This window comes from Ahaetulla prasina, chromosome 2 (assembly GCF_028640845.1).
Source record: "Ahaetulla prasina isolate Xishuangbanna chromosome 2, ASM2864084v1, whole genome shotgun sequence".
NCBI classification, from domain to species: Eukaryota; Metazoa; Chordata; class Lepidosauria; order Squamata; family Colubridae; genus Ahaetulla; species Ahaetulla prasina.
The window spans coordinates 231,027,129-231,163,975 of record NC_080540.1 but is presented as its reverse complement, the minus strand read 5'-3'; the positions used below and the strand labels follow the sequence as shown (position 1 = coordinate 231,163,975).

At 41.6% G+C, this 136,847-nt stretch overlaps 1 protein-coding gene across 1 annotated transcript; it reads right to left on the bottom strand.

Moving 5' to 3' along the window:
• Window positions 1-15,275: 15,275 nt before the first annotated feature.
• TMC1 (transmembrane channel like 1) lies at window positions 15,276-76,732 on the bottom strand. Its single transcript, XM_058169648.1, has 18 exons — window positions 76,689-76,732; window positions 66,720-66,770; window positions 65,527-65,839; window positions 62,982-63,119; window positions 61,031-61,121; window positions 59,230-59,311; window positions 58,113-58,219; window positions 53,747-53,845; window positions 46,030-46,172; window positions 44,080-44,224; window positions 41,028-41,222; window positions 33,310-33,489; window positions 30,157-30,309; window positions 28,749-28,877; window positions 25,743-25,810; window positions 19,566-19,805; window positions 16,184-16,309; window positions 15,276-15,541 (listed from the first exon to the last, which is right to left on the bottom strand). The coding sequence occupies exons 1-18, from the start codon at window positions 76,726-76,728 to the stop codon at window positions 15,400-15,402; spliced, it is 2,442 nt and encodes an 813-aa protein (XP_058025631.1). The 5' UTR covers window positions 76,729-76,732; the 3' UTR covers window positions 15,276-15,399.
• Between the last annotated feature and the right edge of the window lie 60,115 nt (window positions 76,733-136,847).

Below are 136,847 nucleotides of genomic sequence, written 5' to 3'. Positions count from 1 at the left end.
ATTCTTACAAACCTTCAGGATGTAGAGGAAAGAGAGAAGGGCTTTGATGGACGGGAGGAAGAGGTGCAACTCAGACAACAGTGAGATTAAAAAAGACTTGAGTCTAGGGCAGGAATGTATGTAGTCAACATCTCAGACAAGCCCTTCCCTAATTCTCATGAAAATAAAGGGAGGGAGGAAAGCACATTCAGACTTGCAAGATTCTGTTACTCAAGCTTTACAATAAAAGTAGTACTGGCCTGCATGATTTTGTATTCCTGGTCTAAAGTAACCTTGGAAGGCCCAAATAGGTGCTTAAAAGCAACAATATAATTCAGTAAATGTAATCTAATTGCAAATGGAGGGGCCAGGGGCAGAGTGTCATATAAATTAGAGGAATGCCAGTCAGTTCTGGGAGCTTGCAATACAATGCACAAAAGAGAATGAAAAGAACTCAATTTTTAATTCTTTTTTTTAAAAAGTCTTTTTGGACTACAGTCTTGGTGACACGATGACACAATCAAAATACATAGAGGTTTTGTTTGATGGAAATCATTATGTCTTTTAAAAAACACTACTTTTGAAAGGAGCCTGACATTTTGTTTTTATCAGCACAGTATTTTTTTTATCATTACTTATAAAAACATTCATTACATCATGAAAATCATGTAGTACCTCTGGATCTTCTCCGCTTCAGTTTCTCCATTCACTTCCATACAAAAATTGTCTGTAAATCAGCCCTAACGTCACATACATTTCCAAAATCTCCCACCCCTCATTCTAGAACAGGGGTCCCCAACCTTGGCAACTTTAAGCCTGGAGGACTTCAACACCCAGAAATTCTGGGAGTTGAGTCCACCAGGCTTAAAGTTGCCAAGGTTGGGGGACCCCTGTTCTAGAAAACCTATTTTTGGGGGGATGGGGGAAACATTAGTTTCTGAGCCATTGTTCTCCAAATGGAAGATTGCTTGGTACCCCTGCCCACTTTACTTCTACAGCTCCACAAGAGGAACAGCCCTCAGATTCATCAGGCTGACACTATAGATTAGTTAGTTACTTACTTGTTTAATCAATTTAATTATCATATCAAGGAACCTCAACCTGTAGAAATAGCTCAGGCTTATGTGGAACAAATCCTGCGCCTATTTTAAGCACGACTCTTGCATCGTTAACAGCTATAACATCTCCTGGAAAGGTTATTATGCCTGCTGAGATACTGTAGAACAGGGGTGTCAAACTCGATTTCATTAAGGGCTGCATTAGGTTTGTGTTTGATCTGGGGGGGCAGGGGCGGGGGAGGACGTGTGTCCGGTATGGGTGTGGCCAAAGTAGGCATGGCCAGGGGGAATGGCCAGCTCAATGCCACTCATTGAGAACCCATTTTCAGCCACGACGGCCTCCTGAAGCCCTCTGCCAGTGAAAAGCTCCATTTTTGCTAGCAAGGGGCTGCAGGAGGCTGTCACGGCCAAAAACAGAACCTAGGAGGTCTATGTGCGGCCCTCCCGAGCTCCGTTTTCACTGACAGAAGCACCACAGGCTGGTCTTTTGCTGTTTCCAGGGTGGCCCGGCGAGCCAGATTTAAACACCCTGTGGGTCAGATCTGGCCCATTGGCCTTGAGTTTGACAGCCCTGTTGTAGAATAATACTTCAGTTTCTACATAGACAAGGCAAGGAGCAAAGTAAGGATTCAACAATATATGATAAAGCTGAAAATACTGTATTTTATTTATATCCTGTCTTCATTCCGGATGTTAAGGTGTCCTCTACTATTTTCCCCTACAGCAAGAATTCAGGGAGACTGGGCTAAGAAAGTATGTGGACCAAGTCACTCTGGGACTGAGCTTCCTTGACTGAAGGTAGAACAATGTTTCTCATTCTTGGCAACTTTAAGATTTGTGGACTTCAACTCCCACAATTCCCTAGCCAATCCACATATCTTAAAGTTGCCAAGGTTGAGAAATTAACTCTAAAAGACTGAAATCCACACCTTTCCAGTGCCAGGACATTATATCCACTTATCCACTATAAACACACACTGACTTAAAATTGAAGTTATGAAAAGGTAGAGAGCATTGAAGAGTTCAAAACTGTTAAAAGGCAGGTATCTACCATAGCTTATTATGCAATATTATAGATTGGTCCAAGTCCAAGCAACTCAAATGCCATGAAATATTTCAAGCATTAAAAGAGGTAATTTAACATTGGCCATTAATACCTACAAACAAATACACACTAATAATACAGCCACCTAAATGCCATCTAAGCATACATTTGTTTCCATTGAAGCCAAGCCCAGTTCTGTGTTAATTCAAAGTGCTGAATTTGCCTACAAATCTTGCCAAAACAAAGAGATACACCTTTTGTAAACTCTGATTCCAGAGCAGCATAAGATTAATCTTGTTTACCATTGCTCAAGACCATTTGCAATACGCCTGAATGCAGAAAATCGGCAATCTGGCAAGTACTACAAGATTACTGAAATATTAGCATGAGATGCACATAAAATTTTGCTAACACAAAAATATTCTGAAAGCCAACATGACTAGCAATCTATACAGTGCCTAACCATCTGAGGGGGAAAAAATTGCAAAGCTGAAAAGAAAACAGATATTATTTCCAAAGAATTTTGGATGATACAGTAAATACGTTGTAACCATATGATATCTTTTGATAATTTTCAATTTGTGCATATCTTTTAAGTATTTTGAAAGAGAACATCTTCCAGGCATACTCTTATCCCTGCTGGTTAATTTTCACTTAGGAGGAGGTTATAAGTACTAAATGATAAATTAAATATACTTTGTTTTGTTTTGTTTGACTGTGACATATGAACCTACCCATCACTCTTAGTAATATCAACAGATCACTATTGCTTGTTTTTCAAGTCTTAATTGTAAAACTCTTAGCTTATTATGTGGTGTGACATTATCAAAGCCTTTGTGATTGCGAAAATGTGATTGTGGCACTTCTCAGCAACAGTATCTCCAAACAATGTCGACTGGCGGCCCCCAGGGGGAGGGCCTTCTCTGTGGGGGCTCCTACCCTGTGGAACGAGCTTCCCCCCGGGCTTCAACAACTACCTGACCTTAGGAGCTTTTGCCGCGAATTTAAAACCTATTTATTCCATATGGCTGGACTGGCCTGATTTTAAATTTTAATTGTGGGTTTTAAATTGTTGTAATTTGTATGGGGTGTAATATTATTTTAAATCTCTGGCATACTTGAATCAGTTTTTTAAGGGTTGTTTTAATTATGGTGTATGTTTCTGTTTGTATTTTATTTGCCTGTTCACCGCCCTGAATCCTTTGGGAGAAGGGCGGTATACAAATTAAAACATCATCATTATTATTATTATTATTATTATTATTATTATTATTATTATTATTATTATTATTATTATTATTATTATTATTATTATTATTATCAAGCCGAAAGTATATCAAAATGCTGCAATGTTGATAATATGAGGCAAATACTTCCTTAACATACTTGTATTCTAATGTCTGACACCATTATGTAATTTAGGGTTAAGGTCAAAAAGTGGATGTTTCTTGGAAAGTCCTTCCCTTTAGTTCCTTTCTTGAATTTGGAAGCAAAGTTTCAGGGATCAATAGGGTGGATGAAATTCAAAATGGACAATGCTGAGGACTGCTGAGAATTGTAGTTCAGCATTTTAGGAAGGCTACAGATCCTCCACCCTATTGGGTGTCACTGAACTGAACTGAAGTTTAAGGAACCATTTCTATTGACTTCAATCTTTCCTGGGAATTGGTCCTTTACCTTTTAAAGTGGACATGTTTTGGCTCTTCCTCAAGAAGCCATTGCTATATCCTATTATAAAGAACAATTTTTGTCCAGTATTTTATCTCCCTTTATTTGGGAATTTGGTGGTAGGGAACGTGGTTAGGGAACAGCTTTGGAGCAGTGGTGGAATGCTGCCGGTTTAACAACCACTTCGGTGAGTGCACGCTTTGCATGCGCAAGCGGACACCTAAGGCGCTTGCACGCAGCGCTGCAAATGGAGCATTTAGAAGCTCAGCTGCTTACCTTCCAAGTCAGCAATGGTAAGTAGAACAGCGAGGGGGGAGGAAATCAACTGTGCTGCATGATTGAGATGAGCTACAAAGCAGGAAATAAAGGACAGGATAGAGCAGGGGCGGGGGTGCAAACTGATAGTCGAAGGTACCGGTTCACCCAAACCGGTCCAAACCGGCTGAATACCACCTCTGCTTTGGAGGTGGGTTATATGGATCTTTTTCGGCCACGATTCAGACCTGGTATGGGATAGAAATGGCATTGGTTGTAGTTATGAATGACCTCTGGCATGGAAGGGATGGGCTAGTGCTGTGATGGCAAACCTATGGCACACGTGCCACAGGTGGCACATAAAGCCATATCTGTGGGCATGTGAGCATTGCCCTAGCACAGCTCCAGTGCTCATGCGCATGCCGGCCAGCTGATTTTTGGGCCCACCAGAAGTCAGGAAAAAGGCTGTTTCTGGCCTCCAGAGGGCCTCCGGGAGGTGCGGAAGGCCATTTTTTGCCCTCCCCAGGCTCCAAGAAAGCCTCTGGAGCCTGTGTAGGGCAAAAAAATGGGCCTACCAGGCCCACTGGTAACCTTTTTACCATCACATGCCAAAAGTGGAGGGAGCACAGGGGGTGGGTCACACACGCATGCACGGGGGCATTGAATTATGGGTGAGGGCACACACACGTACAACTCCCGTGCGTTCCCCCCGCTTTTAGCATGCGACGGCAAAAAGTTTAGCCATCACTGGGCTAGTGCATATATCCTGGCCCTATTTGACCTCTCTGTGGTTTTGATACCATCAATCATGGTATCCTTCTAGATCAGCTCAGAAAGTTGGGAGTAGGGGGCATGATATTGTTCTGCTCCATCCTTCAGGGTCAATTCCAGTTGGTGATGAACACAGAGGAGGGGGCTCACCCTCATCCTTTATTAGGAAGGATGCCATAGGGTATGGTGTTTTCTCCTGTCCTTTTCAACATCTACATGAAGCCACTGAGTGGTCTTATCTGTCACCTTGGGTGAGGTATCCTTAGTATTCTGATGATACCGAATTATATATCATAAATCTGGCAAACTAAGTGATGCCATTCTTACCTGGAATATTTGGCTTCTTTATTAGCATTTAAAAGTGATATTAGGACTTTTAATGTTTTGTTTAAAAAGAAAACTTCAGGAAAACATGTTTTTTCTCTTCTTATCCAAGGCCCTTTTTTTTTTTTTTTTTTTGTATTTGAGAACTTGTCTTTTCAGCATCAAACAATAGAGATCGTCTTCTGAAAAGTCCTTGAATACACTTGTAAGTTTTAACAAAGATACAAATCCAACTGGGAACGAGTATTGCAATCCATCCATTTGGCACTTGTGGAATGTTGTGTCGAATCAATGTTTTCTATTGTTCAAGTCTCACATGTAATCACTGTCTGTTATTGTTTAATCGCTTGCTTTCTGAAGTATCACATATACCGAGTGTTTGTATCCTTTGTTTCTGTATCCTATAAAAAAGATTTGACCTCCATCCCTAAAGAAATGCTTTTTACTTTTCCTGAATTGGTGATTCATATTTTCAGGTGAGCAAAGGACCCCATTGCAAAGATAAAAGTATCTGGCTTAAATTCACAGATAAAGTTTATGTCAGCTCCATGCCAAACTCAATCCTGAGTTTTGAAGAAACACCACAAATATCTTATTTTGGTGTCTAGAGGCTGTGAGGATCTGGATGGGGTACATCAGAATTCAGCTAAACCCTGGTAAGACTGAGTGTCTTTGGTTTTGGGGGCTCAATCAGGGGTGAAATGCTCCCGGTTCAGACCGGATCGCTTGATCCGGTAGCGGTGGCTATGGGTGGTTCAGAGAACCAGTAGAACAGGTCATTTTCTGCTGATTATGAGTAGAAACACTTTAATTCAGCAGTGGGGAGAGACCCTTTGACTAGGTGGTCAGCCTAGATTTCTGAGCTTCTCTTGAATGCAGGTTTTTGGAGATTTTAATATATATATAAAAAGTAAAGGTTTCCCTTTCAGTTGTGTCTGACTCTAGGGCACAGTGCTCATTGCCATTTCTTGGCTGAGGAAGCCAGCATTGTCCGAAGACCCTTCTGTGGTCATGTGGTCAGCATGGCTATATGCCAAAGGCACACAAAACGCTGCTACCTACCCAGCGAAGTGGTATCTATTGATGTACTTGCATTTGCATGCTTTCAAACTGCTAGGTGGGCAGAAACTGAAGCAAGTAACGGGAGCTCACCCTGTTGCATGGAGCCTGGGTCTTAAACCCAGGCTGTCAGCTCTCAAGCTCAGCGTCTTTAACTACTTTAACAAGCTCAGCGTCTTTAACTACTGAAATCTAAAGAACCCATTCTGCAGATGCTACTCTCTGGCTGATAAACACAGACTTTAACTTTGTCTTTATAGGAATTCCCTAACATTATTTGGCATTGCACAGGTTAAAGAAAAATGGTCTGAGAAAAATCAATAGCAGGCAAGAAAAATCCATCGTGATTCTCTTGCTTTAAACTCATCAGCCCCACACTTCTTACAACAGTAAACTTTGGATGGACCTAAAATTATTTATTTTGAAGGTGAGACATTTAATCACAACACTGAACCAGACACCTGGCAAATGTATAACAACTAGGAGGCCAAACTGTGAGATAAGAACCTGTGAACTGAAAAAAAAATCCAGAAACAAGTTAAATATTTAAAACTCAAAATCTCCATTGTTTAACCTTAGTTAAACATTGTGCCCATAAACAGAAAACATCTGTTTAATTTTAAGTCATTACATAGTGATAGGGATTCACTTGCTATTATGAATTATGAATTTAAGAATATCCCCCCACCCTCAAGACATAACTTGTTTTAAAACACAGACAAAAATTCTATGCAATGACCATTTCCCAACTTTTCAGTCTAAAATTGCAATCCTAGCTAAACCCAGCCAAATTCACATGGAACCAGCCTTGGAAATTTCTTTCTCCTAATAAAAATATACCTGTGTATCTATTGGTATTAAAACAACAGCTTTAACTGTCTGTAAAATATTGTACCCATTTTAAAGAAATTAATTAAATTCCCATGCCTCACTCTATACTACCTGAGCCACTCTTGCAACAATTGAGAAGTATTTTTATGTAGGCATTTCTTCTAGCAGATGTCAAAGTGAAGTCAAAGTCCTCACTTCAAAAAGTTGTTATGTTGACAAACACTGGTTTAAGAGACATTAGTGGCAGGGTGGAGAGGAATGGCTCAATGCCATTTTTTGAAAAAACTGAACCTATCCCATATCCTCTTGTGTTGACCTGCAGGCACATCAGCAAGAGTTGCACATTTAGTCAAAACAATATAGTTGTGTTAGTGACAATTGTATTAGTCTAGGTTGGCATAAAATCGGAAGGACTCTGTAGCAGCTTTTTTTAACCAGCCCATTTTATTAAAAGACTGACGTTTTTCTTGAGCCACAGCAAGAGAAGTTAAGCTCTGCCCTCTGCTGGTATGATGCTTCTATTACATACAGAACAAAATGTATATTTAAATAATATTATTAGTAGTAGTAGTGTTTAAAATATATTGGCCCAGACAATACACTGTTCACCGAGCATTTATGGATGCTAAAGAAAAAACCATAAATAAAACTATTAAAAATCTCAATAAAACATGAATCCTGATGATTTCTTCTTAATTTGTAAGGATATGCGTTATTTTTTTATTTCTGAACTACATCAAAAGTACAAGGAAGAAAAATATTTTTTCAGACCAAAACAAAAGAAACTTTATTTTTATGTGTTCATTTGCTATTATTTTTTTAAAAAAACATGTATGCCATCCACTCCTATTTCTGGCTGTTAGTTGCTTGCTAATTTTCATGCAATGAATATTTTAAACCTGTTTAAAATTAATTTATACCCAACCCACTGAAGCATCTTGAACTGAACCAAGAAAATAACTGGTAACCAGTACAGCTGATTCAGAACCAGGGTATGTAATGTGACGCTTCCTTTAAGACCGTTACTCCGTTAGGACCATCTTCAAGGCCCGCCCCTCCAAGAGCACATTGCAGTAATCCACTTTGGTGGTATCCCCCTATATTGAAAAGCCCATTTCCTGAGCAGGCATGTACAGATTATTTTAAAAGAGAAAAGCTTTAACAAAATAGTGGATCCATGGATACCATCTGGGAGTATCACATATTGCTATCCCGGCTGATATTGTAGAAGATGACAATGCAAGAAAGAAAGAGTCGCATTGACAAGAGTTCTTAGCTGTATAGAATGCCCCTGATTACATGAGAAGTTCTCCTACATAACCCATTCATTTTTAATTTATTAGATAATTTATGCCCTAGATCAGGGGACTGCAAACTCGGCTCTTTTAAGACTTGTGGGCTTCAACTCCCAGAGTTCCTCAGCCAGCTTTGCTGGCTGAGAACTTCTGGGAGTTGAAGTCCACAAGTCTTAAAAGAGCCAAGTTTGCAGACCCTTGCCCTAGATAATAGCAGTTTTCTTCCGCTCACTAATTGTATTTCCTGGGCAGTTTATCAAGTTACCGTTGTCTCTACAGGCAGAAGACTCTGAGAGAGAAGATAGAGTTAGCTCCTATTGCCTGCACACAGAGATATTATGAAAAGGAACTGAAAAGCTGGTGTGAGGGAAAGAAAGAATGTCCTTGAGGAACAGATGGAAAAACCACCACGGGGACAACGTGAGATAAATTGGCCTGCGCTCAGGCCAAAAAAGTAATGTGAATAAACTGACACGCTCTTACTTACTTCACATGAAGATAAAGGGATGAAGAGGAAACATTCAATCTTGCAAAGTTATGTTATAACAGCTCTACAGTAAAACTACTACTGTCCTACGTGGTTTCCTAGCCTGGTCTATCTTGAAAGGCTAACTATGTTTTGCAGTGTTTTGGTCAAATTGATAGGGGTACTAATTTTTCTTTTTCTTTTTTTATTGAGACTTCCCATTTTTTTTTCTTTCAAAAGGATTTTCTGGATTGAGTATAATGCAAGAAGTGATACTTTGAAGAAAGGAACATCTGGAGTTTAAAATCCTCGCTATTCATCAACAGAGTTTTGGAGCCACTTCTCTGAAAAGCAAAATAAAAAGCCTTTTTCTTTCTTTTCTTTTCTTTTTTTTTGGGTGGGGAGGCAGACTTGATTGCATGTGTTTCAGACTCAAGTAGGCATGTACCATCCAGATTGTTTCTAAAAGTGTAGACTACTGTTGTTGGGGTTTTGTTTTTTTGTTTTTTTGCTTCATGAACAATATTTAACAATAAGGTAAAAGGTAAAGGTTCCCCTCGCACATACATGCTAGTTGTTCCCGACTCTAGGGGGCGGTGCTCATCTCCATTCAAAGCTGAAGAGCCAGTGCTGTCTGAAGACGTCTCCGTGGTCATGTGGCTGGCATGACTAAATGCCAAAGGCACACGGAACACTATTACCTTCCCACCAAAGGTGGTCCCTATTTTTCTACTTGCATTGTTTTTACATGCTTTCAAACTGCTAGGTTGGCAGAAGCTGGGACAAGTAATGGGAGCTCACCCCGTTATGCGGCACTAGGGATTCGAACCGCTGAACTGCTGACCTTTTGATCAACAAGCTCAGCGTCTTAGCCACTGAGCTACCATGTCCCTTATTTAATAATACAAGAAAACAAAGAAAGAATGACTTTGTGTCCCTTCTGCAAGTCAGGGAACCCCAAAGAGATGATGGCAGGTGGACACTTTGAAAGCCAGCAAGAACTCAGTATCCTTCTAGCTAAGTCATCATTGAAGTTTTATTGCATGGCAATTTCAGACTAGTTTATACAGACAATGCTCTACTTATGAATAAGTTATGTTCTGAGAGGTTGTTCATAAGTCTGTTTTGTTTGACAGTCCAGCAAACATAAAAAAATATGTGCCTTATATATACCTTAGAGACATGGCAAGATCTCAGTAAAACCTGATGGTGCCCATAACTCCAACCTTGAAGGTTTCAGAAGTCAGGAGAAGGTGGGAAAGGGTTAGTTGCTGATGCATCGCGCACCAGAAACTAACTCTTTTCCACCTTCTTCCAACTTCCAGGTTCAGACAGGTTTGTTTGTATGGATGAAAGCTTACAACTCAACAGTTCACCAGCCAAGTAATGTCTGCATAGGTTCTAAACCATAATTAAGCGTACCAGCTTCACAATGGTCTCATCTCACTGAAGTTTACAATGGACGAGAGGACAATCTATCTTATCTTGGAATGCTTTGCCCACCTGCTAGAATGAGATGATCAAGGTCCAAGATTGAAGATTCCTGCCAAGATTAAGACCATGAAGGCTAAGGAGTCTTTGTTTGTACCAAGTGGTGATGAGACAGATAAGGAGAATCTCAAGGTGGCTGGGGAATTCTGGGAGTTGAAGTCCGCCAGGCTTAAAGTTGCCAAGGTTGGAGACCTTGGCCTTCAAAATGGCAAATGCAGATCAGTGGTTTATAAACCTATCCACGGTAACCCAAACTTTACCTATGCAGGTAATCCTCAACGTACAACCACCATTGGGACTCGAATGCCAGATGCTAAGCAAGGTGACTGTAGCGTGAGTCCCACCTGATTTCATGACCTTTTTTCATGTTTGGTAAGTGAATCTTGCCCTTGTTAAACAAATCCAGCTTTCCCCATTGACTTTGCTTGTCAGAAGCCAGCTAGGAAGGTCACAAATGGCCATCACAGGACCCTGGGTTGCTGCAACCATCATATATACATGTCAGTTGCCAAGTCACCAGATTTTGGTTTTGGGATATGCTGCAACAGTCATACGTACAAGAACCGGTCATAAGTCACTTTTTTCAGTGCCGTCATAACTTTGGACAGTCATTAAACAAGTAGTCATAAGTTGAGGACTACCTATACATTGTGGAATCCAAACTGCAGTGACTGAGCGGGAAAAGGGGCCGGTTTAGCTCACGCTGGTAAAAGCCTGTTATTAAGAACACAGTAGCCTGCAATTACTGCAGGTTCGAGCCCGGCCCAAGGTTGACTCAGCCTTCCATCCTTTATAAGGTAGGTAAAATGAGGACCCAGATTGTTGGGGGGGCAATAAGTTGACTTTGTAAAAATATACAAATAGAATGAGACTATTGCCTTATACACTGTAAGCCGCCCTGAGTCTTCGGAGAAGGGCGGGGTATAAATGTAAAACAAAAAAAACAAAAAAAAAAAGGATCTTGCAGATATGATGATTTATAGAAATAGGGAACTATTATAAAGGTAAAGGTTCCCCTCGCACATACGTGCTAGTCATTCCTGACTCTAGGGGGCGGTGCTCATCTCAGTTTCAAAGCCAAAGAGCCGGCATTATCCCAAGATGTCTCCATGTCATGTGGCCGGCATGACTCAACGCCAAAGGCGCACGGAACACTGTTACCTTCCCACCAAAGGTGGTCCCTATTTTTTCTATTTGCATTTTTTATGTGCTTCCGAACTGCTAGGTTGGCAGAAGCTGGGACAAGTAACGGGAGCTCACCCAGTTACGCCGCACTAGGGATTCGAACCGCTGAACTGCCGACCTTTCGACTGACAAGCTCAGCGTCTTAGCCACTGAGCCACCGCGTCCCTGGCAAGGAACTACTATACCAATGATAAATTCCATCCTTGAGATCTTTGGAAGAGAACTGCAAAGAGAACTATTCACAGACTATTGTCCTTATGCAAATCTGTGGGGAGGCAACATTAGGGAATGTCTCCTTTTGTTCACTGCACACAAAGACACAAATCAACAATCTGGAAAATGTTCAAAAAGGGAACAACAAAATGAATATAGGTTTTTTTCTATGAATACATTTACAATGAAGGAGGGAAAGGGACACACAATAGAGCAGGATAAAACTAGACACGGCATAGATATAGTGACCTACATAATGGTTTTTTATTTCCCGCGTTGAAGCTCAAATCTCTGGAAGTCAAATGTAAGGAAACTCCAGTCCAACTGAAGTATCGTTGGAGCTGCGGTGGCCCAGTGGTTAGATTGCAGTACTGCAGGCTACTTCTCCTGACTGCCAGCTGCCTGCAATTTGGTAGATCGAATCTCACAAGGCTCGAGGTTGACTCAGCCTTCCATCCTTCCAAGGTGGGTCAAATGAGGATCCAGATTGTTGGGAGCAATCTAAAAGCTGACTCTGTAAACCGCTTAGAGAAGGCTGTAAAAGCACTGTGAAGGGGTATATAAGTCTAAGTGCTATTGCTATCAGGTTCCTAATATGCATTTGGTCCCCATTCTGGCTGGGGACTTCTAGGAGTGGAAGTCCATCTTACAGTTGCCACATCTGAAAAACAATTGCTTAAATACCAGCTGCTGAGAAGCAGCAATAGGTGGACATCATTGCTCTCCAAAACAGGCTTGGGAGCTTCCCAAAGGCATTCAGATTGTTTTCTCAAAAAGCTGGACTAGATCTCTGGCTTGATCCAGCGAGGGTTTCTCCTCATACATTCTACGACACTTCATTTAGCAATCTTAGCTGTGTCACCTCAGATATTCCTTCCGGATCTTCCTGTTGGTTATTATTGGATAATTACTCTTACTCATTTTTGAATTGCAGCATTGCCTACATTGAAACATATTGCTGGAAAATTTTCTTATTAGTAATTCTGAGGTGGCCCTGGCATCCTTGGCTGAAAAGTTCCACCTGGTGGAGTTCCAGAGTGTCCATTCATGCCTTTGCTTCGAGATTCTGGTGCTCGTGTCACTGCTATGTGGGGAGGAGGTGTGGGGCCACCCCCTCGTCCTTTGCAGGGAGGGGGAAGGTTTCCATTGGCTACACCAGATCTTTTTTCCTGCTCTTGAGGTGACTTCTTCTTAGACTCCTTCTGTCCTTTGTTTTTATCTGAAATGGGTTTGGGAAGAGAATTGCTGGTTTTTTAAAACCCAGTATATGAATGTGAATTCCTAACCAAAGCCCTTCCTAAATTCTCTTGGGGTTCCTTGTGGCATAAGTTCAATGAGAAACCACCATCAGCCTAAACCACAAGTGCAGAATCTGTTTTGCCCTTTTAGTGTCATGTCTGTGATAAATAATAGACACTGTAAGGTCAGAACAAAAAGTAAACATAATTAAAATGAAATTACTTAAATATATTAAACACAATTGCCCACCTCATGTGTTCTGTATAATAAATTTGTGCACTGCATAAAAATGTATATGCTACCTGTAGTCAGTGAGATGGGAGGCATTTAAGTAAAGAATGGACTGGACTGGACTAGACTTGAATGCAATGCAATGCAATGGATCAATTGGTTGTGAGTTTTAGCAGAGCTCCAGAAGCCAAGATTTGGGGAGAGGTAGAGTTTGGGTATCCATGCCCTAAATGAATCAGGAAAAAAATGCAATCACGAAAATAATTAACTCTCCTATTTACTTTTGTATTTTGTATCTTATTTTATCTTATAACTCAATAAAAATATTAAAACAAGAAGAAAATAATTAGCTCTTCCCCCAAATCTGAGGCAGATTAAAAGAAATTGGACCTCAATATTCAAATGTCAAGGGCAGCGTAGGAACCCATGATGCATGGATCACTTGCAGCCACCAATAACATTCATTTACAAACAAGATAATGAAGGATTACTGTGTTTGAACAGCTCAAAAGCTCTACCGTGCTTCCAAATTCCACAGATGCAGAGAAGGCAGGCATTCAACAGGATCTTTCCTCATCAGGTGTTGAATTGTAGATGCAGAAATGTTGGGGCTGGCCCTGCTACTAGATAAAGTGATCCCATCACCTCAGGCAGCAGATGAGAAGAGAATAGGCAGCAGTAAAATGTAAGAGTGGATAGGAAGTTACATGCTACACAGGTTGCCCTGGATCTCCTAAGCCTGTCTGAGGTATAGTAGGGGATGCGGTCATACTTTCAGTTTCCAAAGTTTCAGCTGGCAATTCACTCAGCTTTTCTTTAAGGAATTGAAAAGTGGCACCATCTTGACAAACTAGAACAGGGTTGTCAAACTCAAGGCCTGTGGGCCGGAACCAGCCCATGGGTTGCTTAGATCTGGCCCACAGGGTGTTCTGTCCTCCCTCGCCTCCGTCCGAATGAGGGCTTAATTAGCCGTCACTATCAGCTCTGGCAGCAGAATAGCCAGCATATGCCAAGAGCCTCTGTTATCTTCCACGACACTGGTGAGTCACCTAGAAACAAACTTCAGCTCTTAATCAGTGGATTTGCCTGTTATAAAGAGACACAGCAGCTCTGGCTGCCTTTTATATCCTGTGGGGTGTGGCTCCATGACTCAGCACTTCCTAGGCCTGCCACACCCTTGCTTCTGTTGTTCCCTCCTCTCCTGCCTATGAAACCAAGCCTGATTGCCATCAGCTGGGTCTGCAGGCATGGCCTGGGGGGTGGGAAGAGTCAGGGGATGGAGGCCTCGTTATCTCTTCCACCTGGCCTGTTTCTAGCTCCTGGAGCTGAGCCAGGTAAGCCGGTGCTCCCGAGGTAAGTCCTGACGGCCCTTCCCCCTCACTGTCCAAGTTACCTTCTGGCAGCAGGCCCGGCTCGGGGGGGGGGCGGAGGCACAACACAGGGCCGCCCTGCAAACAACAAAGGACCGGCCTACAGTGCCTCTGCCAGTGGCCCTCTCAAGCTCTATTTTCACTGGCAGAGGGCTAGCAAAACAAACTAAAAGCAAAACAAAAGAAAAGGAGAAATGTTTCCCCTTTTGCATTTGAACATCCAAGAAGGGATAGGAAAGGAGAAATGGAAAGAGGGAAGAAAAAGAAGGGAAGATGGGAAGAGAGAAGGAAAGAAAAATAAGGAAAGAGGGGAAGGAAGAAAAAAGGAGAATGAAGAAGAAAGGAAAAAGAAGGGAAGGAAGGAAGGAAGGAAGGAAGGAAGGAAGGAAGGAAGGAAGGAAGGAAGGAAGGAAGGAAGGAAGGAAGGAAGGAAGGAAGGAGATTATAATGAGAGGGAGGGAGGGTCTGAGGGAAATCCTGCCTTAGCACTTGGCCACCACAGAACACAAGTGATGTTGAGCTGGCCATGCCCACCCCAGCTCCCCGAGGTCAAACACAACCCTGATGCAGCCCTCAATGAAATCAAGTTTGACACTTCTGGTCTAGAATGATGATGCTACCCTTACATGCTTCTGGATGAGGCTTCTGGAGTTTCTGCTTTAGGACGAGATGGACCAATGGGAAATAATGATAAGGCAGGAATCATTCTGCAGAAAGGTACTCAGAATAAGGGCAGGGACTCTGGAATAAAACAGACTTCAAAGCGTTCCTCACCTTGGGCTCCCTTGGGGTTGTTCTGAGTCTCAACAGAGACTGCTTCGTTGTCTTGTGGTTGCTGAGCTTTTTGCTTGTTCCTCCTTTTGTTTTCTTCAGCTAGCTGGGAAAGAAGGAATAAAAAGAAAAATCTCATAGTTAAATCTTAGACAGAATTGCCATCTAGCGAGCGAAAAGAAAACCAGCCCTGTGTCTTCAGCCTTCTTACATTTTGCAATTTCTTCTTCAGCTCCAAATTCATAGCCTGATATCCTTTCGATGTAGCATTGAGATAGTAGATGCTCAGCCTACAGTGGGGAAAGCGTATATTTTATGGCAGTCAACGACGATGACACTGATGCAACAACCGTCTTCAAAGTTGAAAAGATAAAGTTTAATGACATATAAAAGGAAGGGAGAGAAAAGCAGGCTGGGTGGAATGTGAAATGGATATAAAAACTACAGATTGTTCCTACCGAGATTACAATCCTTTCTGTTTATTTCCATCTCTAAAATGACCCACTTTACAGGGCTGTTGTGTAGATAAATAGGAAAGGAAAGCTGACTGAGCTTCTTGTGGGGAAAGGGGGGGGACAGTAATAGAATAAATAGTGTTGAGTTGTGGGAATCAATGAAGAGGCAGGACAACAGGAAATAACTTCAGCTCTTTATTTCAAGTCAGTAACTTCTGCAAAGGCTTAGCCGGCAGCGCTCCCTTTTAAAGGGAGCTGTCCACCGATTCAGCCACTGACAATGCTTTACTTTTCCCACCGTTTGAATCCACCAATCAGCGGCAGGCACCGTTTGAATCCACCAATCAGCGGCAGGCATGCAAATGTCCGGCTAAACCCGGACCTGACTGAAACCTACATCCCTGGCTTCACTCGCTATTTACATATGTAACAAATAGAATAAACGTTCTGACAGGAGAAAAAAAAAGTTGTACATACACCATCAGAAGAATGAAAGGTAGAATCACACCAGGGTTGGAGACCAGATTGAAAACCTTCTGAAACCAGGAAGGGAAATCATGCTCCAGAGTTTCTCCGATGACTTCAAACATCCTAGTTTTACCGCTATTAACAGAAACGATACAGAGAGATGTAAATAAAAAAACAGAGGAAGACTGTTTGACTTCAAATTAATACCAAATAAAAAGAAATGGCATTTATAAAAATATCAAGAATATTATTACATCAGTCTCAGAGGTGGGCTGCTGCCAGTTTGAACCGGTTCGGATGAACCAGTAGTTGCGAGTCGTGGGCGGCCCACCCTCCCCAACGCTATTCTGTCCTATATCGCTGTGTTTTGGAAGCCCCACACACTCACATTTTCGGTTGTTACAACCTGCAGCAGCCGACCACTGATCAGTCTGAACGGTTGTTGGACACCAGGGTGTGTTAAGGAAGAATCCTAGCATGGAGACTTCCTTCTTTCAGAGGAATTTGTTGAAAAGGGTAATTGTTTTATTACAAATTTGGCATAAAACAGCATTTTAGTTGTTACTGTATGAATCTTAGATTCCAAATTTCAAAGAAATTTGGGGAAACTGTAGTCTTTTTTTTTTTTGAAAGACTACACACCATAAAATTATGGACACCCCATAATTTTAGGAAGCAAACTATTCCATTATTTAGTAGTTCTCATGGTCAAAGTAACTGCTCCTTATAGTAGGTGAAAAGTGGGAGAGCACAGTGGTTAGAATGCAGTATTGCAGGCAAACTCTGCCCACAGCTTAGAGTTTGATCCTGACAGGGCTCAAAGTTGACTCAGCCTCCCAGCCTTCCAAAGTCGGTAAAATGAGGACCCACACTATTGGGGGAAATATGCTGACACAGTAAACCACTCAGAGAGTGCTGTAAAGCACTACGAAGCAGTATAGAAGTCTAAGTACTACGGCTCTTATTTTCAGTTTGGATTTCTCTCTGTAAAGCTCCCGTCTATTGATCACACTCTACTAGAGCTAGGAAACAGGCAGTGGCAAATCACTTCTAAAATCTTACTGAAGAAAGCCCTTTAGGGGTTTATCCAGACAGTTGCCAGGAATCAACACTGACTCAAAGATGTATGCCCATAAACACACTTTCACACACAAGTATGAAAAGTGTATGGAACATTTCTGCAGATCACCAGTGATACCAGAGCTCAGAAGAATATTACAAATTCTTACAGCTAGGGCCACCTAGCCTTCAAACATTGTCAAAATCCTTAAATAGAGCTAATCTGCCCTTTCGAAGATGTTCCTATTTCTAAAGGCAGGGACCTCTAACTCTCTGACACTGAGCAACAATATCAGCAAGATTTCTTTTCTCCTATCAATTATAAGATAGATACTATAATCTGTTTTCTCAAGCTAAATCTTTTCTATGTCTTCTAAAACTGAGGAAAAAGCTTATTTATTTATTTATTTATTTATTTATTTATTTTATATATATTTAATTTATATATAAATTAAAATATAAAATATTATTTTATAATATAAAATAATTTATATAATTTATTATGAGTCTGTATTGTGTAATCACACTGAAAATTGTGCATAAGAAAAAGCCACAATAACCTCTGGGATCAGCTTGACCAATCTTTCCCCTCCTGTAATAATTTTTTTATAGCTTGTTAAAACCAATTGTACAAAGTATTATTAATATTTTATAATAATAATAATAATAATTATTATTATTATTATTATTATTATTATTATTATTATTATTATTATTATTATTATTATTATTATTATTATTATTATTATTATTTAATTTGTATACCGCCCTTCTCCCAAAGGACTCAGGGCGGTTTACAGCCAAGTAAAAATAACAATCAATAACACAATACAAATAAAACAATAACTAAAAAACTTTTTCAAATTTGGCCCCAATTTAAAATACATTTAAAAATTATAAAACCCAATTAAAAATTAAAACCAATAATTAAATCTAAAAATTCTATGTCAGTCCTGCAGGGAAAAATAGGTACGTCTTCCGCTCGCAGCGGAAGGTCTGAAGGTCAGGGAGTTGTCAGAGTCCAGGGGGAAGTTCGTTCCATAGGGTAGGAGCCCCCACAGAGAAGGCCCTTCCCCTGGGGGCCGCCAACCGACATTGCTTGGCTGACGGCACCCTAAGGAGTCCCTCTCTGTGAGAGCGCACGGGTCGGTGGGAGGCAAACAGTGGCAGTAGGCGATCCCCTAAATACCCCAGTCCTAAGCCATGGAGTGCTTTAAAGGTGGTAACCAACACCTTGAAGTGCACCCGGAAGACCACAGGCAGCCAGTGCAGCTTGCGCAGGATTGGTGTTATATGGGAGCCATGAGCAGCTCCCTCTATCACCCACGCAGCTGCATTCTGGACCAACTGGAGCCTCCGGGTGCTCTTCAAAGGGAGCCCCATGTAGAGAGCATTGCAGTAGTCCAGGCAAGAGGTAACAAGAGCATGAGTGACTGCATAAGGAATCCCGGTCAAGAAAGGGGCGCAACTGGCGAATCAGGCGTACCTGATAAAAAGCTCTCCTGGAGACGGTCGTCAAATGTTCTTCAAAAGACAACCGCCCATCCAGGAGAATGCCTAAGTTGCGCACTCTCTCCATAGGGGCCAATGACTCGCCCCCAACAGTCAGCCGTGGTTGCAGCTGACTGTACCAGGATGCCGGCATCCACAGCCACTCTGTCTTGGAGGGGTTGAGTTTGAGCCTGTTTCTCCCCATCCAGACCCGTACAGCTTCCAGACACTGGGACAGTACTTCGCCAGCTGTAAAAGGTTACACTAGCAAGTTAACAAATACTGCAGCCTGAATATAACTGGTGTGTAACTGAGACTCTTTTAAATGTGTTTGGAAATCCTTCAATTGTCCTTGTGATCAACAGCCAGAAACCCTCCTCTTTTTTTAGACTAGTTGTAATTTTAAGAAAATTATATGCACTCATAAAAACTATGAAATATGGACATAGATACTTACAAGCACCCTGAAGGCAAATCTAGAAAAATCTCCTAACTATAGTATGTTCTTTACTACCTCTGATTTTTGTTTTGTTGGCTTGTAGGTGTCCTTTCCAACAAATAAATGGATTTTATATTGTAAGCATGTTGATAGCCTTTTGAGGCTGGTAAGCTTCAAGAGAAGTTTTGCTGAGCATGTAGGCCCCCATAAGTTTCATGTTGAAAATCAAAGGTAACATGGTAACTCAGACATGTATGTTACAAAATTCAATGCACTTTCCTCCTGGATTCTAATAATGTCACAAGAACTATTCATATTGAAGGAATCTACCCAATATTATTAGTTATCTATTCATTGGTGGCATATCAGTTAATGAAGAAAAGGATACTCAAAGCAATGGACCTGAATGGACCACAGTCAAATGATGGTGGGATGGATACGATGGTATAGACAACGGGCAGGGTCGAGAGGAATAGAATGAACAAGAGCATTGCCATGTAGAAGTTGTTGGATCTTGAGGCTTTGAAGACTCTTTCATGGGGAACATTGCAGCACATCACAGCCCAGCACTGAAGGTACATCGATGTATGGAGGCGGAGAACATTGATAGCAGGAAGACATGGTGCATAAAAAGAACCCATCCTAGAAACAACAATAAGGGCAACCAAAAGATTACATGCTGGTTACAAGTGAGCTTTTATGACCCGTGACCCCTTTCTCTGCTTACAGAGTTGGTTACAAAACCTACAAGTGTGATTCTTTTTTTCTGGATCACATGTACTTGACCCACCAAAGCGGGGAGGCAGAGAATGCTACACGTCCCCTCTCCTAAGAAGGTACATCTAAGAGGACCAAGAAGAAGGACCTTCTCTCTGGTGGTTATCTCCCTCTGGAACATCATCTCTGCAGAGAAAAGATTGAACCCCCCCACCACCACCACCAATTCGGACACTCTATTACAAGGCCCTGAAGATCTGGTTTTGCCAACAGACCTGGAGAACCCAGAGTGGGATGGATCAAGTGGCTTATTTGATTGACTGATTGTAGCTGCTGGGGGAGGGAATAATTGCTTTTTATTGTTTTTTAATATTGTTTTTTTTTTAAAAAAATCTTTGTAGGCTGCCCAGAATCACTGAAAATGTGTTGGGGAGCCATATAAATTTTCTTAATATTTTTTTTTTAATTTCAATATAGTCTACTAATCTACATTATTTTATTTGCCCTGAGATGCTTTGCGCAGATGCTGTTTCCAGTGTTGTGATATAAGATGGTTGATTAATACACTCTATATACTTATTATCTCACATGTAAGATCATTTTTTTTATTCAGTTCAGTTGACTAATATGGAACAAGATGAAATCCTTTTATTATTTTCTAAAATATTTTAGATTTTGTGATTGAAATAAATGAATGGAAGGTTCAAGCAAATAAATAAAAACTGTGTTGATGAAACTGGCTAGGCCAGCTTTTTGTTAAATAAAGACATTTTTAAACTGCTTTTACGGAACACTATCCATTCCTGCACATAGACATTTCCAAGTATCATACCAATCAATAGGGTGGACAAATTAATATGAGTTATTCATTTTTAGAAGGGGTTAAGGACGTGGAGCTTCATTTCAGAATATCTTGGAACTGTTTCTCTTGGCAACCCACTAAGTCAGGAGAAAGAGAATAGGGGAGGAAAATAAAGGAAAGGAAGGTGAAGAAGAGGGGAGAGAGGTAATTTAAAAAAAAACTGGGCAAAGAAAATAAGAAAAAGAATTAATGTGCCACAGTCATTTTCAGCTCTGACTGGTCTACTTGTAGCTTCTGCATAGGAGAAGAAAATAAAAATAAAAAACCTAGGGTTTCAATGTATGACTGTGACTGCCATCTGGACCACCAGTCCAGATTGAGAATAGCCCCTCCTCTCTCATTAAGTACCATTATCCAACACTTGGCTGAAATTAGGAATGAATATGGTCTCTGATAAAAATAAAAGGGTGTAACAAGAGTAAAACATTTCACTTTTATTTATGGCATCTGACACACAGAACTGGCAATGTTCCTTGAGAAGGCATATATTTCAGTCAATCACTATAGGTAACACATTGATATTTGTAACATGGTTAGATTAAACTGAACTTCAGCTGAAGTAGCCTGCAGTACTGCACTCTAACCACCTAAACTAAGTGGTATTTTCTCCTTTTCTCTCTGTGTGGTAATAAAATGGTGCAAAGCAGACTTAGATCTGACCGAGCTGAAATACCATTCCTCCACAAAAGAGGTGAGGGTGAAGAAGGATACTAGACACTAGATTTTGACATAATTTTTGAAGGGGTCCTTGGTGCTTTTTCAACTTGGTTCTATCTGACCTTGGCCCTGATGATGTTAGTTTAGTAATGAAACATCTGCAAGAAAACAACCAAGCTCAGAGATCACCAAGCACCCCTCATTTCAACCCTGAGCTACAAATATTCTCCTGTATAACTAATTTTTTGCTAGACATTTAGAGAAATTCAAGAAAATAATAACCTTGTTTCAATAGTTAATGCCTGATTTTGGAAAACATATAAATTTTCTTGTGACGAATATGTAGTCTCACAAGCCACAATAAGCTTGATGTGGTCCCTTATATCAGTAATGATGATGATGTTCGGCCATCATGTTCAAAGAGGACCTTGACACTTAACAGGTTGTGGCCTGTCCACGATGTGTCCGCAGGTAGCTGGTAAGGCCTATACGGGCACGAAACATTCTGCCACATGTTAGGCAGACATGTTGGGAACTATTGTTGCAGCAGTTTGCAGCTCTGGCTTTGTGGACTGCTCACTTTTCTTGTGTTATGGTTGTTCTTCTGTCCTCAGATGTCTCGCATCCTTGGTGGATCAGCGTGTGCTACAGCTACTAGGAGCCACAGCTGAGGGCTGAGTGACAGGTGGGGACCAAAGGTGGATAAGCTGCCCTAAAAGGACACAATATGCCCCTACACCAGAGGTGCTACCCCTCCCTGAACACCCATACACCCCTATATCAATATGTTGAGCGCTAAAAGGGGAGACAATAATATACCTCACTATTTCTTTCTAAACGCATCACCTGAACAGCATAGGTGAAGCGTCTCAGTGGATTCAAAACAGCATCGATGTTCATTACAATATAAGAAGGTCTGTGCTGAATTGGTCTAGAAGTGATTGATGGGATTGCTAATTTTGGGTGACCTATTACAATATTAGCATATAATTGTTCAGTTGCTCAGGGAATTTAGTAGTTCACCATCCAGTTTCTATGGGGGATATGAACATTCTGAGTTTAAGTGAGGTTAAAGCAAGCGAAAGCAGTCTTAATCCTAAGGCACGTACCGCCCTTAGTTTAACTTCATAGTGGATGGTTTTGGAGGATTTTTGGATGTGAGCAATTCAGGCCTCTAACAAGAGTGGCTGCATGAGGAGAAAGAAAAGAGGATGTCAGAATGTTGTGTCTTGCCCGCCCTCAGAGCAGCCGGGGCCTTCTTACCTGCTCCTGAACACTGAGGAATGTATGCCTCCCGGCCCAAGTCCTGGCTCCATGCCCACACAAACTGCAGAAGAAGGAGCATCTCCCAGCCCCAGCCCTGACTCCATGCCCAGGCAAACGGAGCAGCTAGACCCCTCCCCCTCCTCCACAGCAGGTGAGCCTGAGGAGGGTTTATTCCCAACAGCTGCTGATTGGTGTGACCCTCGCATCAGAAGGCTGGATAGGCGGAGGCAACAGAAGGAAGGGAGGGGCAGGCCTTAATGAGTGCTGAGTCATGGAGCCACACCCCATGGCCTATATAAAGGATCTGCTTTCTGGCAGTCTCTGAGTCAGGCAAAGTCGAACTTATCTTGCTGAAGTCACTTACTGGTCTCCTGCCTGCTCTGAGGACTTTGCTAGGACTTTGGGCAGAGCTGCAGAGGCAAGCCTGATTCGGATCTCCCTGACCCGGCCGTCAGCGGAGGAGTGGGACACGACACAGAATGTGAGAAAAAGGGATGGCCAGAAAAATGAAAGGATCAGGGAAAAAGGTGATTGTAGTTATAGATAGTCCTCAACTTACAACCATTCATTTAGTGTAACTGTTCAAAGTTACAACCGGGTTGTAAAAAGTGACTTATGTCCATTTTTCAAACATATGACCGTTACAGCATCTCCGTGGTCATGTGATCCAAATTCAGACACTTGAATTTGACAGTTGCGGTGTCCCGGGGTCATGTGATCACCTTTTGTAACCTTTTGACAAGCAAAGTCAATGCAGAAGCCAGTTCACTTAACAACCACGTTATTAACAATTGTGGTGATTCGTTTAACAACTGAAGCAAAAAAAAAAAAAGTTGTAAAATGGAGCAAGATTCACTTAACAACTACCTTGCTTAGCAATGGAAATATTAGGCTCAATTGTGACCGTACTTTGAGGACTAAGTGTAATCTGTTTGCTGCTTGTTTTAGATCTGCTTACCATTAGCATGTAGCATACCCACAATAAATCAGCCTTATAGAAAAAATATTACCCAGAAGGCATGTGGACTAATTGCTGTCATCCAATCAATAGGCCAAAATATCATTAGACCTATTCCAGGGGTGTCCAAACTTGGCAACTTTAAGACTTGTGGACTTCAACTCCCAGAATTCCTCAGCCGCTGGCTGAGGAATTCTGGGAGTTGACGTTCACAAGTCTTAAAGTTGCCAAGTTTGGACACCCCTGCCCTACTCAGTCCTGTGAAAGCTCTCCCGGGCCGTCTACTCGCCAGGTAGGAGAGCGGGGGTGAAAATCCAACTTCAGTTTACTTTCTTACATCTTTAGCCAATTTTTACACAACTTGGTAACTGACATTCTTCAGAGGAGATGGTCCACTTTCCTTTGAGGTTCTCCCTGAAATAACAGAATCTTTCCCAAACTACTTACATTCTAGTAAAGCCTGTCTTGAGAAAAGAGACTTTGTGCTATAGCCAATCCTTTTTCCTGTGTAAAGGAACAGAGGGAGAGTAGATCCGCCAATAGAAGAGAATATTTGTAGCTCAGAATTGAACTGCAGGGTCTTTGGTGTTCTCTGAGTTTGGTGGTTTACTTGCAGTTGTTTCATGACCCAACTAGGGCACATCATCAGTGCTAGAAGGGACTGGTGTTTGCTCTCTTTTTATATACTAATGGCTTGCCCTGTAAGTGGTGGGGGGGAGGGTTCTGATATATAAAGGTAAAGGTTCCCCTCACACATATGTCCTAGTTGTTCCCGACTCTAGGGGGCGGTGCTCATCTCCGTTTCAAAGCCAAAGAGCCAGCGCTGTCCAAAAATGTCTCCGTGGTCATGTGGCTAGCATGACTAAATGCCAAAGGCACATGGAACACTGTTACCTTCCCACCAAAGGTGGTCCCTATTTCTCTACTTGCATTTTTACATGCTTTCAAACTGCTAGGTTGGCAGAAGCTGGGACAAGTAACGAGAGCTCACTCCGTTACGCAGCACTAGGGATTCGAACCGCTGAACTGCCGACCTTTCAATCAACAAGCTCAGCATCTTAGCCACTGAGCCACCACATCCCTCTTGATATATACTCCTTGATAAACAACAGCCTAATCAAGGAACCACCAAGAACATTCCTATCCATAGTGACAGGACAAGCCACTAGTAAATAATAAGAGAGCAAATCCACTTTCTTCTAGCACTGATGATGTTTGGTTTGGTAATGAAATGTCTTGGGGGGAAAACCCAGCCAAGCTCAGAGACAACTACTGAAACAAAAGGAAAAGAATCGAGGGATGAAATGACCCTGTAAAATCTAAAGCAAAGAATGGATAGAGTAATCACAACAAGACCCTAACAGTCTAGAAGAGTTTGGGAAACATCAGAGTTCTTGTCATCTAGCAGGCCTCAAAATTGTTGTCATTGGGCTCCTTCCTTGCTATGGTGGACTTTGAAGTCTAGGAGCCATCTTGAAAAATGAAAACAACACATGCAATTATATCACATCATTGTATCTATGCGGTTCCTAAGGTTTCACCCTCAAGGCCAAGCAAATGTCAGCAACAGCACTGGTGATAAACGATTAATAATTGCCATCAACATGTTGCTTCTATTTTTCAAATAGTAGCTTTGCCAGTCACATTCATAAGGCAATGGAAGCACAGAAAAATAAATCAAAGAAGGAAGTAAGTGCATTTCTAGAGAAATGCTGTGACCTCTGTGTGAGATCTTTGGAACAGAAGTAATGGTCCATTTTCTAACTTCAAGTGGTTAATGAATGAAAACAGTGATATTAAATTACTTGGAAAGGGGAATGGCTTTTGTTGAAAGATGCCAATCAATATCTTTCTAACTTCAGAGGCAGAACCAGATCTTGTGCCCAGTTTATACTAGGTTATTTCATCACCCCAGCAAGGAATTTCAGGTCTCACAAAAGTCAAATTGGCATCATGAAATGGAGACTCCAATGCCAGATTACAACTGTGATTGCGTGCCGAGATCTAGAGATTGAACAAACAATTCGCTCTCATGTTACAATTCTGTTCCCACGTTATCCTCTACAAAATCTTTTTTTTGGGGGGGGGGAGTCTTTTGCATTTCCCAAGTTGCACTGACCAGATCATGCCTTGATTGAAGATCAGACCAAGCACATTTCCACTAATGTCAAATTCTGAATACGAAGGCTAAGGAGAAAGAACAGAAGATTTTTCTTAGATTTATACATTAACACCATTTAGGATGGTGTGAAAAGCAAAATTATTCCACTGAAATTGTTTCACATTAGGGTTTCCTGGTACCAACACATATTGTTGAAAAATAGTTTGTCATCCTGAAAGTAGATTTTTTAAAGCCGAATTGTGTTGATAGAGATGTTTAAATATACAGACTTCTTTAAGGTTCTAGTTTTAAAAAACTACGGACACGCTATAAATATATTATTTATAGTTTATACAAAGATGTCCAACAAGTCAATCAATTATTACAGTTCCCAAACAGTCTTGACCAGGATTGCTTGAAGGATTTGAAGAGGGGGGGAAACAAAAGGCAAATGGCAGCCACAATAGTACAATGGAGGTTGGTTTTGTGGGTATGGTAGTGTTTCAATAACACTGTTGTGGCCATTATCTTTATGATACTTTATGGGCACCTCTATTATTAAATGATGTGGATAGGAAGGTGGGGACATTCTCCCCACATCTACCATGTAACAATGTACAAAATTGAAGGCCGATGCATCTCTCCTCAGTGCATTTCTCGAAAATGCATTGCATTGCATTTTCGAGTTTTTAGTGAAATGCATTTCACTAAAAACTAGTAATGGCTTCTCTTTTAACCTGTTTTAAGATCAATCCCTATTATGTTTTATCCAAAAATGAGGGTAGAACCCATCTAGCATTTCAGGTTTTATTAAAAATGGGTTTGGGCAGATAAGAAAAATGTGTAAATAATCCTGATTAGTTATCACAATTTTCTAGAAGACGCTTCTTTATCTTTCACAGATGCATGATGAAGAAAAAATAAATAGAAAGAAATAATGGCTAAGGCACCATGTTAGAAACCAGGAGATGGTGACATCTAATCCCACCTTAGACATGAAAGTTGCTGGGTAACTTTGTAACAGTCACCTGTCTTACCTCAACTCATCTCACAGCTTTGTTGTTGTGGGGAAAGTAGGAGGAGGAAGGAATATTAGACATGTTTGCCACCCCAAGTTATTTATAAAAAATAATCAAGGCAGGATAAAAAAATATTTTTAAAAATCCACAAACAGAGATTTTTGTCAGCCTACAGTTGAAGTGTTGGAGATAAAAAAAAATCCTTCCATCTGCTATATCTGCTTGTCACCCAGCTTTTAAAAACACAGAATCCAAACAAAAATATATCATTGTTTCTCAACCTTGGAAATTTAAAATATATGGACTTTAACTTCCAGAATTCTGCATTCTGGTTGGGGAATTTTGGGAGCTGACATCCTTGCATCAGTGGTGGGTTGCTACCGGTTCACCCTGGATTGGGCAGACTAGTAGTGGCAGTGATGGGAGGCTTTGCCCACCTGCCCAGACGTCTCTGCACATGTGCAGAAGCATCATGCACGTGTGCATGTGCGCGCCCATGAGCAAACCGGTAGCGAACAAAACTGAAACCCACTAGTGCCTTGCATCTTAAACTTACAAAGGTAAACAAATACCTGCCTATATTAAACATAAAATCTTTGCCTAAACTCAAATGTTTTAAGTTGGTAGATCAGAAAAGTGCATGCTAATCCCTTAAATGCCCTGCCAAAAACTGAGCAAAATGTACTGATATTACATCGCAAGTAAGGAATTAAGCTGATTATCCTTGATTCATTTGGCATCATTAAAGAGGAAAAGCGGCAATAGTTTTATGCAATATGTATTTCAAAGAAAAGTGAAATAAAGAGTGCCTAACATCTGAAATACAGATTTCAATTTCCAGAAATGGAAGATCTCTACCGTTTGCTAGTAACTCGGTGATTTAGAAGCCCTTAGGAATATCCTAGGCAGAACCTAAAATTATGATAAAACCCTGCATTTTCCCCTCATATTAGTTGGCAAGCTTGTGATTACATATATATTCCACCACGTGAATGTCAACCATTTTCCCCTCTCTTCTTCCTCTTTCTTTTATTCACATTTTAACTATCTTGCAGGACAAAGCGTTTTACATTGGGGTGTTTGAAAATGAACACATAAAGAGAAGAGTTATCTCACTATGCCATTCTGAAAGTTTCCAAAGAGATCCTCTATGTCCAGTTACTACTCCTACAGGTATATCATCTATTTTCTCTTTATTTACTTATTTGCTCACATGGAAGGTCATCTTTTTCCAGAAATACTGTCCAGTGTCAGTTTGGTCTAGCGGTTAAGGCACCAGGCTAGAAACCAGAAGACTGTGAGTTCTAGTCCTTCCTTAGGCATGAAAGCCAATTGGGTTACTTTGGGCCGGTCACTCTCTCTCAGCACAATCCAACCTCACAGGGTTGTTGTTGTAGGGAAAATAGGAGTAGGTGATATGTTCGTCACCTTGAGTTATTTGTAAAATAATAAAGGTGGGATATAAATAAATAAATAAATAAAAATATTGAGATCAGTTTTATATTTCCATACGCAATCCGAGCTTAAATCCTTTTCTAGTAAAAATGTAAGATGGGGGGAGGGGAGCTTCAACTGACATTAATACAAATGTTTTGCTTTCCCACATCCTTTCCACCAAAGGAAGGCAATTTAGTTGGATTTTTTGAGTTTAGGAATGAATCTGGCACTTTTAAGTTAATAGTACAATATAAAACTCTTATCTCAGCCTGTGCAGGGCTGGGCAACTATGGCCCCTTTATGACCTATGGACTTCAACTCCCAGAATTCCTGAGCCAGCATGCTGGCTCAGGAATTCTGGGAGTTGAAGTCCATAGGTCATAAAGGGGCCATAGTTGCCCAGCCCTGCGTGTAAGGTATAATAATATTTTTCCTAATGCTCTCATAAAAACTCTTTCAGAACCCTTCACAGCCCCAGCAAAATTTGTTTTCGGCCACCCAGTGACTTGCAAGATGAACAGCTATGTAAATTAAATAAATAAAATAAAGCCAAGGTGTCAGTACTTACAAAGCCATATTCCAAGTCCCAACACCAGCAGTGATTGAATACCCTGACAAAAACGGCTTTTAAGAAATCCCCAATTAAAATTGTGATGTAGGTTGTCACCGTGTCAGAGACTGTTAATCGCACAAATTCCTGCAAGGAAAAAAATGTTTATTTAGGAAATGTTTATTTAGGAAAAGAAGTGTGTGCGTTACTTTTTTACTAGACTGATTCGCTTCTGTCCCCACCCCCTATTTTCTATTTAAGCCAGGGATATCCAACCTTGGCAACTTTAAGATCTGTGGATTTCAACTCCCAAAATTTACCAACCAAACATGTTGCCAAGGTTGGACATCCTTGATTTAAGTAAAGTAGTTAGGTTGAATCTTACACATGTGGGTTTGGTTGTTGGTGCCTACAATTTATTTCTTATTTATCAAATTTATTGTCAACTCGCAAAGCATCCTTGGCCTGCTCTCAAGTTGCCATAGGCAGGGGGGGTGGGAAAACAAACTTTGCAGCCACAGCAAGGCAGCACGTCAGTCAAAACGTCAGTCAAGGGGCCGGATAGCTCAGGCTGGTACAGCCTGTTATTAAGAACACAAAGCCTGCAATTACTGCAGGTTCAAGCCCGGCCCAAGGTTGACTCAGCCTTCCATCCTTTATAAGGTAGGTAAAATGAGGACCCAGATTGTTGGGGGGGCAATAAGTTGACTTTGTAAAAATATACAAATAGAATGAGACTATTGCCTTATACACTGTAAGCCGCCCTGAGTCTTCGGAGAAGGGCGGGGTATAAATGTAAACAAAAACAAAAAAAACAAAAGCACATTCTAGCCATATCTCTGTCAAGGATGTCTCCGAGGTTACCCACAGTGGCTGGAGGGGAGTGATCTCTATAACCCACAAAATTGCTTCGTTGGAGAATGTGACTGATGACACACCTTGGGGGGAGGGGAGAAACAGGGTCAGAGCCAGAATGTAAATTAAATGGGGTCAGAGTTGGCTTCACTTGGAATATGCTGACATGAAGCTCCTAATAAATTTCTTTTGAAGCTTGGCTCTAGGTTCATGATTTAATTAGGGCATCGGTTGGAACCCTGACATTTGTTTTCCGAGTTTCCACTAAAATTTACATTGTAGCATTGCAAGATCAAATTGAATTAATTAAATAATAAATAAATAAATAAATAATGCTAAAATTATTATATGGCTTGGAGTAAGCAGACTCATTTGGAAAAATTCATTTAGATTAATTTTCCTAGGTACATTAATATGTTGATATGCTCCCCAATTGTATTTTCCTTCTCTTGCTCACCCCCTAAAGTGATTCCACCAGGGACATTATGAAGAGTTGTGATAAGAACTTACAGCAGCAAAAGCAACTAATGGTAAACAAACAAACATGGTTTCAGCATGAGACCTGCTTTACCTGACCAACCATGGTTTCCCAACAAGGACCTCTGGGAACATCTGCAGGGTTGACCTGAACAGGGGGAGTTGTGATGTTTTCTGGCAGGGTTCCATTGTACAAACTAGCTAGCCAGATTGTCATGTTCTGTTTTACAATCTTCTCTTCTTCCAGCTAAAAAAAGAAGACTCATTTTTCCCCTGGATCACAAATCATATTAATTAATATAATTCAGAGGTAACGTGAAAAAAATGACTATAACATAGAAAGGAGAGGCAGTTTGGTGTGATGGTTAAGGCATCAGGCTAGAAACCAGAAGACTGTGGGTTTTAATCTCGCTTTGGACATGAAGCCAACTGGGTGACCTTGGAATGGTCACTTTCTCACAGCCTTAGGAAGGAAGCAATGACAAACCATTCCTGAAAAACCTCGCCAAGGAAACTGCGGGGACTTTACCAGGTAGTCTCCCAGAATCAGACACGACTGAACAAAAGAAAAATGTAAAAGATTCATTTTCAGATTATTTCAGTAAAAAACTCTATAGATGCCCACCTCTCAGTTTGTTATTTATCACTTAGTAATAATAATAGCAAACTGAGTCAGGTTGCTTATATTGGTGAAAGAACCAAATTCTCCAAGGACCTGCACCAACCAGGAATCGACCTGAGTGATTTTATCCACTAGGTGAGCTGAAAATTCTTCAGTGAAGGCCTGAAGGTAAACCTCTGAACCCCTCTTACCCAGGAGGGTCCAGGTAACTCTAAACAGGGCCACTGGAAGATTCTCTGCAGATGCAATAAGAGCAGAGAAACGTTGATGTTTCACTGCTGTAAATGCCACAAGATAGGCATTAATAGTGGCTCTAATTCTTGATTCATCCCTTGTCTTCCTCCAGTTGCATTCTAGACCTCTCTTGACCATTTTCAGCTCCCTCAACTGTTCCATAAACTACAAGGAATGCAGAGAGCAATGGGCCAAGAGAAGTTACTTACGGGACCGCCTGCTGCTACCGAATACCTCTCACCGACCCGTGCGCTCTCACAGAGAGGGACTCCTCAGGGTGCCGTCGGCGCGACAGTGTCGTCTGGCGACGCCCAGGGGAAGGGCCTTCTCTGTGGGGGCTCCCGCCCTCTGGAACGAACTCCCCCCAGGACTCCATCAACTTCCGGACCTCCGAACCTTTCGCCGCGAGCTTAAAACTCACATATCCATCTGCGCTGGACTGGGTTAGTTTTTTTAAGTTTATGGGTTTTTAATGGGTTTTATTTCTAAATTTTAATTCTGGCCAATTTAATAAGTTTTTTAATAGTATTTTAATTGTATTTATAGTGTATTATGTATTTTTACTTGGCTGTGAACCGCCCTGAGTCCTTCGGGAGAAGGGCGGTATACAAATTTAAATAATAAATAAATAATAAAAATAAATAAATAAGTTATATGGGCATGATTCTATCCAAGGCCTCGGCAGGACTGTGCAGCAGAACTCCAGATAAAATTTCCAGTGTCCTTTGGAATTGTATGAGTCCTTCAGTCACCAGTCAAATTGGTCCTACCTCCCTGCAGAAGAGGATAACATGAGAGAATCTCAAGTCACCAGGATGTGATTTGAACATGACAGGGAACAAAGATAGTTCCCTCCCGCCTCCTCCGAGATCTCATTGTGACTGCTCTGACAAGAAAACTAAGTCTGGTGTCTTACCAAGGGTGGTATTCAGCTGGTTTTATCCAGTTCAGGCAAACCGGTAACGGCGGCCGTGGGAGGCTCCACCCACCCGCCCAGACGTCATCACGTCCCATTTTTGACTCTCTGCGCATGCACAGAAGGTCCAGTGCATGCGCAGAGGTGTCACATGCAAGCGAAGTGAGCGAGCTTACATTTGCGAACTGGTAGCAAAGGTAAGTCAATAACATCCCTGTATCTGACCACTGTTTTGAGTTAAGCCAGATATAGATATATTGTTTGGTGGAAACACGGGAATTATAAGCAGTGAAATCTAGGGAAAATGAAATGCAAAATTACATTTCACCTACATCAGGAAATCATGCATATATTACACTGTAGCTGAGAATAACATTTCACAAACACAGTTCGGTTCCAGAAAGCACATGATAAGGCATCAGAAGGCTGCTATTTTTGCTATGATTAGGATTAGCTGTCTAGAAATATAATGTATGTTTAAACTACTTCTACAAATATTTGAATTTAAAAGCAAATATATGCCCCCTCCCCAACAATAAGAATTATTTCCTCTTTAGCAACTCAAAATCCAAGATACGATATTTGTATTCCAGCTCAATTTGGTCTGAATCAGTGGTGGGTTTCAAAAAATTTTACTACCAGTTCTGTGGGTGTGGCATGGTTTGATGTGGCTTGGTGGTGTGGCTTGGTGGGCATGGCAGGGGAAGGTTACTACAAAATCCCCATTTCCTCCCAATCAGCTGGGACTTGGGAGACAGAGAACAGATGGGGCTGGGGCCAGACAGAATTTTTACTACCGGTTCTCCGAACTACTTAAAATTTCTGCTACCGGCTCTCCAGAACTGGTCAGAACCTGATGAAACCCACCTCTGGTCTGAATGAGTTGCAATAAAACCAAATGTGCCTTAACTAACATTCCATTGGTCTCGATGTGACATTAATAAATACAGTATCTTTCTAAATCCTGAAATTCAAAACATTTATTTATTTAATCACATTTTTATACCGCCCTATCTCCTGAGGGACTCAGGGCGGTTTACAGCCTATTAAAAACACAAATACACAAATATAAATACAAGATAAAACACTAATTAAAAAACTTAGTGAATAAGGCCGAATTTAAAATTATAATTAAAATAATAAAACCCCATTAAAAACTAAATTAAAATTAAAATCCTAGCCCAGTCCTGTGCAAATAAATAGATGTGTCTTAAGCTCGCGGCGAAAGGTTCGAAGGTCGGGAAGTTGACGGAGTCCCGGGGGAAGTTCATTCCAGAGGGTGGGAGCCCCCACAGAGAAGGCCCTTCCCCTGGGTGTCGCCAGTCGGCACTGCCTGGCGGACGGCACCCCAAGGAGTCCCTCCCTGTGAGAGCGCACGGGTCGGTGGGAGGCAGTCGGTGGCAGCAGACGGTCCCGTAACATCAGACTGGAACCTCTTTCTAGAAAGCTGAAAATATAGAAAGCAAAATACTTGCCTTGAGATTGATTTCATCCATGAGAGCAATAATGAAGGTGTACAAGTTGCCCAGAAAAAGAGCAAAGATGCGTCCCAGCTGCCACCGTAAAGCGATTCGGGGATGATAATTTTCAAGGCTGCTGATGACATCAAATAAAGTTGGACAGAACATTCCTAGAAGTGACATGACCATATTCACCTGGGGAAGGGGGGAAAAAGTTAAAACATTTAATATAATATTCACATCCTACTTTTGCAGCAATAAATATTAACTTTTAAAGGTGTAACAAAAATAGTGACAGCATTTATCAGTATTGTTATTTACCCTATTGTCTTCTACTCCTTCTCTTTTCTTCACCATTGAAAGGTGAAACTCCCAAATAGTTTGACAGAGAATAACAAGGTTCTATTGTAGTTTGTAATCAAAATAAAGCATCAAGAGGTCTACCAGTGCAGTTACTTAACAAAGGTTTTTCTTTTCACTATAGAAAGGCTGGTAAGACAATGATAGACAAATCATCAGATGAAATAACTTTGGAAAAAAGTACATATTCTGATCTCATTAGATAATCAACTGAATCACTCAGTCAAATATCTTATAGTGATCAGAGAATGTCAGGCAGGTAATGGACTATCTACCCATGAACTATAATTGTGGGGCTGTTACCTTCCAAAAAATAGTATTAAGAAACAGGAGAAGAAGTCACCAAATTCTCCTACCCTTGAGTCTATTTGTTTGGATAGTCATATTATGAAAAACATACATATATGAGAAATTCACAAAGTTCCCATCTGGTTTCTTTTAATTTACAGGTTTTATACATTGGGGAAGTGATTTCCACACCTGTAACTTATGACACCTTCATAGTATTACCCACCTGTCTTTAAAGCCTGTCTGTAGCATTGCATAATTGTTTAGGAAAGCTTGTCTTAAAGAATGGATTGCATTTTGTCATGTTTTGATCGAGCATTATTTTGTTTATTTAATTGGATTATTTATTTGGGGGGGAGGGAATATATATATTTTATTTATCAACTCTTTTTCTTAGAAAAAGAAAAGCCCAGTGCAATAAACTATCATTTTAAAAATAGGCAAAGGTAACATTAAAAATTTTAGCTATGAAGTTTAAGACAAAACATAATATTGAATAGTTTTCTTTTGGAGATTATTCCTAAATAAAGATCTACATTTTTATTTTTAGAAATACATTAATAAACACATCCCACTAATCAATGGATTTAATTATTACTGGCAGTAAGATAACAATTGTAAGTAGATTTTCTGTTCTTTACAGCTGACAGTATTTTCTCCCGCTAAAGAAGTCAAACAAACTGGAATAGGTTCAGAAAAGGTTGAGGATCAGGCATCTAGAAATTAAGCTTGATGAAGAGAGATCAAAGGACTATTAGAAGAGATCAAAGCACTGTTTAATTACTTAAAAAGATGGCAACTCAAGACTGGTTGTTTATCATTCTAAATTAATTGTCATGAGTAACATGAAGATCCTAATAGAAAAAAGCTTCCTAACAAAAAGATCAGAAACGATTTCCAGAAAGAGGGTGGACTTCCTTCCCTTGAGGCTTGACAATTCCAGTTGGAGATTTTTAATTTGGATTCCCATAGTTAGAAGAGGATTAATTTAATGACCTACATGGCCCATTCCAATGCTTTGATTTTATGAATTTAATCCTTCTTCAAACCTAAAGCTTGAACAATACAGGTAATCCTCAATTTACAACTACAACTAGGACCAGATTTCCTCTTGCTAAGCAAGGCAGTTGTAAGTGAGTCATGCCCAATTTTATGACCTTTCATGTCGTGGTTATTAAGAGAATCACTGCAGTTGTTAAGTGAATCACAGGGCCGTTAAGCAAATTCCATTTTCCCTATTGACTTTGGCTTATTGGAAGCCAGCTGGGAAGGTTGATAATAACAATAGCAATAGCACTTACATACTGCTTTACAGTACAGTATAGTCATATGATGCTTCAACCGATGTAAATAGATGCCAATTGCCAAATACTCAAATTTTGATCATGTGACTGTGAGGATGCTACGACCATTGTAAGTGTGAAGATCATTTGTAAGTTTTCAGTGCTGTAGTAACTTCAGTGGCTAAATAAATAGTTGCAAGTTGAGTGATCCTGAGATTTTGCACTTCTAAGTATCATTATGAATTTATATGCAAGGCTAGATTACAGCTGCATTCTAGCATTCTCCAATATTCCAGTTCCATAAAACATCTAATTTTGTCTGATTGCCATAATAACGTACCTTAATTAAGAATTAACAGCTGTATATTATAAATCATGCACTCAAACTCATACTGTGTACAGTAATAAAACCCTTCTCAGATATCCCAGCTGCAACAGAGACTAATAAAAAAAAACACCTACCTTTTTGAGTAAACATTTTGTTTCTGCATAATTAGTGTAATAATTTAGAGTTTATTGTAGTTATACACTTGCAGGAAAATTTAATATAAGGAATGGCAGGATAATTTAAGTTTTCCACTCACACATTTGCTAGTCTATTACTCCTTTCTATGACACTAATTCAGTTTGGTTTCTATGTTTTTCCCTTTAAAAAATCCAGCCTAAATATGACAGCTTATGTCTGATGGATATAAAAAGTAAAAAAAAAAAAACTAACAATGACAAACAGGGAATGAAATTGAAAATAAAAAAGAAAACAAGATGATACCTGAAACTTGTCTATTTAAAAATTTGCCTCAGACAGCCTAAGTAGTTCGGTACGAATTGGAATATCCAATCAACAACAATCAAAAACAATTCTTTGTTTTAGCGGAGAATACAACATTTAACTGGCATACTTATTTCTCAGTTGTCATGAATCAAAGCAATCTGATCAGCATTTAATCCTGGTCAAGATGAAAAGATTTACCTTAGGTGAACCTAAAAGCATTATTTTGTTATTTTTCTTTTTGACACACTGTTTTTCTGTTACATTCTGTTTAAAACCCTTTCTTGCTTTCAGGTATAGGGAGTGCTAAAGAAGCAAGACCATTTTAAAATATCCTACAATAACTTAAGAGATTTTTAACTTCTAACCATTCTCTCAAATACCTGATGTGCCACATTCTCTTCAGTATAATAGAAGGGTCACTTTACATATAACATTTTAGAGGCATACACAAAACACATATACCTTACAAAAGATATATTTCTGTCTGCTTGTAACTTTCAAGTAATGTGCCTCAGTTACAGCCTTAAGAGGGATGTGTGGATTAGTGATCTGTGTAATGCGCATTAGTATTAGTTCATTCTTACGTTAACTAATGTTATATAAATATTTTCTTAGCACATTCTTTTAGCAAACGTCTCCCTAATATTCTTTTTTCCAGAGCAACTTTGCCAAATTTTTGTACTCAAATTTCTCCATATTTTAATTTTGGAGTCACTTTTTTGTCTACATTATTTTTATAGTCTTGTATAATTCTAATCATTGAATCCCCAAATCAACATTTCTTTTTTTTTTCCTGTCTATAGAAACATCTTATGGAACTTTGCTTTTATGAATGATAGCAGCAGTGGGACTTCAATACTTCGGATTCAATTTTTGAGCTAATAAATATCTTGAGAAACAGATGCTAGCAGAATTCATCATTTATGTGTTTCTACATGGGATGACAAATGATATTCTGCTGGTTAAACCACTTCACTTGAAAGTAATCTCTTCAGTCCCTAATGCTGTGCAAATGTTCAGTGTTTGTATTAAAACTCATTTTGCCAAGATTTTGAAATCAAGTGACTGTACACTGAACAAGTCTTAATGAAGCAGGATTATAAACCATGTTTGCGGATTTGGAAGGGCCATTAAATCAAGTAGTTTTACAATATGAAATATATTTAATTCAAATAGGAAGCACGGACTCAAGTCTCACATGTAAAAGGAAAGAAACATGTGAATTGTCTTTATTTGTGATCCTTCAAACCATGTTTAGAGAATCATTTGAATGAAACCAGAGTGTAAAGTTATGATGAGTGATACAGGTCTTTATAGTCTTATCCATGAGTTTGCATATCATAGAACATAGAATCATAGAACTGGAAGGGGCCTCAGAGATCATCTAGTCCAGCAGTTCCCAACCTTTGCAGCTTGGCAACCTGGCTGCGGGGAGAGGGGAACTGGGCTGCACAAGCAGCAGGCTGGTGTACATTTCATTGTCCAAACTAGGTAACATCAGGGGTGAAATCTAAAAATTTTCCCTACCGGTTCTGTGGGCGTGGCTTAATTGGTGGGCGTGGCTTGGTGGTCAGATGGCTTGGTGGGCATGGCCAATAACAATAAATAATAAAAATAATAAAGAAAGTATAAAAAAACAATAAGAGGTACCAAAAACCAACTTTCACACTTTACACACACACAACTAACACACACACACACACACACACACACACACAATACAGCTTTCTGAGATGTTGTGTGTTTGTGTAGTTAGAGTGAAACACTACAGAAACACACCAAATCTCAGAAAGCTGCACAAATATTTTATTTTATTTTATTTTATTTTATTTTATTTTATTTTATTTTATTTTATTTTATTTTATTTTATTTTATTTTATTTTATTTTATTTTATTTTATTTGATTGTGGACTTCAAATCCCAGAGTTCCTCAGTGAGCAAAGCCAGACAGTTGATGACCGACGTAATAGATTAAATTGATTTTTTTATTTTAAAGGCCTGTTTCGGCTGAAGAAAAACTGTTTTTAAAAGTAAAAAAAAAACCACCTCTGCAGATGGTGCGGCTCAGCAGAGGCAGGGGGGCGGGGCCAGGGATTTTTGCTACCAGTCCTCCGAACCAGCAGCCGCCATCGCTACCGGATCACGCGATCCTGTCCGATCCGGGAGCATTTCACCCCTGGGTAACATCATCAGCGCTAGTCCAAACTAGCACTGATGATGTTAGCTAGTTTGGGTAATGAAACATCTGCAAGAAAACAACCAAGATCAGAGAGCACCAAGGAGCTCGCAGACAATTTATTATTGTAACATTGAGTTACTCTGAATATTAGAGTTTGATTGGGCAACTCTTCCTAGATTCCGAAAGGCATTTCACAGTCCTAATAATATCAAGCATAGTATATATAGATGGTGAAAATCTGGTGCTGTAATCACCAAATGTTGCATTCCAAATCTGAAAAGAACATGTGTTCATCACTTGTAGCAGCAGATCTGTAATACGGCTGGATTTCACATTTGACTGAAATGTTGTCTGAAAGCCCAACAAATTTTGCAATTGCATTACTTCAGCACAACTGATTTGACAGCGTTACATAGAAACAGTGAGTATTTAAGTGCAGTTTTCACCAAGCTATTCACCAAGATGATAGAGTCCATCCATCCTAATTTTAGTCATACATAATTCTCACTGAAATCTATGGGACCTTCACAATCCTGAATTATTTTTTTCATTTCTGTGAAAATTGAATGTGAGAGTACCGTAGATGCAATCCAAAACCTCTTATGAGAAAAATCATTTCAATAACATTACAATTCCTTTATGTCCATTCTGAAAATGAAAAGCTTCAGTGACAAGCTATGTGAACACATACATCCTGAAAGAGCTAAGTATAAGTAAGGACCAAGTTATGATATAACAGGCATCTTCTCTTCTCCAAACATAACCTGATATAATTTATTAATCAGTACACTCTACTCCTCTGATTTAATTGTGTTAGACTAATAATAGTAAATGTTCTCCTCTTCGAAGTACAGATAGTCCTTGACTTATGACCATGGTTGAGCCAAAAATTTCTGTTGCTAAGTGAGATGGTTGTTAAGTGAATTTTGCCCCATTTTACCACCTTTCTTGCCATAGTTGTTGAGTGACTCACTGCAGTTGTTAAGTTAGTAACCCAATTACTAATGCTTCACGGCGAAGGTTGTAGAGAGTGTGGTGGCATGTCAGCTACCCCAGTACCTGGAGGAAACCGTCTATCTAGACCCGTTCCAGTCCGGTTTTCGGCCCGGATACAGCACTGAGACGGCTTTGGTCGCATTGGTGGATGATCTCTGGAGGGCCAGGGATAGGGGTTATTCCTCTGCCTTGGTCCTATTAGATTTCTCAGCGGCTTTTGATACCATCGACCATGGTATCCTGCTGCACCGGTTGGAGGGATTGGGAGTGGGAGGCACCGTTCATCGGTGGTTCTCCTCCTATCTCTCTGATCGGTCGCAGACGGTGTTGACGGGGGGGCAGAGGTTGGCCCCGAGACGCCTCACTTGTGGGGTGCCTCAGGGGTCGATTCTCTCGCCCCTCTTGTTCAACATCTACATGAAGCCGCTGGGTGAGATCATCAGTGGTTTCGGTGTGAGGTACCAGCTGTACGCTGATGACACTCAGCTGTACTTTTCCACACCGGACCACCCCAACGAAGCTATCGAAGTGTTGTCCCAGTGTCTGGAAGCCGTACGGGTCTGGATGGGGAGAAACAGGCTCAAGCTCAATCCCTCCAAGACGGAGTGGCTGTGGATGCCGGCATCCTGGTACAGTCAGCTGCAGCCGCGGCTGACTGTTGGGGGCGAGTCATTGGCCCCAATGGAGAGGGTGCGCAACTTGGGCGTCCTCCTGGATGGACGGCTGTCTTTTGAAGACCATTTGACGGCCGTCTCCAGGAGAGCTTTTTACCAGGTTCGCCTGGTTCGCCAGTTGCGCCCCTTTCTAGATCAGGATGCCTATGCACGGTCACTCATGCTCTCGTGACATCTCGTCTGGATTACTGCAATGCTCTCTACATGGGGCTCCCCTTGAGGAGCACCCGGAGACTCCAGGTAGTTCAGAATGCAGCTGCACGGGAGATCGAGGGAGCCCCTCGTGGCTCCCATGTAACACCTCTCCTGCGCAGACTGCACTGGCTGCCTGTGGCCTTCTGGGTGCGCTTCAAGGTTTTGGTAATGATCTTCAAAGTGCTCCATGGCATAGGGCTGGGCTACTTACGGGACCGTCTGCTGCCACCGAATGCCTCTCACCGACCCGTGCGCTCTCACAGAGAGGGACTCCTCAGGGTGCCGTCGGCCAGGCAGTGCTGACTGGCGACACCCAGGGGAAGGGCCTTTTCTGTGGGGGCTCCCACCCTCTGGAACGAGCTTCCTCCAGGACTTCGCCAACTTCCTGACCTTCGAACCTTCCGCCGCGAGCTTAAGACCCATCTATTTATCTGCGCAGAACTGGACTAGAATTTTTAAATTTTTAAATGTTTAAATTTTAAATCTGGTTTTAATGGGGTTTTATTATTTATATCTCTATTTTAAATATTCGGCCTATGTAATAGTTTTTTAAATTAATGTTTTACTCTGTATATATACATGTTTTTATATGGCTGTAAACCGCCCTGAGTCCCTAGGGAGATAGGGCGGTATAAAAGTGTGAGCAATAAATAAATAAATAAATAAATAAAATTGTTAAATGAATCTGGCTTCCCCATTGACTTAAGGTCACAGAAGGTGACCTCCTGACCCCGGCATACCGCAACCATCATAAATGTGAGTCAGTTGCCAAGCATCTGAATTTTGATCATCTGATCACAGGGATGCTACCATGGTCATAAATGAGAAAAATTGTCATAAGTTACTTCCTTCAGTGCCGTTATAACTTTGAACAGTCACTAAATGAACTGTTCTAAGTCAAGAACTCCCTGCATTTATTTTTTCCTCCATAATTCTAGCTCTTCTAATCACATTTGTTTTAGAAAACAAAGCCTGCTGGAACACACTTCGTTCCTTTCCCACCATCCATAGTTTTCAATGCCTTCTAGAGCAAACTTCTGGGATCGTCTCACGACGAAGTAAATAAGGTAGCCGCTCCCAGCCAGGGTGCACAAAGCAAAGAAATTAGCAAGAACTCTCAGGAATCGAGTCAGGTGGATGTTCTCTTCTTTCCGGCTCTCTTGTTCCTCCACAATGGCTTCCTGTGCTTATTTGACATATTAAAACAAAAATAGTACAAGTAAGCAAACTGAGAAGAATCAGGATACCAGCCAAAAAAAAATCTACAACTAGAATATGCTTTTTGCTCTTCATTAGAACCAGTAGCAGAAATTTTGAGTAGTTCAGAGAACTGGCAAATACCACTTCATCCCAGAGTGGGGTGGGAATGGAGATTTTGCAATATCCTTCCCCCAGGAGTGGGGAGGGAATAGGGATCTTGCAGTATCCTTCCCCTGCCACACCCACCAAGCAACACCCATAGAACCGGTAGCAAAAAAAATTGTTTTCCACCACTGCCCTGCATATTGCACAATTATTAAAAGATGCTACCAAGGTCAAATTAAAAAGCAAGGATATTTTCAAACATCCATGAAAGTAAATATTCACTATAATGCCATGAATAAAGATAATAATATACAAGGGAATCCAAATATTAACATTAATTGACAGGACTATATAACTACCTTGTGAATGAATAACTAGAAGGCTTATGCACTAATTACTAACCTGCTGAGCACGTATATATGTAGATGTAAACTACAACTACAACTCTACACCTTATCATTTTATCTGAGAGGTTTGGCTGTCTGAAATTTAGGTCAGAGACCCTTCAAGTAGGGCCAAGAGTGTAAAACTCATTTTCACAGTAACATTAAGCATGTAATATTACAAACAAGGAATGCTAGATACTAGAAATAGTCAAAATTACCACTTCCTTTGTCTATGAAATCCAGAAAAATCCAAACCAGCTCCCTTGTTGCCATTGCTTGCTGTTATGGATTGAATTTGGGTCAGTTTGGATTTGAGACAATATTGAATGGCAATAAGTGAGTTGTTTTGGTTTTTTTCTGAAATTCATAGACAAGAAAGTGGGGAATCTGAATGTTTCTGGTAGACTCAATTAGCATTCTCTGTTTGTAAAATTACATACTTAATGTTACTGTGGAAATGACTTACATTTCAGATAAAATAATAAAATGATAAGGTGCAAAGGTTTACATTTGCATACATGTGTTTCCATACTTGCTCAGCAGGTTAGTAATTAATGCATAAGCCTTTTAGTTATTCATTCACAAAGTAGTTATATGGTCCTGAGGAGTGGAAGTAACAATAAACAGGATGATCTCTATATTGTGCCTACTGAATTCTACGTATTGTGAGTAACACAATTACCTGCATTAGAAGATGGCCTATTCAGGCAGGTATGTATATATGTATATGTGTGTGTGTGTGTGTGTGTGTGTTTGTGTGTGTGTGTGTGTGTGTGTATATATATATATATATATATATATATATATATATATATATATATATATATATATATAGATGTGTGTATGTATATGTATATATATATATATATATATATATGTTTTCTGAGGTTTTCACGGGTGTTTGTATATAGGTCTTTGGTTGTTCGGGTTTTCTCCCATGTAAAATTGGAAGTGTCTTGGCGACGTTTCGACGAAATCTCATTCGTCATCTTCAGGCTTCAGCTTCTTGCTTCTGGGAGCAATGTGTGATCGCAGCTGCTTCTTCCTTTTAACTGCTAGTGGGGGTTTGAACTGATTGGGTGGGAGCTTGGCTGTGCTCTGATTGGATGGGGGGGTTTTGTGCTCTGATTGGATGGGGGTGTGTCCTGTTTGGGTGGGGGCTTGGTTGTGCTCAGATTAGTCTGAGTTGCAGGGGGAAGCACAACCAAGGACCAGAAGCCAGACCGCAGCTGCAACATTAGCCAAACCCCTCCAATCCATACATGCAGCAGACTGACACCCACTATGAAGATGTAGCACGAACACGAACACGAAGCCAAACAACAGCAATGCAGCTCACCAGCTCAAATCCCCCTGCAACTCAGACTAATCTGAGCACGAACAAGCCCCCACCCAAACAGGACACAACCCCATCCAATCAGAGCACAAAAAAAACCCCATCCAATCAGAGCACAGCCAAGCTCCCACCCAATCAGTTCAAACCCCTACTAGCAGCTGCGATCACACATTGCTCCCAGAAGCACGAAGCTGAAGCCTGAAGATGACGAATGAGAGTTTTCATGGGTATAGATATGTAGGTCTTGGCATATTAGGTCTTTTCCCGTGTAAGGTTGAACGTATCTAGGCAACGTTTCAACGAGGTCTCACTCGTCATCTTCAGGCTGGTGCTTTCGGCTTCGCACCCGTGCAGCCTCGCGCCCAGCTCGCACGGGCGCGAGGTCGAAGACAGCCTGAAGATGGTGGGACTCATCGAAATGCTTAGATACTTTCAACCTTACACAGGAAAAGACCCAAATATGCCAAGACATATATATATCTATATGTTTTCGAAGGTTTTCATGGGTATAGGTATGTAGGTTTTGGCATATTCGGGTCTTTTTCTGTGTAAGGTTGAAAGTATCTAGGCGACGTTTCGACGAGGTCTCACTCGTCATCTTCAGGCTGGAGTTTTTGGCTTCCTGCTTATGTGAGCAAAGCGTGGTTATAACTGCAGTTTCTCTATAAATACTGGTGGGGTGTGTGTGGAATGCTGGCTTAGTTGCTGTAAGCTGATTGGTTGGCTGTGTTGTTACATCTTGATTGATTGATGGAGTTGATGTTTGCAGATTGGTCAACTGTTTCGTAGCATCCTGTGTGGGATGCACCCCCCTCCGATCCCCACACAAAGCAAACTGACACATGCCATGAACACATGACAGAACCTCGAACTCGGAACCAGACCAGGGCCCGAGATGCTGCATATACACACACACACACACACACACAATAATAGGGTAATATTACTCTTGTGAGTAAAATTCCATTATTCTCACTTGATTACTCTGAACAAACTATGAGCGAAGATTACCTTAAAGCTAGTAGTTATTGAAGCAAATTTATTATCTGCTGTTTCAGGATTGCCAATCAAATAATCCCAGCTGGTGAACATTTTCCAGCTAAAGTTAAAACTTGTATCATCTCCCCCACCATCATTATGTGCGTTCTTTGCCATTCTGAAAAGATCAAAAACAGAAATGTTGCTTAAATGATTTTTTTTCCAAGGGGAAAAAAAATGGTCTAAACGTCTCTTTCCAACACTGTGATTCCATGATAAATGATTTCCACTGTAGAGAGATTTAGGTAGGTGTCATCTCAGCTCCTTTCGTGACCATCCTTTGTTTTCTGATCTGCTCGTGCAAAAATAGAAAAAAAAGCAAACACGAAACATACAAATCTTTTCATTGTTTTACTGTCTTTGATGAATTTATCAACAAGCTGAAGAATTTAAGGTGATTTACTCTCAAGTTTCTGTAAATATAGATCAAGATTACCTTGTAGCCAAGATGGAAAGTTAGCATGTACAGACTACATGTTACATGGTAATTCAGGGTTATTTCTTCTTGTTAGGCCCTAGAGATTGTGCTGTAAGGTTTTCTTTCTTAATAAAAATTACTAAGCAATCCTTTCCTGTGAAGAATTTATAGTGGGGGGGAACCTTTTCAGGCATACAAAGAAATATGGTTAATGTTTATAACTTTTTTTTAAAAAAAAGTATGATTTGCATGTGAAACTGCTTTTTATATTTTAATCAAGTAAGGAATGGATATGGAACAGAACAAGGTACAAAACCCTAAAACTTGGCACTGGGAGATTCAATTTTTCTCTGAGTTCTATGGCTTTAGGCTGAAATATTCTCTCATCCTATACAAAAAAGATTCAGCAGGCAGGGCGCTGGTGGTGGGTTCCTACAGGTTCACCCCAGTTTGGGCAAACCGGTAATAGCGGTGGTGGGATGCTCCATCCACCCACCCGGATGTCATCAAATACGCTCTGCGCATGCGGGTATGAGAAAACCAGTAGCAAAGGTAAGTGAAACCCACCACTGGTTTGAATTCGAGATTTAGAGTGCACTGCAGTGGTGGGTTTCACTTACCTTTGCTACTGGTTCGCTCATGCACACACCACTTCTGTGCATGTGCAGAAGCTTCTACGCATGCGCAGAGTGTATTTGATTATGTCTGGGTGGATGGGCGGAGCCTCTCACCACTGCTGTCAAGCCTGGAAACCATACTAGACTTTAGGGTTCCAGACGCTGCCACATTTTTCCCCTGAGGGGAAGAAGGGGGGTTGAGGGGTATGGTAACATTCTTCAAGCGGTCAAGGTCGGATGGTGTTCACATCTGCAGGAGGAGTGGCGAGAAGATATTCAAATGAACTGGGAGAACGTGGGACCATGTGACCAGCAAAGGGGTTAGGGGGATGGGACTCTTGGGGTTTGTATAACTGGGAAAAGAATCCGGAAGTTCAGTTTTGGAATTTCACTCATCGTGTGCCAGTTTCCTCATGCTAGTAAAGAACTCTGAAAGACAATGGCTTCTGAGTTTTTTTTATGCAGAAGAGGGTTTTCTGGAACCTTGACATTATTCCAGCGGTCACCCACCACTGATTCAAACATTCAGTCTTAAATCAATATTCAGCAAACTAGTGATAACTACAAAGATTTTCACAGATTACCTTAACAGGGACTAGAGGTTACGAGGAAAGAAATTTAGATAACATTGAGTCAGAAGAAAACCATAGAAAGACACTGCAAGTTAGATAAGGAAGGCTTAGGATGATTTATCTGACTTTATGACTTTGGAAATAGCCATGTCTACATCTACTTAGCTTCCTAGAATTGTTATGAAGCCACAACAGAATGAGATAAAAAAGTGTTTGCTGCCTGAGAGCCAAAAACAGGATATAAATGTAACATAATAATAATCCGATTAATCATTAATTACCTCTTTTTAATGCTTTTGAAAAACTAGAAACTTACGTGCGGATGACCACCATGAAACTATAAGCAATGGTCCCAACACCAACCAAAAAATATGAAAGAGGCATTCGGAATTTCAGCCACCCAATTGTTCTCTGGTTATTGTAATAGCCATAGAAAAGCACAGAATATTGTGCAAAGCCCTGAAAAATTAATGGCAAGAGTTCAGAAAAGTATATTTCATCAGACATGGGACAGACTTCAGCCTAGCATGATTTAATTTGTTTTAAATCACCACATTGCAATTGGACTTCAACTCCCAGAATTGGTAGTGTGGTAGATGGTATTGGTAGATGGTAGTGTTCAATATCTTATGACACAATTAATCAACTGTTCTTTTTAACAGTTATATTTTTTAACCTGAGGCCAGTCAAGTGAAGCCATCAAGGTTCTGTCCCAATGCCAGGAGATGGGGTGAGATGGGGAAGAATCAATTCTACCAAGACCAAGTGGCTCTAGGCTTTTGATTGTATTGATGCTTAGAGATTTGAGGATACTTTGTCTTTGACTTTGGATCGGGGTGAAATGCTACCAGTTCGGACTGGTTCAGCCGAACTGGTAGCGATGGCGGCGGGTGATTCGGAGAACCGGAGCGATGGCAATGCGAGGCTCCGCCAACTCGCCTGGTCATTGTTACTTCCTGGTTTTAACCAGAAAGTAACCTGTTTTTTACCCTCTGTGCATGCGCAGAAGGGTTTGTGCATGCACAGAGGGTCTGCACGTGCATGTGATGCGTGCATGCACGCAAGTGGAGTGTGCGCGCATGCAGCACGTGCACTTCCAAACCGGTAAAGAAGGTAAGTAGATTTCACCCCTGTCTTGGATGGGGTTGTACTTCCACTTTCAAGGTTGTCTGTGCCTGTTCCTAGATCAGGGGGTTCTTTAGACAATCACTCACGCCCTGGTTATCTTGCAGCTTGATTAGTACAGCCCACTCTACATGGGATTGCTTTTGAAGACCACCTGGAAGCTTCAACTGGTCCAGGACACAGTGGTGTAGGGAGTGATAGGCATACCTCAGTGTGTCCATGAAACACTTCTGATTGTCAGTTTCTTTCCAGGTGCAGTTCAGTTCAATTTATAGGCCATTAAAACTACATGACATGGAGTCCTTGAGGGTCTGCCTGTTTTCCACAGTATCTGTCCAGCCAATTTAGTCTTGGAGGTTTAACTTGTTCCAGGTTCCTTTAGTTAAGGATGAGCCCTGGTGGCACAGTGGTCAGAATGCAGTATTCTGCCCACTGCCAACAGTTTAATTCTGCCTGGATCAAGGTTGACTCAGCCTTCCATCCTTCTGAGGTCGATGAAATGAGGACACAGATTGCTGGGGGCAATATGTAAACCACTTAGAGAGGACTGTAAAGCACTGAAGGGGTATATAAGTTAAATGCTATTGTTATTCCCAATTAAACAATGTCATCTTATCAGGACCCTGAAAGTGTGCCTTCTCTATAGCATGTCTATCCTCTGGAATGAGGTTCCCCTGAAGATCAGGATGGGCCCGATCATTATTTAGAAGAGCTGTTCCACCAGGCATCAATAAGGTCAAGTGAGATTCCTTCTTTTTTGTTTCCATACAAGTTTGATAAATGAATGAATGAATGAAATGTGTCATCGGATCTTTGTGTCTCCTGCTTTTTGAAGGTGTCTAAAGAACATTGAACTGTGTTTCCGGCAACAGCATCTTCTGTTTCTTATTCTTATTGAAACGCATTTAAAGGACTTCCACGCACTGTTTTCATCCCTACATAGATTCCTACTTCCATATATAGTGTGAAACAATCCTGATCGCACCATGTGACAGAGTGTTTTTAATTCCTACTGATATTGAGAAGCAATACATGGCAACAACTATACATGTCAGCAATTGTTGATGCAACAATATAGATAAAAGAACACATGCAAAGAGCTGCTCATTCTGCTTCTGCGGATGAGAGCTTCTATTTTAAGCCATGATTCCATGCCAATAGCCCTGCTGGTGTTTGCCTCCAATTAATCTCTGCTCATTACGAAATTAGGAGCTAATTTTGATGCAAATCTTTTCCTCCTCAGGGAACAGATGTGACAGAGTTGCAATGGACTGTGGGTTTTACACGAAAAAAACATGTAAACAAATTACAATATTGCTGACAGCGCCTGTCTGCAATATTCCAGCGCTCTTTTTGGGCTGCATGGATAAAACCGAGCTCGCTGGAGAAGGATGGGAATGATGGGGAAAAAAGAGGTCAACCAACTGGAAGGTGGAAGAACTCAGCTGCCTTGGTGATGGATGCACCATTGCAAGAAAGGTCAGGCTAAGGACAGATAATCATGGGGGGGGGGGAAATCACCCATGTTGTTGTTAAGAGTCAACACTAACATGAAGATATCATCAATCAATCAATGACAGACTTGCCTGAAGAACATGGTATCTTGAGGATTACATGGGCTCTGCATTTTTATCCATTAATAAAAGTTTCTGTTATTCTACTTTTCTCTGCTCTGGTGCCCTCTTCTTCTAGTTCCCAGATAAAAATGTTCCATTGTCATTCCAGAGTTTCCCTATTTTGCTTCTCCTTTTCATTCATCTCTATCAGGGGTGAAATTCAGCAGGTTCTGACAGGTTCTGGAAAACCAGTAGCAGAAATTTTGAGTATAAGCATATATATATATATAAGAAGAAAAAGAAAAACAATAGGACAGGAACGGTAGGCATGTTTGTGCTCTTATGCACGCCCCTTATGGTCCTCTTAGGAATGGGGTGAGGTCAATATTAGAAAGTTTTTGGTTAAAGCTTTTGGGATTATGGGAAGAGACCACAGAGTCAGGTAAAGTGTTCCAAGCACTGATGATTCTGTTGCAGAAGTCATATTTTCTGCAATCTAGATTAAAGCGGTTAACATTAAGTTTAAATCTATTGGTTGCTCTTGTATTATTGCAATTAAAGCTGAAGTAGTCTTTAACAGGAAGGACATTACAATAGATGATTCTATGAGTTAAACTTAGGTCTTGTCGAAGGCGACGGAGTTCCAAGTTTTCTAAGCCTAGGATTTCAAGTCTGGTGGGATAAGGTATTTTGTTGTTTTTTGAGGAATGAAGAACTCTTCTTGTAAAGTATTTCTGGACACGTTCAATTGTATTGATGTCAGAGATGTGGTGAGGGTTCCAAACAGGCGAGCTGTATTCTAGGATTGGTCTAGCAAATGTTTTATATGCTCTGGTTAGTAGCGTGGTGTTTTTGGAAAAGAAGCTATGCAAGATTAGGTTTACAACTCTTAGAGCCTTTTTTGCTATGTAGTTGCAGTGGGCTTTGCCACTTAGATCATTTGACATGAAAACTCCAAGGTCTTTAACAGGGTGGGGGTCATCTGTAAGGTAATGTCCATCAAGTATGTACTTAGTGTTTGAATTCTTTTTTCCAATGTGTAAGACTGAGCATTTGCTGGTTGAGATTTGGAGCTGCCAAGTTTTACCCACCAAGCCATGCCCACAAAACCGGTAGTAAAAAAAATTGAATTTCACCACTGATCTCTATGTTATTGAAGCACATCTGGTGCACACCAATAAAATGCTTCTGAGATTATAAACAATACAATCGCATCAGTCTTCCTTTCCTGGAGAAAGGGAGACAGATGCTATTGCAAAAACTGCTTTTTCCCCAGTTTGAACAAATTTAAGTTAGTAAATTTGAAGATGGGAAGTCCTGACAAATAAGACTGATCAAAAAGCAATGTTATTCTATGTATGCACTGTGTTTTAAAATATTAAACATAAACAAAAATCATTAGTTCCACTAGGTTGCAGTAAAATATAAATGCAATGCGACTATAAATCTTTCTTGTGTGGTTATTTTACTGTATGTTACTCAGAGTTGTTGCAGAGTTGGGCAGCTTAATGAGCTAACTAATTAACTATGGCTGGATTGTTCTAAAATTATCAGGTAGACGTATGGTCTGGCTTAGAATAATGTGTGACCCCAACCACCATTGTTTATAGCCAACGATTCTGACTCAACAACGGAGATGAATACAATTTCCTTGTGAGTTTTTCAACAAGCAGCACAATTTGGTTTTGCTTTCTCTCTGACTCCTTATGTGATTTTTTTTTTCAAACTGTTTGAGGGACAGGAGAAAAGCAAAACTATATAACACTGGGTGGCAGCAACCACCAACATTTCCACTCTTCTGTCTGTAACTGGCTGACGAGCTTCACATTTTAGCAGGTAGATTACGATTTTGTTGCAAAACGTCTATCAGCCAGAGATGTTTTTGTAGCCCAGATATGGCACCCCTAAGCTATGCCCTTAAAAAGTCAAATCATTGCGAGCTCATCTAAGTCCTTGTTCTGTCTTGGCCAGGAACATAAAATAGAGCATGCAAGGGTACACAAATTACCTACAGCCATGGTTCACTCAGTCGTGATGTTTACATAGCATGCTGTACGTGAGTTATAAATCAGATTATCAGAATGTGATGGACTACTCACACAGCATGATAAAACGGTGGCAGATTTCTCATAATACCCTGAACCACTAAATAATCTGATTGCAGTCTGGTGTAGCATAGTGTAAAAATGAAACAATATTTTACAAGTAGGATCAAATCTCTGCACCTTCCCCACCATATTTGGCCTACAAAACCCCAAATGACTCTTAGATGGCAGCAAAGAGAGTGAAAACTCAGCTCTTTACTATACTTATTGTTCATCTGGATTGTTTCAGCCCAGACCGAGTAGCTTTACCGCTTTTTTTCTGATGTATACTTTATTATTTCTATCAGTTTGTTTATCCCAAAATGTTTACATATTTTTGTCAACTCAATGTGTCAAATATCCCTCCCTCCTCCTATTTTTCCTCACAACAACCTGTGTGGTGGATCAGGCTGAGAGAGAGAAAGTAATTGCCTCAAAGTCAGCTGGCTTTCATGCCTAAGGCAGGATTAGAACTCACCATCTCCTGGTTTCTACGCCAGCACTTTCACCACTACACTAACTGGCTCTCACCAGTTAGCGAGTTCCCTGGGATACTACATACATTTAATGTAAACTTCCAATGACTATTTCATTCTTGTGGGAAGCTCCTTCTGATTACACTTTCTTTCCATCAGTTTTCTTTTTTGATATATAAAAACTTTTTTAAATTCCAACATCAAACATTAAAATATAAACTAATATAAAAAGAAAAGGGAATTTTTAAAAAAATAAGTGACAAAAACTATACATCAAACAAATTTATAATATCTTTCCAGCGCCTTTCTACTCGATTCATGAATCAGCATTTTTAAAAAGATGCTCTTTTTTTTTTAGTGACAACTTGTATGGTTGTTGGATAAATATTTCCCTCTGAAGCTTAACACCAGGATTTCTGAATTTTGCCTCGAGGAATCCCTCAAGCTCTACATTGTAATATGTGACTTTCAAACTTTTTGAAACCGGTATCTCAGTTTTACAGAAAACAACAACATAATGGTGTAAGTAGCATGCAAGAGTGATTCTCCTGGGATTGTGCTGTTATTTAGTGTATTTAGCGGCCACTAAAGCATTTGGAGAAGACCTGCCACGAGAAAGACCAGTCCTGATTCTTTTTGGTCACAGAAAAAACATAAATACCATCTCTCTCTCTGTATATATATATCACATACAGGGAGATAATAATTGCTCAGGGTGAGGAGTTTAATACTTCCTGGCTTGCAGATATGACTTGTGGATTCTCCTATTCAGGTGTCCCTGAGTCTATAAGCTCCTTCTTCGGTCTCTGAGGTGACAGAAAAGCTTGCTGATCTATTTTGCATATGGTTATGGAAAGAAAGAAAGAAAGAAAGAAAGAAAGAAAGAAAGAAAGAAAGAAAGAAAGAAAGAAAGAAAGAAAGAAAGAGGGAGGGAGGAAGGAAGGAAGGAAGGAAGGAAGGAAGGAAGGAAGGAAGGAAGGAAGGAAGGAAGGAAGGAAGGAAGGAAGGAAGGAAGGAAGGAAGGAAGGAAGAAGGAAAGAGGGAGGGAAGGAAGGAAGGAAGGAAGGAAGGAAGGAAGGAAGGAAGGAAGGAAGGAAGGAAGGAATTTTTGTAAATTATAATCCAGACTTTCCTACCAGCTGGACCTATTATTTTCTTCTGTAGCCTGGATGCTTTTTTGGGAGCATGAAGGAAGGTCCTGTTCTTGATAGCAATAGCAATAGCACTTATATACTGCTTTACAGTGCTTTCCAGCCCTCTCTAAGCAGGTTACAGAATCAGCATATTAACCCCCAACAATCTGGGTCCTCATTTTACCAACCTCAGAAGGATGGAAGGCTGAGTCAACTTTGAGCATGCTGGGATTTGAACTGCCAAATTCCAGGCAGCCAGCAGTCAGCAAAAATAGTCTGTAGTACTGCACTCTAACCACTGCACCACTGAGGCTCAGTTGGTACCATGTGGCTGAAAAAATAAGGTTGGAATCAAATGTGGAAAGCTGCTGTTTCCTTAACTGAGGTATGGGGGGAGAGGGAGGGCAGGCAACTTAATTCTCTGAGCCTGACTACATCCGTTTCACCCCTACTACTGATAGGGAAGCAGTGGCATGCATGGACCGATCACCCTTGTTGCATCCAATTGCTTACCCTCGTGCCCTTGACCGTGCATCCAATGTCAGAAAGAATCATAAATAATTGAGGAAGATGAAGCCCAGAAACACAAGTAACATAAGCAAAACAGAGCTCGGAGGACCCCAATGCCAAATCATCCAAACAATCCCTCAGAAAGACACATGTGGAGCATCCCATCTGAGTTGGTGGGGTCACTTCCAAGCCTTGCAAATGCTTCATTGCTTGGAAGGAGTTGCCATTTTTAATTCTGATAGCAAAACACAGGAGGAAGCTGCCTACGGAGTCAGAGGCTACCGACCACATGCCGGTTTTTCAAAAAGGACAGACTGTAGCAAATATTTACTACAGAATGTACAAGAATTGTACATCTCCCACACGCAGTTGCTTCCTCCAGCCCTGTTGCATCACAGTAATTTGGACACTCTAATAAGTAGCTTACTGTTAATCCCAAGGAGTTATTTGCTAAAAGTGAAAAGACAGGAGTGCAATACATTATTAGAAGCTGAGACTTTTTTTTCCCCTCTCTCTCTCTCCTTGCTTTCTTTCCTTGTGACTGTCACTTTGCAGACTTACAGGCAGAAAGGGCCAAATGAATCCAACAGAGTCATTCTGCTCCTGAAGCAAATGTCCCTAAAGAGTTTTTGAACATCATGGATTTGTCCTGGAGCAATTCACGGAGAAACCCCCAGAATCTGTTTTACAGCACATCAACTTAATAAATATAAAATGAAGTGAGAGATCTTCCATCTTCATTATTCATATAAGAAAACTGTGACAAATCAGTCCTGGGTTGCTGTTGTTTTTTTTCGTTTTGGGTTATGGAAAAGTTCCACTGAATTCCATTGGTGACCATTTTTATTCTTGATCCCAAAATGATTTTGAATGTTTTTGCTAAATTCAATTAAACATCATATATGGAATTAACAACCCTTAGAAATTTGCCAGTGTTTCAGTTTTACATTTTCCATAAGGCAATAAAACCAATACTGCCTAGTCTTTCCCAGTTAAATAGTCTCCAGACATTGAGACACAATTCCCAAATTATTAGTCAGTTTGCTAACAGGCCGGAAGAGCATACTGAGTGTCATCCCATATAATAAGAACCCTAATTTGGACATGATTGCCGTAATGTAGCACATGATTGTAAAATTGCCTACTTACACTGAAATCCCACAAAGTGGCAAAGTTCATAGCACTTGCTTCCTCTGCTCTTGGCACAGTTTTTCTAGGCAAAGACCCATATGCCTTGCCCATCAATGCCTGCACACAAAAACAGGGAGAAAGGTTTCCATTGTTTCCATTGTATTCACATCAATAATCCAATAGCAATTTAGGTTAATTTTCAGTTGTTCCAATATGCTGGAAATTAGCAATAGCAATAACACATAGATTTATATACCGCTTCACAGTGCTTTTACAGCCCTCTCTAAGCAGTTTACAGAGTCAGCATATTGCCCCCAACAATCTGGGTCCACATTTTACCCACCTCGGAAGGCTGGAAGGCTGAGTCTAACTTGAGCCGGTGAGATTTGAACTGCTGAACTTCAGCTAGCAGTCAGCTGAAGTAACCTGCAGTGCGGTACTCTAACCACTGCGCCACCTCGGTTCTTATTGTAAGGAAATTGAACATTACATGTTGGAAATGTAATATGAAATTCAACATGCAAAATCATTCACCTATAACAGTGATGGTAAACCTTTTTGGCACCAAATGCCCAAACCAGAATATGCCCATACGCTCCCAGAGCACCAAAAAACCCAAAGACCACCTGGTCTTCAGGTTTCCAGCACACGTATGCGCACCGGCCAGCTGGTCTTTGGGTTTCCAGTGCTCTGGCGTGCGCCGGAAACCAGAAGAGCAGATGGCGATGGCGTGTGTGCCCACAGAGAAGGCTCTGCGCGCCACCTCTGGAACACTTGCCATAGGTTCACCATCACAGACCTATAACATCAATATGATCTCAAATATTCATGAACCTTAGAACTGTTGGTTTTGTATTGGGGAAGAAAAAGATTGCTATGATCATCTTTTTTTTTTTTTTTTGCCAAGGAGTTTTAGGAGACAGGAGATCTGAGCCTTAAAGGATCACAGGTCTACCAAGAACTCAAGTCTTGATCGTCTCACTGTTGGACTATTGGAATGCACTCTACATGGGGCTACCCTTTACAAGTATTAGGAAGATGCAGTTGGTGCAGAACGCAGGATAGTTCTTGGGGCCACTAGGGTGGCCCATAATAAAACCACTTTTAAGCAAACTACACTAGTTGCCAGTTTGCTTCCAGGTCCAATTTAAGGTGTTGATTGTTATCTTGAAAGCCCTTCATGGTTAACCCTCCAGGTTATCTGAGAAACCATCTCACCCCAATTTGATTGGCCCATTCCCCCCATATGCTGCAGACCCTGTCAATCAAGGAATTCTGATTGGTGGGATCCAGGAGAAGAGCCTTTTCTATCATGGCTCCCGCTCTCTGGAACATCATGTCCCCCCCCCAAGCTAAATCTGTACCTACCCTTCCTAAAGGGCTTGAAGTTTCTGCCAACTGGCCTGGGGGCCCAAGAGGGGTGTGTGTCATTCTGGGGGTAGTTAATGGACTAAGATAAGACCTCACCTCTTCCTTGTGTGCAACTTGCTCCCTTCCTCCATATCTTTGTCAATTTTAAATCAAACTCAGTGTTACTATTTATTGTTTTAATGTTTCGCATTGATGTTTTATTAATAGTAAACTGCCTAGAGGTGGGTGGCATATAGGTTCAATAAATGCATAAATAATAAACAAATAAATTGAGGTTGTTAAATCATGGCCTACAAAACAAACACATGGAGAAATCTATAAAGTTTATTCATAGGAGATGTATATCAGAAAACCTTACCCTGTTTTCCCAAAAATAAGACCTCCCCGGATAATAAGCCCAATCAGGCTTTTGAGCACACCTGCTAAAATAAGCCTTCCCCAAAAATAAGACCTCCCCAAAAATGTTTAAACACATGCGCAGCCGGTCCCCACCATTTCCTCTGGTTAGGGAGACAGAGTTGGAAATCAGGTAAGATGGCAAGAGGAGCCCAATCTTGCTCCACGTGCCCCAAACTAATAAGACCTCCCCGAAAATAAGACCAAGCACTTATTTCGGGGTTCAAAAAAATATAAGACAGGGTCTTATTTTCAGGAAAACATGGGTAGTTAACTAGTAATTGTTTTAGCACTGTTATATGTGCCAAAAAAAAGGGGGAGGGAACTTCTCATTTTATACCTGGTGTGCTCTCTAAATGTGATATCAGTCTCAGTCAACTTAGCCAAAGACCTGAGATTTATAGAAATTGTTGGTCAAAGTTTTCTAGATGGCTATAAGGTCCACATGTTGCTTTTTCTTGGCATTTTGTCTGGCTTAATTACAAGATCCACTTGCACTGTATTTGCCCAGTTCGCACAGTGAGGCGTTATCAAGACATGATGTGATAAGGGGCTTTGTTTTCCAGCCAATTTATTGTATGACAGATGCTGATTTGGGCTAAGAGGGAATGACTGGGCCCAAGGTCACCAAGAAATGTCCATGCCTAAGAGAGAATAAGAGTCTGGGTTTTCCCCTCCTGGTCCAGCTGTTTATCTACTGCACCTCACTGGTTCATAGGCGCTTCACTGTTAAAACTGTTATAAAAAATCCTTACTGTGCTAAAATTAAACAAAAACAGCAGAGATTCTTTAACATAACTAAATTCAATACTGGGGAGGTTGAATGCCACCACATGTTTATTGGACCCGTGTCCCTCCTGGTTGGTACTGGCCACCCAGGAGGTTACACGAAGCTGGCTCCAGAGAATTACCAGCGCTTCTCTGAGGGAGGGAGTCTTCCCAGCCACCTTGAAAGAGGCGGTGGTGAGGCCCCTCCTTAAGAAGCCTTCCCTGGACCCAGCTATTTTGGCTAATTATCGTCCGCTCTCCAATCTTTGCTTTTTGGCGAAGGTTGTGGAGAGTGTGGTGGCCTGGCAACTCCCCCAGAACCTGGAGGAAACTGTTTAGACCCGTGCCAGTCCGGCTTCAGGCCTGGGTACAGCACAGAGATGGCTTTGGTCGCATTGGTTGATGATCTCTGGAGGGCACGGGACAGAGGTTGTTCCTCTGTTCTTGTCCTGTTAGATCTGTCAGCGTCGTTCGATACCATCAACCATGGTATCCTGCTGCGGCGGTTGGAGGGCCTGGGAGTGGGAGGCACCGTTTTACGGTGGTTCTCCTCCTACCTCTCCGACCGCTCGCAGACGGTGTTGACAGGGGGGCAGAGATGGACCCCTAGGCAACTCACTTGTGGGGTGCCGCAGGGGTCGATTCTCTCACCCCTCCTGTTCAACATTTATATGAAGCTGCTGGGAGAGATCATCCGTGGTTTCGGGGTGAGCTGTCAGCTGTATGCTGACGATACTCAACTGTACATATCCACCCTGAACCACCCCAACAAAGCCGTCAATGTGATGACTCGGTGTCTAAAGGCCATTTGGGTCTGCATGGGGATGAACAGGCTCCGACTCAACCCATCCAAGACGGAGTGGCTGTGGATGCCAGCGTCCCGGCACAGTCAGCTTACCCCATGGCTGACTGTGGGGGGCGAATCGTTAGCCCCCAGGGAATCGGTGCGCAATTTAGGCGTTCTCCTGGATGCACGGCTGTCTTTAGAAGACCATTTGACGGCCGTCGCCAGGGGAGCTTTTTATCAGGTCCGCCTGATTCGCCAATTGCGCCCTTTCCTGGACTGGGACTCGTTATGCACAGTCACTCATGCCCTCGTCACTTCCCGTCGGGATTACTGCAATGCTCTCTACATGGGGCTCCCCTTGAGGAGCACCCGGAGGCTCCAACTGGTACAGAATGGGGCTGCGCGGGGGATTGAGGGAGCTCCCCATAGCTCCCATGTAACACCTCTCCTGCGCAGGCTTCACTGGTTGCCGGTGGTCTTCCGGGTACCCTTCAAGGTGTTGGTTATCACCTTCAAAGCGCTCCATGGCATTGGACCAGGATATTTACGGGACCGCCTGCTGCCGCCAGTTACCTCCCATTTCCGGTACGTCCAGTGTGCGCCCACAGGAAGGGTCTTCTTAGGGTGCCGTCAGCTAGCCAATGTCGGCTGGTGGCCCCCAGGGGAAGAGCATTCTCTGTGGGGGGCTTGGCTCTATGGAACAAGCTGCCGGTGGGACTCCGTCTCCTCCCTGATCTCCGAACCTTTAAACGGGAGCTCAAGACTTTCTTTTTTCACCAAGCGGGGCTGGCCTGATTGATTTTAATATGGGGGGTTTTAGTGGGTTTTTAACAGGGTTTTAGCTTTTGAAAAAAATTAGCTAATATTTTAAGTATACAGCGGTCGAATTAGATTTTTAAACTTGTTATAGTATTTTAATTTGTTTTGGATTTTTGTTGTTTTATTTGCTGTACACCGCCCTGAGTCTTCGGAGAAGGGCGGTATAAAAATATGAATAAATAAATAAATAAATAACTTAAATCAGAGAACCAGGTGCACGTGGAAATGAAATTGTGCTCTCACCTCAGGCACCATGACAAGACCAAAGGTCAGCCCGAACAGAACTATATTTATTCCATACATCCATCGCAAAAATATAAAGTAAGATGCAACTGAAGAGCCAAAATGACCTGTGAAATATTCAGATAAAAGCAGATAAAATGATAAACTTCCATTGTTGTTTAAAAGAGAAAAATCTGATAAAATGTTTAAGTGGATTTAACAAATTGGTATATCAGCAAATAACATTTTTTCATGAATGTAACTATTTGATATGTCAAAACCCAGAGAAGGGTAAAAAGAGGCTTATATGATAAAAATTGGGCAGAATTTGAAAAAAAAAATACTTTTCAGCATCCTGTATAGGAAGGCATATTTTTTAAATCAAACTATGAAATTTTAAACAACAGAATGTAAACTTTAGAACTAAAACTAACAGGTTAGGCAACTAAGATTAACAAGGTAAGAATAAAATTATGAATATACAAGTTTATTCATGTGCACAAAATTATTCAGCTGTAGCTATAGTAATGAAAGGACAGATTTACTGTCCCTGTATTTATGTTTAATGGAGTTTTCACATACACCTCATCCTTTTCTTTAAACTTTTAAGCCTCATTCCTTGCCTTAATTCTATAAAATCCCAGAGTCTAGCTCTTTGAGAAGGAACCTGCACAAAATTATTTCAAAAGGATAATTTCTGTAGAAGAATAAGGCCCACATGTCATAGCTTGCATTAGCTTTGGTGCAATTTGTTCTTCTGGAGAGGCTGTATTGATATTTAGTATATGGTTAAGGCACCAGTCTAGAAACCAGGAGACTGTGAGTTCTAGTCCCGTTTTAGAAACAAAGCCAGCTGGGTGGCCTTGGACCAGCCACTCTCTCTCAGTCCTAGAAAGCAGGCAGTAGCAAACCACTTTTGAAATCCTGTCAAGAAAACTGCCAGGACTTATCCATATTTTTATGAGTACAGACAATTAGCACAGGCAATAGTTGATTTTTACTGGACATCTCCTTAAATATTGATGGAGGAGGATATACTTTCAGGAAAACTTTTTTTTTTTCATCATGCATGATGCCTAGCAACATGCCACTTATTTGTACCAAATGGGGGAGGAGAGGAAGGGCATCAGTCACTTACTTTCAATTTCTTTTATTTTCATTTCCCACGGTATGCAGGCTGTTTTAAAATTCTCAAAATCACGCTGAAATTTCATCCATTTCTGAAAGACAGATCACACAGCACTGTAGCCCATTTGGATAACAATGGAAAGCAAAGGAAATGAGGGGAGTAATGATAGGTATAGACTTCTCTTCCTATCTCCATAATGCATACACAATCCATTTGTCGGAATAGCTTTGGCAGCGATGTCTCTAATATCTCTGCACATTTCTGTTTCTTTCAGAATGAAACCTGGACACCTCACCAAAGCAAGCTGCCATATTAATTAGAAACACTATATAAATAGTTTTGGCCTCTCTGTGTACAGGTAGTCCTCGACTTACGACCACAATGGAGCCCAAAATTTCTATTGTTAAGCGAGACATTTGTTAACAGAGTTTTGCCCCATTTTATGACCTTTCTTGCCACAGTTGTGAAGTGAATCACTGCAGTTGACAAGTTAGTAACCCGGTTGTTAAGTGAATCTGGCTTCCCCATTGACTTTGTGTGTGAGAAGGTCGCAAAAGGTGATCACATGACCTAGGGACACAGCAATGTCACAAACATAGGTCATGCCTGTGAAAAACAGTTATAAGTCATATTTTTCAATACCGTTGTAACTTTGAACGGTCACTAAATGAACAATTGTAAGTTGAGGACTACCTACTATCTAAAAGTTCTATTTCTCAGCTATTATGAAAGACATCTAAAGCAGAAAGTTTCTGGGCCTTTTCAGTACCAATACCAATACAGCTTGGTTCCCTAGGCTAGGGGTCTCCAACCTTGGCAACTTTAAGCCTGGAGGACTTCAACTCCCAGAATTCCCCAACTCCCAGAATTCTGGGAGTTGAAGTCCTCCAGGTTTAAAGTTGCCAAGGTTGGAGACCCCTGCCTGCCCTATGTGATCCGTCTAGTAAACTTGCAAGATTTGTTTCTCTTGCCATGCACATGCATACATCCGAACTAGACTGTGTTGTTTCTCTGTGTCATGTAATATATGTGGGTACATGCATAATTTTGTATTTATTTTTTTATTTACCTTGTCATGTTTATGTTTATAGTAGAGGTGGAGATCTTTTGAAAGCTGTATGCAACGTAATTTCATTTTAATGTATGCCGATTAGTGTACATTCAAAGTGACAATAAAAGTATCCTAATAATAATAGTTTTCATCACCTGAAGCCAGGCAGAGCAGTGCCTCTATCAAAACATTTGAACTGACCTGTGCAGCTCAATCCACTTTATTCATTTCTTTTCTTATTCCTAGCTAATTTACTTTGGATGAATGTACTTAAAACTGCAGTTCTAAACACACATTGAAGAACCTAATGTTAGTGATCTTCATAAATACTTTGCCCACTTCTTCGTTGGACTGTTTGCAGTGTGATTTTACTCAAACATAATCGGAATTTAACACGCTGATATTTAAGCCCTACCATCTGCAAGAAGCACTTGCTGATCTAGTTTATTTTATTTTGCTTTCTTTTATTTACTTTATTAAAAATATCCTATTATTTTTATCTTGCTTTATTCCTTTTTTTTCATCAATATTATAGATTGAGAACACCTATGGCTTCCAAGTTGAATGGTGGATGGGTGTTTTGCAGTATTTGTCTGATCCTGCTCTTTTAAAACAAAAAACACAAAAAAGGAAGGCTAAATGCAATCTACGTGAAAATGGAGCTATTTAGTCTAGAAGAGGCATCTAGGGAGATGGGAGTAATAAGCTATTTCCATTGAGCTACTTCACAGAATTTGAATAAGGAGAAATTAGGCTTACTTTCATCATCATCACTTTATATGCATAAAACTTCTTTCCTTTGCCTTTCCCAAGAGCCCCTTCAAATTTTTCCACAAAACGCTGGGCATCTCTAAACAAGTTTTTAAAAGAAAGAGTTACATTGATATATCAGAAATAAAAACATGGTTCTATTTGTTAACACACCGAAAACTGTAGAAATCAGGGCAAGCTGCTGTATATAAAGTGTCGTGTCCCACTCCTCCGCTGACGACTGGGTCAGGGAAATCCGAATCAGGCGGGCCTCTGCAGCTCTGCCAAAGTCCTAGCAAAGTTCTCAAGGCAGGCAGGAGACCAGAAAGTGATTTCAGCAAGATAAGGTAGACTTTGCCTGACTCAGAGAATGCCAGAAAGCAGATCCTTTATATAGGCCATGGGGTGTGGCTCCATGACTCAGCACTTATCCCGGCCTGCCCCTCCCTTCCTTCTGTTGACGCCGCTTATCAATTCTCCTGAAGCGAGGGTCACTCCAGTCTGCAGCTGTTGGTAATTGACCTTCCTCAGGCTCACATGCTGTGGGGGAGGGGGAGGGGTCTAGTTGCTCCATTTGCCTGGGCATGGAGCCAGGGCTGGGGCTGAGGCGCTTCTTCCTCAGCCTGTCTGGGCATGGAGCCAGGGCTGGGGCCGGGAGGCATGCTAGGACATTCCTCAGCATTCGGAAGCAGATAAGAAGGCCCCGGCTGCGGGGAAAGCAGACAAGGCACAACATAAAGAAGGAGCAAACCCCACACTCACTCACATTGATGAAGTTACCTGGTTGGGTAATGAAATGTCTGCAAGCAAATAACCAAGCTCAGAGAGCACCAAGGATTCCACAGTTAAACGTACTTGACACAGAGTTCCTGACAGGCATGTTATGACATGGATGTACTTAGAGCTGTAAGCATATAAAACTCCCTGAATATACCTTGTAACATTTGAAATTGAAGTTCTGTAAACAACCCATTGAACCAAAATGTTAAATAACGCCAAGTGTCACTTCAGCCACTTGCAAAAGCATTTAAGCAAAAAAAAAAAAATAGAACCCAGGCAACCTTAGACAGAAATGACGTAGTGTCAAAACACAGGAAATACAGAAGAGGATTTTCCGTAAACAAGCGTTCAGGGTAAATTCTATATAACCCATGATGGAGTAAAATGTACGCTCTGAGTTAGCCTATGAAAGCTTTATTAAATTAAAGGAACTTTAATCTAATTACCAACACACACTACATCAAAGTTTCATTAGCCCATGCATAATTGTCCTTAAATGGCTTGGCTTAATAATTAATTGCAAGTGTAGGGTTACAACTCCCCAAGCAGGTGGTGTCCGGTACTGAGGCTGTTTCAATGTTGCCACAGTGAGAATGAATTACTGAACTTAAGAGGTCATTGCTGAAAATTTGAATAGGTGGGACAACTTTTCATGAACAGGTCAAGAGGGATTCAGGCATCAGCTGAAATCCCACAAGTGAGAAGTGTCCTATTGATATTGATCAATTTTAACTTTTCAGGTCATCTTTTTACAGATATTGGATTTTCACAATGCGTCCTCAGTTGTACCACCCTGAAGAATATGATTGGAACATAATTTATAAGATATAAGGTCACGTTTTCAGCAGCCTGGTTGGGTCTTAGCAAGTGGTAGCAATTCCCCCTATGTGTTTAGATTTGGATTTTAAGCAGAATCAGGCCTGGTTAATGTTTGGTTGGGAGGCCTCCAAGGAATAGCAGAGCTGTCTAGACTGTTGTCCAGAAAAACCACATGCCCATGGAATCACAAGGAGCCTTGGTTCAAAAGAGTGTCTATATCTTATATTTTACCATTTCTATCACCCCAGTGTGTAGTGAATTTTTAAAAAACGAACACGGATCTATGGGAGGAAGAATTCAAAAGCAGTTGGAATTCACAGCTCAGACTCTAGGTTAATTATTACATAAATCAAGACCTTACTTCAAGATTTTCAGTTTCTTTTTCATACTCCAAGGCTTGTTTCGCAAAGTGGAAATCAGCTTCTTCTTTTCTTCCACAGCTTCTTTCAACTTGGCCAGTTCCTCCTCTGTCATTTCCTCTTCAGAAGTAGAATCTGAGCTTTGGGGGATAAGGAAAGAGAGTCACCAACCATAAGGGTATAAAAAGGATGAGATCTTTCCTGAACATTTATGAGAAGGTCTAGAAGTAGCTATATATTGCTGAACGTTACTAGCTTTCAATGATACGTGGTAAAAGAACTTCCATTGGCCAAATGGGTAAGTTCTGAATCAGCAGATGTGCAAGTCTTGAATATTGATAACGAGCAATGATAATGAAACCAACTTCAAGGTTGGGGAGAAGAAAATGTATTAATTTATCACATATTGCTTTTCTTAAAAATACATTGCACTTGCAATATTTGCAACTTCCCTTGCAACGAAACAGAAACCAAGCAATCTTGAAGAAATTGAAGCAACATCCTGAAAAATTAATGAGAGAGCCAATTTTCCAATACCTGCTAAAATTCAATTTGGCTGAATTTTAATAGACGTGCCTCAGTCAGTTCTTATCTACGAGCAATGTTGCTTATCTGAGGAATACCAGGAAAAAGGCGACTTCATGACAGCAAATGCATCATTTTCTTCATCCTATTTAAAACTAAACTTGGACAGCCTTCATGGCTGGAAATTTGAGAAACTGAAGTCTGAGACATATAGTGGGATTTCAATTGGGAAAAACAACCTTAACATTTCAGGGTCACACTAAGGGGAAAAGATGTTCTACCAAAATGTATTTCCAACATGCACAAATGTAAAAACAGAGATGAGCTACTAAAATTAAGAACAAATAGAGACACTACTAATAAGAGCCTGCATCCAATATCAATACTGTCATGAAAAGTCTAGGTCTTTCCTCATATAGTTGAACTATAGGTCCCCTTACCACTAAAATGCTAGTTGCAAATTCTGGAAGTTGCAGTTCATCCACATCTGGATGGCACATATTCCCTACCTTCCATGTATGCATCAATCATCCATGAGTCTACCTGACTGCAACTAGGGCCTAAAAAACTGAAGCTGGAAGGCAGAAATCCAAAACATACAGAGTAAAATGGCATCCTTCTTCCCACAAAGAGAAACAGAGTAAAAACTTGATAATGAACAACTTTATGCAATTACCATTCTTCCTTACCACATTATGCCTATTAAGCAACACCAAACAAGCAGGAACCGGTAACCACAAGGCAATAAACAAATAAAGGTTGGTACAATAAGCTACCGTATACTGTATAAACTGCCAGCAAATTTAAGTTCACCATCTACTCATGAGATTCTTAGCTTGATAATGAAACATCTGTAGAACATCAACAATTCAGTATTGATCTACACATATTCTCCATGGATATTAGAACCCATGTGATCCTAACTGGCAATAGGAGAGAACAAAACTTTATACAGTTTTGCAACCAAAACAATCTGGAATTGAACACACTCAAAACTGTAGAAATGGTGGTAGACTGTAGGAGAAACCCTTCCATACTTCCACCTCTCACAATACTAGACAACACAGTATCAACAGTAGAAACCTTTAAATTTCTGGGTTCTATCATATCGCAAGATCTAAAATGGACAGCTAACATCAAAAACATCATCAAAAAAGGACAACAAGGAATGTTCTTTCTGCGCCAACTCAGTAAGCTCAAACTGCCCAAGGAGCTGCTGATTCAGTTCTACAGAGGAATTATTGAGTCTGTCATTTGTACCTCAATAACTGTCTGGTTCGGTTCTGCAACCCAACAAGAAAGACACAGACTTCAGAGGATAATTAGAACTGCAGAAAAAATAATTGCTACCAACCTGCCTTCCATTGAGGACCTGTATACTGCACGAATCAAGAAGAGAGCCGTGAAAATATTTACAGATCCCTCACATCCAGGACATAAACTGTTTCAACTCCTACCCTCAAAACGACGCTATAGAGCACTGCACAACAGAACAACTAGACACAAGAACAGTATAGAGCACTGCACAACAGAACAATTAGACGCAAGAACAGTTTTTTCCCGAAGGCCATAACTCTGCTAAACAAATAATTCCCTCAACACTGTCAAACTATTTACTAAATCTGCACTACTATTAATCTTCTCATAGTTCCCATCACCAATCTCTTTCCACTTATGACTTTATGACTGTAACTTTGTTGCTGACAATCCTTATGATTTATATTGATATATTAACCATCAATTGTGTTGTAAATGTTGTACCTTGATGAACGTATCTTTTCTTTTGTGTACACTGAGAGCATATGCACCAAGACAAATTCCTTGTGTGTCCAATCACACTTGGCCAATAAAATTCAATTCAATTCAAGTCTAGTCTAGTCTAGTCTAGTCTAGTCTAGTCTAGTCTAGTCTAGTCTAGTCTAGTCTAGTCTAGTCTAGTCTAGTCTATACGAGAAAGAAGAACCCAGAAAAAAACAGAAGCAGAAACAACACCACCAAGTACAATTAAAAAGAAAAGAGTACCTTGATCCTTTTTTCTTATTGTCTTGGTTTTTCTTTTTCTTCTTGTCCTTCTTCTTGTCCTTGCTTTTTTTGTCCTCATCCTCTTCATCGTCACTATCTTCCCTGGACTCATCCCTAATCTTCTGATTTTCTCTGTTCTTCCTGGTCTTGTGGGCTTCCCCCTCGGATTCACTGCCTTCATTCCCATCTTTCCTCCGACGTCTCCTGTATCTTCTCCTGCGTTCTGCAGCCGTCTCTTCTTCATCCTCATCCTCTTCCTCGGTTTCATTTTTCTTTCTTTTTGATGCTTTTTTCTTTTGTTCAGACTGTTCTTCTTCATAGAAAGAGAGAAACACTCAGCTTAGTCAGCACAAAAGGAACCTGGTCTCCCTTCTGTCCTTCATCCCAGATGTAATTATTATTTTCACAGTACAATCTCGTTCCATGAATGCATTGTTTGGTAGACATTCGTAATACAATGGTTGAAATATAGCTCTCACAATTTCAAGAGTAATTATTTTCTGAGAACTCAGTTTTATTGCCACATATTTTAAACTACAGCATTTCAGTCTGAAATTAGATACTATTGCCAAAATAGCAAATTCTTCATAATTGTGTTAGACCGACTAAGCTAATATTTTTCTCTAGAAGGATTTACATGAATTCAGTGCTCAACTGCATCAAACGGTGCAAAGCACTGGATATTTAGGGATATCTAAAGTATGACTCTGATGACTTTGTTCCCAAACTAAGCAATACATTCTGAATTTACTCAAAACATGATCACTACTATAAACGCTGAAAGCGCCTATAATGTTTAGAAATGATTCTCTTCATTCTCTGCCTTCTTCCCACAATACAGTGACTCACAAGCTACCCAACTGCATTTTAGTTAGGGAGCAGTGAGAACCCAACCCATGTTTATGCTCAATACGTCTTGCAAATCCAAAAAATTAAAATAAAATTAAGTAGCAGATACAGCAGCAGAAATCACAGTGTAAGCTATCTTCCAACATGCTGATAAACTCAAATACTATTTCAGCCTTGTCCAACCAAGAAGCTATCCAAATATGTTGCACTACAAATCCTAATATTCCCCAGCCAGGATTACTGGAGTTGATGACACCTTTAGCATCAACTCATATGTGAGGTTCAAAGAAGGCTGTGTCTAGAGCTGAAGAAGTTCTCCACAATGTAGGTTTTAGAGTAGTTACCTTCTTCACTTTCAATAGAATTGTCTTCCTCATTGTGCCCTTCAATATCCACTGTGGAGAAAAAGCAGATATTGTACACTGTGAAAACTGGGTGATCGGTGACATCTTTTTGAAAGAAGAGGATCAATTTCACACATATTAATTGTTATGTACACCTATGAGTTTAGAAGTGGTTTAATTGTGAGCAGAAGATGGGATCAGTAAAATAGGACATGTCAAGATCATTCACAAGAAAGATATATATTGGAATGGGGAAAGTGGATTGATTATGTTCAAAATAAATATCAGACTAAAAAGTATTAAATAGCTTATGAATGAATAGAAAGTAATAATTGTATCTGTATATATTTTTATTTTGTGCATGGGAAAAGGGAGTTATGGTTCTATGGGAGGGATCGAAGTTTATGAATAGTTAGCGTAATTTAGCTTATGATTGTTAGATGTTATACCCTGTATTTTGCTCTGGGAAGTCCGGGGGGTGAAAGGGGTGGAGGGGAGAGGGTGGGGGTGGAGGGAGGAGGAGGGCATGTATTTGTTAAAAATTTTGTAAAACTTTTTAATAAAAAAAAAAGTAAAATAGGACATGTTCACTTTTACTGGAAAAGTAAAGGGGCCGGTTTAGCTCACGCTGGTAAAAGCCTGTTATTAAGAACACAGTAGCCTGCAATTACTGCAGGTTCGAGCCCGGCCCAAGGTTGACTCAGCCTTCCATCCTTTATAAGGTAGGTAAAATGAGGACCCAGATTGTTGGGGGGGCAATAAGTTGACTTTGTAAAAATATACAAATAGAATGAGACTATTGCCTTATACACTGTAAGCCGCCCTGAGTCTTCGGAGAAGGGCGGGGTATAAATGTAAAAAAAAAAAAAAATGCCCCATCCATTCCATGGATCAGAGATCAATAAAAGTGGTGAAGAACTGAAACAAGACACTTCAACTGAAGTCCCACTGAGGACGTCACATAGCCTGGTGATGAAACATTCGGAAGCTAAACAGCAAGTTCAGAGAACAAACCACCACCGACAGATACAAGTTTCCCAGTCAATCATAGAAGGCTCGCCTTTCTTTTTTGACCAAAAAGCCATAGTCAACCCATAGATCAGGGACTACAGCTATTCCATAGGGCTGGGTCAGGGCTAGAGTAAAGTAGGAAAGATACCCTGTTTCACTGGGTGACCTGAATTCTTCCCCATAATGACGTGGTTTAGCCTAGAGCAACTTTAAGACTCGTGGACTTCAACTCCCAGAATTCCCCAGCCTACATAGCAACAGCAGCAGCAAATTCTGGCTGCTGAAGTCCACAGGTCTTAAAGTTGCCAAGGTTGATCATGCGGTCTAGAAGGAAGGGATGCCCAGTGAAGTGGCCTCCTCTCTTACTATCCTCATCACTCTGCTAGTGATGACAGAAGTGGGGAGAAAAGGCTCTTTGTCCATTAGGTCTCTGATTCGTGAATCAGCTGGGGATTGGAGAGTAATTGATGCAGTGAAAATTCCAGTGTAAAGAATTGAACCTTCCAGAGTCAAGAGCAAAATAATACTGGGAACCAGTGCCCGGGAACCAGCAGGGAGGCCCCCTACCTCCAGCAATCTAAAGCAGCCAATAGGAGCTGGGTCCCTGATTATGTCATGAGGACATTACTGTCAAAGTGTTGTAGATCAAGCGTTGTAGATCAGGAGCTTTTGCCAGAAGAAGAGAGAAAGCACTGTTTCTGACTATAGCTTTGCAGTCCACCTGATTGAGTTAAAGTTGTGTTTTCCCTCTCTTTTAAGGTCCTTGGAAGTTCAACACTGGAGGAGTGAGGTCAAAAGTGTTAAGAATTGAACTTATTCCAACCATAGGTTGGTTTCTATGCATTTTTAGGAATTTTGTTTCTGAGCTGATTTTTTTAATTATCCTTCCTGTCATAAAAAAAGAAGTGGGAATAGTTCAACACCAAGGATGTTACATGCTGTATTTTGTCTGATCTGGAGAACTAATCTGTGTTCAGTGGTGAGACTGAGCAAATAACAAACTATTATGAAAAAGCTTAACAAAGAGAATATAGTCCAAAAGCCCTACTGAGATCCAAAGAGATTTACAAGCCCTGAACCAAGCATAAAGCCACAAAGCAGAATCAGATCAGATCTTTTCCACAACCAATGAGGGAAGAGTGAACTCCAAGACAGATAGAATGTTTCCTGCTAATAGATAACAAAGGAATATTTGGTTGAGGAGAGGGAATGATCCTCATGCCAACTCCAAGACTAACAAAAAACTTTCCCACAGAAGATGCAGAAAGAAGCAGCTCAAGAAGGTCTCATCCCCAAACCCTCAAAACTTTAACCTAAGACTGTCTACAGTTGGTCTTACCCCATTCCTAAGAGGTCTGTAAAGGGCATGCATAAGAGCACCAGCGTGCCTCCTGTCCCTGTCCTAATGTTCCTTTTAACTGTATTCATTTTATGTATTCAATTCATGCTTATACTTATATATATTATCTAATTTGTACTCGACAAAATAAATAAATAAATTTTTAAAAAGGTCTCCGATAGGTTCAGAATGTCCAAGAAATGCTGAAGTCACACCAAGAAGGCTCCGACTCAACCCATCCAAGACGGAGTGGCTGTGGATGCCGGCGTCCCGGCACAGTCAGCTTACTCCATGGCTGATTGTGGGGTGTGAATCATTAGCCCCCAGGGAATCGGTGCGCAATTTAGCCGTTCTCCTGGATGCACGGCTGTCTTTAGAAGACCATTTGACAGCCGCCACCAGGGGAGCTTTTCATCAGGTTCGCCTGATTCGCCAATTGCGCTCTTTTCTGGACCGGGACTGGTTATGCACGGTCACTCATGCCCTCGTCACTTCCCGTCTGGATTACTGCAATGCTCTTTACATGGGGCTCCCCTTGAGGAGCACCCGGAGGTTCCAACTGGTACAGAATGCGGCCGTGCGGGGGATTGAGGGAGCCTCTCGTAGCTCCCATGTAACACCTCTCCTGCGCAGGCTGCATTGGTTGCTGGTGGTCTTCCGGGTGCGCTTCAAGGTGTTGGTTATCACCTTTAAAGCGCTCCATGGCATTGGACCGGGATACTTACGGGACCGCCTGCTGCCAACAGTTATCTCCCATTGTCCGATACATCCAGTGCGCGCTCACAGGGAGGGCCTTCTTAGGGTGCCGTCGGCTAGGCAATGTCGGCGTTCTCTGTCGGGGCCCCGGCTTTATGGAATGAGCTGCCGGTAGGACTCTGTCTTCTCCCTGATCTCCAGACCTTTAAACGCGAGCTCAATCAGGCCAGCAAAATCAATCAGGCCAGCCCCGCTTTTTCACCAAGCGGGGCTGGCCTGATTGATTTTAGTATGGGGGGTTTTAATGGGTTTTAATAGGGTTTTAATAGGGTTTTAGTTTTTGATAAAATTTTAGCTAATATTTTAAGTATACAGCAGTCAAATTAGATTTTTAAATTGGTTATAGTATTTTAATTTGTTTAGGATTTCTGTCGTTTTATTGGCTGTAGTCTTCGGAGAAGGGCGGTATAAAAATATGAATAAATAAATAAATAAGAAGAAACAGAATTTCCTGCACCAATGACTCAGGAAGAGAGAAGATTCAATGCAGAAAGCCCATGGGTCCAAGGTCAGTGGAGAAAGAGATGATGGATTGCAGGAAGATATTTGAGGAATCAGTGAGAACTGTGATGCTCAGAGAATGAATGGGGAAGAAGCAGAAGGATTCCCAGTTCTGTCCTTAAGGAAACTCCTGATCACATTAAGATTCCTCAGTTGCAAAGGAGAAAGAGATTGAATCATTCTTTGTGATTTTGAGTGGGTGGCAATGTACCCAGCTACTGAGTGGCTCATCGGACTCTCAGTCGGACTGGAAAAGCCATAAGAAATTAAATTTAAATTGGATCAAAAAAAAAACAACTACAGAGGGAAAGGGGTACACCTTCTCTTCCTCAAAGCTGCAATCCACACCCAATTCCAGCACCAACCCATGGCTGCAGTTAACAATAACAGCGGAGCCCAACCATTCCATTGGCATTGACTTTGGCACTCAGATTATTTTAGTTGCGCACGTGCAGATTCATATTTTTCTAATAAAATTTAAGGTGTCTACATTCTTTCAATCATACTATGTTCCATTGCTTTCCCTTTGCTCATCAACTGAAAGAAACCTAGCCCCCCTGAAAAATGCAACGGTGCGCATTTTCGTTAGTTAAAACAAAGGTTTGATTTAACAGCATCCTTGCTATTTTGTTAAACCAAGAGTGGAAGGAATGATACAAATCATGCTGCTGTAAAAAAACAGAGCCACATTTTCTAAATTTGACAGCTGAATAAGAGAGAGGGGGGAGGAGGGAGGGAGGGAGGGAGGGAGAGATGCATACATATATTGTGTGCATATAAAGCAGAACTTCTTTCTAGAAAGTCAGTAATATATCGGCCCTTTGGGAGGGAGGATGGGTGAAACTTGGCTATACACTTGTTGGAAGCAGTCATTGGTCTCCCTTATAGACAATTAAAGTCTTCACAGTGTTTCGCAACCTTGGCAACTTTATGATGTGTGGACTTCAACTCCCAGGATTCCCCAGGCAGCATGCTGCTATAGAGGGATGAGGACAAACACTTTTCAAAAAAAAAAATTCTCTGCTGGAATTATTATAATTATCTGTTATTAGCAAGAATGCATTCGCTGGTTGTTCCAGAAGGACAATTCTCTTGGAAGTACTATATTGTAAAACTAATGGAATGGCTGCACAATGGGTTTGAATGAATTCAAGCTTGAGGTTTATGATATGTTGTCTTCCACGTGCAATTCAAGGTGTTGGTGATCACCTTTAAAGCGCTCCATGGCATAGGACCAGATTACTTACGGGACCGCCTACTGCTGCCAATAGCCTCCCATCGACCTGTGCGCTCCCACAGGAAGGGTCTCCTCGGGGTGCTGTCAGCTAAACAATGTCGGCTGGCGGCCCCCAGGGGAAGAGCCTTCTCTGTTGGGGCACCTACCCTATGGAACGAACTGCCTCTGGGGCTACGCCTTCTTCCTGAACTCCGGGCCTTTAAGCGCGAGCTCAAGACTTTTTTGTTTCAATGAGCAGGGTTGGCCTAAGAGTAATTTTTAATTGAGTGGTTTTATTTCTTGTTATTTTAATATTCGGCCTTATGGTTTCAGATTTTTAAATTTCAAATATTGTTTTTTAATTTTTGTATATGTCTTTTTAACTTGGCTGTAAACCGCCCTGAGTCTTCGGAGAAGGGCGGTATAGAAATGTAAATAATAAATAAATAAATAAATAAATATGTATTGCAACATACACTCAGGCAGTGGGTTCACCTACATATCTCTCTCCATGTTGAGTCCTTGATGCTCTGAGCTTGGTTGTTTGCTTGCAGATGTTGCATTACCCATCTAGGTAACCTCATCAATGCAAATTTGTTCTCTGTTTATATATAGTAGCTTACCCTGCCAGTTTTGGTGGAAGGTGGTTTTTTTCCTTGACAGTTCTTTGATTAGAATATCATTCATCATTTCTCGTTCCTCCCATTTAAAAAAAGATACTTCCAAACCTCTCCTTCTTCTATCATTTAAAAAAAACTAATCAAAGAGCAACCGACAGAGAGACTTATTATTTTAATGGCTCAAGAAGACAGTTGTAGGCTATAATGTTCTCATAAACCAGCACTGCAGTTGTGATGGACAGTGATGAGTAGAGATTACTGACATTTCTCTCCTCCCAAAGGTGAAGGGGAGAAGGAAAGAAAAGGACTTGTGGACTTCAACTCCCAGAATTCCCCAGCCACCATGGGTGTCTCAGCATGGCTGGCTGAGGAATTCTGGGAGTTAAAGTTCACAAGTCTTAAAATTGCTAAGTTTGGAGACTCCTGCTCTAGCCCATTCTCGACAAATGTACTAACTAAGGATGCTCAAAGTTCTGAAGAAGAAACTGGATCAGTAGATGTTCCCAAATCTTGTACAAATCAAATTGGTATGAATGTTCACAAGGCAAGGTTAGTATCTACCAATGGACTGAGGGGAGTTGTTTTTGTTAGGCGACATGATATCAGTATCCTTGGGGAAAGACTAATTGCCACTGCTATGTGTATTACTTCTGCTACTAAATTTATTAAGGGTTTTAGATATGGGGCAGAGTGCATTGGGGACAATTTGCCAAGATCCAGCTGAAACATGGAGCTAATTCTGAGCCAGCTGTCAAGGAAACAAGGCAAAAGCTAAAGCAGATAAAGTTCTGTTCCAAGGACAAGATTACGGTCTATCTTTCTCTTTGAATTTGGTGAGTAAAATATATAGGAAAGTAAATTCCATTGAACCCAGTACATATGCAAATTTGCTACGTCTCCTCCCTCATTGCGTCGGCAGATAACCGCCCGGCTGCCCTGTTTCGGGCTACTCGCTCTCTCCTTCAACAGGGAGAGCGGGATGACCCGTTGCAGGGACGTGCTGAGGAGTTTAGTGGTTATCTATACGACAAAATCGTTCAGCTTCGGGACGGCCTGGACCAAAATTGGGTAGATCCAGGTGGGATGTCAGAGAGCCGTCTTGTTGAGACTATTTGGGATGAGTTTGACCCTGTGGCTCCCGAGGACATGGACAGGTTGCTGGGTAGGTTGAACGCCACCACATGTTTACTGGACCCGTGTCCCTCCTGGTTGGTGCTGGCCGCACAGGAGGTGACACGAGGCTGGCTCCAGGGGATTACGAATGCTTCTTTGTTGGAGGGGGTCTTTCCGGCCGCCTTGAAGGAGGCGGTGGTGAGGCCTCTCCTCAAGAAGCCTTCCCTGGACCCAGCTGTTTTAGGTAATTATCGTCCGGTCTCCAACCTTCGCTTCGCGGCGAAGGTTGTAGAGAGTGTGGTGGCATGTCAGCTACCCCAGTACCTGGAGGAAACCGTCTATCTAGACCCGTTCCAGTCCGGTTTTCGGCCCGGTTACAGCACTGAGACGGCTTTGGTCGCGTTGGTGGATGATCTCTGGAGGGCCAGGATAGGGGTTATTCCTCTGCCTTGGTCCTATTAGACCTCTCAGCGGCTTTTGATACCATCGACCATGGTATCCTGCTGCACCGTTGGAGGGATTGGGAGTGGGAGGCACCGTTATCGGTGGTTCTCCTCCTATCTCTCCGATCGGTCGCAGACGGTGTTGACGGGGCAGAGGTCGGCCCCGAGACGCCTCACTTGTGGGTGCCTCAGGGTCGATTCTCTCGCCTCTTGTTCAACATCTATATGAAGCCGCTGGGTGAGATCATCAGTGGTTTCGTGTGAGGTACCAGCTGTACGCTGATGACACTCAGCTGTACTTTTCCACACCGGACCACCCCAACGGTTATCGAGGTGTTGTCCCGGTGTCTGGAAGCCGACGGGTCTGGATGGGGAGAAACAGGCTCAAGCTCAATCCTCCAAGACGGAGTGGCTGTGGATGCCGGCATCCCGCATAGTCAGCTGCAGCCGGCTGACTGTTGGGGCGAGTCATTGGCCCCAATGGAGAGGGTGCGCAACTTGGGCGCCCTCCTGATGGACGGCTGTCTTTGAAGACCATTTGACGGCCGCTCCAGGAGAGCTTTTACCAGGTTCGCCTGGTTCGCCAGTTGCGCCTTTCTAGACCGGGATGCCCTATGCACGGTCACTCATGCTCTCGTGACATCTCGCCTGGATTACTGCAATGTTTCTACATGGGGCTCCCTTGAGGAGCACCCGAGACTCCAGGTAGTTCAGAATGCGGCTGCTGGTGATAGAGGGAGCCCTCGTGGCTCCCATGTAACACCTCTCCTGCGCAGACTGCACTGGCTGCCTGTGGCCTTCCGGTGCGCTTCAAGGTTTTGGTAATGATCTTCAAAGCGCCCATGGCATAGGGCCGGGCTACTTACGGGACCGCCTGCTGCCACCGAATGCCTCTCACCGACCCGCGCCTCACAGAGAGGGACTCTCAGGGTGCCGTCGGCCAGGCAGTGCCGACTGGCGACACCCAGGGAAGGGCCTTTTCTGTGGGGCCCCCACCTCTGGAACGAGCTTCCCCAGGACTTCGCCAACTTCCTGACCTTCAACCTTCCGCGAGCTTAAGACACATCTATTTATCTGCGCAGGACTGGACTAGAATTTTAAATTTTTAAATGTTTAAATTTTAAATTTGGTTTTAAATGGGTTTTATTATTTATATCTCTATTTTAAATATTCGGCCTATGTAATAAGTTTTTTAAATTAATGTTTTACCTTGTATATATATATGTTTTTTTATATTGCTGTAAACCGCCCTGAGTCCCTAGGGAGATAGGGCGGTATAAAAGTGTGAATAATAAATAAATAAATAAATAAATAAATAAATCATAATAAGCACGCTTGGTGTTATAGTCAGTTAGTCTCAGATATTTCACAGTTGCAATAAACATTCTGAATTTCAGTTAATGAAGACAAGCCCAGTGTGCTGTTTACCAAAAAAATAAAAGTGAAAAATTAGAGAGAGAGAAGAAGAGAAATTCATCTGAGGAATGTGAATGTTATTCTAGACTTTTTAATTAAATTGACTTTTGGCACAAAGTTTTTCTGATCCTAAAAATCACTGACATTTGTATAAAATGAGCCCATGTTTCAGAAAGAAGAGAATCCAGTACTGAAACAAGAAAATTCAGAACCACACTTCCCCACAATTTATTTTTGGAATTAGCTACATAACATTTGCATGACAAAGTATATGTTTTCCTTCAAAGAAATAATTATTATCTAATGTAGTATGAACCGATGTTAATTTGAATTATCTTTTTTGTTATTTTATTGCTTTGTATTTTTGAAAAAATATAAGATAACACAATTGAAAGAATCAAGTACAAGTGATGAAATATGACTGGATAAACAAAAAATCTAAAAAAGCAAAAGAAATTGTAAAACATTTCATATCCATTTTCTGTTGAATGTTGAGTTAAAAATGCTTGGTTAACACAGTTGAAATCCTTAAAAGAAACTATAGGTTTTACACAATACATTAAATCAGTTCAATAAATTCTAAATCAAATTCTAAACCCCAAATTTTAGATGTGACACAATTCTCTATATAAGATTATAATCCAAGAATGGTTCCCAATGAGAACTAAATTCTATGATGTGTCTATTTATTTTTTAAATACAGTTATTCTAAACATTGAGGAAAGTCCCACAATTTACTTATCTAGACTACCAAAGGGGAAATCAAAGAACTTTTCCAATAAAAGATATATAAAACCTTACAGCCATTAACATATACAATTTAATTTGGTGTATTTTGAAGGGATATACAGTTTAGTAAAATTTAGTCAAGACATCTTAGGTTGCAACGGGATGACAATTTTCCAAATTTCCTCCATTCTACATTAAATTATTTTCCAATACTGTTTAATGTTACAGCAGATATGATTTATATTAACCATTCACAGAGTGGAAAACGATGTGATTAAAATGTATTTTTTCCCCCAGAAAGGGTACATCTTCTTTTCTATAGTAGGCAAAATCCTGATCCCAACTAGCATAATTAATTTACATGAACAATTTCCTAGAAAACCAACATGTAATACTGTAAAACCATATGACTTGCAGAAGAAAAATACCCTGCTGATGTTAGCATGCTGGAAAAACTAACACTTCTCCCCATCTCATGATTGCCAAATTGCGTTGTTGTAATACAATATATACAAAGTCATGCCTGTACTGAGACTTCAAGCTGAGCCCAAACTGTGTTTTTTTACTTTCTTCTCCTCTCTTAGATGAAACAGCTGCAGATGCAAAACAAGGAACAGCCATGTAGTTTTCATAAGCAAGGAGTGAGACCACCAGAATGAAAAGAGAAAGCCAAAAGCCATACGGCCAAAGTAAGCTTCAGAGGCAAAGCAAGTTCTCTCAAAGAGACCTGGTATCAAAAAGGAGTTTCCCATATAACCTGCCTCAGACGAGGATTACGCACCTAAAGACTGCGGGAATAAGATGTATAATTAAAATTGTCATTACCATTACTTGGGGAGGCCGTTGGCTTCTCACGTCTAGGCATGGTGACTGTATTTCACAAGAGTGGTTGAGCTGCTGCCTGCATTGGCAATGATCAGGATAAGTAGCTCAAGATAAAGTGTCTCGCATATCAACATAGTTTTGTCTGCCAGTGAAAGGGTCCTACTGCAATTTCATTCTCTGAAATTGAAGACGGGACTAATTTCCCTGGTCATTCATTTTTCATGAAAGTTTAGTTTATCATTTAAGGGCGGCATAAAAGGGTCAAGAGAGTTGAAGGGTTTCTCTCACCTTGTTTCTTTCCCACTCCCCTCAAACAGAATGAGAATACTACTTCTGCTACAGTAGGAAAGTTTCTAGAAGTTGGCATGGAAAGGCGTAGCAGAATTTGCACAAAAGAAGAATCAGAGGAACTCTTGAAGGCATTTCCTCACTAATATCATGTAGTGTCTTCCAGTCATTGTTGTGCCAAAATAAGAATCCAGTAATTAGACAGGCTTTGTATCACTAGCTGGATGATACTATAAAGACATTGTAAGTCACTAGTGGTACAAGAATGACACTGAATAAGTTAGAACAGTGTTTCTCAACTTGTGGTCTGCAGACTTCTCGGGGGCGGGGGGGGACGACATGATATCATCACAGGAGATCCATGGAAGTTTGAAGAAATATTATGATTTGAATCTTGAATTAAGTCTTGGTGGTCTGTGGCCGTGGTCTGTGGCCACAAAAGGTATTTAAAGGGGGTCCCTGGTGATGAAAAGCTTGAGAACCACTGAGCTAGAAGATCATTCCTTATAATGATCTTTTTTAATAGACTATATCTAGTCCAGCATAATGTCATCAATGCAGTTGTTCTGCACGTGCATAAAGATCAAAACAGGATTCCAGGTCAGTGAAAGAGCAGATATTCCCACATCCATATACAGTATAATGAGTTAAAAAGAGCTGTCGATGGAATTGTTTTCCTAAGATGCAGTGATGTTATCTTAATTTGGTGGCTCTCCAAAGGTACTGACATTGCAATCCAGAATTCCCAGCTGGTAGCACATCTGTCGGGTTCTGAAAGGCTGCTTGGGGAATGCCACCAGACAAGGTAGACAATATGGCAAAGATGCACAAATGTGTGGCTGCACTACAATTCTCAGATCTCTCAGCCATACTGGCAAAGCTGTTTAGAGTCATCTGCTACCAACATCTAGAGGATTACATATTCCCAATCCAGCAGTACTCAGAGACAACAGCCTGACTCAATATAAAACAGTTGACTGAGTTTCATTCCCCCTAGACCAGACTGGCAGTTTTGTATTCTTCCAGAGAGGTTCAGAGCAAAGCCAGTGTATTCATGAAGCTGATCATGATTTAACTAGGACAACACATTTAAAGTTCCTAAGTAACCTACACAAGCATATTGAAACAGCAAAAAAGCCAAGTAAAATCAGAGTTTTGTTTGATTCATTTTGATTTTGCCAAAATAAACCTTTTTTTTCCCACAGGAAAGAAAAAAAATCCTTAACAAATAGCAAGCATTAATAAAGGCAGGATATAAAAAATGAATAAATAAATAAATAGCAAAACTAAAAGATCAATCTGTTAAGGAAAAATATATTTTGAATGCTAAAGTCTTAAAAAAATAGACTAGTATATATTAGCAACAAAAATTAGCAAAAAAAAGATCCATTTTCACTAGAATTTGATAGGATACTAAATACAGTGTCAATCATCTTTATTTTATGCTGATGCATAAAATGGGGTCCAAGGCAGGGGTGAGGGGGTTGCGGTTATCATTAATGAGAGCTTGGAGCCAAGGGAGGTCACTGTCCCGCAGACAGCCGGCTGTGAGTCTCTCTGTGTGCGGTGGGGCCAAGGGATACAGGTGGGCTTACTGATCATGTACCTGGTTCCCTGCCACGTGACAGCAGCCCTGCCTGAGCTGCTCGATGTGATAGCCGAGTCGGCAGTTGATACCCCCAGGCTTATGGTCATGGGGGATTTCAATCTGCCATCGGTAGGCGAGACATCGTCAACAGCTCGGGAGTTCATGGCCTCCATGGCAGCCTTGGACCTGACCCAGTTAGTAAATGGGCCCACACACACTGGGGGACACACGCTGGACTTGATTTTTGTCTCGAGACAGTGGCTGAATGACCTGGAAGTGGGGGATTTAGTCATTACTTCCCTGCCATGGACAGATCATTCTCTCCTTCGCCTGGACTTTCAAACCACAAACCCTCACCACAGGGAGACGGAGCCAGTTCGGTGGTTCCGTCCCAGGCGCCTGATGGACCCGAGTAGGTTTCTGATGGAGCTTGGGCCGATTCCTCAGGATCTAGCCCACGGCTCAACCGAAGAACTCATTGTCGCCTGGGAAAGGGCGGCGGCGGGGGCTTTGGACCGCGTCGTGCCTTTGAGCCCTCTGACCCGGCGCTGCTCTCGACCGGCTCCTTGGTTCACTGAAGAGATAAGAGAGATGAAGCGCTGGAAAAGACGCCTAGAGAGCGCTTGGAGAGCCAGCAGTTCCGAATCTGACCGAACACTAGTGCGGTCACATATTCAGGCCTATCTAGTGGCAATAGGGACGGCAAAGCAAGAATACTTTTCCGCCCTTATAGCATTGGCAGATAACAACCCAACTGCCTTGTTTAGGGTGACCCGCTCCCTTCTTTTTCAGGGGGCCCGGGAGGACCCCTTACAGGGACATGCTGAGGAATTTGGAAAGTATCTGCACGATAAAATCGCTCAGATCCAGGACGGGCTGGACGCCGATTGGGTGGATCCAGGCGGGATGACGCAGGCATGTCTTGAGAACAATGTTTGGGCTGAGTTCGACTCTGTGACTCCCGAAGACATGGATAGGATACTGGGGAGGTTGAATGCTACCACATGTTTATTGGACCCGTGTCCCTCCTGGCTGGTACTGGCCACTCAGGAGGTTACACGAGGCTGGCTCCAGGGAATTACCAGTGCTTCTTTGACGGAGGGAGTCTTCCCAGCCGCCTTGAAAGAGGCGGTGGTGAGGCCCCTCCTTAAGAAGCCTTCTCTGGACCCGGCTATTTTGGCTAATTATTGTCCCGTCTCCAACCTCCGCTTTTTAGCGAAGGTTGTTGAGAGTGTGGTGGCATGGCAGCTTCCCCGGTACCTGGATGAAACTGTTTATCTAGACCCCTGCCAGTCCGGCTTCAGGCCTGGGTACAGCACGGAGACGGCTTTGGTCGTGTTGGTTGATGATCTCTGGAGGGCACGGGACAGAGGCTGTTCCTCTGTTCTTGTCCTCTTGGATTTGTCAGCGGCGTTTGATACCATCGACCATGGTATCTTGCTGCGAAGGTTGGGGGGTTTGGGGGTGGGAGGCACCGTTTTGCGGTGGTTCTCCTCCTACCTCTCCGACCGTTTGCAGACGGTGTTGACAGGGGGGGCAGAGATCGACCGCTAGGCAACTCACTTGTGGGGTGCCGCAGGGGTAGATTCTCTCGCCTCTCCTGTTCAACATCTATATGAAGCCGCTGGGGGAGATCATTCGTGGTTTTGGGGTGAGTTGTCAGCTGTACGCTGACGATACTCAGCTGTACAATTCCACCCCGAACCACCCCAACGAAGCCGTCGATGTGATGGCTCGGTGTCTTGAGGCCGTTCGGGTCTGGATGGGGACGAACAGACTCCGACTCAACCCATCCAAGACGGAGTGGCTGTGGATACCAGCGTCCCGGCACAGTCAGCTAACCCCATTGCTGACTGTGGGGGAGAATCATTAGCCCCCAGGGAATCGGTGAGCAATTTAGGTGTTCTCCTGGACGCATGGCTGTCTTTAGAAGACCATCTGACGGCCGTCGCCAGGGGAGCTTTTCATCAGGTTCGCCTGATTCGCCAATTGCACCCTTTCCTGGATTGGGACTCGTTATGCACAGTCACTCATGCTCTTGTTACTTCCCGGCTGGATTACTGCAATGCTCTCTACATGGGGCTCCCCTTGAAGAGCACCCGGAGGCTCCAACTGGTACAGAATGCGGCCGCGCGGGGGATTGAGGGAGCACCTCGTAGTTCCCATGTAACACCTCTCCTGCGCAGGCTGCACTGGTTGCCGGTGGTCTTCCGGGTGCGCTTCAAGGTGCTGGTTATCACCTTTAAAGCGCTCCATGGCATGGGACCGGGATACTTACGGGACCGCCTGCTGCCGCCAATTACCTCCCATCATCCGGTGCGTCCAGTCTGCTCTCACAGAGAGGGCCTCCTTAGGGTGCCGTCAGCCAACCAATGTTGGCTGGCGGCCCCCAGGGGAAGAGCGTTCTCTGTGGGGGCTCCAGCCTTGTGGAACGATCTGCCGGTGGGACTCTGTCTTCTCCCTGATCTTCGGACCTTTAAGCGCAAGCTCAAGACCTTCTTTTTTCACCAAGCGGGGCTGGCCTGATTGATTTTAATACTGTGGGTTTTTAGTGGGCTTTTAACAAGGGTTTTATTGTATTTTGTAATTTTCTTACTTAATACTTTTAACATACAGCGATCGAATTCGATTTTTAAACTGGATATTGTATTTTTAAAAAAATTGAATTATTGGTGTTTTATTTGCTGTACACCGCCCTGAGTCTTCGGAGAAGGGCGGTATAAAAATTTGAAAAATAAATAAATAAATAAATAAATGATAGCTAACCTATAACTAAAATCTAAGTCCTCTAAAAGAATACAGCATGTTACTATAATGATCCAGTGACAGTCACTTGTGAAATACAGTAGTTCTAAAGTTATACTTCCTCACACCTTTCTTTCACCTCAAAATAACCAAGACCACTTCTGGATTAGGCAAAAGGACATTAACTCAACTCTAGAAACTACTTAGCAAACTGGTTGCAGGACCTACTCTAAATTACAGAGTAGGTCCTGCAACCAGTTCTAGTATAACTGTTCAATTTCTTTAGAGGATTAGGTTCTACCTTCCTGTTAGAATGTTTCCAGGTGAAATATAATAGTACAAAACTAAAATGACAATTGACAGTCTGACAAAATAGAGAATATAGAAAAGCTTCTTTCTTTTCAAATTCAAAAGCGTGAGCCAGCTTAAAGCAGATCACACAGTCTTTACAATATCAATAGCAGCTGGGGAGAAGCAAAAAAATTACAATTCAGTGGTCTAGACAACAGGCCACACTTTAATCCAACATTCAAAGGAAAGCAAAGATGATGCTAGAGGTGTCCATGGGAGAGAGTTTCACACATATGGTGATGTTTACAAAATATTTCTGGCTGCAATAGCATCAGCGTATCTTTGGCAAGTGGGATTTCTTCAGGGACAGCCTTCAGTGAAGACCACAAGTGGATAGCGTCATATGGATAGAGGCAGTCTAGTATAGATAGTCCTTAATTTACAACAGTTCATTTAGTGACTGTTTGAAGCTACAAAGGCACTGAAAAAAGTGATTTATTTATTTATTGAATTTATATTGCCACCTATTCGCACACGGTAACTCAAGGTGGCTTACAGAATATAAAACATCATTTAAATCAATAAAACTAATAAACTAATAAAAAGAATCAAATAAATTAATATAATAAAATAAAATCACCCCACCCCCACCCTAGTGACAGCAAATCACACGAGCCATTTAAGGGCTCCATCCCGCTCTGGGTTCCCCAGGCCCACTGGCAAAACCTGGTCTTCAGCGCCTTCCAGAAGAGTGTTAGAGTGGGGCCCATTCTAATTTCTGGGAGAATGATGTTCCAGAGTAAGGGAGCCACCATGGAGAAGGCCCTTCTTCTGGGTCCCACCAGGTGTATCTCCCTAGGGGATGGGACCTGCAACATTCCCTGCCTCCCTGCTCTGATGGTCGGGTAGATGTGACCAGTAAGAGACAGTCCCTCAGATAACCTGGTCCCAAGCTTATGACCATTTTTCACACTTACGACTGTTACAGCATTCCCACAGTTGAGTGATCAAAATTCAGATGCATGGCAACTGACTCATATGTACAACAGTTGCAGTGTCCCAGGTTCATGTGATCCCCTTTATGACCAACTGGCAAGCAAAGTCAATGGGGAAGCCAGATTCACTTAACAACTGTGTTTCTAACTTAACAAGTGTGGTGATTCACTTAACAACTGTGGCAAGAAAAGTCGTAAAACAGGACAAAAATCACTTGACAAATGTTTCTCTTAGCAACAGAAATTTGGGGCTCAATTGAGGTTGTAAGTCAAGGACTACCTGCAATAGGAATCAAAGAAGGTCTAGCTCCGATTTCCTCCTTCTAAGATGGGAGGAGAGGAGATTGAGAAAGAGAAAGAAGAGCAAGCAAAATATATATATATTTCAATTAAATGTCATTTTCTGAACACATGTCCAGCAGGTGTTACAGTTATCACCAAGGCCAACAGGATAAAAAGATAAGGAAAACAGAACACACTGTCCTTTGACTGTTAGTAATCATTAAGATAATAAGCAGACTCAGGAATTACCTTGACTTACCAAGGTTGAGCTCTAGCATCAGTACAGTGGAACTCGTGCCTGAAATATGTTAAATAAAATTAAAGGAATAATAATTAAAAAGAGAGGAGTAAGTGATCTGAAGATGCTGAGAGTATATTTTTTAACATTCCCCACGCATACTCAGTGTTAAAGAGCAGATGCTATAGCAAGATATTTTTATTTGTGGCTAAAAAAAGTTAACACAAAGAAAAACAAAAGGTACCGTATACTTATGTAAAAGCAGTGGTGGGATTCAGCCAGTTCGCACCACTTCAGTAGAACCGGTTGTTAACTTTCTGAGCAGTTTGGCAAACTGGTTGTTGGAAGAAATCATTAGGGCAGAGAACCGGTTGTTAAATTACTTGAATCCCAACACTGTGTAAAAGCCATTAAAACTAACAAGGAAAAAGACTAAATCAAGTATACACTCCAGACACAATAATAATTACATCTAGACAGAAATTACTACAGTTCACTTTTTAAATAATAAACTGAATCCTGACCACATGGAACCACACTGTCCAGTCTCTCCTTCAAACTGATAAAGTCAAACACCGAGCAGGGTCACATTTCATCAAACCAGGCTCGGATATATGATCCACAATTGTCTCTTTCAGAACACATAATGAACTTTTTGGCAACAGTCCAGGCTTGCTGGACTGGTTCTTCATAAATACCTAAATTCCAAATTTGTGGAATATAATTCAATAGCTCACGGACATATTTAAATCATAATTTCATTCTAAGATCCAGTTTCAAGATAGTAAGAATATCCAATCAGTAAAAATCTACCAGGAGAACCAATCAGGTATAGTGGTCAAAGTCCCACTTTAAGTACAACGCTAGCTGGGTGACTTTGGGTCAGTTCCTTTCCCTAGAAAAGAGGCAATGGCCAGCCACTTCCAAAATTGCTGCCACAATACTAAAGGCACTAATCCAGGCAGTCACCAGGAGTCAACCCCGAGTTGAAGGCACCAAACAAGAACAACAAAAAGAATCTGCCAAAAGACAAAACCAAAGTCTGTGCCTTGAAATTTATTCTATCTCCAAAATAAAATCAACAACGAACGTTTTTAGAAATCCATTGAGAAGCCCACAAATTTTTAAAAAGTATTTTCTTAAATTAATCTGTCATTAAAAACAGAATTATTGGTTTAGTTCCTTTTTTAATAATAATAATAATAATCTGTCTTTAATATGTTCAAAATCAGAGTGGTTTCCTAGACAACCAGCTTGTCCGGTCCAAACAGAGAGCAGAACCAATGTTTTAATGGGCCTGGTGTCATTCTACTTTTTCTAATCTTTCAAAAATTGTAATAGTAGCTTTAAGAGTCAGCTGACTAAATATAATTATTTCCTTCAATTCATACTTTCCAAGCCAAAACAAAAAATTATCCATCATTTAAAATGTATAGATTATTTTTAAAAAGGTCAGTTTTCCATAAGAACAGGATTCAGTGTTTAAATTCCTACCCAATTCTTGCCCAAATTTTAAACTCATATTGCAAAACAATAACTTTCCAATTGGGCCTTCCATGGTCATCATCAAATATAATTTTAGTTCCAAAACAACGCAGAAGTTAGCAGATAGGCTCAAGCTCAACAAATAACTAAAAATCAGTAAAAGTAAAACATGTGTCTTATATGAAAAGCCCTGCTGTTTTACCATTTTAAAGGAAAAGCCTTGGAGATTTACCATTCCATTAAAATTAATATCAGTAATTTACCAATTTGTTAAAAGTATCTAATATAGATGTGCCTTTTGGAATACTCTTGAATTTTATGACATATTTTGTGGCAATCATGAAGCAATGTCAGTTTCCAGCAAAACTGTTAAAATTTGCAGTCATGTGATTGCAGGAAACTGCAAATGGTCACCAATGCAGACCAGTTGCCAAGTGTTCAAAATATAATCATATCACTGCAACAATGGGAACTTCAAATCCGAGTCACACATATCTTTTTCTGGGTCTGACAGAAATACCAATGGTCACTAAGTGATCAATCATAAGAATAGAATAGAATAGAATAGAATAGAATAGAATAGAATAGAATAGAATAGAATAGAATAGAATAGAATTTTTATTGGCCAAGTGTGATTGGACACACAAGGAATTTGTCTTGGTGCATATGCTCTCAGTGTACATAAAAGAAAAGATATGTTCATCAAGGTACAAGTAGAGTACCTTGTAGAGGTAGAGGACTATCTGCATAAAATCCTTGTTGAGTTCTAGACATCTTTAGTCCCTGTTTATATAGGAAGAATAATCTCATTAATCTCAAGAAGAACTAGAATAATAAAATTTAATCTAAAAATATACTTTGATAGAAATCTGTTTTGCTTCTGGTACTTATTACAGAAATCTAATTAGCACCATTTCAAAGGTTTACTCTCTTTCTTTCTTTCTTTATTGTGTATATATCATATTTAGAAACTTCCCATCTCCCTCATAAAACAATTCTGGGCAGCATACAAAAAGACATAAAAACATCAAAGCTATATATGGACATTATAAGAAGCAGTTTAAAAAAACAGTAATATGGTTTTAGTTCACAATTCCAACAAGAAATGGCTATTTTATATTTCTTAGAAAATATTGCTTTCTGTTGCTGAAGTATTCTAAAGCTCCTTCTCCATCACTAATTTAGAAATAACCACTTCATATGACAATAGTTATTTTATGAACTGTGCCATTCTTTTATTATAAAGGACTTCTGGAATAGAATCATCCTTTCTCCAACCATTCTATAACACGCCTCTCTTGTACTCCAATTTGGCCTTCTGTAAGGAATCATGGAAACGTAGAAATCCTTTAGCATTTCTGTTAACACTGAGTATGTTTGTAGTATCACTTTCACACACACTTTGCTGATTCACTTCTTCTCTGCCTTAACTTCATTTCTAACCTCACACAGATATTGATTGCGTGAACTTGGAAAGAAATTTGGCAGCAACCCGAAAACCAGGAGGTGGCACTAATTGCTGCTGTGGCCATGAAATAATCTTGCAATTCGATTCTCCATGTGGTGATTCGGGAAGACGAGAGCTGTAGCTCAACATTCTGGAAGAACAGAAAGTGATGGGTCACGCTCCAGTCCGTATCTATCCGGGACATAGTCAGGGCTTCTATTTTGAACTCCAAGACTCTTTCAGTTCCATTTGAAGTTGTCAACTGCAGAGAGCCAGGGAGATGACCTTTGAGAAGGAATCCAGAAACTGTTAGGGAAACATCAGGTGCAGAAGAAACATGTGCTAACTCCAGAGAGATGGGAAAGTGTTGTTATTCCACTATCCATCCCCCTTCTCCAAGAGAGAGAGAGAGAAGGGAAGACACGGACAGACATGCAAGAATCTGTTATTATAGCCTTTATCCATAAAATACAGGTAGTCCTTGACTTACAACCCTTTGTTTAGTGACCATTTGAAGTTAAAACAAAAACAAGTGACTTACGACCCTTTTTCACACTTACAACCGTGGCAGCATCCCCATGGTCACGTTGATCAAAATTCGGATGCTTGGCAACTTGTTCATATTTATGACAGTTGCAATGACCTGAGATCATATGATGTGATCACCATTTGCAACCCTCTGAAAAGCAAAGTCAATGAGGAGGCCAAAATCATTTAACAACCATGTTACTAACTGACCAACTTGACAACTGCAGTGATTCACTTACAACCGTGGCAAGAAAAGTCGTAAAATGGGGCAAAACTCATTTAACAACTGTCTCACTCAGCAACAAAAATTTGAACTTAGTTGTCTTCATAAGTCATAGGCTACTTGTATTTCCTGTGGAATTGTTTCCTGGAATTGTTTCCTGACCAAAGCCTGGTCTACTTTGAAGGACTGAGATTAACAGTATGTACATGGTAGGGCTTTTTCATTATTACTATTTTGTCCTGCTCTGATCATTTAGTCAAAATTGTTAAATAAGCATTGTGGAGAAGGGTGATTCATTAGATACTGAACTGTCCAACTTGAAGAAAAGAATACTGTTCCCAGAGATGAAGTGCACATATGTTCTTGCTACACAATTCAGAGAGATCCCTGAACTTTAATCACTTCAAAACAAGGTTCTAGTGAAAAACATCACCAATATCTCTCTGTGTCAAGGCAACTTTGGAACTGTCTCCTCTGTTCACTGGATTTTAGAGAAAGTGACCTTGTTTATATTTAATCTGTCAGAGATCAGATTTCAGCCAGTACTTCTCGAATGTGCTTCTGGCATCACCTTAAAAACAAAAACAAGTGACTTACGACCCTTTTTCACACTTACAACCGTGGCAGCATCCCCATGGTCACGTTGATCAAAATTCGGATGCTTGGCAACTTGTTCATATTTATGACAGTTGCAATGACCTGAGATCATATGATGTGATCACCATTTGCAACCCTCTGAAAAGCAAAGTCAATGAGGAGGCCAAAATCATTTAACAACCGTGTTACTAACTGACCAACTTGACAACTGCAGTGATTCACTTACAACCGTGGCAAGAAAAGTCGTAAAATGGGGCAAAACTCATTTAACAACTGTCTCACTCAGCAACAAAAATTTGAACTTAGTTGTCTTCATAAGTCATAGGCTACTTGTATTTCCTGTGGAATTGTTTCCTGACCTGGTCTACTTTGAAGGATTGAGATTAACAGTATGTACATGGTAGGGGTTTTTCATTATTACTATTTTGTCCTGCTCTGATCATTTAGTCAAAATTGTTAAATAAGCGTTGTGGAGAAGGGTGATTCATTAGATACTGAACTGCCCAACTTGAAGAAAAGAATACTGTTCCCAGAGATGAAGTGCACATATGTTCTTGCTACACAATTCAGAGAGATCCCTGAACTTTAATCACTTCAAAACAAGGTTCTAGTGAAAAACATCACCAATATCTCTCTGTGTCAAGGCAACTTTGGAACTGTCTCCTCTGTTCACTGGATTTTAGAGAAAGTGACCTTGTTTATATTTAATCTGTCAGAGATCAGATTTCAGCCAGTACTTCTCGAATGTGCTTCTGGCATCACCTTAAAAACAAAACAAATAAAATGCAAACTTAAGCTGGGTTATGACAAACAGATATTTGCAGCTGATCTAAAACTTCAGTGTGGCTCCACAGTGTTTATTTAATGTTCCTGGCTATTAAAAGGAATTTTTAAAAAACAACCCTTGAGAAGAATCCATCTGGGCCATAAAGTAGTTAAGTTGGAGATTATGATCAGCATTCTTAAAGCGAGAGTCTCTTCTGTCACTCTCTGGACAGCTTTCAATAAGTAAGAAGGCCAACATCTCCAGTTACTTCTTTCTGATGTATGGGAAGAATGGATGACACTGAAAGGTGTCTGAAAGACATAAGAGCCAATCATTACATTAAGCTGAGACAAATGGAATAAAACCTGTCACCACAAAGCCACCAAAAAATAGAATCAAATAACAGAATAATTTGTGGCAACATGCAGTCGACCTGTCTGATTTCAAAAGCTACACAGGTCAGGTGTCATTAGTACTTTGATGAGAAAGCTTCAGAGAATTCCAAAGTCACAGGTCAGATTGAGAATTGCCACTTTTTCTCTTCCTCATTCTGAGAACGTCGAAGTTTTAGGCAGGTGTGTCTGACTCAAGGCCCACTGGCTGCATGCAGCCCAGGACAGCTAGTAATACAGCCCCACAAAGTCATAAATTTTAAATATTATTATATGATGGATGTATGTATGTATGTATATATATACAGCCATGATTTAGAGCAGGGGTCTCCAACCTTGGCAACTTTAAGCCTGGTGGACTTCAACTCCCGAAGCAAAGCTGGCTGGGGGATTCTGGGAGTTGAAGTCCACCAGACTTAAAGTTGCCAAGGTTGGAGACCCCTGATTTAGAGTACTTTGCTAATAAATGAAAGCCAATATTTTTCTTTGCGGTGGGAGGAAATGACTATAACTTTGCCCAATGAAAAATAATGTTCCATTTATGGTATACTAGGTCTAACTCAGCAAATTAGAAATTAATCAGGAGCTAAGCCCACCTTTCTTTATGATCCATGAGGGGATGAGAAGGCACAGACTAGATTTTACTAGTTCTCCCTTCCATATAAATGAGATAGGCAGGGAGGATTTTGGAGGAAACAGAAGTGGACCTCTCAGCATATTTTAGGAATCCTATCAGGAGTATCAGTGGAGGGAAGGTCAAAGAAATTAAGATGAGGGATAAAACCGTGCAATCAAAGCCGCAATCCTTGTACATGGGTGCAAGATTTTATTTTTTATTTATTTATTTAAGAAAATTTAAATGGCTGCCTAACTTACTCTCAATGACTCCTGGTGGCTTACAAAGATAAAAATCAGTGGTGGGTTGCCCCCAGTTCGGACCATCATCAAAAGCGATCTGTGCATGTGCAGAAGAGTGCGCGTGGGCGCAATGCAAACCAGTAGTAAAGGTAAGTAGAACCCACCCCTGATAAAAATCCATTGTAAAAACAATAAAAAAGCAACAACTCCTCACCCCCTGGTGACAACAATCAAACGAGCCATTTGTCGTTGTCTCTTTAGGCCAGTCCCCATCACGTTACCAGGTCAGTTTCCAAGTAGCCAAGGGCGGCCTTCCCACATTCCTAATTAAAAATCAATTTGTTATGAATACTCTATTAAAACTGACCCATTCTGGCTGCCCCTCCAAAGAAGTCAGACGCTGAAGCATGGAGAAATTGAAAGGGCATTGAGTGAAACCACACTGTGCTTTTCTCTGATTTGTGCGGGGGAGTTGGGCCTTTTTTGCATAAGAAATGTTGACATTTTACAAGGGGTGGGGTGGGGAAATCAACCCTTTTTCCTGTGAATTGGAATGTAATCGTGCATCCATACTTTTGTTGTTTTAGTATCTCCTCAGATAATTGGTTTCTATGTCCTAGGGATGAAACTAGGAGAAACATCTCATCTGATCGGTATACCCTATTTAGGCCTTTTCACATGTGGGAAAAGAAGACAAATTCCACTTTTTGCTCTGCCTTCTCCATGGCATTCCTTTGGCATGGCATCCATATTCTTCTTCATTCCTAAATCAGAACAACTTTGGCTCAGAATTCCATTTTCCTTGTTCTCTTATTTGCATCAGAGGGTTCAGCCAGGGGGAAAAAAATAGAGAAATGGTAGGGAACGAAACATGTGGGCGGTATTAGTGTACACCCTTTTCATAGCTGAATTAAAAAGATCTAGATCTTCCATTGCTAGCTAAATGAGGTTTTCCTGAAAGACATTTGCACTGCTTATCTATTTAAGAGCAGCTTGTCTGCTTATTCTTATTTATATTGTTTCTAACTCTCCATCATTCTGGGCAACTTACAATTAAGGGTTTTTAAAAATCACAAAACCCAAAGAAGGAAACACAAAAGGCGCCCCACACAAGAGACAACCAAAAAGAAATCACCCATTCTATCCATAGATCCTGCTTATCTTTAATAATCATAATAATCTTTAATAGTTTCTTGGACATCGTTACAGGTAGTCCTTGCATACTACTGCTAATTTGGGACTGGGAATTCTGTTGCTAAGTGATGCAGTTGTAAAATTCAACGTCACAGGATAGCACTGACTTACAACGGCAATTCCAGTTGCCATTATTAGGCAAATCCTGCAGTGTCCCATGGTCACATAATCGCCACTTATGATCTCCTGCTGGTGTCTCCATTGGCTTTGCTTGACAAAAGCTAGCAATGAAGACTGTAAATGGCAATCATGTGACCGTGGGACTCTGCAACATTATAATGGCTAGTCAGTTGTTTAGATTCAAATAGTGATAATGTGATTTTGGGGATGCTGCAATGTCTGTAACTACAAGGACCCATAATAGGTACCAAGAAAGGTTCTTTTTCAAATGGACTTCCTTTGTTTTTCCTTGAAGACATTTCACTTCTCGCCCAAGAAGCTTCTTCAGTTCTGACTGAATGGTGGCGAATGTAAGGATTCATATTCCTTGAGGTCATCTGGTCTTTATGACTCTCTCTGAAAGTTGTTGAGGTCACTTGGAGGTTTAGCTGTACTTTCAGAGTCACCTGAATAATGCAAATGGGTGTGGAGCCTTCTTGGAACTGCTGAAAGGACTGTGTTGTAAACAGGAGATAGATGGGTGTTGTATCCTTCCCCTTCTGTTGAGAGAGGCCTGATGAGAGAGGAAAAACAAAGAAAGTCCAGCTGCCTTTTGAAAAAGCACCTTTGGGACAACCATGACCTGGATGACTGAGAATCTCATGGACACATAGGTCCATGGTCCACAGAGGTCCATGGTGCCTCTCATTCAGCATTGTTGTAACTTCAGTAACTAAATGAGGCCTACCTGTATTCCAGAAGGCATGTTTTCTGGTTCCCACAAAAGGCCACTGTCTAATCAATGGGATCTAGAGCGTGCCCATTCTGCCTGATCCTTCATATAGGGAATATGTGAAGAAAGTGATAGATACCTTTTCTGCCAGTAACTCATCAGCCTGCAAAATTAATAGTCAACATACATGATAATATTCATGAGACAAAGTCTTATTGATTGCAGTCCTAATTTTATAGAACTCTTGTTTCTAGAAAGCCTCTTACAATATCCCAGATTTCAACAGACAGGTGTTTAGCTGGAAAATATGTATGTTAGATGAACTTTATTGCGACCCCATGGACAACATTCCTCCAGGCCTTCTTGTCCTCTACCATCCCCTGGAGTCCATTTAAGTTCACACCTACTGCTTCAGTGACTCCATCCAGCCACCTCGTTCTCTGTCATCCCCTTTTTCTTTTGCCCTCAATCTTTCCCAGCATTAGGCTCTTCTTCAGTGAGTCCTTCCTTCTCATTAGGGGGCCAAAGTATTTTAGTTTCATCTTTAGGATCTGGCCTTCTAAAGAGTAGTCAGGGTTGATCTCCTCTAGGACTGACTGGTTTGATTGCCTTGCAGTCCAAGGGACTCACAGGAGTCTTCTCCAGCACCAGAGTTCAAAGGCCTCAATTCTTGACACTCAGCCTTTCTTATGGTCCAACTTTTAACATGCAGTTTAAAAGGGTGAGACACTGTTAATTACAGAGGGAGAGAGAGAGAGAGAGAGAGATGGATAGATGGATACCGATATGTATGTGTGTGTGTGTGTGTGTGTGTGTGTCTGTGTCTGTGTCTGTGTGTGTACACACACACACACATACACATGCTGCTTTGACTTTTTTTTTTGCAATTTAAAAGTATCTCACCCTTTTAATCTGCATGTTAAACGGATTACCTGCTGCCATCTATTTAATATTTAACGGTAAAAAAATAAACAAAATCTCAGTTGTAAAGTTTCTAAAACTTTAAAACCACTTGCTTCTCTCTTGCAGGAAACGTTAGGGAGAAGAGAAGGGGTGCCATTAACAGAATTTTACTGTGTCATCCTTCTGCAGGGTTTATGAGAGGTGAAGGGGTGGTTCCTATGAGCGCTTCGAAAAAATGGTGGGAACTCTATTCATGCAACATGACACCCATCCAAGGAGAAGGCAACTCCAAAGTGTTTACACACACTGACGCACAACTGTCTCTCCAGTTTTGCGATAAATATAACCCAGAGCTGAGGTGCACATGATTCACTGCGTGGCAGCAAATCCAGGAACAAGCTCTCCTTTTCTAAAAAGCCATGAATCAAAGGGGATTGCCTAATGAAGGTAGAAATTAGGAACAGCCAGGTTTGCAGCAGAGAGAGAGGGGGAGTAAACGAAGCAACCGTGTAGTAGTTGATACTCCTATTTCTCAACCACCTTGGCCAACTATTTCCAAATGCCCCTGCCCCTGGGGCTTCCTAAAACACCTCCTCTCAGATTTTAAAAAAGCCAGAGGAACGACCTTAGCTGACCTGCTGGGACTCCTTTTCTTTTTTTTTTTAACTAATTGTTTTTCCGATGTGTCAAGACTGTAATTCACAATATTCCCTCCATAATTAGAACCTCACCTTTCCTCCAGTCAACACTAGGGACTGCAAAACCCTAACAGTTGTACATTGTAGACAAACGCCATCAGATCTTCCCAGGGAAAGATGAAGCAAGGGAAGGGGTCCTTGGTGCTCTCTGAGCTTGGTAGTTTTCTTGCAGACGTTTCATTACCCAAACTAGATAACGTCATCAGTGGGGTTAATAGGGAGTGGGGTTTGCTCTCAATTTACTTATCCCAGTGGCTTGCACTCAAGGTGAAACAGTCTTTCAAATAGAGTTGCTTAGGACCTATTTCACAGACAAAAGCCAGGAAAAGCTCCAGGCCCAGACAAGATAACTCCTTCTTGCTTAAAAGTCTGTGCTGACCAATTGGCCCCCATCTTCACCCATATTTTCAATAAATCACTAGAGATGTGCTATGTTCCTTCTTGCTTCAAACGCTCTACCATCATCCCAGTGCCGAAGAAGCCCACCATCAAGGAACTGAATGACTACAGACCAGTTGCTCTAACATCTGTAGTCATGAAAACCTTTGAAAGGCTAGTGCTTTCCTACCTGAAAACCATCACGAATCCGCTCTTAGACCCCTTGCAATTTGCATACCGAGCAAATAGATCAACAGATGATGCTGTTAATATGGCTCTGCACTACATCCTACAACATCTTGAGTCTCCAAAGACCTATGCAAGGGTCCTTTTTGTAGACTTTAGTTCAGCATTCAATACCATCATTCCAGACATTCTTCTAACTAAGCTAAACCAGCTACAGGTACCGGAACAGACTTGTAAGTGGATCACAAGCTTCCTAACAAACAGGAAGCAGCAGGTGAAGCTAAGCAAGATCACATCAAATACCTGTACAATTAGCACAGGGCCCCCCCAAGGCTGTGTGCTCTCCCCACTTCTCTTCTCTCTGTATACCAATGACTGCATCTCCAATGATCCATTTGTTAAGCTACTGAAGTTCGCAGATGACACAACAGTGATTGGTCTCATTCGAGACAATGACGAATCCGCATATAGACGAGAGGTCGAACGACTAGCCTTGTGGTGCAACCAAAACAATCTGGAACTGAACACACTCAAAACCGTAGAAATGGTGGTAGACTTTAGGAAAACCCTTCCATACTTCCACCTCTCACAATACTTGACAACACAGTATCAACAGTAGAAACCTTCAAATTTCTGGGTTCTATCATATCGCAAGATCTCAAATGGACAGCTAACATCAAAACATCATTAAAAAGGACAACAAAGAATGTTCTTTCTGCGCCAACTCAGTAAGCTCAAACTGCCCAAGGAGCTGCTGATCCAATTCTACAGAGGAATTATTGAGTCTGTCATTTGCACCTCTATAACTGTCTGGTTCGGTTCTGCAACCCAACAAGAAAAACACAGACTTCAGAGGAAAATTAGAACTGCAGAAAAATAATTGCTACCAACTTGCCTTCCATTGAGGACCTGTATACTGCACGAATCAAGAAGAGGGCCGTGAAAATATTTGCAGATCCTCGCATCCTGGACATAAACTGTTTCAACTCCTACCCTCAAAACGACGCTATAGAGCACTGCACACCAGAACAACTAGACACAAGAACAGTTTTTTCCCGAAGGCCATCACTCTGCTAAACAAATAATTCCCTCAACACTGTCAGACTATTTACTGAATCTGCACTACTATTAATCGTTTCATAGTTCCCATCACCAATCTCTTTCCACTTATGACTGTATGACTATAACTTGTTGCTGGCAATCCTTATGATTTATATTGATATATTGATCATCAATTGTGTTGTAAATGTTGTACCTTGATGAACGTATCTTTTCTTTTATGTACACTGAGAGCATATGCACCAAGACAAATTCCTTGTGTGTCCAATCACACTTGGCCAATAAAATTCTATTCTATTCTATTCTATTAAAGCCTGCTTCCTGGAAAGACCTGATCAGTGGTAGTATTCAGCCAGTCAGGATCGGTTCTAGTGAACCGGTAGTGGTGATTGTGGGTGGGTTTTTCCACCCACCCACCTCGGCATAATGCCGTCCTATTTAGCCACATTTTCTAGGCTGGGCGCATGCACAGAAGGCCGAGTGCATGCGCAAAAGGCAAATGTGTGAAGCAAGCATGCATGCGCACAGCAAACCGGTAGTAAGGATATGTGAAACCCACCTCTGGACCTGATGTTATGCATCCTTCTTTGGGCCAAGGAACAATCCAATTCAATTCATGCCTGCTGATGATCGGAAATAAGTTTAGAATATTCAAATAAGCGTCGGTTTCACAGAGAAGAGTCTTTGGCACCTGTTGGTTTGGCTGGTTCTTTTACATCATCAGTTCAGATCGTCACACCCCTTTCTGGAAGGACCTCGTAAAGCCAAATGTTGATAAGTCGTTTTCATGACTCACCTAAGTTTCTGTCTCAATCTGAGACACGCCTTTCATAACACAGTTGTCAATGAATCTGCCCTGAAGCAAAAAAATCCTTTTTACCTGCAACAGGAATCCCTGAAAACAAGGCCCAAAAGTCTATAATGCTTACAACAATGGGGCCTAAAATTAGCATTTCTTTTCACAAAACAAATTTATCAAACCTTTCTGGGAGATGGGACATATCTGTATGTTAGATGCAAGCTTCAAGGCCATTTGCTTCAGAAGCTAATACAACTTTAACGTGACAAAGTTGAAGCAAGACAATTATTAAGTTGACAAGCAAATTTTTGCTCAATGAAGAGTGGGAAAATACAGGATGTCCTCGATTTATACCAGTTTGTTTAGTCACTGTTCAAAGTTACAACGGCACTGAAAAAAAGTGACTTATTAACATTTTTCACATTTAAGACAGTTGCAACATCTCCATCATCACTTGATCAAAATTCAAATGCTTGGCAACTGACTTATATTTATGACAGTTGCAATGTCTCCGGGTCATATGATCACCTTTTGCAACCTTCTGACAAGCAAAGTCAATGGGGAGACCAGATTCACTTAACAACCGTATTAGTAACTTTACAACTGCAGTGATTCACTTAACAACTGTGGCAAGAAATGTCATAAAATGGGACAAAATTCACTTAACAAATGTCTCACTTCACAACAGAAATTTTGGGCGCAATTGTGGTCATAGGTCAAGGACTACCTGTAGCGTGTAGTTCGTTCAAACGTTGTCCCAACTCATTGGGAAAATTGACACCATTATATGCAGCTCTTGGCCCTCGGTTTATTAAACTAGACAGCTTTCTTCTACTTTTAAACAACAGGGAGCCCAGAAAGCAATTATTAAGCTGTAATAATATTAGTAATGATAACAATTATAACTTGCAATTAAAGTTTTGCCTAAAATATATATTGGCATAGCATAGTCCATAAAAACTTCACTTTCTCTACTGAAGCTGTACAGATCAGGAAACAGGCTGACTGGAAAACTAGAACTAAGCTTTATTGAGATAGATTATATTAACAAAACCTTGCACGCCTGTTTTTCTTCCCTTCCCTCTATACCTCGGTGAATCAGGAGGAGCCAGTTTGAATCTCTTCCTAAAATCAACTCCTTCCCCAGGCTTAAGGAATGCTTCTGCCATCCTGTTTTGGTAACGGCTTCTGAATATCCTCCCCAAGGCCATCTTCAAGGTCCTCTATACCAGGGGTCTCCAACCTTGGTCCCTTTAAGACTTGTGGACTTCAACTCCCAGAGTTCCTCTGCCAGCTTTGCTGCCTAAGGGACTCTGGGAGTTGAAGTCCACAAGTCTTAAAGGGACCAAGGTTGGAGAACCCTGTTCTATACCAATTTTGAGCCAAGCTTATGCAAAGAAAAACCTAGGTCAGAGTCATGAATTACAGATTCACTCCTTCCCTCCCCTGTTAGCTATTCCTCAGGATCACTAGACAAGTCCTGCATTGCAGAGACAAAAGACACAGCCACAAGTTCTGCAACTCCTCTTTCCCTTCATCCTACCCAGCAAGTCCTGCATTCCGGAACTAGATGGGGTTGGGGACCCTTCCTTTTTTTAAAATTTTATTTATTTATTTATTTTTATTTGCATTTATATCCCGCCCTTCTCCGAAGACTCAGGGCTTACACTATGTTAGCAATAGTCTTCATTCTATTTGTATATTTATATACTAAAGTCAACTTACTGCCCCCAACAATCTGGGTCCTCATTTTACCTACCTTATAAAGGATGGAAGGCTGAGTCAACCTTGGGCCTGGTGGGACTAGAACCTGCAGTAACTGCAGGCAGCTGCTGTTAATAACAGACTGCATTAGCAGCCTGAGCCACAGAGGCCCTTCCTTCTACCTAGGCTGTACCCTTGTCTGCTCGTGGGAACCCATTATGCTGGGAAACATAGACTCATCTTCTGTAAAGAGTAAGGAAGATGGCATTGATGGAGATAAGCCAGCTCCATTGCCAAGGCAATAAGTGATCAAATATTTCTGAATCCAGAATGTCCAGATAATGTTTGGAAGTAACTGAGACAGACACCTCTCTAATTCAATGTATTGTAAGAAGCGAAGAGGAAGTATAACATAATCAGACCTGCAAGATTCTGTTATTACAACCAGTCTTTAAAAAGGTAGTTTCAGTCTTACTATGGAAAAGATTTATTGTTCTCCCCTACCTAGTGGGACTGACATCTTCATCTTGGAACCACAGTCAACTTGTAGCAGATCAAATACATGGAATTTGCCTCAAAATTGTAGAATTGTTGTACATGGATGGAGTGTGAAAATCTGTTACATTTTCCCATGATTTCTCTGCTGCTATAAGGCCTTTTCCAGTGACACAGATATTCCAGTAATTTCTCCTTGAGACTAGAATCCAGAATAATTTCCAGTCTATATTCTTCTTCTCCAACCAGGAGAGGGCAAGGTGGCGCTGTCTTAAAGCCTATACTCCACACAAGTAGTGATTGATGGAAAACAGGATGAAACTTCATTGGTGCAGTCAACTGCAGATGAAAGGCCACTGGGTTTATTTGTTCAACCACTGGAATGGCGCTTACTGCAATGAACTTTGAGTCTAGCTTTTTAGAGGATTAGTGAGAAGTCCAAAACTTTGTTGAAAATCGGTGGAGATTCTTTGTTGAAGGTCACGCTAAATTTCTGCAATATTGGCCACACTCTTGTGGTCACTTGTATGCAGCTTTTTGCCAAAACTTTTAGAGGTGCTGACTAGTCTGCCTCTCCTGCAGGAAGTTCTCAAGCATAAGAAACTGCAGATGCAGGAGTTCTAGACAGCAAAACGTAGGAGGAGAAACCATGTTGCCTAAAAAGGAGACATGCTGATGAGTTGTGGTAGGCAAATTTTGCATGAGGCAAGAGTTCAGTCCAATGCCTTGTTAATAATTAACAGAACACCATAGATGTCATCATAGAATCTGCCTTACATGTTTCTTCTGACATTAGGAGCCAGATATCAAGAATATGACAAATAGACTTCGGTGTTTAATAACGGGAAGAGAGCCTTCCAAACCTGGGAAATAAATTGACAACAATGATCACACAGATGGTTCCCTAGGTTTGTGTACCTAAAAATATGATCTACAAAAAGTTGTGCTGTTTCCTGAGCTGACAGGAGGCCCTTGCAAGGAAGGAAACAAGCCATATTTGTAAATTAATCCACAATTACTAGAATGCTAATACAGGGAGGAGATTAGTAATAAGATCCACTGATACACAGTCCCAGGGATGGGGAATTCAAAAGCTAGAGAAAGCCAGCTGGCTTTCTGGGCATAGCCTCTGCTTGGCAACAAAATGATAGGATGAAATTTAGTCCCTGACATCTGCCCTCAGCTTTGGTCACCAGAGCTGCCTAACAACCCAATACAGGGTTTTAAACACTCTTTCTAAGGCAGAGTTGTAACACTTCTTCCCATAAAGGAGGTGGGGCGTCTGACCCTCCTCCAATGTGAAAGGTGAATAATCAGTCTATGGAGGATCTGGACCTGGAGGTCCTCCATAATGCCCTGGCATAATCATCTTGTTACTGCTTGAACCCAATCTCATCTATGAAATCCAGTCCAATTTTTCTGGAGGTTCTGGCCTTGGGAGAAAAGAAAAGCTGCAGAGTTGTATTAATGTGATGACGGACATGAGTGGGGAAGATCAGATTCAGGTTCATGCAGCATAGCATCTGGAACTTCCTTTGTGAGCCAGATACACACAAGAAATCACAAAACAGGAGATAAAATATGCCCATCTGATCTGTCAAGAAGTGAAAGATTGTGTTAGAATGACTGCAGGAATTGGGTATGTCTAGTTTAATGAAAAGAAAGACTAGGGGTGACATGATAGCAGTCCAATATCTAAGAGGCTGCCACAAAGGAAAGGGGGGTCAACCTATTCTCCAAAGCACCTGAAGGCAGAACAAGAAACAATGGATGGAAATTAACCAAGAAGAGAACCAACCTAGAACTTAGGACAAATTTCCTGTAGAAATTTACAGTAGAACAATTAATCAGTGGAACGACTTGCCTTCAGAAGTTGTGGGTGTTCCGTCACTGAAGGTTTTTAAGAAGAGATTGGACAGCTGTTTGTCTGAAATGATAAGGTCTCCACTCTCCAGCCAGGGAGTTGGACTGGAAGACTTCCAAGGTCCCTTACAACTTTGTTATTCTGTTATCTGTACTCTATTATCTACAGTACTTCTAAATTCTTGTGGCCTGGATGTATCTCTTTTCTGGTGAAGCTTTTTTTCATGAAGTGCCTCCATTGCTGGAATGCCAACTTTACTACAAGAAAACCCATATAAAAGATATCATAGTTCCATTCAATTGTTAGGAGAAAAAAATAAGGTAAAACATATATGGCAGGGGATCTGCTTCCATCACATTCATTTTCTCTGTCTGGAGAATTGTTCCAACTGACATGCTTGATATCAGCTTGTATTATAAATTGGTGGTTGGGATATAGGTATTTGAGGAACAGCTGTGAGGCAAAAAAAAACCTTTTTCAATTACTGAAATGCTGTGTCTTGACTAGACCATATGAACATACGACCTTTCTTTAGCTCTTGAGGCAGTAACCTGCTGTAGTCTGCTTCTATAGAAACTGGGAAAGCCCAGAAACACTATATATCCTTTACATTTTGAGAAGATAGCCACAAAAGCATGGGTATGGTTTATTTGAATGGTTTCAAACAGTTCAGTTGGGATACATCAAATGTACATTTCTCCAATTTAGTAAAAAGCTTGTGTCTGCAGAATCTCTTCAAGACATTCTGACATGAGCTGCATACAAAGAAGTGTCCTTTGAAAAGATCAGTATGTCACCTAAACACACCACTTATGTTTATCTTAAATATCATAAAATGAGGAGTCCTTGTTGCTCTCCGAGCTTGCTTGTTTTCTTGCAAACATTTCATTACTCTAACTATATAGTGCACTGATGATGTTACCTAGTTAGGGTAATGAAACGTCTTCAAGAAAACAAGCAAGGTCAGAGAGCACCAAGCATCCCTCACTTTAACCCTGAGCTACAAATATTTTCCTTTATTGATATCATAAAATATTTTGTTCATGAATCCAAAGAAGACTGTTCCACCATTAACCAAGCCAAAAAGCATCATTGTGCAAGTAAGTATTCATGTCCCTATTTCAACCTAATAAAACAATGTGCCTCTCAGGTCGAACTTGTGAAAATGCATGTCTTCTAGTAGTGTTCCAGGAGAGTTGAAATAAGAGACCAAGAATAGTAATATCTGATGATCACTTTTCAAAGTCTGTAATAATAGACAGTCCTAATGCGGGCTCCCAGCTTCAAGCTGATTGTATTGTCACACATTAAAGTGAGAAACTATGCAATTATTCTTCTCAAATACAGGTGCAAAGACAGAGTATTTCTCTTGCAAGTCAGAAGCATCAGTGTGCTGAACGGCCACGGGGAGGAGTAAAAATGCAACTGACATTGTAGTTATTTCAGTGATGGGGAAAAAATTACTCCATGCTTCCAGTGCATATCTGGCTCATGTAATTTTAGCTGATTAATCCCTAGCACAATGGAACCTGTGAGGAAGACATCACATAAAGGGACAATGATCTTGTATTGTCAGTTGCACAGGGCAAGTTAAACAAATCCAGTTAATAGTATCTGTCCGTCTATTGATTCCACCAGCACTGGTTTTTCTAGGACAGTGATGGCTAACCTTTTCCGGACTGAGTGGCCAAAGCACACAAACCCCCAAATGCAATGTGCATGTGCCCCCTGTGCATGCGCCCCTGCCCATGCATGTGCGCCCCTGCATGCGCCCTGCCTCCCCGCACACTTCCTATGGTGGAGCTGAGCTGGGGCAATGGCTCACGTGCCCACAGAGAGGGCTGTGGGTTCACCATCACTGTTCTAGGATCTGAGTCAGAGATGGTATTCAACAGGTTCTGATCAGTTCTGGAGAACCAGTAGCAGAAATTTTGAGTAGTTTAGAGAACCGGTAAATACCACCTCTGACTGGCCCCACCCCCATCTATTCTCTGCCTCCCGAATCCCAGCTGATAGGGAGGAAATGGGGATTTTGCAGTAACCTTCCCCTGGAGTGGGATGGAACGGAGATTTTACAGTATTCTTCCCCTGGAGTGGGGTGGAATGGAGATTTTACAGTATCCTTCCCCTGCCACGCCCACCAAGCCATGCCACACCCACCAAGCCACGTCCACAGAACCAGTAGTAAAAAAATTTGAGTCCCACCACTGATTTGAGTTGATAAATTAAACCCTTACACTGTAAGCTCATCTATAAAAGTAGCTATCACCCTCATTTCTTTAAGGACAGGGAGTTATATTTAGTCTAAATAAAAATAGAGTCTAAACAAAGAATAACAGGCTCAATAAAATGAATTTACTGACTCTCAGCTGTCTGAGTTCTTCATAATTTTCTGAGAGCCCCTCTTTCAGAGGTCTTGGAAGGGAATTCAACAAAGTTTGTGAAGGCTTTGACCTTGGCATGATTTGAGGACTTGTGTCAGAGGCAAAAAAATCAGAATCATACATTAGGCTACATTTAAGCTGATTTATTGTTCATGACTGTACATAAGAATCTGGTCAACTAACAGTCAGCATTAAATTGGTGCTAGGTAAGAGTCAACGGAATTCAAGAGGGGTTGGACTTAGACCACTGGTGGGAACATAACTATTCTGGGCTGATTACTCTCTTGATTCCACCCACAGGTTCTGTCTTTTTTCTACAACTTTTTTGCTATGTTATCTGTAGTCCCATGGGTGTAGCATTTCATAGAGGAATCAGAGGCATGAATATTAGCTGTGCAAGATTTGGCTATTCATCTGAGAGTTCTGTAGTAAGATCATAAACCCTGGTTTTACTTCCTCTGTTTCTTTCCTGGAGCAAGAAGACTCAACTGTTCCAATTTGCATGGGTTCCTGAAAACTGGATTCTGAGAAGGATATCAAGAGAAGGACTACAGGAAAAGAGAAGATGTAACACCAATTCCTTTTGTCTCCTACTTCAATTCTTCCAGTCAGCCATTTATTACTATGTTCCAACCTGGGAACAGGTCTTTCAAATGATCTGGGATACCTCATTTCACTAATTCATCTCATCAGCAAGTCCTTCTCAAAATTCATAAGACCTAAATCATTCCACTGTACAGTGCATCTCTGGCAAACAACTTTAAATCTGATGTGTACACATACACGCACTGCTGGTTGAGGTAAACATCGTCCTAAATGTTGTATGAGTTGCATCATGGCATTTCACACAGTTTATTAATTATTTGTAAACACTGGTGTTGCAATACAGCTGCAGCAAGTTACTCTGCAGACAGTGGGGTGCCTTGAAAGTCAGTTGCCATCTCTACAAACAAGGGTAAAGTTTTCAGCCTCTCTTAGGAGAGAGTATAAAACTCTCTTGTCACCTCTTCAAGGTTGTCCAGACCAGGAAATTGTCTCCACGAGAAAATGAGACGTTTTATTGAGATAGACTATCTTAGCAGGATTTATTTAGTTATTTATTTGAATGTATTAGCCACCCAATTCCAATGGTATCTTGAAACTCTGATCGCATTTTCCTCTTTCTCTGTTATACCTTAATGAGAGAAGGAAGAAAGAACATGAAACTCTTCCTACTACTATCTACTTTTGCAGAATGCTTCAGCCTTTTTTATTTTTGTAATGGCCTCTGAATAGTTCTTTCAAGGCCATCTCTACAGTCTCTCAACCATTGTTTATCCCCTTTTTATGTTCTCTCTGTATTAGCCACAAATGCTTCAAAAATACACAGTATTTTTTGGTTCGCATATCACACTAAGCAATAATATAGTGCTTCGGCATGTCATATGAGCCCACTCAAATGACTTAGCATAATGTGTAGACATTGAAATCTATATATATAAAAGTGAAAACTGCTCACGCGTTAATCACAAACTCTCCAGAACTGTAAAGCCTACAAACTTGAAATTTGCCACGTATGTTCTTCTTGGCTTCTAGGTGCTCACTAAGGAAGGATTTTTCAAAATGACCATCAGAGCATTAGTATTTCCTATATTATTATAACACGCCCTTATACTAATTAGTTAGACATTCTACTCCCCCTCCCAACTTAAAAATAACTCTGGAGAGAATGGGATAGTATAGGACAGGCTTCTGTGCGGCAAAGCTGAGGGAGAGAAGGGGCTAAAAGGCCTGAGGGAAACAAGGGGATAGGATAGGAGACATTTCTGTGGGGCACGGCTGAGGGAGAGAAGGGGCTGGGAAGACTGAGGGAGAGAAGGGGATAGGATAGGGGAGGATTCAAGCTGTAAATGTCGATTTTATCAAGTCTGATCACATAGTTTTGTAGCGAAGCACGGGGATCCGGCTAGTATAGAAGAAAACTAGAATCTTATGTTTTGTTGTTTAATCTTTCTTCTCTTTTTTCAGTTTAAAAGGCAGAATGTTTTCAAATTTCATCAAATTTAGTATTCTTTTTTACCTAAAATATCTATATAAAATGGTTATTTGTTATATCTGCAATGTATAAACTATTTTAAATAAGTAAAGTAGGTTCAGATTGGCACAGTTTGAGCTGCATATTTTTGCCTTACATATGAATAGAATAGAATAGAATTTTTATTGGCCAAGTGTGATTGGACACACAAGGAATTTGTCTTGGTGCATATGCTCTCAGTGTACATAAAAGAAAAGATACGTTCATCAAGATACAACATTTACAACACAATTGATGATCAATATATCAATATAAATCATAAGGATTGCCAGCAACAAGTTATAGTCATACAGTCATAAGTGGAAAGAGATTGGTGATGGGAACTATGAAACGATTAATAGTAGTGCAGATTCAGTAAATAGTCTGACAGTGTTGAGGGAATTATTTGTTTAGCAGAGTGATGGCCTTCGGGAAAAAACTGTTCTTGTGTCTAGTTGTTCTGGTGTGCAGTGCTCTATAGCGTCGTTTTGAGGGTAGGAGTTGAAACAGTTTATGTCCAGGATGCGAGGGATCTGCAAATATTTTCACGGCCCTCTTCTTGATTCGTGCAGTATACAGGTCCTCAATGGAAGTATGGATGCAATAATAGCTAAATAACTTGCCAGTATTTATAAATTCAGATGTCTATTGATTTCAGAGGTCAAACAGAATACATTGACTAGCTATACAACTAATCGGGATTTAAGGAAGTTTGAAGGGGCTTTCTAGCTAGAAACTATATTTATTTAGCTTTTTATAGAGCTTCTCTTGTACTTTGGAATATACATACACACACACACACACACAAATGGTTCCAGAGGATAGTGTTGGCAAAATGCCTTAGCTTTTTTCCACCCCACTCCAATTATACTGCAATATGATGCAATCAGAATATCAAAATTGCCATTTGGTCCTATTGTCATAATTCTCTTTTTTATGGTACTTTCATTCCTTAAATAATATTGCCCAGAAAAACATACTCAAGGAATTCTTTGTTTTTCAGTCATGGCATTTCTCAAAACTGTTCCACATAATTTAGACTGGTACTAAGGTATCACATGTTTCTCAAATGTCGAAGTTATCCTGAAAAAAAAAATTGTTTTGCTTTTTACTTGAAATTGTAGAAGGTCCATAAATTAACCAACACTCTACTAGATCTCTCTCTCTCTCTACCATTCCCCCTCTCTGACTCTCTCTCTCCCCCCTCCCTCCCCCCTCCCTCCCCCTCTATGTGTCTCTTTCCCCCTCTCCCTCTCTCTGTCTCTGTCTCTGTCTCTCCCTCCCTCCCTCTCTCCCTCTCTCTCTCTCTCCCTCCCTCCCTCCCTCCCTCCCTCCCTCCCTCCCTCCCTCCCTCCCTCCCCTTCCCTCTCTCTCTCTCTCTCTCTCTCCCTCTCTCTCTCTTTCCCTCCCTCCCTCTCTCTCTCTTCCTCTCTGCCTGCCTCCCTCTCTCTCCCTCCCTCCCTCTCTCTCCCTCTCCCTCTCTCTCTGTCTCTCTCTCCCTCCCTCCCTCTCTTCCTCCCTCCCTCCCTCTCCCTCTCTCTCTCTACCATTCCCCTCTCTCTCTACTCTCGCTCTCTCATAAAAGGGAATGGGATTTTGATCACATGCTTGTAGTTGCCAATTTTACTTTTTAGCCCCCTTCAGATGATTTTGCAACCTATATTTAAATTATAGTGTTATGTATTCTTGTATGTACCTTTAAATATTTGGGCGGGAAATCAGCACGTTGCTGATTGGACGAAGCCGCCAGTAGAACTGTATAAAAGGAGAGGTTTTTCCCCCAGCCTGTTGCTGGGTTCACCCTATATTAAAGAGCTGTTGTCACTACCCTGGTCTCCAGCCTCATTACTTCCAGAACTTAACACTGGCGACGAAGGTGGGATCTCGAGGCTAAGGAGAACCAGAACCGAGCTGAAGCACGATAGACCCGAACCCAGCAAACACAGGGCAGAAAAGCGGAGATGGCCAGTTACACTCCGCCCGCACCGTTTGACCCGGCTAAAGAGAAATGGGGAACGTATATGACCCGTTTCGAAAGCTTTCTAGAAGCCAACGAACTGCAAGGAGTTCCAGATAACCGCAAAAGGGCTTATTTCTTAAGCCACTGTGGTCCTGAGGTCATTGATATCGCGGAAGCCCTGGCAGAGCCAACGCCGTTACAATCGGTGTCGTGGCCAACTCTACAGACTTTACTAAAAAACCACCGCTGCGCCGTCCAAATACGTGCGGCGGTTTGAATTCGGAGGCGAAGGCAGATGGAGGCGAATCCATCGGTGACTACATGGCTGCCCTAAGGTAAGCGCCCAAGGACTGCGGATACCGCGACCTAGACGAGGTGCCCCTCGAGCAACCCATCCGAGGGGTCAGAGACATCCGTTTGCGGTGGCGGCTGCTAGCAAAGAGCAACCTAACGCTGGCCAACGCTCTGGACGAAGCCAGAGCATATGAAATGTCCACCCAAGCGGCGGAGACACTGCAAAAGCCTGTCCCACCAAAGGCGAGCGCGAAGCCAACTCCAGTGCACCAGGAAGAGGTTCAGACCGAATCCGACGGTGAAGATGAGGAAGGGGTCTGCCGAACCGAGAAACGCGACAAAGGGGACCGAGACGAATGCGGAAGCTGCGGTGGTCAACACCAGCGCCAACGCTGCAAGTTTAAGGACGCGACATGTCGGCGGTGCGGGAAGAAAGGACACCTAGCTCAAGTTTGTCGAGCGGCCCAACCTTCCCGCCGAAAATTCAAATCGGCCAATCAGAGCGCGGAATCGGCAAGGCGACCCGCGATTGGCTCAAACAAAAAAGGTGTGGATTCAAACCAAACGACTGTGGTCATAGGCCGCGCCTCGACCCGAGTGGAGAAGAAGATCTTCACCAAACCAAAAATAGAGGGAGTACGGTGCCGGCTCGAAGTAGACACGGGATCAGCGATCACCATCATGTCCTGGGACACTTTGGCGAAGTCACTGCCGTCAGTCGCGAAGCGCCACCTGCAAGCACAACGGCTACGAGTCCACGACTACCAAGGGAATCGCATCCCTGTTCGAGGGACCACCTCCGTCCGAGTCGAGTACGGACCACACAAGAAGACCCTGCCCATCACGATCGTCGAAGGGACCCTGCCCAGTCTGCTGGGACTAGACTGGTTTCGCGCCCTGGGCATGGGAGTGACTGGCATCTACAGAAGTGACTGTAACCTGAAAGACATTCTCTTTAACGAGTTCGAAGATGTCTTCAAGGACTGCCTGGGCAAGTACAAGGGGACCCCTATTTCCTTCAACTTAGACCCCCAGGTAGCTCCCATTAGGCTTAAGGCGAGGAGAGTCCCTTTGCCCTAAAACCAAAATTGACAAGGAGCTAGATAAGCTCATAAATCAGGGATTTTGGTGCCAGTCGATCACGCAAAGTGGGAGGCAATCGTCACCCCAATAAAACCAGACGGGTCAATTAGAATTTGCGCTGACTACAAGGCGGCGCTTAACAAAGCCTTACAGAAAAGCGCTTACCGGTTCCGTGGTGCAACACTTGCTGCACTCTTTGGGGCGAGGCAAGTCTTTGCAAAGTTAGACTTGGCCCAAGCCTACCAACAACTGCCCGTGAGCGCCCGCACAGCCGAAGCCCAAGCGATTGTAACGCACAGGGGGCCTTCAAGTGCACCGATTGCAATTTGGGGTGAGTGTGGCACCAGGGCTGTTCCAAAACCTAATGGAACGACTTCTGCAAGGGCTCCCAGGGTAGTTCCCTACTTGATGATGTCCTGATTTCAGGGAAAACGTAGAGGAATTGGGGAGCGTTTGAGAAAGGTTCTGGGCATTTTCCGGACAGCCGGATTAAAAGTCAAGGTAAACAAATGCCAGATAGGGGTCGAATCCGTCGAATTCTTGGGCTACGGATAGACAAGAAAGGAATTCACCCACTGAGAGCAAGGTCAAGGCAATTAGAAAGGCTCCAGCGCCCAAAAACAAAGCAGAGCTACAGGCATTCCTGGGGCTAGTGAATTTTTACGCGGTCTTTTTAAAAAACAAAGCGACCGTTGCTGAACCGCTGCATAGGCTTTTAGGAAAAAATACTGTTTGGTCTTGGGGAAAGTCGGAAAATAGGGCTTTCGAAGCAGTAAAAAACCTGCTCTCAAGTGACAGCCTGCTCATCCAATATCATAACTCATTGCCACTAGTGCTGGTTTGCGATGCCTCCCCTTACGGGGTGGGGGCTGTACTCAGCCATAGACTTCCAAACGGCACAGAAGCCCCTATAGCTTTTTACTCTAGAACGATGTCCTCCCCAGAGAGGAACTACAGCCAATTAGATAAAGAAGCACTAGCCATTGTGTCAGGGGTGAAAAAATTCCACGAATATGTTTTTGGGCGGGATTTTGAAATCGTGACTGACCACAGACCGCTACTAGGGATACTGGCTGGCGACCGCCCAACGCCTGTGGCACTTTCGCCACGCTTGACCCGATGGACTATTTTCTTAGCCGCTTATTCGTACAAGCTGCAGCATCGACCAGGAAAAGAAGTGGGGCATGCAGACGCGTTAAGCAGATGCCCACTACCAGGGGCCATCGAAGACCCTACGCCGGGGACGCCCATCCTGCTTATTGACTCTTTGGACTCTGGCCCAGTCACATCTAAGGAAGTGGCTCGGGCATCATACCGGGACATTATGTTAAGGACTGTACTCGGTTGGGTACAAAGAGGGTGGCCCGCTGCGCCGGGCGAACGCTTTAAGGAATTTGTTAAAAAACGGGATGAGCTCTCGGCTCAAGGGGGGTGCCTGTTATGGGGTGATCGTGTGGTAATCCCCGATAAACTAAGGGGAAAGGTACTGGACCTCCTCCACGAGGGCCACCCAGGGATCGTCAGGATGAAGGGGCTAGCGAGAAGCTATGTGTGGTGGCCACTCATGGACTCAGAGATTGCTGAGAGGGTGGGGAAATGCCAGGCTTGCCAAGAGTCCAGACCCCTACCCCCAACAGCCCCAGTCAGGGAATGGGAAAAACCCCAAGGGCCCTGGTCAAGAATCCACATTGATTTTGCTGGCCCTTTCCATGGCCAAACTTTCCTAGTGGTTGTCGACGCATTCTCTAAATGGTTGGAGATCATACTCATGAAATCCACTACGGCCGAGGCAGTAATCGCAGCCCTGCGCCACTTATTCGCAACCCACGGGTTGCCTGACACTCTGGTGTCCGACAACGGGCCGCAATTCACGGCAGCCCAGTTCGAAGAATACTTGGCAGAGGAGGGCATCCGACATGCCCTCTCTGCGCCTTTCCACCCTGCGTCGAATGGCCTTGCAGAGCGTTCCGTCCGGAGCGCTAAGGAGGCATTGTCCAGGCTCAAGCCAGGTGACTGGCAAACAAAGATAGACTTCTTTCTGGCCGTTCAGCACAGAACCCCAAGCACTGCTACAGGCAGAAGCCCAGCCGAATTATTGATGGGACGGAAACTCCGGTGCCCACTTGACCGTTTGAGTCCCCATTACACACCAGAGGGTTACAAGGGGGAAATAGACAAAACAAGGGAATTGGGCATAGGCGACCGAGTGTGGGCCCGCAACTACGGGGACGGCCCAAGTTGGCTCACAGGGCAAATAATAAAAGCAACCGGCCCAAAGTCATACTTGGTCGAATTACAAGACAACCGAGTATGGGCGCCACATAGATCAGATAAGGAGACGAATAACTGAACAAACTAAGCCACAGGAAACAAATTATGACCCCTCCTTATTTGAACCCACAGCTGACCATGACCCGGGGGAGGCGCAAGACTTAGCTGAGGTCCCGGAGGTCCAGCGACGCCATCAGGTTCCCGAGGGAAACGACAGGGAAAATTACAAAAGTAATCCAGGGCCGGATGGCCAAGAAAAAGAATCTGCAAATAATCCAGGGCCCGATGGCCTAGAGAAAGAGCTGGGAGGAGAAAACAGACCCTCCAAACAGCTCAAAACACCACCCAGGACTGAACCGCGCAGGTCTGAAAGAACTAGGAGACGCCCAGGTTATTTGCGTGACTACGTCGAAAAATAACATGTAAATAAAATGCAAATAGAGGCAAAGTGTTTTCTGGGAGGGGAGGAGTGTTATGTATTCTTGTATGTACCTTTAAATATTTGGGCGGGAAATCAGCACGTTGCTGATTGGACGAAGCCGCCAGTAGAACTGTATAAAAGGAGAGGTTTTTCCCCCAGCCTGTTGCTGGGTTCACCCTATATTAAAGAGCTGTTGTCACTACCCTGGTCTCTAGCCTCGTTACTTCCAGAACTTAACATATAGAATAGTTTAAATCATGTTCCCATTGAATAAATGCTCGATCTAGTAAGGTCACTGTCAAATTTCTCATTTTAGTTTCTATAATATTAAGTTCACGGCTGGTCTCCACCCTTGTTTTTGGTAACAGTGTTCTAAATTCAGTTCGGCCTTCTTTAAATACTTGCTTCTTCATTTCTCCTCTCAATATCAGGTTTACAAACTGAACTTTTGACCTAGTTTGAAGCTTGTTTCCTTTCATTCTAATTCACAGGATAATCTCCGAATCTTCCAAAATGTGCTTTTAAGTGACCATGTTATCTTCCTCGAATCAAGTAAAATGGCTGAAAGTTTCATTCCATCTTAAACGAATCCATCCTGTTTTTTGTTTTTTAATTTGAGCTGTTTATTTTGGGCAGGGGAAATCCTCCCCAGCTGATTGCTAGGTGGTGATTCACTGAATCAGGATTTATTGATAATGCAGAACAGATCAGAGGGTGTAGTTTTCAGTGATGATAAATTAAGAAAAAATCTAGAATATGCATTGATGCAGGTAGGAAGATCAGAGTATTTTTACTGTTCATTTTGCAAGGCGGATTTTCACGACAGCTGGAATCACTCAGCCTGGGTGGAGGTGGCAACTCTTGAAACTGTATACAGCAGCAAGGATTTGGCTGTTTCGGTTTTTTTGGTTGTTGTTTTTTTGTTTTTTGTTTTTTTTTTGTTTTTTTGCCAGGAAAAAAGTGTTCCCACATGTTTACAGCAGTGCAAGACAGTTGGTTTCTTCTCTCTACCGTGCTCCTGAAATTGCTCTGCGACGGTGTCATGTTTCTAAACTATAATGTGATTGTTAGGTTTTGGTTTAACATATTATGTAGTCCAAGTCATTGTGGTTTGTAAATCTTAGTCTACTGCAGGGATGAACTCCACCCAGTTTTGGCCTCAAAGTTGCTGAAAGTCAGTTGAATAGTTTCCTGCTACTGAGAACATAATAAAACTGTGCTGTAAACCCTAAAAGAGTGTGTTAAAAAAACAGAAGCACAATCCTGTAATCTCCAGCAAACCTTCCTAGTTTATGATTTAACACAATGCCTGAATCCAGCCATTGGAACTCACCCTGCAAGCTATTGCCAAACCTTGGTGCAGAGTGTACAGTAAAACATATGTCTGTCATACTTGTTAACATCTTACAATCTCCTCATCCTTTTCTCTAGTCCACAAACTCTATACTCTTTGCAGATACTGTAGACTTCCTAAAAGGGGTGAGTCACATAATTGAAATTAACACCCCTAACTAGCCCCCCCCCCCTCGTAAGCAGAGCAGCTCCTTACACAACCATGCACAAGATCCTAGATTCGGCCTCTGGTGTCTTCAGTTAAAGCTTCTAAATGATTCTAATTGAAATTCTGCATTGCCAGTGCATGTACAGTATAGATCAGTGGTGAAATCCAAATTATTTTACCACCGGTTCTGTGGGCATGGCTTGGTGGGCGTGGTGTGGCTTGGTGGGTGTGGCAGGGGAAGGATACTCCAAAATCTCCATTCCCACCCCACTCCTGGGGGAAGGATATTGCAAAATCTCCATTCCCACCCCACTCTGGGGCCAGCCAGAGGTGGTATTTGCCGGTTCTCGGAACGACTCAAAATTTCCGCTACTGGTTGTCTGAACTGCTCAAAATTTCCACTACCGGTTCTCCAGAACCTGTCAGAACCTACTGGATTTTTCCCCTGGTATAGATGAACTAACTCTGACTCATGAATTAGCTTCCTATCTGGCTATTACAGATCAAATGTCACAAGTACTACAATCATTTCCTGTTAGATAAAACACCTTGCATCCTGAAGTTTTCTAAGTGAAATTGTAGTCACTGAACATTCCTGCTTAATGGATTGGAAAAAGGGAATTTTGCCCATCTGTCTTTTCTTGTACCAGCTCCAACCGAGGACCTTCAGACACATCATGGGAGACAATGTCAGGAGATTGGTCAAAATTATCCCATCCTTTTCTGTTTAAGGACCTTCTATGAATGACTTAAAATCAGGACAGGTAGGGGTTAATTCACCACAAGGTCACCGGTTCTCTCAACATGAATTCTGAATAATTTAACCCCATGAAACCCACACTTAGGGCTAAATCTAATTCTAAATCTAAATGTCTGCATTTTTGATATCTTACTGTATAATTTATAGCCCATCCTCATATACAAGAAGTTGAATGAGTCACACAATTACTCCAGGTTTTTTTGAAGTTCTCATGACACTTTTTCATCCCTCACTGACCCAGTTAGTTATGTTGCGGCACAGAATTTATATGACGTGTAAATTGCACAATCATATTTGCAAGTCATTGTTTTGCACTGCGCTCACCAAGCGATTACCAAATGTCATGTAATGAATCATTAAAGTGGTCATCCTTTATGGCGTTACGTATGAAGAAGATCTGCTCAAGGTAATGGGAATTTCTTCTTAGTAGTCATACATGGAAGTATTTTGTTACTGGCAAGCAGTCATGTAGAATGTAGAATTCATTATTTTTCCATCTCTCCTTCAACATATCACTGAAGCTTCTTCTATGTTTAAACTTTGGGATATATCTTCATAAAGGCTTTACAAGTGCCCACATTCTGTCAAATCCAAAATTACGTAATGTAATTCATGCAGCTCTTTATCAGGGCCATATAGTAACTCCTGGGGGGAAATGTTCCCCTTTAATCCAGTTCTATATTGCTAAGGTAATACTTTGAAATTTCTGTCACAATGGAAATTATAATTACAGATCAACTCTGGAGGGATTTGCATTTTCACCCATGCTACTATGTGAATTCAACCAAAGAAAACAAAAGCGTTGATAAACCTGGCTCATTATGTGCCAGACAATTTTGGGATTTGTAACCCAAAAGAACTGAAGGGCAGCAAATTGGAAATAGAGGCACTGAAGTAACTATATCCCAGTAAGGCTCTCTTATCAAAATGCCTTCAAAACAGGACCTGCTGTATTCTTTGCCCATTAAGGGAAATACTTTGGCAGATTTACCAAAGATTTGATATAGTGCGGTGGCTGCTTGGCTTAAGGATCAAAATGGATGAAGATCTCACCAAAAAGAATACTGAGCAAACCAGAAAATAAAAGAGAAGAAATCCAAGTTAATATCAGTTACAAATTGTCGGGGCCCAATTGCTTCCAGCCTTTGATGTTGTGGTAAGAGGTCGATACGATGGAGAAAGACACCAGACAATTCATGTTGCTATAATTAGCCCTTTTTAATAAGGAGATGAGTCATCATTGTAATTTGCCCTGTGTGTTGACTGCTAGGCTTGTTTATGGTTTGTGATATTTCTGAAATAATCCCATGTTTACATGGTTCCAAACTAGTTATTTTATAATTAAAGTTAGCATTAAAATTGATATGGGTTATTTTCAGGAATCTAGGAATAAAGAGTTGAAATATCCTCTCTTAACACATCAGTAATTAAAAGTCTTGAGGAAAATCCATGCTTGTTATGGGTATAAAAAGGAATTAATTCAACAAAAGCTTTTGGTTTGGTTTTAATGTTTATTGGATGCTTTGGAAAACATGCGTTTCGACTGTCAGCTTTGTTATACAGTAGTCCTCGCTTTACTATCCTAATGGAACCAGAATTTCCATTATGAAATGATTGTTAGGTGAAACATCATATAATGCATGTACAATGGCAGCCTTGGTAGCCCCAGTTGGAGTCACTAGGCAAGGATCATACCATTATTAGGTGAGGACCTCATACTTCTACTGCCCTTCCACACTTGCCTCTGCTTCAGTTCCCCAACACAGAGCTCTCTTCCCCTATCTCTGCCCTTCAGGCCATCCTGCATGCCACTGTCTACCCCTGCTACCACTCCACTAGCCCCAGCTGACTTTCTCAGCTTTCTGAGAATTTGTTGTGACCCAGGCCCAAGTAGGTAGTATTAGACACAGTCAGTTCAAAAACAAACAGACTTTATTAGAACAGCTGAGAATTAACTCATTCTCAGGGTAATCCAAACTAAATCAAAACAAATTCTTCGTAACACAAGTCTTCAGTCTTATCACCAACCTTGGTCCAATTAGGCAAACTGCCAAAGGATTTTTCTAGGCAAAAGTTCAAAAGTAAAAGACGCCGACAAGAAATAAATGCAGCAAGACAAGGAGCAAGGCTATCAACATTGTTTTCCACCAAAGAGTCCAAACGCTGTTGCTGGTCTTTTAAGCCTTATGAGAGGGGCCAATCATCTGTTGGCCCTACTCCCAAGTCGTCTTCTTTGCTTTAGCTACTCTTGCCTTCTGGCAGCTCTTCTCATGTGTGCACTTGGAACAGGCTCTTCCTATTCCTCTGCCTCACTACTGTCAGCCTCTGGAGGCTCCGGAGTCCGCACATCACTCCCAGATGGCCCTGGCCCCATCTCTGCCTCCGACGCAGAGCCCTCATCCGGGCCTTCCCCAGCCTCCAGGACCGGCCCATGTTCTTCCTCAGCCTCATCACTGTCCGAATCCTCTGCCAGCTCCGTAGGCTGCTGGCGGACCACAACAGAATTGAATTGAACCTGACAAATTCTTCATCTTCTCTATTCTAAGATAGCCTGGAAGAGCAATTCTGTCTGGTCCTGAATGAATGAATGAATGAATGAATGAGGGCTCAGCTTGGTTATCTCCTATAGCTAAGTTCACCTAATCTCCTGATCCAAACAGCCGGTTTCTTGCAAAAGGCTACTACCACTGAGTCTAGCATATGGATCTCCAGAGTGATGCTATTCACTATCTACAAGACAGGTGCTGTTGCAACAGATAAGGCACCCTTTCTGGGTCCAACAAGATGATACTGTTTGATGGAGGTGACCTGGAGCATGTCCTCTTTGCTAGATCTTGTAGGCTGAGCAGAAACAATGGGACAGAAGTGATCCTATAAGTAGAAAGGCCCTACGCCATAGGATTTTATAGACAACAACCAGCATCTTGAGTTGCAGCCAGCAGCCTACTAGGATCCACTGCAGTCCACAGAGTAGCCGTGCTATATGAATGCAATGAGAAATTGTCCATGCTGCTGCATTGTAGACCAGCTGCCGCCTCAGAATGCTTTTCAAGGGCAGGCCTATGTAGAGCATTACACTAATCCAGATGAAAGCTGACTAAGGCATGAATCACCATGAGCAAGGCCTCTCAGTCCAGGAATTAGCAAAAACGGTGCACAAGCTGTGCAAAGGCTCCCTTAGTCATGGGTGCCACCTGTTCAAGCAGCGGCTGTCAGACCAGGAGGATCTTCAATTTGTGCACCAACTCCAACTGGGAAATGACCCCATATTGATAATACTGCACCCTGTGCCAGCAGATTACCTTGCCAGCTGTCTCAGCAGAAGTTAAATAGCAGGAGGGAGACGGTAAATCCCTGAAGCGCCCCACAAAGCAGGGACATTAGGTTCCCTAAAAGTCTGCTCTAAACCACTTCCTTCCACAACCAATCTCTTGAAGTGGCCGAAAAGGATACCAGAGATCAAGTAGAGTTAGGATGGATATACTAGCCCCATCCTGAACCTCTCAGAGGTCATCAGCAAGTGTGATCAATGCTGTCTCAGACAAATTCCTTGTGTGTCCAATCACACTTGGCTAATAAAGAGTTCTATTCTATTCTATTCTATTCTATTCTATTCTATTCTATTCCCAGGCCTGAATCATGACTGAGTGGTCCAGTTTCTTCCAGGGCCTTCCAGGGAAGGCTGGACAATGGACAAATATTATTCAGCTCCATTGAGTTCAGTAGATCCTGGGGCAAACAACAACCTCCTTCAAATAGAATCATCCCATCCTTCAATGAAGTTATCACTGCATAAGCTCAACCATTTGTCCCTTCCTAGGAGATATTCATTAACCCTTGCTTTTAAATTATAATACCTGGGTTATAAAACAACAGAGATGTTGTCTTAATAGAGAAGTACTAAGAACAAAAAAGGCAAAAGAGGTTTGAGAAAAAGAAAGAAGCTTAGTAAACACTGAATTTGTAACAGATGAATTGCTTCTGGAAGAAAATCTGTTTCCCATTAAATTGCACATCAGATTAAATTGCACTTCAATTAATAATGAATTAATGTCAGAAACATTTGTTGTGGTCATTCTGACATATTAAGATAGGCAACACCATTACCAGCACTGATGAATCGCTTATTTTAGCAAACAAATTGGTAACTTCTCATAGGCTGTTCTTCCTTTCCGCCTATTCCACGCCTCCACATGTAATCAGAATTAATGTTGGTTTGTAGCATCATGTATGATCCTGCTCAACTTATGGATCACAATTATTGACTTGATTTGAAATGGAAGCAGTTAAATAAAATAATCAGAGCTCACAGCTGTGATAAGTAGGGCAAAGCAGCATGATAGAAATACATTCACAGCTATAGAATGACAAAGCTTTGACTATAATATGGATCATCGGCATATCATATTTGGGTTATGCAAATCCAGACAACTCCTAGACGGCAGCAAAATACTAAAAATTAATTTTGCGGGACTAACAAACGGTTATCTAGATTTGTGCAGTCCATATATGGTATCCCTAACTTAGAAGAGGAAGGAGGAACAAAAATCTGAGGGACAGTATAATGTAAATTACACTAATTTGCCTGAAAAATATTTAGCAATGGGTGTACTGATGCATAATCACTAGTAATTTAGAAAGCACAAATTTTGGAAAGTGGAATCGAGACAGTAGATTTGTTCAGCATCCAAATCCCTTGGCAGTCAGTTTTGGATGGCCACTTGCTGAAAAGAATGCTTTTGTATTCCTTCTTTTAATGTACTGGGCATGAAACTCAAACTCCATTAGTATTTGTTTCTGTGTTGTTGTTTTTTATTGGATCATTCTGAACTCTTATCCAGTCAGATTTGATAGGTTTAGTTTGGGTGTGTTCCATTAGTCCACTGACAAAGACTTTCCTGTCCAAAAAAATTTGTCTGATGTTGAAAAATTTAAGTCCAGAATTATTAGAATACTTATTACTGAGATATCATTCATAATCACTAGCCAATACAAAAAAAGAAACTGTATAATTCTTTTGGATTGCACACAGGATATTTTCTGTCTTTCTACATATAATTTTTGATATACATATATCATAAAATACTAGATGACTAGATGTAGGTTCTTTGATGGACTTCTCACATGACTGTGAAAATCTGAGTGGTAATCATTTAGTTATTGTTTAAAATACAGAATCAGGTTGATTTGACTCAGTAAGGAATGCTCTTCGGGTGAAGTAGAACTCATAAATGGCTTATACAACCTGAGAAGAAAGACACAATGAGAAAAAGGAAACAAGACAAGTTAGAAAGGCCAATTTATATATTTATTTGCTTTACATGGCCACCCATTTGACTGAGAAGACGAGTAGGAAAATGAATAGCTGTGAGAGTGTGGTGCTCAAGGCTGTTGTGGAAGACAAACCTTTCAGTTACAACTTACTCTGGAACATCTGTCAAGGGCTTCCTAAGAATGGGATTGAACAGTCTACATCAGAGGTGTCCAATCTTGGCAACTTTAAGACCTGTGGACTTCAATTCATGGCTGGGGAATTCTGAGAATTGAAGTCCACAGATCTTAAAGCTGCTAAGGTTAGACAGCCCTAGTCTACATAATCACCAAGTCATTTTTACTGTTGAGTTTATGTTTTACCCCACCTACCCTTGAATTGGCAGAAAAGGGTAGTGGGTGTGAGATCTTTTGCCCTATTACTAATCATACTTCCGGTATTATTTCTGTTTCAAGTCACTGTCATCATCTGATAGCTGTCCAAGAAAGTGATAACATGTATTTTATATACTTTGAGGCAACCTTTAGATGCTTTTAGCATAAATACTACTTTAAGAATAATTCAGCTAAGGATGATTTAAATCTGCCTCAGCCTTGGTCTGGGAAAAGATGAAGTCAGCCTCATGGAAACATGGAAGAAAAAATGCAAAGAAAGGTACTATGGTGTTAATTCAAGAGTAACAAGGACTGCATGATAACCTCAAACATAAAAACCTTAGAGGTTCAGAAGGTTGTCAGAGGTACTACAAAAAAAAATAAGAATACTCTATATTATAGTGCCATAATGGCAAACCTATGGCACGTGTGCCACAGGTGGCACATGGAGCCATATTGGTGGGCACGCGAGCTCAGCTCTGACACGCATGCACGTGCTGGCCAGTTGATTTTCAGGCCTTCTGGGTCCACCAGAAGTAGGGAAACAGGCTGTTTCCTGCTCCCAGAGGGCCTGGGGGAAGTGGGTGAGGAAGGCCTGTTTTTTGCTCTCCCCAGGCTCCAGAGCCTCTCTAGGAGCCTGGGGAGGGTGAAAATGGCCTACCCACCCCCCACCCCGGAGGCCCTATGGAGGCCGGAAATGGCCCATGCGTGGGGGGGGGCATGATGCATAGAATTATGGGTGTGGGCCCATGCCCCCACAACTGCCCTGTGCTCCCCCTGCTTTTGGCACGCGATGGCAAAAAGATTAGCCATCACTGTTATAGTGCAAATCACTTCTGTTTCAAACTAAAGCTGCCTCACTTGGTTGAGTTGGGAACCTATAGAAATTGAATGAATAAACTAACTGTGAGGGGAAGTAATTTAAAACTTCACTAATAGATTCTTTTTCCCAAAGATACCCCTATAAAAGATGATTCCAACAAGTTGCCAGCAGTCAGGTTGAATTTTGTCATATCATATTCAATCCAGCTAGGAAGTTGGCCCATGATTTCTCTATTCAGCTTAATGCTACAAAAATAGCAATAGCAATAGACTTATATATACTTCAAGCTGTTTACAGAGGCAGTGTATTACCCCCAACAATCTAGTTCCTCATTTTGCCGACCTCGGGCAGATGGAAGGCTGAGTCAATTTTGAGCCAGTCAGGATCAAACTGTTGTCAGTCAGCAGAATTAGCCTGCAATACCTGCGTTCTAACCACTGCGCCACCAAGACAAAAAGGTGTTTGGGGGGTCTTCCCATCCAAACACCTCAAATTCAGACATTAACAAACCTTGTTCCAATTTTGATATACAAGAAACAGCTGTGGAATCACAGAAGATGACTAGAGGGGATCATCTGAATTTTTTTCATGTTTTGCCTCAGAGTATTAATCCACAGTTTTATAAAACGTGGAAGATAAGTGAAAGTCACTGAAGACCAAGGCACCATTGTTCGAGTCTAGCCGCCAAATCAGAAATTGTTTAACAGCAAAACCCAGGGGTGAAATGCTCCCAGTTCGGACCGGATCACACAATCTGGTAGCGATCTTGGCTGGTGGTTCGGAGAACCGGTAGCAATTGCGGTGCGAGGCTCTGCCCACCCGCCCAGCTGTCATTACTTCCTGGTTAAAACCGTGTTTTGTACCATCTGCACATGTGAAGAAAGGTTTTGCGCATGCACAGAGGGTGTGTGCGCGCATGTGACGCGTGCAAGCACTTCTGAACCAGTAAGGAAGGTAAGTAGATTTCACCCCTGGCAAAACCCCATTTTATTAGTGACCCTTGCTAAAATTATTAAGGAGGGTTTATTTCTATCACCAGTTCTATATTTGTGTAAATGAAATTTCTTTTTTTTTTTTATTCAAAAAGTTTTACCAAAAAAAAAAATCCCCCCCCTTTCCCCCCAACCCCCCTCCCTTCACTAATACCATAATAATTTCATGGGAGGCTCTTTCGGGGATAGAAAACCTGAATTCTATTTATATGATACTTGGCACAGAGTCAGGTTTGGGATAAACTTATGGTGCCAGAGCAGGTTTTCATTATTACATCATAGAATATGATGCATAAGATCACAAAGCCTCATAAACTGAATAATAGAATAAGATTAATGCTGAAGATATATACTCTAAAGTAATTTGGAGGCCTCTACATTTTTTTTCTTAAACTTTATAAAATTCTGTGTTGCTGACACATTGCCCGAGTTCATATATTCCACTAATTCATAATATGGTTTGGTTCTGGCTTAGTTGTTACAGTATATGAATTCAACTTGTTATCTTGGGGTAAGGTTAAACATACAAATCCAACAAATTCTCATTTATTCAATAAACTATGGTTAAACAGTGACAGAGAATTATAATTCAGCCATTCATTTGCACCATGCTAAAAGGACTGGCTCCTTTTGTAAGATTTTTTTTGTGTTGTATTATGTTTGAGTACATAGTCCTACAGTCCAGATTAAAAAAAAATATTGTAGTTTAGCACTAGTTACAATCCTTTCTCTGAAACAAGTCCAGTTTGGTAAATGTCAGGCAGCAACTAAGCCTAGCCATTGGGCAGATTTATTCCTTGCATACAAAAGCTCGAAATCTCTCCAGACTTCAGCTGCCTCCAAAGATCTCACTTGAGAGGGAGGTTTTGCTAAGTTAGAGTGTTCCTTCTACAGCTGCTGCTTCTGCCTCCCTTCAACTTTACAAGTGTGACATAGCAACACTTTAATAACAAACAGGTGGGAGTCATGCAAATTATGCTAATTAAAGTCTACCAGGCAGTTGAGCAACTGGTCTTCCCCAGTTCTTTTGTTGTGTATTCTTCTTTCAGGATCCTGCATAGTGACAAGAAGTAGCTGGCAAGTTCTTTTTTTCCTTATTTCTTTGCAATGTAATCTTTGCCACTCAGCTGTAGGCATTCATTGAAATGGCAGTGTCCCAGGAAAGATGCATATCCCGGGGGGAGAGTCTCAAAGAATCTTAACTATTGACTGAATTAAAAGCGGAAAAACTGCCCAGCCTAGTAGTTTAGGCATGAGACTGAATGCGGATGATTCAAACGCAGCCATTCCTACTTCATAGAAAACATAGTTTTCTTTGCGTGGGAGTGAAAATGCTTCCCTTTGCTGGTTGCAGATCTCTTGGCAATCAATTTGACTAGATCATCCTAAATTCTAATGTTTATTTATGGGAATTATATTTTATTTATATATTTTATTTTGAGATCACATTTTTTATCTTCACAAAAATCATCCCATATAATTCACCATTGAGTAATTCTTTCTTGCATTCTTTACCCAAATGTTTTAATTAAATGAAAAACGTCTGAAATGTTTTTTTTTTTAAAAAAAGGAAATATTACAGAAACCTAATTGTTTTGCTTGTCCTTTTCTGCCTCTTTCCTATTTTTATTTATTCCAACTCCTCCTCCACTACAGGCATAGGACACTAGTCATTTTTATTTTCAACCAGTTTTTGAATAATCCACAGTAAATGTTTGGTGTATTTAAGATAAGGTAAAATAAGATAACCTTTATTGTCATTTTTTACTGTGAGCATACTGGCCCATATTAAAAATGAAATGCTGTTGCCTGCTCTCAAAAGAAAGTATATAATACACACCAGAGGTGGTATTCATCAGGTTCTGACCAGTTCTGGAGAACCGGTAGTGGAAATTTTGAGTAGTTTGGAGAACCAGTAGTAAAAATTCTGACTGGCCCTGCCCCCATCTATACTTTGCCTCCTGAGTCCTAGCTGATCGGGAGGAAATGGGGATTTTGGAGTAACCTTTCCCTGGATTGGGGTGGGAATGGAGATTTTACAGTATCCTTCCCCTGCCATGCTCACCAAGCCATGCCACTCCCACCAAGCCATGCCACTCCCATCAAGCGACGCCTACTGAACCGGTAGTAAAAAAAATTGAATCCCACCACTGATACACGCACATATATACATACATACACACACACACACACACACACACACACACACACTATCCATTGTCACGTCACAGAAAATTGACAATTACACTGAGCTAGGTTCATCAGCTCCCAAATGTGTTATTAATTCAGATGTCCTTCAGTTTACAGTTGCTTATCTCTCATTTTGCAACCCTTTTCAAATAGCTTTTGAGGCTCATCAAATGCTTCTTGGGTTACAGTTCTGACTGAATGTCACTTATAAACTTGCTTTTCTCGGTTACCATTCCAGCTACAGATCATTCGACAATACAGACAGTTCTCACTTACTGATGTTAACTGGGACTGGGAACTTCATTACTAAGCAATATTGCCATAAGGTGCAGCATTATTATTATTATTATTATTATTATTATTATTATTATTATTATTATTATTATTATTATTATTATTATTTCAATTTTTATACCGCCCTTCTCCCGAAGGACTCGGGGCGGTGTACAGCCAAGTAAAACAAACAATATAATATACATATTTTTTTTTACATTTATATCCCGCCCTTCTCCGAAGACTCAGGGCGGCTTACAATGTATAATATTAAAATACGAATTAAAAAACTTATTACATAATTGGCCTAAAACTTTGGAACATAAACTAAAACCCATTAAAAATTACTAGTAAAAATTTTTTAAAACCAATAAAATTTAAAACCAATAAAATTTAAGCCAGCCCCGCGCGAATAAATAAGTATGTTTTTAATTCGCGGCGGAAGGTCCGAAGGTCAGGTATTTGGCGTAAACCCGGGGGAAGCTCATTCCAGAGGGTGGGAGCCCCCACAGAGAAGGATCTACCCCTGGGGGCCGCCAGCCGACATTGCTTGGCGGACGGCACCCTGAGAAGTCCCTCTCTGTGTGAGCGTACGGGTCGGTGGGAGGCATGAGGTAACAGCAGGCAGTCCCGTAAGTACCCAGGCCCTAAGCATCATGTGACCACCACCAGTTTATGACTGCAGTTCTGGCAGAATCCCATTCTGTTGCAGCATTACCATTTGTGACCTCCTGCCAGCTTCCACCTTGACTTCGCTTGTTGGAAGCTGACAGTGAAGGATGCAAATGGTGATCATGTGACCACAGAATAATCCTACAACATAAATGAGAGATGGTTGCCGAGTGCCAGAACTACAATCATGTGACCACAGGGACACTGTATTGGTCTCAGCTATGCTAACCTATCGTAGCCCCACTCATTCAGCACTAGCCTAACTTTGAAGTGGATATTACCTGCATATTAAATAGCATTTATCTTCCCCAATTAGAACCATGTTTTCTGGTGCTGCTAACTGTATCCAACATGAAACGTAAAATTTGTTACTACCGGTTCTGTGGGCGCGGCTTGGTGGTGGGGTAATGTGACTGGGTGGGCATGGCCAACTTTTTTTTTTTTACTTTTAAAAACATTTTTTCTACAACCTCTTCGAGCGAAGAGGTTGTAGAAAAAATGCTTGTAAAAGGCTCTGGGGATCCAGCTGAGTTGCCTGATCATCAGAGGCTTTTAAAAGCATTTTTTACAACCTCTTTGGCAGAAGATTTTTCCCCCAACGAATTTGCCTTAAAAATTAGAGGGTCATCTTAAATTCACTGAAAATGAAATAATGGAATACAGTGTAATCTTTCTTTTTCACAGGTAAGGAAGTCATCTTAAATTCAGGATCATCACTCTTTGTGGATTTGTATATACATTATTCTTTCCAATGTTTTAAAAATGATTAAATAGTAAGTGATTAAACAAATACCTCAAATACTCTGGATTTATACTGTGTGTAAGGGATGTGATGGCTAAAGGTGCTAAGCTTGTCAGCTGGAAAGAGGACATCCCAGGTCTAAGACCTGAGCACTGCTCAACGGAGTGAGCTCCTATTACAGTGATGGTGAACCTTTTCGGTACCGATTGCCGAAAAAGTCACATGGAAACATTGCACGTGCACTCATCAGGGCCACACTCTGGAAAAGTCTAACTTCCAGGTTCTAGCGCGTCTGCGGGCCCGATGATCAGCTGGCCAACGTGCATGTGCACACCGGTTTTCAGCACTGCTGCGCACGCAAAAGACAGCTGATCATTACGTGCGCATGCGTGCCAGAAACCCGGAAGATAAACAGGCAAGGCCACACGTGCCATAGGTTCACCATCACAGTCCTATTAATTACCCCAGTTCCTGTCACTTAGCAGTTCAAAAACATGCAAATGCGAGTAGATGAGTAGGTACCACTTCATTCGGAAGGTAACATCTTCCATGTGCCTCGGCATATAGTCATGGCTAGCCACATGGCCACAGAAATGTCTTCAAACAACCCTGGGTCCCTCAACTAAGAAACAGAGATGAGCATCACCCCATAGAATCAGATATGACCAGATAACAGAAACCTTTACCTTTTATACTATGTGTGCTACAAAAATTATAGCAACTTCTTCAACCTGCTGCTCTCCATATTGTTCAGCTATAACTTTCATCATTCTTAGACAGCATAATCAAAGATCATTCAGCACTGGTCCTATTGGCTGGAGATGATAACAACTGTCATCCTTTAAAACTGATAAGCAATAGATAAGTGAAAACTGCTTTGTACAGTGTATCAGGCCACACCTGTTTGATATGATATCTCCTGAATGTGATTTGTTCCTGGTCATTTGAGAGAACTTTGCCTTGAGAAGTGAGATCAAAAAGAAATATTTTTAATTTAAGTTCTTAATTGAGATTTATTTTTATTTCAAAAGAAAATGTGAAGTTCTTAAGATCCTCATCATCTAATAAACCTAGCTTTCATTAAGATGACCTGCTGAAGTCTCTAGGAAAGATTATAAGTGAACCTTTTGTTCCCAATCACGGTTGATAATGAGATTTTAATGTGTTTGGAAGGAGGAAGAGGAGAAAGAACATGGTTAGTTAAGTAGCTTTTGGCTAATAACAGCATCCAAGGCCTTGCTATACATCAGCACAAGAGGCACCAATTTATTCACACATCCAGCATATAGGCTCTCTCTGCATCTCAGGATGACTAAACACACACAAAGCCAGAAGACGTTATTTTTCAAACGGATAATATGAAATAGTTCTCTGAACAAAATGTTCCAAACCTGGGAATCTTAACTGCTTTCATTTGCATGTCACTCTTCGTCCAATAAATATGAGCAAATTTGCTTTGATGACAAATGGTACAAATATCTCCAAGGCTAATAGCCAGAAGATAAATGAAATGAAATTGATGTATCTACCCTCGTTTATATTCCTGATCATGTAAGTCAGAAAAACATACAGGAACAAGTTTTCTTATCTATAGCCAATGAATGCAGGGCACTTTTAACACTTATTTCAAGGAGTCCGGTGCTATTGGAACCAATGAGATTTGTAATATTGCCCTTGCACAAGAACACATCCAGACTCTGTACAATTAAAATAATCGCATTAAGCACTAATATAATAACCTGGCTGATCACAAACAAATCCGCATGTGTAATACAAGTCACACACACACACACACAGCAATGCTCCCGTGATACCATCTGTGTCCTGGTGGCAGTGTGATGCAAGCAGTGAAATAATCAGTCTGCTCAGAAATCCCCAAGAAGGAATTTATCTCTTCCCCAGCTGCTGCAAAAGAATTAAGATGCAAAAGAAAAGCATTCCTCCAGAACCATTTCTCTAGAAATCAAAATTTGTGACAGCAATATGTTTCAGAAGAGGGGAAAACTGATTTAGGTGTGTAACATGTTGCCCAACAAGACGGTCAATGAATTCAGGTGCAGGTACTAGAGACGGAAGAAAGACAATTCTGGTGATACTCCAAGCTCTCTCAGATACATTGACCATCGTAACTCATTGACACACTTATGAGAACTAGGGCAGCTCGGATAGTTTTGCCCTTAACCCTTCTGTCCCGGTGGAAAGATTTCCATTTGGCTTTCCAAACCGTCCTGAGGGATCCTGCAAGATCCCATTGTTGCTCCCATCTTATTTAACATCTCTGAGGGGCAACAGGGAAGGATCATGCATGGGTTCATGGCTCCCTGATGTCAATCAATCATCTCCATCTTCTCAGGCTGTTGAGTGGACTTCAGTGGCTTCCTGGAGTATCTCAGAGTTCTTATATTGTTGGCTTTTAATAATTTGTTACTTGGAATTTTATTGGATCTTTATAAGCCACTTGAGCACGTAGATGAACGATTGAATAAGAACAGAGAATATATATCTATGTCGATACAGTAGGCTGTAAAATAATGTATGATGTAAAGCTATGTTTGTTACGTGTTTTTAATGTGTTTTCATTTTTTGTTGTATTTTTCTTTACTTTGTTTTTAAAAGTCCAAAGTTTAATAAAAAAAAATTTTTTTAAAAAAAAACTCTTTTTAAAAAGAAAGGATGAAACCGATCTACACACATACATTAAAACAGCATCACTCAGGGATAATTATGACTCAATAGTTAAACATCTTAGTATGATCTAGTGGCCTAGGACTAGGGAGAGCTAGGTCCAAGTCTAACCATAGTCATGGAAGCTCACTGAATGGGTCTGGGCCAGTCATTACCTTCCAATTTATCTTACATTACAAGATCATTGGTGAAGAAGGAAGTACTATATACATCACATTGAGCTCTGGGAAGAATAGTGGAATATAATTATAAGAAATTATGTAACAAACAAATCCTAATATGTTTGAAAATGAAAACAGATCATTGGGGGAGGGGGTGAATTGGCTTCCTGAAATTCCAGAGAATTGCAGCGAGAATAGAGAACAATATGTTAGGTGGACAGATAATTTGTATTGATATATTGCAAGACAATTCAACTCTTCCTATTATTTCCGATCCTATTATTTCAAAATTACTGTTATGATTTTGAAGTGTTCAACACATATAGGAAGTAACAGGGAAGTCACTAGAATTCATTCTGAGATGTAGATAGACACACACATATATAAGCATATATTTAGAAAAGTATGTTACTAATACTTGTTGCAGTCAATGAGAAAGTAGAAAGTTTGCAAAACCTGTCTATCCCTCTGGTTCCTTCTAAATCAGGCAGAGCTGAGCTGCTGTTTAAAGTCCATTCTGTAAACTGCCCTCTGAAAACAGCTCAGAAGCCTTGCAAAACAAAGCTGACTCTGCCTTGGTGAGATGTGTGTACCGATATGATGCAATGGGACCTTGTAACTCCAATTTCTTGGGAAATACAAAAAAAAATGTTCAGAGTGGAATTTGTGTCTGAATGCACATGGGATTGAATAGCTTCTGAAAGAGAGACAGAGACTTCAAAGGGAGTTAAGAAAAAACAACGCTCTACGTTTCTGGTTTTCCTCCATTACTGTCCAACTGCATGATCACATGGTGACATGAGGTTTTATCCCAGGAAGATTTTTGGTGCACAGAAAAGGAAGCACTAAAACAACCAGGAATGTTGATCCTTGGATATTGAATTAGGATGACACAGATAACCACCGAAAACACTGTTTGCTTCATATCTCTGTTTACATGGTGGTTCCAGAGAACAAACTGACATACAATGTTCTTTATCAAATCTAAATACACTTGGCTCTTGTCATTAAGCAAACAGAAGTCTGCCTAGAAGATCCACATACTGTAGGTGGTAATGAAGTTCTCTGAAGCAGAGTCAAATAGCTGCAAACTTAATATAGGCATTGACTTTATCAGTAGAAAGATGTAATGAACTAATGAACTGAATGCTCTATTATCTGCCCATATCATGATTCACACATGATTTACTCTTTCTCTACTTTTTTATTCTCTACTTTTTTATGCACGAGTATGGCGGTTTGCTAGAGGAGTTAGAATTGGCGCTGGATGGTTTCCCGAGAATGGTGGGCTTTGGGTGACTCACCTAGCTGCTCCTGTCCCTCGGTAGGCTGTATCATCTCTCTGGCCACCGCAGGAGAGGTTTTTTGATCCTCTCGGATTTGCGGTGGCCGAGAACGGGCCGAGGGAAGAGCAGCGGATCGGATGACGGCGGCCATCTTTGGGGCGCTCCAGCAGGCTCCGGCCTCGATCCCGGCTTCGGCCTTTGATTTTGGCCCAACTCCAGCTGCGGCATTATCTCCAGCCCGTTTCCAGCCCGTTTGCCCTATCGGCGTTTTGTTGCGCCGGGCGGGGCCGGGCGAGGCGAGGCGTCTTTTCCAGCGGCGTCCTCTGCTCCGCGGTTCCATCGGCGGTGGGCGTGGTGAGGCCGCGGTGGGAGATGAGGCCTGAGGCGAGGCCGAGACGTGGCTACGGTTTGTTCCCCTCCATTGGCACTTTACATCGTGTTTTTCATCTGGCCCCCTATTGATGGCCTGCCTCTCCCTCCCCCCCATCGGACTTTTGAACATCGGACTTCTGACCATCGAAGGGGCGAAGGACTGTTCCTAGCCTATAGTTGTCCGCCCCTGACTTTTGATCATTGAAGGGGTGAAGGCTTTCCCGGCCTACTTTCGCCTTTTCTCCCTGGTATCATCCATCCGAGCTGGCCCCTGCCACGTTGGGACCTGTGGCCTTCTGGAGTCAGTAGCTGGCTGTGGACAGGTCTGAGCCTTAGCAGTCCGCAGCCCGCTCTCGGAGTAGTTGGGGGGGACGGTGATAGGCCCGGTGGAGAAACTTACAACGGACATCGATGGTGGGGGATTGTGATGCCATCCATTTTATCCTATGGGTTTCTGGACTGGACTATGGATTGTAATTTCTACCTTATTAAGATCTTTTTTGTAGGAACTGTATCCATAGGTTTAACCATGGAGGCCGTTGGTCTACCTGTTTTGGTTTTATCATCTCTATTATCTAGTTCCAGCTTTTATCTGTCCTATTTTACAACTGGACGTCCATTGGAGGCTTTATCATCTGCCAATGTCCTACCACCTGGGATTTTGCCATCTTATCATCCTTCGCCGATTCGTACTTTTCTATGCGTTACGCTGCACATGAACTCTTGCGCCTGCGAGGTGCCCCCGCCTCGCAGGAATGGCCCGCTTCGTTATCGAGGGCCAGCCTCTATGACGGGTCTTGGGACCCACGGAGGTGGCATGCGAAGAGGAAGAGCCTTTGGGGTTTTTTAGATAGGGAATTTTTAAGGGGTGGGAGGGAAAGGGCGGGTGTTGGGGGAAACCCGTCAGGTGGGGGTCCAGTTCCTGCGCATGCTCGTGGCGGTAAGTTAATAGGTCCGAGGGTCACGGGGGGAGTTTGGGTCCCACCGGTCGAGGGTGGTGCTATTTCCATGGTAAGGGGGAGGGGCAGATATGGCGGAAGTGGGGGCTCATATCATTCTATGGGGGGGCGCGCTCGATGTTTGCAGGCGATCACGCGCCCCGAGCCCTCAGACTTCCCCCGTTCCCCGGATGGTCAAGACCCTCAGAGCCCGGGCCTTCGGTTGATGTTGTGCAACGCACGGTCCGTGGCCAATAAGGCCCCCCTAATTTATGATCTTATCCAGGGGGGTGCCGTGGACCTTATGGGCGTTACAGAGACCTGGTTGGGCACAGAAGGGGGCGTGCCCCTTGTCCAAATGTGCCCGCCAGGTTTCCGAGCATTCCATCAGCCGAGGGCCCAGGGTAGGGGTGGAGGGGTGGCGGTTGTGATTAGAGAGAGTCTGGAGCCGAGGGAGACCACTGTACCTCAGATTGCCGGGTGTGAATCCCTCTTTGTGAGGTGGGGTCATAGATGTCAGATGGGCTTGTTTGTCACGTACCTGGCTCCTTGCGGCGTGGCAGCAGCCCTGCCCGAGCTCCTGGAGGTGCTTGCTGGAGTGGCGGTGGAGACCCCCAGACTTATTGTCATGGGGGACTTTAACTTGCCATCGACCGGCCTGTCATCTTCAGCTGCTCGGGAGTTCACGGCTTCCATGACGGCTTTGGACCTGACCCAAGTAGTTGATGGCCCTACTCACAGTGGGGGTGGCACTCTGGATTTGATTTTCGTCTCTGGTCAGTGGTTGAAGGATCTGGACTTGAGGGATTTAGTCATTGAACCTTTGTCATGGTCAGATCACTTTCTCCTTCGCCTAGACTTTCTGACCGCCACTCAACACCGCAGGGAGACGGAACCAATACGTTGGTTCTGTCCCAGGCGCCTGATGGACCCGGAGAGGTTCCAGACGGAGCTTGGGCTGTTTCCTGAGGGTCTGGCTCACGGCACGGCCAAGGAACTTGGGAACGAGCCGCGGCAGGGGCCTTGGATCGTGTCGTGCCTTTGCGGCCTCTGACCCGGCGTAGGTCTCAACCAGCTCCCTGGTATTCAGAGGAGCTGAGGGAGATGAAACGCTGGAGAAGACGCCTAGAGAGTTCCTGGAGGTCCAGTCATTCGGAGGCTGATCGGACACTAGTTAGGTCCTATACTAGGACCTACCTAGTGGCAATGGGGGAAGCGAGACGTTGCTACGTCTCCTCCCTCATTGCGTCGGCAGATAACCGCCCGGCCGCCCTGTTTCGGGTAACTCGCTCTCTCCTTCATCAGGGAGAGCGGGATGACCCGCTGCAGGGACGTGCTGAGGAGTTTAGTGGTTATCTATACGACAAAATCGTTCAGCTTCGGGATGGTCTGGACCAAAATTGGGTAGATCCGGGTGGGATGTCTGAGAGCCGTCTTGTTGAGATTGTTTGGGATGAATTTGACCCTGTGGCTCCCGAGGACATGGACAGGTTGCTGGGTAGGTTGAATGCCACCACATGTTTACTGGACCCGTGTCCCTCTTGGTTGGTGCTGGCCGCACAGGATGTGACACGAGGCTGGCTCCAGGGTCTTACAAATGCTTCTTTGTTGGAGGGGGTCTTTCCGGCCGCCTTGAAAGAGGCGGTGGTGAGGCCTCTTCTCAAGAAGCCTTCCCTGGACCCAGCTGTGTTAGGTAATTATCGTCCGGTCTCCAACCTTCGCTTCGTGGCGAAGGTTGTAGAGAGTGTGGTGGCATGTCAGCTTCCCAGGTACCTGGAGGAAACCGTCTATCTAGACCCGTTCCAGTCCGGTTTCCGGCCCGGTTACAGCACTGAGACGGCTTTGGTCGCACTGGTGGATGATCTCTGGAGGGCCAGGGATAGGGGTTATTCCTCTGCCTTGGTCCTATTAGACCTCTCAGCGGCTTTTGATACCATCGACCATGGTATCCTGCTGCGCCGGTTGGAGGGATTGGGAGTGGGAGGCACCGTTTATCGGTGGTTCTCCTCCTATCTCTCCGATCGGTCGCAGACGGTGTTGACGGGGGGGCAGAGATCGGCCCCAAGACGCCTCACTTGTGGGGTGCCTCAGGGGTCGATTCTCTCGCCCCTCTTGTTCAACATCTATATGAAGCCGCTGGGTGAGATCATCAGTGGTTTCAGTGTGAGGTACCAGCTGTACGCTGACGACACTCAGGTGTACTTTTCCACACCGGACCACCCCAACGAAGCTATCGAGGTGTTGTCCCGGTGTCTGGAAGCCGTACGGGTCTGGATGGGGAGAAACAGGCTCAAGCTCAATCCCTCCAAGACGGAGTGGCTGTGATGCCGGCATCCCGGTACAGTCAGCTGCAGCCTCGGCTGACTGTTGGGGGCGAGTCATTGGCCCCAATGGAGAGGGTACGCAACTTGGGCGTTCTCCTGGATGGACGGCTGTCTTTTGAAGACCACTTGACGGCCGTCTCCAGGAGAGCTTTTTACCAGGTTCGCCTGGTTCGCCAGTTGCGCCCCTTTCTAGACCGGGACGCCTTATGCACGGTCACTCATGCTCTCGTGACATCTCGCCTGGACTACTGCAATGCTCTCTACATGGGGCTCCCCTTGAGGAGCACCCAGAGACTCCAGGTAGTTCAGAATGCAGCTGCGCGGGTGATAGAGGGAGCCCCTCGTGGCTCCCATGTAACACCTCTCCTGCGCAGACTGCACTGGCTGCCTGTGGTTTTCCGGGTGCGCTTCAAGGTTTTGGTAATGATCTTCAAAGCACTCCATGGCATAGAGCCGGGTTACTTACGGGACCGTCTACTGCCACCGAATGCATCCCACCGGCCCGTGCGCTCTCACAGGGAGGGACTCCTCAGGGTGCCGTCGGCCAGGCAGTGCCGACTGGCGACACCCAGGGGAAGGGCCTTTTCTGTGGGGGCTCCCACCCTCTGGAACGAGCTCCCCCCAGGACTTCGTCAACTTCCCGACCTTCGGACCTTCCGCCGCGAGCTTAAGACACACTTATTCATTTGCGCAGGGCTGGACTAGATTTTTAAGTTTTTTAAATTTTTAAATGCTTAAATTTTAGATTTGGTTTTAAACTGGGTTTTATTATTTATATGTCTATTTTAATTATTTGGCCGATATAATAAGTTTTTTAGATGAATGTTTTACTTTGTATATTTATGTGTTTTTATATGGCTGTACACCGCCCTGAGTCCCTAGGGAGATAGGGCGGTATAAAAATATGAATGAATGAATGAATGAATGAATGAATGAATGAATGAATGAATGAATGAATGAATGAATAAATAAATAAATAAATAAATAAATAAATAAATAAATAAATAAATTTTGTTTTGAAAAGAAAAGAAAACCTGCCCCAACTGAGTAACTTGTTGGCAAATGCTGATATGGTTATGCACTGGACAGGTCCTTACCGCCTTTAACAGAAAAATAATTTGTGAATCAGACCCGATTTCAAGCATAAACTTATAGATTAAACTACATGAATCATCAACTCAAAAATACATTTCCAAAAGCCAAACAAGTCACTAATTCAAAGCAGACTCAGCTGTTAAATACATATTGCCTAATAGTCTTTTTTTTTTTGAATGACTATGATGTATTGCTCCTTCTAATGCATTATTGTTTTGAGAAGAAAAAAATAGAAATAAGTATTTCAGCAGAAATGCTCCACATTTAAATGTAGCATCGCAACATTTTTATGGAAGAAATTGTTTCAGTCACTACATCTTATTTAGTTGAAGGATTTATGTAGAAAATCCCATTGAATGAGTCTTTGATAAAGATAGCTACGATCACTACTAATGGCACATCGCTTTGCAGGGACCACAGCATTGCCAATACTTGTCGAGATCTCGTGCCTGATGATCACAATGTAGAGCTGACACACATGCATTTTTTCCTAAAACCTCTGACACATGTAGGACATCAGGCACTGTTTGAGGACTTTGTTCTCTTGTTTCCCTACAGAAAGATCAAAAGAAGTGAAGAAAGGCCCTGACAAAATGACTCTTTCTGAACAACCACTTTGCAACAAAAGTCTTATCCCATCCCTTTTCCAAAATTAAAAAAAAAGTCAATGACAAATCATGATGGGTTTTTGGTTAGGTTTTTCTGCTTAACAACAATGTTGGGTCCCTATTCAAAGATTGGGACATTGTGTTGATACATAAAGAAGTCACAGATACCTGAAGCTTTCTCTTTTGTCCTTTTGTTCTGCCCTGTACGTGTTTGTTTGTTTTTTGCTATGTCTGCATTCTCCTTGCTAGAATATTGAGGCATCATTATTTCAGAAAAAAATGATATAAAAATGATGTAGAAGAAAGAATTCTGAACCACGTTCAAACTCTGGAAACAATTATTAAAAGAAAAAAAAATTGACTGTTACTATTGTGGTTGATTATATGGCCTAGGACTTAACTTTTTTTCCCATACTGTTTGAATAAGTTGCTTTGTGAAATCCTGAACAAATCTACCACAAAACATTTGAGGAACCTTCAGTTACTGTGAAAAATTTGGCTTTTTGTTCCCACACTGCTGTGGGCTTATACATGTTGGATTTCACTCTTTATGGATTCATTTGGAATGAACAATATTTAAATAAGCATGTTTGTTTTTTGTTTCACAAATAATTGAGGGCATTATCAAGACCATTTTGCTTGCAAATATATTCTACTAACAGTTCAGCTGTTTCTCAGAAATATGTCTTGCTAATTTTAGTGGCATTTACTATGCAGTTAGTATGTACAAAATTGCAATTAACAGAGAAACAGCACCATGTGAAAATGATTTCACCTTATACAACACACGACAAATTATTCAGCAAGCTTTGGTCTGGTTTGCAAGGTTAGTTTTCTGGAAAAATAATTTTGAAGAGTCTTTGGGTAATTTTCAACTCAATCTTCTTTTTAAAAGCATTACAGATACTTTCAGATTAAAAATATAATTGCTCACCTTCTCTAAATGCCCAAGTATATAATTCCCATTTACAATAAATAATTGTAAGTTGGTCTTATCACTGATTCTTTAATTTTAAAGTTTTCTGTATCACTCACAGGCACCTCCAAAACATAGGAGGAAAGAAAATTGTGGTTTTACTGTGATAAATCATAATGTTGTTTATTTAGTTACACAGTCTATTATAGGCACCTCCAGCAATACACCATCTCCCAGGAAAGATGGTGTTCAACTAAGCACTTATGTGAATGAAAAAAATTCTTGATATTTGACACATACCTTCATCCTTATAATTTTCCTATCTTATGGGACAATTCTGGCCCATCTTTTATATGCTCTTCAGATAGTTGAAGATGACTATCATGCCTTCCCATAGTCTTCTCTTTTCCAAACTAAACGTATATAATGCCTTCAACATCAGGGCTCTTTATTTGCTCTTCTGAACAACTTCAGTTTATTAATATCTTTGATTGACAGGGATCACTCAGGGAAGAAGAAAACCATCTGAAAACAAATTTGGGAACATAAAAGATTATTATTATTATTTTTTTGAGACCATTGTCCTGCTATATGCAAAATTTCTGCTTTTTTCCACAGACTTGAAAAAAAGCCAGTGCATCTCTCAAAGATATAGTGTATCATAAAACATTATTTGAGTTTTCTAATAAAGAAACTTTTGAAGGGGTTTTCCCAAAAAAAGATCTTTAAAAGTTTAAATAAAACACATTGATAACTGATGGGGATATGAGGGAGTTTTTTGGTAGTGCTAAGCCAATTATAGTATTAGATAACTATTTCAGGATTTCTTTAAAACCAGATAGACCTGATTTAGATTTAGAAATGTACATGCCATGTTCTGTGAACATATGCCCACAGCTGGGAGCAGTGATAATTTTTAATCTTTTATTTTTATCTCTAAATTTATAATGTCTCAATGAAAAATTATAGGCCAAATTATGAAGCTGGAGTAAAACAAGAATTAGATATGGCCTTATGGCCTAACTAGCTTTCAAAATTACATTCCAATGATGGGTGGGTGGGTGAGTGGGTAGATGGGATGGATGGATGGATGGACAGACGGACGAACAGACAGACAGATACATATTGTCTGCAATCCGAAATCACATACAATTTATTTCTGATTTTCTTAGAATTTTAGTCTGTCGTTTCCTAGTTTCATTTCAATTTGTTAAATACATGTTTATTCCAAACCTAAGCAGATATTTAGTGGTTTGGATCCAACATTCTGCTGACAGAAGGCCCTTTCAGGGGGAGGCTAGACAGCCATCTGCTGGAGTCCTTTCATTTGCATTTCTCCAATGAACCATTGCGAGTTAGACTCAATGATTCTATTTTTCTGACTCGGTGGCTCCATTAGAAGGATTTTACTATATAAAGGTATCTCACTAATGGATTTTCCATTCTTCCTGAGATTTCTTGAGAATTAAAGATTGGAGGTCCTTCCAGGAAAGTAGCAGATATGGAAAGAGGAAGTGGAGAAACCATCTTCCCTTTAATATGTTGGTTAAAGTGTCAAAAGCAGAATGCCTACACTGGAAATTACGACCCAAAATGTATTTTTATATAACTTTAGTTTTGTAAGGTATTTAGGTTTTTTTTTAAGTTAAGCTAAAGCAGAAATATAATCTGAATCACCACAGAAATAATGATCCACCTCTAGGGTTTACTACTGATCACCAATAGAAAAGATCTATACAATATGGTACTATCAAAACTGTTCTGCAACCCAGCTCAGCAAATATCTTTATAATATTTATACCTGTGGGGGCTCCCACCCTCTGGAACGAACTCCCCCCAGGACTCCGTCAACTTCCTGATCTTCGAACCTTCCGTCGCGAGCTCAAGACACATTTATTCATCTGTGCAGGACTGGCTTAGATTTTTAAATTTAGAGGGGTTTTAAATTGATTTTAAATATTTATATTTTATATTTATATTTCTATTTTTAATAATTCGGGCGCTAGAATAAGTTTTTTAAGGATTATTTTAATTTGTATATTGATATTGATGTTTTATATGCCTGTGAACCGCCCTGAGTCCTTTGGGAGATAGGGCGGTATATAAATTCGAATAATAAAATAAATAAATAAATAAAAACAAAAAATTCTATTCTAAACCTTTATGAAGGTTCTGAATTTCATGATTGAATAAGAATCAAAGACCTTGATCCACGACACACAAATTTTCCAATGACGACGACTTACATTTTAATTCCTTTTTTCCATTTAAGTAGCACCCGTATCAGTTCAGACATATTGTTCTGCCTGTTGAGATTCCTATTAAGCTGAAACAAAATTAGAAAACAAAAAAACTGCCAAGGCCCATACAGCTGTGGTGAGGTGCTCACATAAGAAAGATAAGTTTTCACACATTTTCTTTTCAGAGATCAGCTGTGATTTCCTCTTACAAAGCTGTCATCTGGCAACCTTACATGTCACAGGTTAATAACGCTACTGATCGCTCTTTGGCACATGTGAAATAACTGCTGACAGCATCCAAGCTTTAAAATGTCACCAATTGGGCTGGCACTTCTTTCCTTGTTTTGATAGCAAGGCTTGATGGATGGAATGTGACTCAGAGAAATTAAAGACAATGTAGGTTTATTATCTCATCCATTTCATCTTTCAGCCAGATCAAAAACATTCCTTCCAGATTATTCCCTAATGCTTGTCTAGACCATTTTTAAAGACCTTGGAGAGGAGAAACCATCATTTTCTTGGCAGTCTTTTCTACAGCTTTAATGGATATTACTATTATACAGCTCTTCCTTACCGCACTGGCAATATGGTCCTCCAGAACTTCTAAGTAGTGCTGTCACACACAGTACTGATC

Bases quoted from the DNA above. Each gene is read 5' to 3' on its own strand.
- TMC1 (XM_058169648.1), bottom strand. From the start codon at position 76,728: ATGCCTAGACGTGAGAAGCCAACGGCCTCCCCAAGTAATG. The intron at 66,771-76,688 runs GTAATGACAATT...TTTTCTCCACAG, and splicing joins AACGGCCTCCCCAAGTAATG to TGGATATTGAAGGGCACAAT. The intron at 19,806-25,742 runs GTCAGTGCAACT...TGTTGTTTCTAG, and splicing joins TTCAATCAAGGCATGATCTG to GATGGGTTCTTTTTATGCAC.